The sequence below is a fragment of the Zootoca vivipara genome, chromosome 13, assembly GCF_963506605.1.
Source record: "Zootoca vivipara chromosome 13, rZooViv1.1, whole genome shotgun sequence".
Taxonomy (NCBI): domain Eukaryota; kingdom Metazoa; phylum Chordata; class Lepidosauria; order Squamata; family Lacertidae; genus Zootoca; species Zootoca vivipara.
In genome coordinates, this window is record NC_083288.1 from 41,959,752 (window position 1) to 42,103,930 (window position 144,179).

Here is a 144,179-nt window from a genome sequence, read left to right on the forward strand (position 1 = left end):
GGCCACATGACCCAGAAGCTGTACGCCTGCTCCCCTGGCCAGTAAAGTGAGATGAGCGCCACAACCCCAGAGTTGCCCATGACTGGACCTAATGGTCAGGGGTCCCTTTACCTTTTACCTGTGACGCCACCACTTTCTCTTACTTTCCCTTATATTGCTGATTTGTTTGAAAATGTAAAGTGGAACTCTAGGGTGAAACATCATAAAAAGGTGAGAATGAGGTTTATTTGGTGTGGTTGGCACCTAATCAGGTCCTTGGTGAATTAAGGAACAGAGGAAGCTGTGTTATGTTTTATTGTAATTTATATTCAGTGTTAGGTGCCCTGAGCCCAGCCCTGGTCGGGGAGGGCGGGTTTTAATTTAAAATTTTGTTGTTGTTTGTTTGTTTGACATCTAATGGGAGGGCATTACACAGGGTGGGCACCACTTCCAAGAAGGCCCTCTGCCTGGTTCCCTGTAACTTCACTTATCACACTGAGGGAACTGCCAGAAGGCCCTTGACGCTGGACCTCAGTGTCCGGGCAGAACGATGGGGGTGGAGATGTTCCTTTATGATCTCCTCCTCTTTTCTCACTGTTCTTTCTTTTTTTTCTCCTGGTCCCCCTTTTGTATCTAGGTGCAGATCGCTTAAACTTCACTCGAGGTATGGAGGACACCACAGGAGTGGCCAAACTTAGGTTGCTGAAGTCTACCCACTTGGAGGGTCTGAGGAACAGCACCCAAGTGACTGAGTTCATCCTGACAGGGCTGTCGCATGAAAGGGGGGTCCAGCTTTTCCTCTTTGCCCTGTTCCTCACTTTCTACATGATTGTCCTGCCAAGCAATGTGCTGATCATCATCACCATCCGGAGTGACCCTCATCTCAGCTCACCCATGTATTTCCTATTGGCCAACTTGGCATTCCTGGACATCTGGTATTCCTCCATCACTGCCCCCAAGATGCTAGTTGATTTCTTTGCTGAGCGCAAGATCATTTCTTTCTGGGGCTGCATTGCTCAGCTCTTCTTCCTCCACTTTGTGGGTGCCTCTGAGATGTTCCTGCTCACAGTCATGGCCTATGACCGCTACGTTGCCATCTGCCGTCCTTTGCACTACTCCACTATGATGGGCCGGCGCTTGTGCATCCTACTGGTGATAGCCTCTTGGGCTGGGGGCTTCGTCCACTCTCTCATCCAAGTTGTGCTGATCCTCCGCCTTCCATTCTGTGGACCCAATGAATTGGACAATTACTTCTGTGACATCACCCAGGTTCTGAGGATCACCTGTGCCAACTCCTTTGCTGAGGAGATGGTCATGATATTCAGCAGCGGCCTCATCTCTGTGGTCTGCTTTGTGGCCCTCTTGGTTTCCTACATCTTCTTGCTCACCATGCTGAAGAAGAACAGTGGTGAGTCAGCCAGCAAGGCTCTCTCCACTTGCTATTCGCACATCACCATAGTTATTTTCATGTTTACCCCTGCCATCTACATCTATGCCCGACCCTTTGATGAATATGCTCCTGACAAGGTGGTCTCTGTCTTCCACACAATAATCTTTCCGCTTCTAAACCCCATTATTTATACCCTCAGGAACAAGGAGATCACCACAGCTATGAAGAAGGTGGTCAACAGATACCTCCTGTGCAAGAAAACATGAGATCCATAGAATGGTAGTCATCCTGGGGTCTTCCTTGCTTGACCAAGGGTGAGAATATATGGCCAGTTTTAATAAGAAAGCATCACTAGGAAACACCATTTCTCCACAATTTTCCATTGGCTTCTTTTGCTTATGATTGATCTCCCAAACCCCTTTCTGCCTCTACACACTCTTACTCACATAAATATGATTAAATTGAAATACATCTAAATAAAACATTATATTCACTTACCCCTTGAATATTTGTTTCTTGACTTCATCAGTTTATGCTCAAATTATAGGAAAATTCTAACTGAAAATTGCATTTTTTGGCATTAAAAATCCAACTAAATTCTAGTGTGCTCTATAATAGAATAAATTTCTTTCAGAGACTCCTGTGAAATAACATTTTAGAAGCAGTCCTTAAAAATTCTAACAAATTATCAATTGCCTTTTAACAAGTACGTGGAATAAAGTACCTATTAAGTAAATAATATTAAAGGTGTACATGTTGGTTAAGTGAACTATTTCTATTGTTCTACTGAGCTTAGTTTCATGGAGTAAGCTTGTTTTTTAAATGGTGCAAACATCCTTCAGCAGTGTAAAATTAAGAAATCTTTTCAATTCCAGAATACAAAACCCTGCTGTGAAATAATAAAAACTGTTGAGATGTGTACATTACCTGAGGCCTGCTGGAGAGTTTGCATAATGAAATTAAGATACCACAGACATTACACATTATGCCTGGAGAATGTACAAAATGGTCTGAAACATGCACATCCCGCAAAGTCTGCTAGAGAGTATGCCTAATGTAAGATTTTAAACGTATGTCATTAATTCCAAAACTAAAACCCTCTCTAAGGCTTACTGACTCCTCCTTGACTGGAAATTAAATGGGCCCAAGATCTAGGCCATACTATAGAGATGTCCTAATGGGAGAACCTGTGGAAGGTGAATTGCCTGTTACTCCAAAAGGGAAAACCTGCAAAAAATGTTATACCGTTGGTACTTGATGCCGCACAAACTCTCCAAGAGAAACAGGAGGCACCGTGTTTCATATACAGTGGTACCTCACAAGACGAATGCCCTGCAAGATGAATTTTTCGCAAGACGAATGCGTTTTGCGATCTGATGGTGACTCGCAAGACAAATTTGTTTTGCGAAAAATCCGTCTTGCAAATCGCGGTTTCCCATAGGAATGCATTGAAATTTAATTAATGTGTTCCTATGGGCAAAAAAAAAAGAAATTTCAATGCATGCCTATGGGAAACCACGATTCACAAGACAATTTTTTCGCAAAACGAATTGACTCGTGGAACGAATTAAATTTGTCTTGCGAGGCACCGCTGTATGGTGGACCTGGAGGAAGGTCAAAGAGTTCTGGAGTGACATACACTCAGAAATTGGGTCCTCCCAATGTTTGGATGGCCACAACACCCTATTGGAGGCCCCTTGATCTTGGGTGCAATCGGTCCAATGGGACGCCAGTCAGATCAATTGAGGGACCTCTATTTAAGCCCATGCACATGTCCCTGAGCTTCCTCTTTTGGGCTCAGTGCATGGGAACACCCGCCCACCTCTCCCTATATTTAGGACTTGCGCTTGACCTTGCTATGCCGTCATATGTTGTCCATCATTGGGACAGAGGCATGACAGGATTTTCCCCCACTTGGCTGATTGCCTGGTGCCATTTGGGTTTTGCCTGCCACGTAGCAAATTGTCACAACTTGTAAGGTTGCTGATAGGTTCTGGTTCAAGAGATAGGGATGGCAGGATGCCTAGCCATCCCTATGTGTTGGGTATTCCGCTAAAGGTATCCACAGACTCATGGTTGGTCTTCTCTGGGAGGGGTTGTGCCTGAGTCCAGGGGACATCTGGGTGGAGGTCTAGCAGGGTCCTGCTTGCCACTGTCCCAGGTGTTCACCTGAAGCTGACTTACGGTTGGTGCCCAGGGTCAGTGCTACCTGCAAGGGTGCAGGGAACTAGTCGAACCAGAGCCCATGCAACCACTCACTTGATTGTAATCAATAAAGTTGTGGCCTAAATTCTGCCAAAAACCAAACCAAAAACTTGATTCTTGTCTGATTTTTTTTTTGGGGGGTGGTGGTTAAAAGGTCTACACATGCAATTAAAAATAATGTTAAAGGTAAATTTCCCAAGAAAACCAGAAGTGTTTCTTCTGTGTATTGCAGACACTGCAATCCCCAAGAGTATAAGAAAAAAATTATATGCAACCGCGGCCACAAGAGTGCTTATTGCGACATATTGGAAAAATGACAAACTTCCTACCAGAGTCGAATGGTTACTCAAATTGACAGAATATGCAGAATTAGCCCCCCTTTCGGAAAGAATCAAAGATAAACCCAGACAGGAGTTCATTCTAGAATAGGATAATTTCAAAAACTATTTGAAAAATAGATGTGACTTAAACACGGTAATTGCCTTTGAATGATTTCTGTAAATAATGCATATGATGGAAAATGATATCGAAATGGAAAAGAGAATTTTTACAAACTAACAATGGTTAAGTAAAGCAAGATGTTTAATATAAAGGAGTAGTTACAGGTAGGTAGCCGTGTTGGCCTGCCGTAGTCGAAACAAAATAAAAAAAATTCTTTTCAGTAGCACCTTAGAGACCAACTATAAGTTTGTCATTGGTATGAGCTTTCATATCTGAAGAAGCGAAAGGAAATGTATGTATTGTAAATATTTATGCACCGAATGGATGCAAAAAGAAATTTTTTGAGAAACTGGGAAAGAAAATGGGGGATCATATAATGGACGAAGAAATAGTACTCCTAGGAGACTTTAATGGTGTTATGCAGGGGGAGGTGGATAGAACGGAGGGGAGGAGGGGGAACGGGGGAAGACTGCCAGAAGTTTTTCGAAATTTGGTACAAAATTATAACTTAGAAGATGTATGGAGAAAAGAAAATCCAAGGGAGAAAAAATTTACTTACTATTCCGGGGCAAAAAAATCAGCCTCTAGGATTGATATGATATGGCTCTCACCGAAATTGATACAGAGGACGGGGAAAACCGAAATCTTGGGTAAATCAATTACAGACCATAATCCAACAATGGTGAAAATTAAAGGGAAAGATATAAAAAATAGAAGGTGGAGAATGGATGAAAGGATATTAAATGATGAAGATTTTATAAAGAAAGTCAAAAAATTACTAAAGGAATTTTATGAGAAAAATATATCGGAGGAAGTAGAGCTAAAGACAACCTGGGATGCGAGTAAAGCCTTTATGAGGGGATTATATATACAGCAAAAAAGCAGAGTTAAAAAAGAAAGGGAACAAAATATGGAAAAATTACAAAGGGAAATTAATGAAAAGGAAAGGGAATTGGCAGATAGTCCAAAAAATGAGGATTTGAAAATGAGAGTGAAGGTATTACAAAAAGAATTATCTATATTGGTCGGACAAGAAATTGAGAACAAAATAAGATGGCTTAAACAAAAAACATTTGAATGGGGAGATAAAGTAGGAAAATTATTAGCATGGAAATTAAGGGAAAATCAAAAAGAGAGATTAATTACGGAAATAAGATACAAAGGGAAAAAATTGAGAAGGCAAGAGGAAATACAGAAATGTTTCAATCATTTTTATAAGAATTTATATGAGGAAAAGAAATTAGACAAGGGAAAATTAGAGGAATATTTTTCAAAAAGGAGGAAAGATAAAATATTAGAAGAGGAGAGAGAAATGTTAAATAAATCAGTGTCAAAACAAGAGATATATGAAGCCATAAACAAATTAAAAATGGGGAAGTCACCCGGAACAGACGGCTTGTCGAGTCGACATTATAAAGTATTTAGAGAAGAATTAGGAGAAATTTTACAAAAAGTGATGAACGATATCTTAGAGAAGGGAACCATACCCAAGTCATGGCAAGAAGGTTATATAGTATTAATACCGAAAGGAGAGCAAGAGGGAAGACAGGTAGGGGACTTTAGGCCAATTTCGTTACTTAATGTTGATTATAAAATATTTACGGATATTTTAGCGGCTAGATTGAAAAAAAATATTAATTAGGATCATAGGGCAAGACCAACAAGGATTTCTACCGGGAAGAAAATTGGCAAAAAATGTGAGAGTGGTACTGGATCTATTGGAATATTTGGATTGGTTTCCGGGGAAAAAGGCAGCCTTTGTCTTTTTAGATGTGGAAAAAGCCTTTGATTCTCTATCTTGGAAATTTATGAAAAGATCATTAAAAGAAATTGGAATCGATGATAAATTTATGAGAGGAATTAATTCAATATATAATAACCAAACGGCTAAGTTGATTCTGAATGGAGAGGTATTAGAGGATTTTGCAATAAAGAGGGGAACAAGACAGGGCTGCCCTCTATCCCCGTTGTTATTTATAATATCAATAGAATTTTTAATAGTGGATATCAAAAAGGAGGAGGAAATTGAAGGAATCAGAGTGAAAGATAAAAATTTGAAGATAAAAGCTTTTGCGGATGATATGATTGTAATGTTAGAAGAGCCAGAGATTTCAATCAAAAAATTAGAGGAGATATTAAATTCTTTTGAAGAAATATCAGGATTAAAGATTAATGAAAAAAAGGCAAAAATGATGCTGAAAAATGTGGGACAATTGGACAAAAGCAAATTGCAACAAATTTCAAATTGGGAAATTGTGAATAAATTTAAATATTTGGGTATTATAATTAGTATTAATAATATAGATTTATATGAGAATAATTATGGAAAATTATGGAGGGAGATAAAGAAAGATCTGGAGAGATGGAGGGGCTTAAACCTCTCTTTCTCAGGTAGGATAGCAACAATAAAGATGGCAATTTTACCAAAAATCTTATTTTTATTTCAAATGTTACCTATATTGGGGGAAAGAAAGATTTTTGAAGAATGGAGGAGAGATTTAAGTAAATTTATATGGTTGGACAAGAAACCAAGGATCCAGTACAGACTACTTACGGATGTTAAAGATAGAGGGGGGTGGGGGGTCCCAGATTTGAGACTCTATTATGTATCGTCGTGTATGTGCTGGCTTAAAGATTGGCTAATATTAGAAGATGAAGAGTTATTAGAGGTGGAAGGATTTAGAAATGTTGGGGGATGGCATACATATTTATTAGAAATAGAGAAAGGGAAAAATAAACAATTTAGTAATCATGTGATTAAAAAATCAATATTTAAGATTTGGAAAGAATTCAAAAACCTAATGGAACCGAAGATACCATGGTGGGCCTCGCCTTTCAAGATGACAGCCCTAGGGAGAAGGTGGAAAAAAGGAAGATGGTTGACGTATCAAGAGGTTTTGGTGAGTGAAGAGGGACAATGGAAACTAAAACCATATGAAGAGATTAAGCAGTACTGCAACAGTTGGTTGCAGTACATACAGATTCAAAGCCTTTTTCAGGAACATAAAAAAATAGGATTCACAATTGGAAAGTCAAAATTACAAGAATTATTAATAGAAAATAAGGAAAAGCCATTGTCAAAAATATATAAATTCTTGTTAGAATGGGAATTAAAAGATGAAGTAGTTAAGGAGGTAATGATAAAGTGGGCACAAGATCTAGGGAGGCCGATCTATGCAGCACAATGGGAGAGTATATGGAAGGTTTCAATGCGATTCACGGCTAGTACGAATATAAAAGAAAATATCTTAAAACTTATCTATAGATGGCATTTGACCCCCAGTAAATTAGCCAAAATATATAAGAATGACTTAGATAATTGTTGGAAATGTGGCGAGAAAGGAGGAAATTTTTTTCATTGTTGGTGGGCCTGTGGAAAAATATATAAATGGTGGGACGAAATCTATGAAGAAATGAAAAAAATGTTGAGGTTGACTTTTAGAAAAAAACCAGAGTATTTATTATTGAGCATTATCCCAGAAAATATTCCTGAGAATAAAAGAAATATTTTTTTGTATGCGAGTGTGGCAGCGAGATTAGTGATAGCTAGGAAATGGAGGAAAGAAGATCTACCCACAATCCAAGAATGGCAATTAAAACTGATTGAATTTATGAACCTAGAGAGAATGACGGCAGCAATTCGAAACATTTCTAAACAGAAATCTAAATTGGAATGGGGAGTGGTAGAGGAATATTTTAAAAGAATTGGTGTCAAAACAGAGTTGATGATCTGTTTAAATTAGATAGTCATGAGGAAAATTAGAATTTGGAAAATAACAGTATGATAAAATAAAAATTAATCGAAATTAAGACAGATATGATAAATGAAGTAACGCAATTTTTAAAATATATTCAGAAGGTAAGCGGTGGGAAATGACTCGGAAGGTAACTCTTTTATCCTTCCTTTTTTTTCTGTTTGTTTTCTTTGATTGGGAATAAGTGTATGACTGTATGATTGTGTATGATTTTATGATTTTAAATTGTTATGCTTTTTGAAACTTAATAAAGATGAATTTTAAAATTTTAAAAAAAAATCTGAAGAAGCGTGTATATATATGACTATACCTAATGTCTGGAGAATGTATAAAATGTAGCTGAGATATGTATCCCCCAATATTTATTGAAGAGGATGCACACAATATTTATTGGAGAGGAGTACACACAATTTCCCATTCATGAACAGATTATGTGCATATTTTCCATGTGTTGTAGAATGACTGGTAAGGTAAAGGTAAAGGGACCCCTGACCATTAGGTCCAGTCGTGACCGACTCTGGGGTTGCGGTGCTCATCTCGCGTTATTAGCCGAGGGAGCCGGTGTACAGCTTCCAGGTCATGTGGCCAGCATGACAAAGCCACTTCTGGCGAACCAGAGCAGCACACGGAAACGCCGTTTACCTTCCTGCTGGAGCGGTACCTATTTATCTACTTGCACTTTGACGTGCTTTTGAACTGCTAGGTTGGCAGGAGCTGGGACCGAGCAATGGGAGCTCACCCCGTCACGGGCATTCAAACCGCCGACCTTCTGATCAGCAAGCCCTAGGCTCTGTGGTTTAACTGGTAGTTGTGCACAGATATACATTATTGCTCAATACAAGGTAAAAGGTAAAGGACCCCTGGATGGTTAAGTCCAGTCAAAGGCTGCTACGGGGTTGCAGCGCTCATCTTGCTTTCCGGCTGAGGGAGCCAGCATTTGTTCACATACAGCTTTCTGGGTCATGTGGCCAGCATGACTAAACCACTTCTGGCGCAACGGAACACCGTGACAGAAACCAGAGCGCACAGAAACACCATTTACCTTCCCGCCACATCAGTACCTATTTATCTACTTGCACTGGCGTGCTTTCAAACTGCTAGGTCGGCAGGAGCTGGGACAGAGCAACGGGAGCTCACTCTGTTGTGGGGATTCGAACCGCTGACCTTCTGATCAGCAAGCCCAAGCGCCTCAGTGGTTTAGACCACAGTGCCACCCGTGTTGCTCAATATACATTACCATTAACATATATATTGTGGAAGTAGAAGCACCTCTGGACCCAGTCCATAAAAGTGCAATAACACCCATTTTTCTACCTGACAGTGATCTGCATCAAGTTGTTCATGGCATAACAAAGTGCCAGAGCAGTCTCCTCTGTCAGCTGTTTGCCTCATAAACCCTCACCACTGTTTAATTCAGAAGGTGGAATTACCAGCTCAACAAATGCAATCCCACTAAGTTTCCTTCTTCCCCACTTAGAAGCTTAAAGTGCACTGTGTTCTGTAAGCAAATAAATGTTTTTATATGTGTAATCATGAGCATCTAGTTATCCCATGGTATTCATTTTATTCCTTCTATGCATCACTCTCTCTAAAAAAAAAATCTTCATGAGGCCTGGAAGCTCCCACCACTTTAAAATCACACTGATTTGCAATAAGCTGTAAAATGGGACCAGTCGTTATCACTAAGCATAAACCTCTTCACAGAGGATAACATTGGGCAGGGCGGCGGGGGGGGGGGGAAGAACCACATAAGCTTTCCTAAGGTCCTTCGACCTTATTATACTTTGATCCTGTATAAAAGTATAATAATCAATCAAAGTATAATAATCAAAGGATCAAAGGGATAGGCACACATCAACCTATATTTCAAAATTTCTAATGAAGAAAGAGTCCAGTGCCTTCTAAGGAAGGCTGCTCCACTGTTGCACACCTCATACCATCAAACAAGCCCTCCCCCTACACCTTTTAATTGGAATTCTTTAGTTTGGATCCTGCCCTCCTGAGCAGCAGAAAACAAATTTCCTCTAACTCAGGGGTGGGGAAGCTCTGGTTTGTGGGTTAATCTTGGCCAGTCAGGGGGTCCTAAGCCCACTAGGGTTTTATCCTGTAGCTGAACCAAATTAAAGATTTGTTCTCTGTTCCCCCCTGTCTTTCCTTCTCTATCCTTCCTTCCTTGTTTTTCTTGAATCAAGTTTTAGTCTGTAAGCTCCTTGGAGGCAGAGGCCTGTCCTCTTTTATGACGTGAAATACTGTGTACACTGCTGATGAAACAAAACAATTGCTTCAACATTTGTAAAACAAGGAGGCTATTCAATAGCTGTCAAGTTCTCCCTTTTTTTAAGGGGAAATTCCCTTATGCTGAATAGGCTTCCTCATGAGAAAAGGGAAAAGTTGATCGCTATGGGCTATTCCAGTGCACTCTATTGGGTTTATTGAGTTCAGATCAAATCTAAACAGAGCATGGATGAATTTGCTGTGCTTTGCAAGTTCTCAAAGTTTGCTTCCTTTGCCTCACTGGGGACACCAGAGCCGGATGCCAGAGCGGTAACTTTGGAAACAAACTCCCTTTGTAACAGTGATCATCCAGCTCTTTAATGCTCAGAGCACCAGTTTGCCTTGCCACGATCTAAAGGAATAAATTGAGCAGCCTCTTCATCATCCCCATTTTCCATCTGGCATGGAGAGTTCGAAGTCATCAAGCAAAACCAGAATGCTGCTTCTCAGTCTAAGATTGGATCAGCTGTGGAAAGAAGTTCTCTGTGTAATCTTCAAGTGACCTCAGAGTGAGTGAGTAAGGGGCAAGTGAGATGGATGGGGCTGATGGGGTACATCAGATTCAAATTTGCTAAAAAAAATATATATATACCCCCCTTCAGACACGAGCTGAGTTGCAAAGAAAGTTTAGAATCTATATTTTAATTCAGACCTGATCAATGTTATGCCTTTCACATGCTGCTGGATTAAAGGCAGCCCTCTTTAGTGAAGATTTTAATATTTGATGAATTATTGTATTTTAATATTTTGCTGGAATCTGCCCAGAGTGGCTGGGAAAACCCAGCCAGATGGGTGGGGTATAAATGAATTATTATTATTACTATTTATTATTACTATTTATTATTATTATTATTATTATTATTATTATTATTAAAACTTCCATCATCACTGGCTGGGTTGGTTGGACTTGATTAACATCGTGACAACATCCCACTGGCTATATCTATTCTAATTCTCTATTGTGGGATATGGGAGTGATAAATGATTTTGAGTTCAGAGAGGTCAGGCAGAGATTCTGTGCATTGTGATCATTCCACAATTCTGTCAATTGTCTACTGATACCTGTAAGCACAAAATGCTTTGCTCCTCTGTTTTCACCTTCACCTCATGCCTGCCTCACATTTTCTACCACCTCCCTTGCACACAAACCACTGCATGTACCTCTTGTATCTTCCCCCTCCCAAAGACTTCAACATCTAAGCACTGTTTTCACATTCTGCCCAACTCCCATGCTGTAGACCTTTCTATGCCAGTGCTTTCATATTCAACCTCATTCCCCTTCCTTCTACTCATTCGGGGTTTTTTTGGGGGGGGGGTATTGGCAACCCCCTTTCCACCTCCATTTTCAGCTTCACTCTTTTTTTATCTTCCCACCCATCTCCTTTCTCTTCTCAGTTCTCCCTTTCTGTGTGATCACCATCTTTTCCATACCTTCTTCTATTCTGCAGCCCCCTTTGTGTATACAACCCATACTGATATATGTTGCTCATCTTTAATATGAGAATCTTAAGAGCAAGCTGTCACTTTGCTTATTCAGATAGAGAATCTCAAGTTCAGTTGATGGATGTTGTGCATGTATGGATGTTTAAAATACCCTTTCTAAATTACCACATTGAATCTAGAACCTCAGGTTAAAGACAACAAATGGTACCAGGAGAGATGATCTTAGATACAATGGAATATTAGAGGGCCTTGTATCCTTTTTCTTTCTCACACGAGGCAACTGAGAAATGGAAGAGGGAAAAGTTTAAAACATCAATTTTCACTCTTCTTCATTGGAAATTCATTGGACTAGATGATTCTCAGAGTCCCTTCCAGCTATACTGTTCTATGATTCTTTGAATCTATAACAGCAGAAGTTTGCATAAAGCAGTGGTGGAGAGACACAGAAAAGAAAATAGCAGTTTTAATTGATGGAAATGGTCTGAGCAACGTGGAATGAAGGGACACAGAAGAAAATGACAGTTTGCAGCAGCAGCAGCAGCAGCAGCAGCAGCAGCAGCAGCAGCAGCAGCAACAACAACAACAGAGGTTTGATTAAAGCAGGGATAAAGGGATGGGAGGGAAGTGGTGGTTTTAAACAGTGCTTTTCTTCTAGAAAGAAAGGTGTCAGTACTGCATAACCTTGAGTACCCCAGAAAAAAGCCCTGGCTTTTTAACACGATATATTCTATTCAAACATCTTCCAGAGAAAGCTATGCAGAAGATCAGTTCTGGAATAAATGTTTCATGCATAGAGAAGTGAATCAAAACTACTCCCTTTACTTAGAAGCAAATGAAAGCTAGTCATGTTCATTCATTTCAATTGGTTTACTTTGAAAGGGAAAAACATTGGGTTTACCTTTTGTTTACTAACTTGTTCCCTGTCCTCTCTCTCAAGGAACCTATTTTATGATGTTTTAGCAATTTTATAGCATACTGAGATGATATCTTCAATGAGCTGGCCACTTAGAAAATATTTTTCAATGAATGAATAATAAAATCTGTCCCCCCCCTTTTTTACAGGTTAAATGGGGCACCTAAAAGAAAACCACACAAGAATAAATGAATTCCTCTTGATGGCCCTATCCCCCACATGGGAGTCCCAAGCCATCCTCTTTGTGGTCTTCCTTCTGGTTTACGCAGCTACCATAGTGGGAAATAGTCTTATCATGCTGACAGTGTCTTCTGACCTTCGATTGCGGACACCCATGTACTTCCTGCTGGGGAACCTCTCCTTTGTGGACCTTTGCTACTCCACAGTCACAACCCCTAAAATTCTAGTGGACCTCTTGTCCAAGAAGAAGAGCATCTCCTTTGATGCCTGCATGGCCCAGCTCTTTTTCCTCCATTTTGTGGGTGCTACCGAGATGTTCCTTCTCACCATCATGGCCTATGACCGGTATGTGGCTATTTGCAAGCCTCTGCACTATCCCAATATCATGAACAGGCAGCTTTGTAGCTGGCTGGTGGCAGCCTCTTGGACTGGGGGCTTCATCCACTCCACAGTCCAGTTAGTCCTCACTATAGGGCTTCCCTACTGTGGGCCCCACCAACTGGACAACTTCTTCTGTGATGTCCCACCGGTTATCAAGCTGGCCTGCACTGACACCTACATCATTGAACTCCTCATAGTCTCCAACAGTGGCCTCATCTCAACCAGCTGCTTTGTCATCTTGGTGGCTTCCTATGCCACCATCCTGGTGAGGATCCGCTCCCCTGAGGGACGGCGCAAAGCCCTCAATGTCTGTGCTTCTCACCTAATGGTGGTGACGTTGTTCTTTGGTCCTTGCATCTTCATCTACGGTGGGCCCTTATCCACTATCTCAGTAGACAAGCTGACCCCTGTCCTGTACAATATCAATATCATCACCCCCATGCTGAATCCATTGATCTACACTCTGAGAAACAAAGATGTGAAGTTAGCCATAAGGAAGCTGAGAATTAAGGAAACAACTTCTGGTGGGTAGACATGTGATTCCCTGGATTATTGCTTATAGAGACCTTCACAGCAGCAAAGTTGGGTGTAGCATGTAATTGGAGAGTGTTGAAAGCAACAATTTCTGAGAAAAACTGGACTGATCTTTTTAAAAAATGCTTTTGCACATTTGATATATGAATTAAGTACTCATTATATTCTTTTTTAATGCTGAAGAGTTAGTAAGAAATCTAAATAACACCAAGAACAATAAGAACCTATAGGCTTAATCAGCAAGTCCTTTATCAGTAAGGAGGCTTCATTTTTAAAACCAATATTATGGCACTATGGTTTTCATTTCCTATGCAAAAACCCTGCTAGCTTCTGGTCAAATCTCAATTATTACAACCTGAATGTGATTGACAATCAAATAAAAAAGAGGTTAAATGCATGTGAATATAACCTGTAATTAAATAAACTTAGTGTGTGTATTAAACCAAAATATCAATTTTTGATATATGACATTTAATAAACCTGATAATGTGATATGTTAAGTTGCAGAACTGGGAACACTCTTGAGTCCAGAAACATATTTCATTGACACTACCAAAGTAATTATTTCTGAACAACCACCCTACTCCAATTATTTTGGGGACATGACATGTAGGGTCTTTAACCTTTTCTCCCCACACTATTGTCCTGATCCAGATTGCCTATTCTGAACTGCTATAACACATGGAAGGGGAAATTAGCAGTCACTGTGAACCTCTTAGATCCCTACGCCCTCTGCCACCTATCCTGTAGCCAAATCCAAGCAGATGCTACCGAATCATTTACATGCTCTTTCCCTGTTTATCTCTCTCTACCCTTCCTTCTTTTAAACTGTAAGATCCTTGGAAGCATAGTTATTTTTTTCTTTTATGCTGTGGACAATTATGGTGCAACAATATCAATTCCTTTCAAATTTTTAAATCAAGGAAGTGTTTGCAAAGTACAAATCCATCCTATGGCACATAATACATGCCAATTAAAAGTAATTCCTGGGGAGGAATTACCTTTACAAATTCTCAAGGTTTTCTGCCTTTCCCTCACTGGAGACATCAGAGCAGTAACTTTGGCAAGAAACTCCCTTTGCAGCCGCAATCATTCAGGTCCCCCATACTCACCACATCAGTTTGCCTTACCAAGATAAATCAGGAAGTCTTTTCATTATTCTCACTTGCTGACTTTCAAAGGCATTGAGTGACACTGGAATGCCACTTCCCACTCCCTGGTGCAAGATCTTAGTGGCTGTGGAGAGATGTTCCCCATGCAACCTCCGAGTGAGTAAGGAGAGAGCAAATGAGATGGACAGGGGCCAGGCTGATGGGGTAGACTTGATCTAAATTCGCTAAGCAATTTCCCCCCTTCAAACACAAACTATGTTGCAAAAAAGGTTACAATCTGTCTTGTAATTCACAGATAGCCAATGTGGTGTCTTCCAGATGTTTCTGAACTACAATTCCCATCACCCTTGACCATGTTGCATGGGGTTGATTGGAGCTGGCATTGAATAACCCTCGGGCAGCATCCTACTGATAGCCACCAATTCTCTGTTATAGGATTTGAGACTATAGCTGCTTTTGGGTTGAGAGATTTTAGGGGGGGGAGATTCTGCATCTTGTGATTGTTTCATAATTCTTTCAGTTGTCTAGCAGTCCTTATCAAGCACAAAAGCAGGGCTGGGCTGGCACTACCATTGGGCAAAGTGAGGCAATCACCCTCAGTGGCCCATGTTGGTACCATTTTAAAACTTGCTTTGGGTTGGGTTTTGAGAAAAAAGCAACTAATTAAAGATACTTGTGATGGTGGTGATAATATTACTACTATGAGGCAGCAGCTCCCCAGTTTTCCTCTGACACACCACAGACATTCTCCAAGATGGTTGAGGCAGGCAAAAGTAAACCAAAGTGGAATGAAAAGTATTTATAGGGAGCTGAAAAAGGAATCTCTGCTTGTCCTGTTTCATTCTTCTTGGGATTCTTTCATTCTTTTTTGCATGCTTATGTATTTGAAAAACCTACACAGCCTGTTAAACTAGATTGCCTGCGTCTGCTTCAATTTGTAAGGAAACCTCTAGAGGCTTGCTGACATTTTTCCAATATATGTGTTTATTCAGAAACATATAGGTTGGGTGCAGGTGAAGTTGTAGCTTAAATATTCCTCCAGACTGTCCAGGTCCAATGCACCTCTGTCAGGTTCCTAGGGAGCTGTCCAGCACCTCAATCACTGTTAACTCCCAGAGCCCCAAAGTCATTTCTCTGTCTCTCTGTCTACCCGCCCCCTCTTTATTTCACCAACTGCAGTTTCTTTTCTCAGACAGATTGTTTTCACCATTCTTAGCTGTGTTGGAGAGTAGAGAGTGTGAGCACACATGATTTATTCGAGGGGAGGTTAGGCAACATTGCATCAAGGCAGTGTTAATTCATACTTTTGTCTGCCCCCATAGCACAAAAGTGCAATATTTCTGGAGGCATGTTTGTAGCACAAGGCTTCCCAATCACCTGTAAATGCACAACCTGAATTTCCTGGCATGTGATTGAACCCTACCTGAAGATGCTGATACTCTAGAACAGACATCCCCAAACTTCGGCCCTCCAGATATTTTGGACTACAATTCCCATCATCCCTGACCACTGGTCCTGTTAGCTAGGGATCATGGGAGTTGTAGGCCAAAACATCTAGAGGGCCAAAGTTTGGGGATGCCTGCTCTAGAAACACCCAGAGAGAGATTTTACTTCTTGGCCATTCAAAGGGGCAGCTATTGATACCGTAGCAACCAGCCGCCCCCCCACCCCCAGTCAAATGAGACATTTGACTTTTTCCCAGGGCTGATAAGGCTTTATCTAACAGCTTTTCCTGGTTCTACCAACCATCTCATGTCCAGTCAACACAACAACCCCCAGTGTACAATATAGATAAATATTAAAATTTCTTGATGCAGAACTACCTATGCTCTCAAATGTTGAAGCAAATCCTAGTACATAAAGGATGCAACTCAGTCTACTCTTTCCCTAGTCCAAGTCTCATTGAACACACCAAATTTGATCTAGACTGACAGTGCAAGTCCATCCATGTCTACTCATAAGTAAGTCCCATCCATAGGCATGCATATTTAAACTGTCCCTTCATATTTGCTCAACATGTATATATGTAAACAAAGACAGATATGACAAAACGATGATTAAGATTTATTTTAAATTATTATAAATATATTTATTTACCGTTGTATCATAGAAACCTATCATAGTGGTTTATGATAATTTAAAACATGAACCATACAGTAAAATCATTTTACAAAATAAAAACATGTTAAAAGCAAAAGAATAAAAAAATACAGGAATGCTGGCAATCAAGGAAACAATTTCTGATGGGAAGGTAGACATGTAATTCTCTGGATTATTGCTTATAAAGACCTTCACAACAGCAAAGCTGGGCAAAATATGTAATGGCAGTGTCTCAAAAACAATAATCTAAACTAATGTGTTTTTTTTTAAAAAAACAACATGTGATGGGCATTCAAACTATGGATGTATGATTTTAGGACCAAAACTATTCTTTTGATCTTATGGTGGTTAAGAAATCTGAATGATGATAACAACAGCAAATTACAAACTTAATAAGCAAGTCCTTAGACAGTAAGGAATTTTCATTTTAAAAATAGATATTATGGCAGTATGCTTTGCATTTCTTAGGTAGATTACCTTCAAGCTTCCGACTGAATCCCAATTGTTAATTCCTGACTGTGATGTACAAATGCCGCATATACTCAGATAAACAAAGAGGTTTAAAATATGCAAAAATAACAATAAGCTAAGTATTCAAGAAAAAATGACCCTGCTAATATAATGGTGCAGTGATATGTACATAAAAATATACCAATTTTATTTATATGAATGTTGTGATGGAGAACCCTTGGGTCTGCCTCTTTGTGACCCAACAGCCAGTGGGAGCTGACAAGTAGATCAACTAATCAAGAGGGGTGGGGGAATGGAATGTCAAGGACTGGCTGGATGAGGAACAGTATTGGAAGCTGCCTGCCCAAGAGTCCCTCAGGAAGGACTCAGATGATGACTTAGATCCTGGATCACGGTGGTGGGACACTGAAGAGCAGTCTGCAGAAGGGACGGGCTGAGAGGTGCTAGAAGCAGGGAGTTTGAGTGATCAAGAATGGTCAGAAGGAGCGCCTTCCAGGATAGAGTTAGAGACTGAGAGTCACAGTGTGAGCACAGACTCAGACAAAGAGGAGTCAGAGGTTGCCCTTGCTGCCCAACAGCAGAACAGTCCCAGTCCTGCTGCCTCTCCTCCCCCTCTGACACCCTGCTTGAGGAGAGTCCTGCACATTGCTGAACAACAGGTCAAACAGGCCTAGAGGAGGAGCCCACTCCCTCGACACAGCCTTTGTCTGCTTGGGATGAATCAAGAGAGAGAGGCTAGAGGGGGAAGATCAGAGCTGATGATCAATTTCAGCAACAACTCAGCTGGATTAAGACAAACCAGAGGACTCTACTGTGCTGTTATTTTCTGTTAATAAAAAGCTGATTGCATTCCATGTCTACCATGTGTCCCTGCCCTGTGGTCAATGTGGGCTCTGGCTAACCAAGCAGACTCAGATAGGATAGAGGAAACAGATTGTGTTAGTGTTGGTGTTAGGAATAGTTTGTGGCCAGACAATTTTCTCTTTACCTAAAGAGAGGGTTAAGATTTGGAGGGGCTGGAAGTGTTCTGTGGGTGGAGTAAAACAAGAGCCAGTCCTAGGAAGCATTTCTCTGTCCACTGGAATGTCTTATTAAACATCACTGTTAAGCCACAACCTCTTATATAAACGTATAAAGTTCCTGTTTTGTTATAAGTGCCTTTACTTCATTTATCTGGGTGAGAGCTGAATGGTCACAAGTTCCCCTTCACCTGTTGTTTAGTCGTTTAGTCGTGTCCGACTCTTCGTGACCCCATGGACCATGGCACGCCAGGCACTCCTGTCACCTATTTATACCATATTGGTTCTGGTAAATAAAGGGCTCTACTACAATTGGTTTAGACCAGTGTTTCCCAACCTTGTGCCTCCAGATGTTTTGAGACTACAATTCCCATCATCCCTATCTAGCAAGACTAGTGGTCAGGAATGATGGGAATTGTAGTCCGAAAACAGCTGGAGGCACAAGGTTGGGAAACACTGGTTTAGACCAGAACTTCTGCTATGGGAAGAGTACAGGCAGCCGGTCTCATTTCACCACCTAAGGAAAAACAGGAATGTAGGCGGGGTCTTGGTCTATTCAATACTGTAAAGCACCGTGACACTGGTGTTGCAACACTGTGGATTGCTTTCAGATTTATTAAGCAGGAAGGTGGTTGCAATGTACAAATCCATTCTAATTGACTTGCTAAGTGAAGATTAAAGGTAAACTGGGTTGAGAAGGGATTTCCATTGCAAGTTCTCAAAGTTTACTGCCCTTCTCTCACTGGGGATAGCTCAGAACAGTAACTTTGGAAAGAAACTCCCTTTGCAACCACAGTCACCAGCCCCTTAATGCCTACACATATGTGCCAAGACTCAAAGAGATAATTAAATAAGACTTTCAGTGGTTCCCATTTGCCAGCTTCCAAAGTCATTGAGCGACACCGCAAGGCCACTTCTCACTTCACACTCCAAGATTTGATTAGCTGTGGAGAGATGTTCCCTGTGCAACCTCAGAGTGAGTAAGGAAGAGAGTGTAAGTGAGACACACAGGGCTGATGGGGTAGACCTAACATAAATTTGCTAACCAATTTCCCTCCTCCAGACACAGACTAGCTTGCAAAAAAAGGGTTAGAACCTGTCTTGTAATTCACAGCTAACTAATGCGGTGTTCTCCAGATGTTTCTGGACCACAGCTACCATCATCCTTGAGCATGTTGCCTGGGACTGATTGGAGCTAGGGTTGAATAACCCCAAGGCAGCATCCGATTGGCAGCCCCATTCTAATTCTCTGTTATAGGATTTGTGATGATAGATGCTTTGAGGCTGAGAGATTTTAGGGGGAGATTCCGCACCTTGTGAATATTCCATAATTCTCTCAATTGTCTTGTGATTCCTGTCAAATAGAGAAGCAGGGCAAAGTGAGGCAATCACTTCAGGTGGCACATACCGGCTTCATTTTGAAGTTGCTCTGGGTCACATTTCATGAAAAAAGCAACAAATAGAGGATAATGGTGGTTGTGGTGATAGTAATGATAATGCTGGGGGTGGGCAGAGAGCAACCCTCTGGCTGCTTCATCTCACACACCACATCCAGTCCCCAAGATTGTTGAGGCAGACACAGTTGAACCAAAGTCCTCATACGGAGCAGAAGACAATTAGAAAGAAGGGTCTGTGATTTTCCTATTTTGTTCTTTCTGGGATTGGATTTATTTCTCTTTCTGCAAGTATGTGTATTTCAAAAGTCTACCCCGCCTCTTGAACCAGGTTGCCTGGGTCTGGTTCCTGTTGGGAGATCTCTGGAAGCTTATGGGCATTTTGTAATATGTGTGTTTATTTGGAAAAATACAAGCTGAGTATAGGTGCTGGAATAGCTTAAACCTCCTAATAGACTAGTTACAGGTAGGTAGCCGTGTTGGTCTGAGTCGAAACAAAATAAAAAACATTTCCTTCAGTAGCACCTTAAAGACCAACTAAGTATTTATTGTGGTATGAGCTTTTGTGTGCATGCACACTTCTTCAGGTATTATGCACACTGAAGAAGTGTGCATGCACACGAAAGCTTATACCAAAATAAAAACTTAGTTGGTCTTTAAGGTGCTACTGAAAGAAGATTTTTTTTTTGCTCCTAATAGACTGTCAAGGACCACCCTCCCCCCCCCAACATCAGGTTCGCAGGTAGCAATCCAGTACCCCCCAAACCCTGTTAACTCCCAGAGTCCCAAATTCATCTCTTGCCTTCTCTCTGTGTATGTTTTCCCCCTCCAACTGCAGTTTCTCCTCCTAGGTAGGCATCTCAATTGTGCAATTCTCCCCACCCTAGGGGAGCAGAGATTCTGGGCACTTGCAGAAGACCTGTTTATTGAGCAGTCAGCTCGATTCATTTGTAATTTGGTTAGGCAAGATTGCATCAAGGAAGTGTTGCCTCATACTTTCCTCTGCATTTTTCTTATCAGAAAATAAGTTAAATATTTTTTTTGGGGGGGGGGAAGCATGTCTAGAGTGCAAGATTTCCCAAACAACTGTAAATGTACAATCTGAATTTTGTCGTAAAGTAACTGAATCCTACCTGAAAATTATGACACCCTGAAAGGGCCCAGAAAGAGATCTTACTCTTAGATATTCCTTGGACCACACAAAAACCCAGCTATTGATAGCAATCTCCCAATCACCTTTTTAAAGGAGACATTTGACATTAGTCAGGACTAATAAGGAATTCTGTGGCAGTTTTATTGGTTCCATTAGCTCTCTCTTACCCCCCCCCCCCAATGGATAGAATTTTAAAATCTCCTGATGCAGAACTACCTGGGTCCTCAAAAGGCAAGCCAACTCCAGGTATAATTTTTATGACATAAAGGTTGCATTCCAGCACACACTTTTCTGGGACTATGGTGTAAGTCATGTTTGCCAGAGTTACTGAAGATACCTTAAAAACTGCTTCATTAGGAGAGTGCTAAATGATACCCACTGCCATCGTAGGTGATCATTAGAAGAGCTTTCTGATTCATTTAAGGACTTGAATATGCTGGGAAAATCTAGTGAAGAAGGTTACTAATTGTGTTAGCCTATCCATAAGGGTGCTTAGAACAGTTCTTTGCTGCGCTAGTGAACTCATGACAAGTGTGCATGCACACGAAAGCTCATACCAAAATAAAAACTTAGTTGGTCTTTAAGGTGCTATTGAAGGAATTTTTTTATTTTGTCATGATAAGCAGTGTTGTATCTTAGCTTTTATTGATGCCTTTATTGGTTTTATGGTATTAATTAGACTATATACCACCTTACAATATTGCATATGAAAGTGCTGTTTATGAATATGTAAATAAAGAAAACAGAACTTGTTACACTCATCCCGTTTAAAGCGCTAAGTAGTTCCAGGGGTATAGTGCTTGCCTGGATCTAGTTTCTATTGGAAGTTACTAGAGGCTTATTGGAATTTGGTAAAACTTAACTTTGTAGTTCTCTAGCCAATTGTGCAGGGGCAGACCTTGGTAATCTTTCACAATAAGAGGCTTCTATGAGGCCACATTTGGCACCTTCAAATGTATATTATCATTTTGCATCCCCTCAGCTTGGTGCCCTGTGTGGGCGAATCCCCCACACCATCCTCATTCTAGCACTGAGTAGTGCATGCAAAAATGCATACACAAGGGTATAGTCCGCTTACAAATACAAATGTTAGTGAAAATAACAAACAGAAATGGGTCGTATTAGGGTAAAATGGCTTTCAAAAATGAATATATTAGGCAAAATTGCATAGAAAAATGTGTATGTTATGGGAAATGTGATTTAAAATGCTGATGAATTTTCATGAGGCTACATCTCAAACTGATATAGAAATGTAGTGAACTGGATGCTACAAAAATGGAAAATTGCTAAAATGAAATTGACAGATTTACCCATTCCTACACCTTGTACGCAGGTGGTGCTGTGGGTTAAACCACAGAGCCTAGGGCCTGCCAATCAGAAGGTTGGCGGTTTGAATCCCCACGATGGGGTGTGTGCTGTCCTCACTACCGTGCCTGGTGACCTAGGTAGTTCGACATACAGCTAAACCTTCTTGTCTTCGACGGAAAAAAGAGACTGGTTTTTTAAAAAAACTTTTAATCCTATACTTTATTAACAGTCAAGAACGAGGTAAAACAAATCGAATAAGACAAATAATAAGTGTGAAGACAAGTATTAAATGGTAAAACGACGATACAATCTTGCAGGTGGAGAACATGTAACAGCACTCCCTCTGGTACCCTCACACCCACTGAACTCCTCCTCTCTAACCTCAGCCACCAACTGTCCCCAACTGTCAGCAACTGCCGTTCTTGCAATATTCTTTTTGGCCAGTAGGTGGAGCCGCGCTACCCAGTACAATAACAGCCTATACAAACTAAATACATTTATGAACTTTGCCCGTGCCAAAGGCACGACACTCCCCGCTTGGTATCAACGGATACCAATATTTGACTCCCTCGATGACAACAGTAGAATCAGTTCAGAGACTGGTCTAAGAAACAAATTTGTTTGTTGGTTTTTGCATGTTGGTTTTGCCAAAAGCACGACAGGGTGAGCTCCCGTTGTTCGGTCCCAGCTCCTGCCAACCTAGCAGTTCAAAAGCACAACAAAGTGCAAGTAGACAAATAGGTACCGCTACAGCGGGAAGGTAAACGGCGTTTCTGTGTGCTGCTCTGGTTCGCCAGAAGCGGCTTTGTCATGCTGGCCACATGACCTGGAAGCTGTACGCTGGCTCCCTCGGCCAATAATGCAAGATGAACGCTGCAACCCCAGAGCTGGTCACAACTGGACCTAATGGTCAGGGGTCCCTTTACCTTTACACCTTGTATATTCTGTATACACCTTGACATTCTGGAGACCAGATATATAAAAAGGTTGAATGGACAGAGAGATATTACACTGTATACCTAAAATGTTGTTGCTATTGACATTCAACCTGTGAAAGTTGGCAATCCCAGGCAATTGCTGTCAGTGTCCAAAAGTGTCCAGTAAATGTCTCCAGTCACCTATATGTGTAGTGTGTATGGCAGAAGAGTTGGGTAATAAATTGATATTGATCAATTGTATCTGGAAATTCAAACATTTACATGAATTTGAACTTTGGGCCTGATTTTGGACTTTTTGAACAGTAGGGGTAATGAGTATCATTTGGCAATTATGCTTAAAAACCACCAAGAAGGCCCTTTCATGGGTCAATGAAACCAAGCAGAAGTCAGGGGTGGCAGGACTAATGGGGCCCTGTAATGTATCTGTTATGGCTTTGCCAGGAAAGGAACAGCTTGGCCACAGTCGTGCAAGCCTTGGCAACTTCTAGAATGCATTATTGCAATGCACTCCATGTAAGGCTACCCTTGAAACTGCAGCTAATGCAGAATGCTGCATCCCAGCATTTGGCCAGAGCAACTCCTTATTAACATACTACCCTGGTGCTGAATGCTGTGCAATGTCTGTCAGTACATTACTAGGCTAGAATATAACAGAGGAGGAGGAGGAGGAGGAGGAGGAGGAGGAGGAGGAGGAGGAGGAAGAGGAGAGCAGCTCTGAAGAAATGCAAAGCATAGTTCAATCCTTGCTTATATTCTATCAGTGATAGTTCTTCCATGGACACTAGTCATTCTTATCTGCTATATAATAATAATAATAATAATAATAATAATAATAATAATAATAATGTATTATTTATACCCCGCCCATCTGGCTGGGTTTCCCCAGCCATTCTGGGCGGCTTCCAACCGCATGTTAAAAACAGTACAGCATCGAACACTAAAAACTTCCCTTAAAAGGGCCGCCTTCAGTTGTCTTCTAAAAGTAAAACAATTGCTTAATGCTTGACATCTGCTGGGAGGGTGTTCCACAGGGCGGGTGCCACTACCAAGAAGGCCCTCTGTCTGGTTCCCTGTAACCTCACTTCTTGCAATGAGGGCTCTCGGTGCTGGATCTCAGTGTCCCGGCTGAATGATGGGGGTGGAGACGCTCCTTCAGGTATACAGGACCGAGGCCGTTTAGGGCTTTAAAGGTCAGTACCAACACTTTGAACTGTGAACTGTGCTCGGAAACGTACTGGGAGAGATAACCAGAGCATGCACCACTCATTTAGGAATCTGCCTTAGTCGGTAACTAAAGTCATCAAAAGCAGTGGGGAAGGATCACTTTAGCAGCATTTATAAGGATGGGGTAAAATGTTACCAACCTGAAGATGGTGAAGAAGAGGCCAAAAATAAGAAGGTGTTTTGGACAGTTTGTTTTAAGTATGAACAGTGAGCACATTCTACCCTGATTTAAGTTGCAGATATGCCATCCACATTCTAGGTCCAACTGCACACTTTAAAAATCCCCTTGGAGGTAACAGTCTTATTGTTAGTGAATAAACTGCTTAAAGAACCTGGATCCAGGTTACTCAAAGGACCAAATTTCCCCTAGTGTACAGGTCTGATCAGTATAATCACTTGGCCAAGCCTTCCTGACTGCCCCACAGTTATCTCATATTGATTTATCTTCTGTACCAACTGAAAGTTTTTATGGTAGTGGTTACTTGGCCATCTGTTGTTAATATTTTTAGTTTCACCAAGCACTTTTAGATAATTGATTTGATTCAGTCTGGGTAATCTGAACCATATTTTGTGATTTAGGGTAGAGTTCAATGCTAGTCATATTCAGCGTAGAGCCAATGAAATTGATGGGCCATTCATTTGAATGGATCTACTCTAAGTAGGAATAGCATTGGATACAGCATATATTTAGTTGGTTGGTTGGTTGGTTATAGCTTGCCATTCCCCTCCCCCCCAAAAAAAACATCCAATTTTATAAAGTTTTCTTGATTTTATTTTGCACCCCCATGATTTGCTTTAATGAATTGGTCACTTATCAATATTCTTATCCATAAATAAATAAAACTATGTCTCTTTCCACTTTTGCAGGCAAAATGGATCACCTGAAAGGAAACTACACCAGAGTCAATGAATTCCTCTTTGTGGCCCTTTCTCCATCATGGCAGTCCCAAGCCACCCTCTTTGTGTTCTTCCTCCTGGTCTATGCAACCACCCTAGTAGGAAACAGCCTGATCCTGCTGACAGTGACCTCTGACCCTCGACTGAGAACACCCATGTACTTTCTGCTTGGGAACCTCTCATTTCTAGACCTTTGCTACTCCCATGTCACAACCCCTAAGATGTTGGTGGACTTTTTGTCTGAGAAGAAGAGCATCTCCTTTGATGCCTGCATGGCCCAGCTCTTTTCCCTCCATCTCTTGGCCGCTGCTGAGATGTTCCTCCTCACTGTCATGGCCTATGACAGGTATGTGGCCATTTGCAAGCCTCTGCACTATCCCAATATCATGAACAGGCAGCTCTGCAGCTGGCTAGTGGCAGCCTCTTGGACTGGAGGCTTCATCCACTCCATGGTTCAATTACTCCTCACTATAGACCTTCCCTACTGCGGGCCCAACCAATTGGACAACTTCTTCTGTGATGTGCCACCAGTCATCAAGCTGGCCTGCACTGACACCTACATCACTGAGCTTCTCATAGTCTCCAACAGTGGCCTCATTTCAGCCAGCTGCTTTGTCCTTTTGGTGATCTCCTATGCAACCATCCTGGTGAGGATCCGCTCTCCTGAGGGACGACGCAAAGCCCTCAATGTCTGTGCCTCCCACCTAATGGTGGTGACATTGTTCTTTGGACCCTGCATCTTTATCTACACTGAGCCTTTAACTGCTATCACGGTAGACAAGCTGACCCAGGTTCTTTACAATATCAATCTCATCACCCCTATGCTGAATCCATTAATCTACACTCTGAGAAACAAAGATGTGAAGTCAGCAATAAGGAAGCTGATAGGGAAGGAAATGATTTCTGATGGGAAGGTAGAGACGTGATTCTAAAGACCTTCACAGAATACCCTCCAAAAAAGCTATCTAAACAGCTATGCTTTTGATTTCATGGAGAAGGGTGGATAGCAAATTTAAATAATGACAACAGCAAAAACATACAAATTTAACCAGCAAATGCTTAATCAAAATCAACAATGACACTTCTTTTTGAAACTGATATTATGGCACTTTGGTTTTTATTTCCTATGCAGAAGCTTGAGATTGAATCACAGTTATTACTCCCTGACAATGATGAAAACATCCTAGGCAATCAAAAAATAAAGAGATCAAGCACATGAAAATATAACATGTAATCAAATAAACTGAGTATGCATATTTAACCAAAATATCAATGTTCAAATAAATAACATCAATACACATGATAATACAATAGTGTTTGTTTTTGTGTGTGTGTGAATGAAATGTTGTATGCAACTTAAATGTAATATAGTTGGTGAGCTTCTCCATAGACCAGAAGACTAGTAGTGGCTCTGCAAATATTTTGGGGTGGGGTGGGTGAGAGAGTCAGCAGTGAAATCTGAAGTGGGTAACATAAAGACATACAGACATAATTGTATTTGTAGCATCATGATGCTTGGATAATTGTCAAGGTTTAAACCCTCCCACCCAGCCCAACTCTCTGATGGAAAAGTAATGGCGCCTCTACAGAGTCCTAACCTTGACATTTTCCAGTTTGAAGAAAGTGGAAAAGGAAGACCAAGAGAACAAAGGAGGCATTGGCAAAATCCATTTAAGGTATAATATGCAGATTGACTCATGAGAACAGTGTCATCAATAAGCTACAGTGTTAACCCTCTCAACACTGATTTTCATCTGGCAAAGTTACAGAGGTGGAGGCTTAGTCATTGTTTCAGAGACTATATATCTCCCCCCCCCCCTTCAGCTATGTGGTTCTCTGGCACCACCCTCAGATCTACCTCAACCCCACTGAACCCCACTCTCTCTAAGGTGTAGAGCCCTGAACTGGATTTCTATTAGGCCTTTTAAAACTTATTTATTTTTCTGCCTTCACTGATATTGAATGAGTCCCACCTCAGTCAGCAGTCACCCACAATTTTATCGATCACAGAGATAATAAATGATATTACAGTAGTTCAGTGCAAAGGAGCGTATGGTTTCGGTTACATACTTAAGATGTGACTTCGGTTCATATGAACACTCCTACCTACTCTACCATCCTAAATATATCCAGGCTAAATATACACTCACCATTTGTCCCAAAAAACCATGACCATTAATAACACTGACCCCACTCTATCTCACTAATGCTGCCACAGCTCCCCAAACACTCTACCCCACCCCCATGAAACTCCAACTACCACTGTTCCTTTCAACTAAAACCCAGCAGTAGTCAATTTCCCTATCAAAATTCTTATCCAATTGCTATTTACTTCCAACAATCCAAGCACAATCTCTCCCTCTCCTCAGCCTAACACCTTAATTCAACTATTATACAACCTGAACAAGAGACGATGCACATACTTTTGTAAACCAAGAAAATCTTTAATAAACATTATTTGAAATGCACTGCACTGGCTTCCAGCTTTCTTTCCAGAAAGAAAGAAAGAAAGAAAGAAAGAAAGAAAGAAAGAAAGAAAGAAAGAAAGAAAGAAAACTCATCTATATATTTAGCAATATTTAGTGTATATATATATATATATATATATATACACACACACACACACACACACACACACACACTATCACATACTAGTTTACTGTAATTACTCTAATATTTACACACTTTCATTTATATATACACCAGACCATCAGAGGCTCCAACTCCCATCAGTCCCAGGAGGTTTGGCCAATGGTCAGGGATGATGGAAGTTGAAGTCAATACAGCATATAAAATGTCAAACATGTAAAACAACAAGTTGGTTGCAAAGTACAAATCCACTCTACTAGACTTAAGTGCAAATTAAAGGTAAATTGGGTTGGGGGGGATTTCCTTTACAAGTTCTCAGAGTTTTCTGTCTTTCACTCACTGGAGACATGAGAGCAGTAACAGCGGAAACAAACTCCCTTTGCAATCACAGTCATGCAATTCCTTAATGCCCAGAGCACCCGTTTGCCTCACCAAGATCCAAATGGATAAATTAAGATGTCTTTTCATTGTTCTCATTTTCTGGCTTGCAGAGAGCATTCGATGTTGTTGAGTGACAATAGAACACCACGTCTCACTTCTCATTCCAAGATGTGATCAGTTGGGGAGAGACATTCTCCGTACAACTTCAGACTGAGTAAGTAAAGAGCAAGTGAAACGAACAAGGCTGATGGGGGGAGACCTGAAACAAATTTTCTAATCATTTCCCCCCCTTCATACAGAAACCATCATGTTCTCCAGATGTTGCCAGACTACAACTCCCCTTATCACTGACCATGTTGGCTGGGACTGATGGGAGTTGGAGTTGAATAATATTTAAAGGGCATCTCATTGACTATAGTTGTTCTATTTCTGTTATAGTATTTGTGGTGATATGCCTGTTGTCTTTGACCATGGAGTTTTCTTGGCAGGGATACTGGAGTGGCTTGCAAGTTCCTTCTCCAGGTGATAGATGCCTTGGGGTTTAAGGATTTTAGGGGTAGGTTTTGATTATTTCACAATATTGTCAATTGTCTCTTGTCAAGCACAGAAGAAGGGCTGGCCCTACCATTAGGCAAAATGAGGCAACTGCTTCAGGTGGCCAACTAAATCCAGATGATGATGATGATGATTATAATGATGGGAGGTGGTAGCAGCACCTATCAGTTATCTCCCTGCTCTGGAGATCAAAGCAATGTGTGCCACCCAGCCTGTCTTGCAAGAGAGAAAGGGTCATAGCTCAGTGAAAGAACAACCACTTTGCATGCAGAAACTCCCAGATTCAATCCCTGGCATTGCCAGGAAGGGTAGGGAAGCCCTGAAGAGCCACTGCCAATCAGTGTAGACAATACTGAGCCATATTGACCTGTAGGTCTGAGTCAGAACAAGGCAGATTCCTATGTTTCTATGTACATAGTCTGCTAAACTAGTCTGCTGCCATCAGGTACAATGGAGGAGGATACTCTCCCATTGCCAACGTCAACTGCTAGCCCAGTCAGTTTCATTCGGAGAAAAAGCAAGGCAGAGAGGGACACACAGAGAAAGCAGAGAGTGAGCTCTAAAACCATAGCAACACTCTAGAAGTACCAAAATAGCAAAGTCAAAGGTGACTAAAGGGTTGCATCTTTCTTCAGGCCAAGGAAGCTGGCGTTTGTCCACAGGCAGCTTTCCGGTTCATGTGGAGAGCATGACTAAACCATTTCTGGTGCAACGGAACTCCATGACGGAAACCAGAGCACACAGAAACACTGTTTACCTTCACAACGCAGCAGTGCCTTTACCATAACCCTGTTAGAGGTTAGACTGTCCCCATAGGTGAAGCAATGGACTTTGAATTGCTGTTGTCCAGATATTTTGGACTGCAACATCCATCACAGTACTGTACAGCCATACTTACCTGAACAGATTGGGATGGTGGGGAATCAAAAACATCTTGAGGATGCCAGGATAGGAAAGGCTGCCTTAGAGTGTTTTGACAGTGGGTCTCTGACTTACATAGTTGTAAGTAAACAACTTCTAAAGGAAATCAAAGCTGAATAAGTGCTGCACTTCTCAAATTCTCACTGCTCAGGGGCATGAAGTGATTGTGACAAAATGAAATGAAATGGGACAAGAATTTTATACAAGCATAGTTAAACCAAGCAGAGACAAAACATTCTCACAGGGAGCTGAAGGCACCTGACAGAGGGGTAGCTGCTTGTTGTATTTTCATCTTTCTGGGGTTTTCAAGCTTGTACATTTCAGAAGCCTACACAGCCTGTTGAACCAGATTGCCTGGATTTGGTTCCCTTTGGAACAAGATCCCTGGAGGCTTTCTGTAATATGTGTGTTTATTTAAAAATATACAATCTGAACAGAGGGGAAAGCAAGCATACTAGCAGACTGTCAAGGTCCACTGTACCCCCCTCAGGTTCCCAGTGAACATTTCCAGACTTGTTTATTGTGCATGTATCCTGATTTTTCTGTGGGGAGGATAGGCAGCATTGCATCAACGAAGTGTAAACTCACACTTTCCTCTGCATTTTCTTCATGACAGAAAGTGCAATATTTTGGGAAGCGTATTGTACTGCAAGACCTCCAAACAGCTGTAATTGCTCAAGATGAGTTTGCCAGAATGTGACCGACTCTAATCTGAAAATAGCAACACTCTAGAAGTGCCAAGAAAGAACTCTTCATCTCAGATATTCCTTAGCCATTTGAAAAGTGAGTTGTTGATAACAGTCAACCAATCTTCCAATCAAATGCAACATTGGGCTGCTTCTTTGGGACTAATAGGCAATTCTTTGGCAATTTCTCCTGGCTCCATTAACCCTCTCTTCTCCAGCAACTCATCCCCCCCCCCATTTTACAATATGGATAGAATTTTAAAATGTCTTACTGCAGAACTATATATGCTTTAAAAAGTCAAATAAACTCTCCAGGTGCATAAAGGATGCAATTCAGTTCACACTTTTCCTGCCCCATTGAACACAGTGGAATCAATCAAGACAGTGCAATCCTATCCATGCCTAACCAGAGGAAACAGGGTAGAGCAGAGCCCTGAAACTGTGGGAACGTTTATATAATTTAGCAGAGTTTAAACGATCCCCTGTTTGAGTTTATGCAGTGACAAGCGGGTTGCTAACTCGTTTCAGTCCTGTCAATAATTATATCTTCCTGGTTGATAATCCCTTTCTGTCCCTCTTAAAGAAAACACATATGAATCTGAATCATATTAACACAAACTACTTTACTTTCTGATTCATTCAGGTTTACAGAGTTGTTCCTGAAGGCAGGTTTAGGTTTCCTAACAGATAAACTATATACTAGATAGTAGTGAGTCATGAGAAAATTGCAGCAACCGACCAAAAAACCAAGTGACAAAACTGCCTGGCATACAGAGGCAGTTAGTCCTCTCAGAACGTTGGACTTGACTGACAGCCTTATATCCCACAGAAACGGCCCTTGTCACATCTCAGCTACTCCTATTCCTGGAAAGGAATAGCTTGGCCACAATGGTGTAGGCCAGGCTTCCCCAAACTTCGGCCCTCCAGATGTTTTGGACTACAATTCCCATCTTCCCTGACTACTGGTCCTGTTAGCTAGGGATCATGGGAGTTGTAGGCCAAAACATCTGGAGGGCCGCAGTTTGGGGATGCCTGGTGTAGGCTTTGGTATCCTCTAGACCAGGCATCCCCAAACTGCGGCCCTCCAGATGTTTTGGCCTACAACTCCCATGATCCCTAGCTAACAGGACCAGTGGTCGGGGAAGATGGGAATTGTAGTCCAAAACATCTGGAGGGCCGAAGTTTGGGGATGCCTGCTCTAGACCATATCCTCCAATTGCCAAAAAGATGCAGGGACAACCATGAAAATGTTTAAGCTATTGTGGGACCAGGTTATTTTAAGCAGTATCTTCACCAAATTAAGGCAGTGCCACCAGGATTTTTGGAAGACTTTATGACCCACCCTATTCCTCTGATAGTAGTATGGTGAATGGTTTATAGGAAATAATTATCATGATCAGTGCAATTTTTCTAGAAAAAGAGATGTTGGAACTCACCATGAACACCTCCCTTGTTCTCTTATAATGACAACGGTATCCACCTGAGAGTGGACGGAACTGAGTTCCGGCAAGTTCCAGCTGAAAAAAAGCCCTGATATGATTATCGTGCTATTATCACTCTACACTGAAGTCATTCATTTACTCAAACCATAGAGGAGATTTATGGGCTACTACTAAAATGAGGCTGCATTTTAAGCTGCATTTTAAGCTGCATTTTAAGCCGTATTTTAGTTGTTTGTTTGTTTGTTTGTTTGTTTGTTGTTTCTATTACGCTTTATTGTAATTCATATTTGGTGTTAGCTGCCAGGGAGGGCGGGGTATAAAAAAAAATATTATTATTAACATTTATTAAATGTGTCATATTTATTTATTTCAGTGGATTTACTCTAAATACAGTGGTACCTCTAGTTACAAACTCAATTCATTCTGGAGGTGTGTTCTTAACCTGAAACTGTTCTTAACTAGGGGCGCAGCTTTCGCTAATGGGGCCTCTTGCTGCCGTTGCGCCGCTGGCACACAATTTCTGTTCTCATCCAGGGGCAAAGTTCTCAACTCAAGGTAACTCTTCGAGGTTAGCGGAGTTTGTAACCTGAAGCGTTTGTAACCTGAGGTGTTTGTAACTCGACGTACCACTGTAGATTCCCCACCACCACCATTTCTTCCTGTAGCTCATTTTATGATGTTGTAATGATTTAATTGTATATCACCAAGATATTGTTTAATGAGCTAGCAAATTATAAATAACTAAATAAATCTCTCTCCACACTTTAGTAGGAAAAATGGAGAACTTGGAAGGAAACTACACTCGAGTCAGTGAATTCCTCTTGGCAGCCCTTTCCCCATCATGGCAGTCCCAAGCCGCTCTCTTTGTGGTCTTCCTCCTGGTCTACACAGCAACCCTAGCAGGAAACACCCTCATCATGCTGACAGTGACCTCTGACCCCCGGCTGAGCACACCCATGTACTTCCTGCTGGGTAACCTCTCCTTCCTGGATCTTTGCTACTCTACCATCACAGCCCCTAAGATGTTGATGGACTTCTTGGTCGAGAAAAGGAGCATCTCCTTTGATGCCTGCATGGCTCAACTCTTTTTCCTACATTTTGTGGGTGCTGCTGAGATGTTCCTCCTCACCATCATGGCCTATGACAGGTACGTGGCCATCTGCAAGCCTCTGCACTATCCCAATATCATGAACAGGCAGCTCTGCAGCTGGTTGGTGGCAGCTTCTTGGACCGGAGGCTTCATCCACTCCATGGTCCAGACCATCCTTACTATGAGGTTGCCCTTCTGTGGACCTAACCAAGTGGACAACTTCTTCTGTGATGTCCCACCTGTCATTAAGCTGGCCTGCACTGATACCTATGTTATTGAACTCCTCATGGTCTCCAACAGTGGTCTCATCTCAAGCAGCTGCTTTGTCATCCTGGTGACCTCCTACGCCACTATTCTGGTGAGGATCCGCTCCCCTGAGGGACGGCGCAAAGCACTCAATGTCTGTGCCTCCCACCTAACTGTGGTGACATTGTTCTTTGGCCCCTGCATCTTTATCTATGCCAGGCCTTTTTCCACTTTCTCAGTAGATAAGCTGGTCTCTGTCCTTTACAATATCATCACCCCCATGCTGAATCCATTGATCTACACTCTGAGAAACAAAGATGTGAAGTCAGCCATGAGGAAGCTGAGAAGCAAGGAAACAATTTCTGGTGGGAAGGTAGACATGTGATTCCCTGGATTCCTCCCTATAAAGACATTCACAGCAGCTAAGATGTGCAAAGTGTGTAACTGGAGAGTCTCCAAAGTAATTATCAATTCAATCAGATTTTATTCGACCGTCAGTCAGAAATAAACATCTATCCATACAAAAATTAAAACATCTAAGCATCTAAAGGAACTTAAACTTAAACCAACAATAAGAAGTAGACTATGCATTTAAACCCATGTCAATGCTGTCAATTTTGACTTTACGACGCTTAAGGGCCAGGAAAAAAAATCTGGCCACCAAGGAGGCTGTTGGTCCAGTAAACTAGATCAGCAGAAACAAAACCTGTCTTTGTCTGGCTACAGGGCTACGTTGTCATAGGAGTGGAAATATGAGTTTTTGTCTAAGATCTGCATAGAATGAAGTAATTATCGAAACAGCCATGAATTGATAAATAGTGAGATGCTTTGACTCCTCTGATATATGATTTTATGACCCATCCTATTTTTTTGCTAGTAAGGTGGATGGTTTATAGGAAATCATTATCATGATCACTGCTATTTTTCTAGAAGAAGAAATGCTGGCATTCACCCTGAACACCTCCGTTGTTCTCTTATGACATTGGCACCCACCTGAGAGCTGCTGGAACTGAGTTCCAGTGAGTTCCAGCTGAAAAAAGCCCTGTAATGATTATCATATGGGACGCGGGTGGCGCTGTGGGTTAAACCACAGAGCCTAGGGCTTGCTGATCAGAAGGTCGGCGGTACAAATCCCGCAAGTGCAAGTAGATAAATAGGTACCGCTACAGCGGGAAGGTAAACGGCGTTTCCGTGTGCTGCTCTGGTTCACCAGAAGCAGCTTTGTCATGCTGGCCACATGACCTGGAAGCTGTACGCTGGCTCCCTCAGCCAATAATGCGAGATGAGTGCTGCAACCCCAGAATCGGTCGTGAGTGGACCTAATGGTCAGGTGTCCCGTTATGAATATCATGCTATTATTACTCTACACTGAAATCATTCATTCATTCAAGCCATAAGGAAGTATCTGAAGTTCAATACATTTCTGAGTATTCCATCATGTGCTAGTTTGGGTTGGTGGGTATAATCATCGAAAACACTAGGTTGGGGCAGGCTGGCATACATTTAATTCATTTAACGAAACTTTATTATTACTACCCACATGTACAAACAAGAAGAGCTATTATTTACATTGTGTGTTGAGGTTTAATAAATGAGACAATTAAATGGGGAAGTGACTAGAAAATGGGATTGTCAAAATGGGATCATCAATATCTTGAAGGACCACTGAAATAAAAGAAATTGGCTATTGCTAACTTTTTTTAATGAGGTCTTCTGGGATCAGTAGAAGGTGTTTTTTTCTGGGCTCAGTATATTCTTGGATGCACTTCTTCCATAAGCAATATAAATATGAGGATGAGGAAGAGGAAGATTTCTTCTGCCGGAAGGGCTGTCTGCAAATTGAAGGGCAACAAAGGGTAAGTATCTCATCTTTGCTCTTTTTACATTGTCTTTTGCATGGCTTTAGTTTTCATCCCTTGCTACTCTTGCTAAGGGGACAGTCATTACTTTCAATGCAAAAATTTGAAGGAATTTGTATTAAAATGATTTTGTTTCGGACTCTTTTTCTAAACAAATATCAAACTGATGTTGAAATGTGGGAAACTCAATTTAAGATAGGAAAAATGAGAAACCAAGAAACTGAAAATGACAAATCCTTCTGCCCCTCGTCCCTGAGCTCTGCATGTATGGCCAGCAGTACCTTTTACAAAAAGGGAGGAAGCTGCCTCAGATGGCAAATGCTGGAGGGTGGGAAATGTGGAGGACAGAACTGGGTTTTCCATATGGTCTGCCCTTTGCCTCCTAAGCTGTTTGTAGTTGATGCCTAGTTGAGGATTCTCTGGTATCAAAGTAAAGTTAAGATGCCAGTTTTTCAGCAGCTGTGTTTCGTATTGTGCGGGGGGAACCATCTTATTCAGGCTTCCTCAACCTCAGCAATCCATATGTTTTTTGCCTACAACTCCCATGATCCCTAGCTAGCAGGACCGGTGGTTAGGGATGATGGGAATTGTAGTCTGAAAACATCTGGAGGGCCAAGGGTGAGGAAGCCTGATCTTATTCCTCTCTTCAGGCTGCAAAAGGTTTTCAGTCAGATCTGACCATTTCATCATGGTCTTGAGAATCTCTGTGGTTGGAGGAAGGAAGGTTTAGGGTCCACCAGCAGCAGCAACAGCAGCACTGGATCTCAGTTTTATTAGCCTTCGATTTGGGGGATGGGCCATAACTCAGTGGTAATCTGTTTTGCACTTCAGAAGGTCCCAGGCTCAATCCATTCAGATAAGTGCAGTTTTCAAAGGATGGTTGTGTTGTGATTTGCTTTGTCTTTCTGAAAGTGCAAATGTGATCTATTTGGCTTTAACTGCACATGGAACTGAATTTCTCCTCTTCACTATCAGTGACATCATGTTCAGATCACAGAGGACTCGCTGTGATCCATCTGCTGGGTTTAGTTTTCTGAACAATATGCAAATCAAAGAAAAGACAACCTTTGAAATTCTCACCTGTTTGAATTTTGCAGTGTAGGAATTAGAGTCAGCTAAGTCCTACTCAGAGTTGACCCATTGAAATTAATGAACAAAAGATTACATGTCCAATAATTTTAATGTCTCTGCACTGAGTATGACTAGAGGTGAATACCATCCTAGTCCTACACCTAATTAATATGTACAAAACAGCTTATAATACAGTAAAATGTCCATTGAAATGCACATAAGTGAAAATAATATTTAACGGAATTGATTGGATCAAAGGAAATTGTTTCGCAAAAAATGTGTGTATATTTTGCAAAATTGCATACAAAAATATGTACATTAGGAGAAATTTGCAATAAAATGATGATATATATTCATGTGGTTTTCTTTAAAAAAAAATCATGGACTGATGTGTAAATATAGAGAATTTAAGATTGGAAAGATGAGAAACTGAGAGAACCTGAAACTGATAGATCTACCCATCTATAACTGAATTGCAAAGGAAATACTTTTCCTATCATCATAACCATATTCCTTCTGTAAATTTGTCTGAATGTGAAGAGAAAATGAAGTATGAAAAAAGAAATAGTGGCATCAGAAGGGGGGGGGGGAACCAGACATGTATGTATGATACAATTGCTTGTATGAATGTTGTACTCTTGCATCAGTGCTGCATGTGTCCCTGATTCCTATTTCTAGGTAAATGCAATAAAGGTAAAGGGACCCCTGACCATTAGGTCCAGTAATGACCGACTCTGGGGTTGCGCGCTCATCTCACATTATTGGCCAAGGGAGCCGGCGTATAGCTTCCAGGTCATGTGGCCAGCATGACAAAGCTGCTTCTGGCAAACCAGAGCAGCACATGGAAACGCCGTTTACCTTCCCGCTGTAGCGGTTCCTATTTATCTACTTGCATTTTGACGTGCTTTCGAACTGCTAGGTTGGCAGGAGCTGGGACCAAGCAATGGGAGCTCACCCCATCACAGGGATTCGAACCACCGACCTTCTGATCAGCAAGCCCTAGGCTCAGTGGTTTAACCACAGCGCCACCTGTGTCCCTGGGTAAATGCAATACATGCATATAGGTGTTATCACACTTGGGAATAGAGAACAACAAGGAAAGGATTGTTTGGTTTGGCTTGTTTGCAATTATATTCAACCTTCCATCCAAGGAGCTCAAGAAGCCATACATGGTTTCCTCCCAACTCATTTAGCTCTCACTACCCTGTGACGTGGGTGGTGCTGTGGTGTAAACCACAGAGCCTTGGGCTTGGCAATCGGAAGGTTGGCGGTTCGAATCGCTGCAATGGTAAGCTCCCGTTGCTCGGTCCCAGCTCCTGCCTCCCAAAAGTTTGAAAGTGCAAGTAGATAAATAGGTACCGCTCCGGCAGGAAGGTAAACGGTGCTTCTGTGCACTGCTCTGGTTTTGCCAGAAGCAGCTTAGTCATGATGGCTACATGACCCGGAAAAAACTGTCTGCGGAAAAACACTGGCTCCCTTGGCCAGAAAAGCGAGAGGAGTGCCACAACCAACCCCAGAGTCATTCACGACTGGACTTAATTGTTAGGGGTCCTTTAACTTTACCTTTTTTTACCCTGTGAGGGAGGTACTTCTGGATTCATTGCTTAGAGGCCATTCAGCCTCTATTTAGAAAAACCCCAAGGAAGAAGAGTCCACCACCTCTTGTGGGAGTCTGTTCCACTGCTAAGCTGCTCGTAGTTACAGAAAAATTTTCTGAATGTCTCCCAGGTCCTAATCCCACACTCTAACCACTACAAAACACTGGCTCTGGAATACCTATTGAATGCAGGTGAACTTTTAGGAACAAACATTGTCAAGTGTAAGACATGCAATTAGGCCTGGAGATTCCATCCCGTGGACATATTCCATGAAAATCGGTTGGTCTAGACATATTTTAACCCTCCAGTCCCATTGGACCACATATCACTGAGACATCTAACCTACATCAAACCTACAGTATACAGTGCTGTTATGCAATCACCATTTCTCTGTGCAAAAGCCACAGAATCTTAATGTAAGCTGAACTTCTGAGCTACTTTGATCTACTTCTGGCCAGCCTACCAAATGGTTCCATTTATAACAAGGTGTATAAAAAGGAGCAGAGGTATTGCAATCAATTATTGCTAAGCAATCCGAATATAATTGTTTTGCAGGACTACATTTGCAAGGATGGAAAATGGGAATCACACTGTTGTGAAAGAGTTTGTTATCCAGGGATTGTCACATCTCTGGGAGATGCAGCTATTCCTTTGTGTTCTTCTCCTGCTCTTCTACATCATCATCCTACCTGCAAACTTTGTCATCATTCTGACAATCTGTAAGGACCCCCACCTGGGATCCCCCATATTTTTCTTCTTAGCCAACCTGGCCTTCATGGATATCTGCTACAGCTGTGTCACTCCACCAAAGCTCAAGGCTAACATATTCTCTGGCTGCAGGACTATATCATATCTGGGATGTATCACTCAGATTTTTTTCATTCATTTTCTTGGTGGAGCTGAGATGTTCCTTCTCATTGCCATGGCCATTGACCGGTATGTGGCCATCTGCCAGCCACTGCGCTATGGTACTATGGTGACCCAAGTAGTCTGCTGGGGTATGCTGGTATGTTCATGGGTTGGAGGATTCCTGCACTCCATAATCCAGGTCATTCTCATCATCCCTCTGCCATTCTGTGGCCCCAATGAGCTCAACAACTTCTTCTGTGATGTGAGCCAGATCATTAAGCTGGCTTGCACCAGCACTTACATATTAGAATTTTTCATGTTTGTTAGCAGTGGCCTGGGAAGTGCTGGATGTTTCATCCTCCTCCTCATCTCTTATGGGGCACTGCTAGTAAAGGTGAGGACAGGCTCAAGCCATGGAAAGAACAAAGCCTCGTCTACGTGCATCACCCACATCATCATCGCCTGCATCATGTTTGGTCCAGCCATCTACATCTACTGCCGTCCCTTCCAGGACTATCCCTTTGACAAGGTGGTGGCCTTTTTCCACACCGTGGTCTTCCCTCTGATGAACCCCATGATCTACACACTGAGGAACAAGGAGATAAAAGTTGCTATGTGGAGACTCATGAAGAAATATAAAAATTAGTCCCTCTTCCCAGGATTCATGGGGCACAGGCTAGACAGCACCCTTTTCTTACACTCCAATGAATGTATATATCCAGGTGACCATGGATATTTTAGACCCCATCTTTTTTCCACAGAGGATACAAAACCTTTATAAAAAACAAAAACATAATAAAAGCAATAAAAGTATTGGTGTTTTGGTCATGTTCTAAAATATGCGTCTTCTTTGGGGAGTGCCAAGAAGGAGCAAATCCTTTTCCTGTGTACTGCCCCCAGAAAATCATCATGGCACCCCTCCTTACCATACAACCAGTCGATTCCCTTCTCTGGAGATCAAAGCTGTGTGTGCCTCACAGCCTGTCTTGCAAGAGAGAGGGTCTTAGCTCAGTGAAAGAGCACATAGACACTCCCAGGTTCAACCCCTAGTCTTGCCAGGAAGTGTATGGATGTCCTGGAGAGCAACAGTCAAACAGTGTAGACAATACTAAGTCAGAATGGCCTGTAGATCTGAGTCAGTACAAGGCAGAATCCCATGCTTCTACGCAGTCACTAAACTAGTCCACTGCCATCAGGTACAATAGAGGAGGATACGCCCTCCCCCTTGGCCAAAGTCAACTGCTAGTCCAATCAGTTTCATTCGGAGAGAAAGCAAGGCAGAGAGGGACACACAGGGAAACCAGAGAGTGACCTCTATAACCATAAGGTAAGGCTGAAGACCCTGGGATGGTTAAGTCCAGTCAAAGACCACTATGGGGTTGTGGCGCTCATCTTGCTTCAGGCTGAGGGAGCTGGCATTTGTTCACAGACAACCTTCCATGTCATGTGGCCAGCATGACTAAATCACTTCTGAAGCAATGGAACACCGTGACAGAAAGAAGAGTGCATGGAATTGCCGTTTAGCTTCCCACTGCAGCCGTACCTTTACTATAACCATATTAGGGTTGTTGACTATCCCCATAGGCACCTGATCCCGAAGCAATGGGCTTTGAATTGAGGTTGTCCAGATATTTTGGACTGCAACAACCATTACAACACAGCCACGCTTACCTGAACTGATTGGAGTGGTGAATTGAAAATATCTTGAGGACGCCAGGATAGGAAAGGCTGCCTTATAGTGTTTTGACAGTGGGTCTCTGACTTACATAGTTGTAAAAAAACAACAACACACATTCCAAAATGATATCAACATTCAGTGACTTCCTTCTAAAGGAAATCAAAGCTGAATAAGTGCTGCACTTCTCAAATTCTCACTACTCAGGGGCATGACGTGATTGTGACAAAATGAAATGAAATGGGACAAGATTTTTATATAAGCATAGTTGAACCAAGCAGAGACAAAAAAATTCTTACAGGGAGCTGAAGGCATCTGACAGAGGGGTAACTGCTTGTCATATTTTCATCTTTCTGGGGTGCACCCCTTTCCTGTCCCATTGAGCACATTGGAATCAATCAAGATTAACCGTTCAATCCTATCCATGTCTACCCAGAAGAAACAGGGTAGAACAGAGCCTTGAAATGGCCCTTGTCACATCTCAGCTACTCCTATTCCTGGAAAGGAATAGCTTGGCCACGTTGGTGTAGGCTTTCGTATCTTCTAGACCAGGCATCCCCAAACTCAGCCCTCCAGATGTTTTGGAACTACAATTCCCATCATCCCTGACCACTGGTCCTGTTAGCTAGGGATGCTGGGAGTTGTAGTCCAAAACGTCTGGAGGCCCGAGTTTGGGGATGCCTGTTCTAGACCATATCCTCCAATTGCCAAAAAGATGCAGGGACAACCATGAAAATATTTAAGCCATCACGGGACCAGGTTATTTTAAGCAGTATCTTCACCAAATTAAGGCTTTTAGCATAGTGGCACCAGGATTTTGGGAAGACTTTATGACCCACCCTATTCCTCTGATAGTATGGTGAATGGTTTATAGCAAATAATTATCTTGATCGGTGCAATTTTTCTAGAAAAAGAGATGTTGGAACTCACCATGAACACCTCCCTTGTTCTCTTATAATGACAACGGTGCCCACCTGAGAATGGACGGAACTGAGTTCCAGCAAGTTCCAGCTGAAAAAAAGCCCTGATATGATTATCGTGCTATTATCACTCTACACTGAAGTCATTCATTTACTCAAACCATAGAGGAGATTTATGGGCTACTACTAAAATGAGGCTGCATTTTAAGATGTATTTTAAGCCGCGTTTTCATTGTTTGTTTGTTTGTTTGTTTGTTGTTTGTTTGTTTGTTGTTGTTTCCATTACGCTTTATTGTAATTCATATTTTGTGTTAGCTGCCCTGAGCCCGGCCTTGGCCAGGGAGGGCGGGGTATAAATAAATTATTATTATTATTATTATTATTATTATTATTATTATTATTATTACTTTATTTATTTATTAAATGTGTCATGTTTATTTATTTCAGTGGATCTACTCTGAGTACAGTGGTACCTCTAGTTACAAACTCAATTCATTCTGGAGGTGCGTTCTTAACCTGAAACTGTTCTTAACTAGGGGCGCGGCTTTCGCTAATGGGGCCTCTTGCTGCTGGCACACGATTTCGGTTCTCATCCTGGGGCAAAGTTCTCAACTCGAGGTAACTCTTCGAGGTTAGCGGAGTTAGTAACCTGAAGCATTTGTAACCTGAGGTGTTTGTAACTGCTAACTTTTTTAATGAGGTCCTCTGGGATCAGTGGAAGGTGTTTCTTCTGGGCTCAGTATATCCTTGGATGCACTTCTTCCATTAGCAATATAACTATGGGGATGAGGAAGATTTCTTCTGCCAGAAGAGCTGTCTACAAATTGAAGGGCAACAAAGGGTAAGTGTCTCATCTTTGCTCTTTTTACATTGTCTTTTTTCATGGCTTTAGTTTTCCTCCTTTGCTCCTCTATTGATCATTTGGCTCAATTTGGATACCAGCTGCTGGAAGCAATAGGAGGGAGAATGCTGTTGTCCTGCTTGCTGTCATTGAGAAGATGCTGGACTAGATGGGCCACTGGCCTGATCCCGCACACCCTTCCTATGTTCTTGCTAATCACTACTAAGGAAACAAAGAGACTGTAGAAGGGGTCTGGTGGAAGATCAGGATGGGAGGCATGGTGGCTGCTTTTTTCTGACTGCCTCAAGCCTTTATGGCAGATTTGGCTAAACTGCAACCCTACAGCTCTTGTTCAGCTCTCACCAGCTCCAGGTACCCTGGTCAGTGGTTAGAGATGGTGACATTTGTAATCCAGCAATATTTAGAGGACTAGTAGTTTCCTACTCTTGCTTTAAGGGGACAGTCATTACTTTCAATGGAAAAATTTGAAGGAATTTGTATTAAAATGCTGATTGATTTTGTTTAGGACTCTTTTTCTAAACAAATATCAAACTGATGTTGAAATGTGGGAAACTCAATTTAAGATAGGAAAAATGAGAAACCAAGAAACTGAAAATGACAAATCCTTCTGCCCCTCGTCCCTGAGCTCTGCATGTATGGCCAGCAGTACCTTTTACACAAAGGGAGGAAGCTGCCTCAGATGGCAAATGCTGGAGGGTGGGAAATATGGAGGACAGAAGTGGGTGTGCCATATGGTCTGCCCTTTGCCTCCTAAGCTAGTTGTAGTTGATGTGTAGTTGAGGATTCTCTGGTATCAAAGTAAAGTTAAGATGCCAGTTTTGTCAGCAGCTGTGTTTGGTATTGTGCGGGGGGGGAACCATCTTACTCAGGCTTCCTCAACCTCGGCCCTCCAGATGTTTTTGGCCAGAACCCCCATGATCCCTAGCTAGCAGGACCAGTGGTCAGGGATAATGGGAATTGTAGTCTGAAAACATCTGGAGGGCGAGGTTGAGGAAGCCTGATCGTATTCATCTCTTCAGGCTGCAAAAGGTTTTCAGTCAGATCTGACCATTCTACCATGGTCTTGAGAATCTCTGTGGTTGGAGGAAGGAAGGCTTAGGGTCCACCAGCAGCAGCAATAGCAGCACTGGATCTCAGTTTTATTAGCCTTAGATTTGGGGAATGGGCCATAACTCAATGGTGATCTGTTTTGCACTTCAGAAGGTCCAAGGCTCAATCCATTCGGATAAGTGCAGGTTTCAAAGGATGGTTGTGATGTGATTTGTTTATGGTTTCTGAAAGTGCAAATGTGATCAATTTGGCTTTAACTGCACACTGAACTGAATTGCTCCTCTTCACTATCAGTGACATCATGTTCAGATCACAGAGGACTCCATGTGACTCATCTGCTGGGTTTAGTTTTCTGAAAAATATGCAAATCAAAGAAAAGACAACCTTTGAAATTTTCCCCTGTTTGAATTTTACAGTGTAGGAATTATAGTCAGCTAAGTTCCTACTCAGAGTTGACCCACTGAAATTAAAGAAGATTAATACAGGGCATACATGGTTTTCCCCGGGTGGCGGATGGCGCTGTCGTGTAAAGCACTGAACCTTGGGCTTGCCAATCGGAAGGTCGGCGGTTCAAATCCCCGCGACAGGATGAGCTCCCGTTGCTCGGCCCCAGCTCCTGCCCACCTAGCAGTTCGAAAGCACGTCAAAGTGCAAGTAGATAAATAGGTACCACTCTGGCAGGAAGGTAAACGGTGTTTCTGTGCACTGCTCTGGTTTTGCCAGAAGCAGCTTACTCATGATGGTTACATGACCCGGAAAAACTGTCTGCAGAAAAACGCTGGCTCCCTTGGCCAGAAAAGTGAGAGGAGTGCCACAACCAACCCCAGAGTCATTCACGACTGGACTTAACTGTCAGGGGTTCTTTAACTTTACCTTTTTTTACCCTGTGAGGGAGGTACTTCTGGATTCATTGATTAGAGGCCTTCCAACCTCTATTTAGAAAAACCCCAAGGAAGAAGAGTCCACCACCTCTTGTGGGTGTCTGTTCCACTGCTAAACAGCTCTTAGTGAAAGAAAGTTTTTCTGAATGTCTCCCAGGTCCTAATCCCACACTCTAACCACTACAAAACACTGGCTCTGGAATATCTATTGAATGCAGGTGAATTTTTAGGAACAAACATGGTCAAGTGTAAGACAAGAAATTAGGGCTGGAGATTCTATCCTGTGGACATATTCCTTGAAAATCTGTTGTTCTAGACATATTTTCACCCTCCAATCCAGCTGGACCACCTATCACTGAGACATCTAACCCATACAGTGCTGTTAGTCTATCACCATTTTTCTGTGCAAAAGCCACAGAATCTGAATGTAAGCTTAACTTGTGAGCTACTTTGATCTACTTCTGGCCAGCCTACCAAATGGTTCCATTTATAACAAGGTGTATAAAAAGGAGCAGAGGTGTTGCCATCATTTATTGTTTAACATTTCAAATATAATTGTTTTGCAGGACTACATTTTCAAGGATGGAAAATGGGAATCACACTGTAGTGAAAGAGTTTGTTATCCAGGGGTTGTCACAGCTCTGGCAGATGCAGCTATTCCTTTGTGTTCTTCTCCTGCTCTTCTACATCATCATCCTACCTGCAAACTTTGTCATCATTCTGACAATCTGTAAGGACCCCCATCTGGGATCCCCCATGTTTTTCTTCTTAGCCAACCTGGCCTTCTTGGACATCTGCTACAGCTGTGTCACTCCACCAAAGCTCATGGCTAACATATTCTCTGGCCGCAGAACTATATCATATCTGGGATGTATCACTCAGATTTTTTTCATTCATTTTCTTGGTGCAGCTGAGATGTTCCTTCTCATTGCCATGGCCATTGACCGGTATGTGGCCATCTGCCAGCCACTGCGCTATGGTACTATGGTGACCCAAGTAGTCTGCTGGGGTATGCTGGTATGTTCATGGGTTGGAGGGTTCCTGCACTCCATAATCCAGGTCATTCTCATCATCCCTCTCCCATTCTGTGGTCCCAATGAGCTCGACAACTTCTTCTGTGATATCACCCAGATCATTAAGCTGGCTTGCACCAGCACTTACATATTAGAATTTTTCATGTTTGTTAGCAGTGGCCTGGTAAGTACTGCATGTTTCATCCTCCTCCTCATCTCTTATGGGGCCCTGCTAATAAAGGTGAGAACAAGTTCAAGCCATGGAAAGAACAAAGCCTCGTCTACGTGCATCACCCACATCATAATCGCCTGCATCATGTTTGGTCCAGCCATCTACATCTACTGCCGTCCCTTCCAGGATTATCCCTTTGACAAGGTGGTGGCCTTTTTCCACACTGTGGTCTTCCCTCTGATGAACCCCATGATCTACACACTGAGGAACAAGGAGATAAAAGTTGCTATGTGGAGACTGATGAAGAAATATAAAAAATAGTGATTTCACAATCAGTCCCTCTTCCCAAGATTCATCGGGTATTGGGCTAGACAGTGTAAAAAAAGCAAGGGAAAGAATTGCAGGAGGTAAAAAATTATAGACCAATCTCATTATTAAATTGTGTTTATAAATTATTTTCAAATATCTTAGCAAATAGAATGAAAGGTATAATGTTAGAGATAATACCTCAAGATCGATCAGGATTAATTCCAGGGAGACAGCTGAAAAATAATATAAGAAATATAAGAGACATAATTGAATATTTAGAGGTAAGAAATGAAAAACAGGCAGCCATGATGCTTATTGATGCAGAAAAAGTGTTTGATAATGTTTCGTGGGCCTTCATGTTGAAAGTCTTGGAAGAGAATAATTTTGGAAAATCTTTTAAAAGGGGAATATTCAGAGCAGAACACAAGATCAATAATATTACTATGAAAGAATGTAAAATAATGAAGGGAACAAGACAAGGATATCTGCTGTCACCACTATTGTTTATTTTAGTATTAGACGTGCTGGTGAGGAATATAAGGGCAGATACGAGAGCTCCGTGGAGCGATCGAGAGCCAGCGGAGTGGAGTCGCGGGAGCCATTTTTGGGTTTCATCTTACCTCCTTGAAGTGAAGCTCCGAGTCCTCAGCCTGCAAGTGGCGGATTCTTCCAAGAAAATAAAAGACTTGTACAAAGTAAGTCAAATCTCAATTCGGACCTTAAAAAATTTAAATTTGAAGATAGGAAGAGATTTTAAAGCAACGGAAGCCGATCTCTTCCAAATGGTAAATCGGGAGGCGTATTAAATATTCCTGAGCTGAAAAGGGAAAAAGTTCTTTTTTAGATTGTGGACCCGAGAGAAAGAAAGACTTTTCCAAACCTTCCTAGCCCCCGGTGTCAATACCCCTTGAGGTTCAGCAGCAATAAGGGGAAGGACGTTTTGACAGCTGTCAAATGCTGTCAAACTGCTATAGGATTAAAAAAATTGATTTTATTGCTGTGGACTGTAAAAACTGATTGAAGAGGATTTAGAAGTAATTTAAGTGGAATTTAAATCTGAAATCTAATGAAGTCTAAGACAAAGGATAAGATCAGCCAAGATGGAGCCGACAACGTGGTAGAGAGGAATTTTCCAGCATTCTTTGGCCCTTATCTCTGGCCTGCCTGTGGTTAAGTTAACTATGAAAACAAGGTTTTCTCAAGCCTTCCAGGAGGCTGTGTTGAACTATCTACAAACATGGGAAGATATTTACAAGGAACGGCAATGCCTAAATCCAACAGAAATGGTGAATGAGGTGCAAGATCAAGATTTAGAGGACAATTTTGATGCTGAGACTGTGTGTGAGAAGCAACAATTTGAGGATAACTTTGAGACTGATTTGGACTCAAAAAAACATGTGTTGGATGATGAAAAACAAAAATTTGAACAAAGAGATGAGGCCGACAAGGAGAAGCAAAGTGAAGAGAAGATTGATGAAAATGGAAATCCTGGAAAGACTGAAATGTGGAGTGGTGTTAGTGAAGGGAGGGATAGGCAGGAAGAGGGGCGTGCAAAGGTCTGGAAGTGGATGTGGGAAAGGACTGGTGTGGGGTGAAAATTTTAGTTTAAGGTTTTTTTTTTCTGTGTTGATGAATAACGGTGTCTGAATCTTGGCCTGCTAAATGGTATGCTGATCCAATGGGGGGAAGGGACATTGGGAGGGGGGGAAAAAGAGATTTTTTTAAAAAAAAAAAGTTTAGGGTTAATAGTTTTCTGGAGGGGTAAAAGAATGGCCTGGGAAACATGTTAAAGTTTGTTTTTAATGTTCTTGGTGACTAGAGATGGGTCTGGGTAGAGAACTGCCTGTCTCCCTCTCTCTACTCTTGGCATCCAGTGACAGGGGGTGTATGGAGGGGGGAGGGAGGGGTGGAAGGAAACCCAGACTCAAAAATGGAACCTTTTGACTGCTGAACCCCTCGGGTCACCCTAGTGGCAGGAGGGGACTCGGAGGGGGGCAGCATGAAGAAGGAGGAGGATTGAGTTAATATAATAAGAATTAGATTTTGAATTAGATTAGGAAACTCGCCAAAATTAATTGAAGAAGCTAGGAATTCCAGGAGGAAGAGAATCGTGGAAGCCACAATGTTTTTGTTTTTTGTTTTTTTCTTCTTTTCTTCTTTTTTCTTCTTCTTTTTTTAAATTTTTTTATGCCCTTTTTTTTCTTTTTTTTCTTTTCTTTTTTTGTTGTTGAATTATAATGAAGAATTAGCTGGGGGATAAGCCAAACCCCAGAGCTCCTCCGCCTCTGTCCTCTCAGTGGCAGGGGGGGGGATGAGGGGGGAGGAAGGAGGGGGGAGGTTAAACCCAGCCTAAAAATGGACCCCTTTGTTTCTCAATGCCCATGGGTATCACTGGTGGCAGAAGTGGTCTTGTGGGTGGAGGGAAAATGAAGGGACAGAATTTATGGTATATGTTGTGTATGTGTTGTCTTTATAAAATCAATAAAATATTATATATATAAAAAAGGAATATAAGGGCAGATGAAACAATTAGAGGAATCAAAGTAGGCAATAAAACCTACAATTTGAAAGCATTTGCGGATGATTTGGTAATCATGGTGGAAGAACCAATGAATTCTTTAGTGAAAGTATTAGGAAAAATACATCACTTTGGCCAAGTGTCAGGTTTTAAACTGAATAAAAGTAAAACCAAACTAATAGAGCAAAATAAACAAGAGATACAAGAGAGGATAGGAATAAATATTCATTAAAAAGTGAAATATTTGGGGATATGGCTAACAACAAAGAATAGTAATATATTTAAAGATAACTATGAAAAAACATGGAAAGAAATAAAAAGAAATTTGGAGATTTGGGGAAGAATGAATATGTCACTGTTAGGAAGGATATCGGTAATTAAAATGAATGTGCTGCCAAAAATGCTATTTTTATTTCAATCAATTCTGGTGATTAGCAATGTTAATTGCTTCAAAGAATGGCAGAAAGACATTTCAAGATTCATCTGGAGAGGGAAGAAGCCAAGAATAAAGTATAAATGATTAGCAGACAATAAAGATAGAGGAGGCTTCTCTCTACCAGATTTTAAATTATATTATGAAGCTTCTTGCATTTGCTGGATCTGGGATTAGACAACATTTTTTTAAAAATATGGATCTATTGGATTTAGGACATGATAATAGATTTGGCTGTCATACGTATTTATGGTATCAAATGACAAAAATACATAAACATTTTCATAATCATATAATAAGAAAGGCGATTTTTAAAGTTTTTGGAGAAATATATGGATTTGTTAGAACAAAAAGCATCTTGGTGGCTTTCCCCATTGGAAGCAATATTGGTTAAAAAGTTAAATATGGAAACCAATTGGGTAACATATAGAGTTGTTTATTGAAATGGATAACCTCGGTCTTACCTAAAATTCGATTCTTGTTCCAAATGCTACCAATTATAGGGAAAAAAGAAATATTTGAAATGTGGAAAAGAAATTTAAGCAAGAATACAATATAGATTGTTGACGGATATAAAAGAGAGAGGAGGATGGGGAGTTCCAGATCTCAAATCATATTATGCCTCGGCATGTCTTTGTTGGATTAAAGATTGGATGGTGTTAGAAAATAAGAAACTATTGGATTTAGAAGGCTTCAGAAATATTGCAGGGTGGCACACATATCTCTTACAAGATCAGAAAAAAGAATACAAAGAATTTACAGGCCATGTAATTAAAAAACCTTTATTCAAAGTATGGGAGGACTATAAGAACCTATTAGAACCTAAAATACCATGGTGGGCCTCCCCGCTAGAAATGACTGCATTGAGAAGCCAACCAAAAGGAGGGAAATGGTTGACATATCAAGTGTTATTAATAAAAGAAGAAAATCAATTTATATTAAAACCATACCACCAAATTCAAAATCACTGTGCAAGCTGGTTCCAATATTATCAATTAAAGAGTGTGTTCAAAAAAACATAAAGAGATTGGGTTTATAGAAAATAAATCAAAATTGCAAGAATTATTAATAGATAATATAAATAAACCATTATCAAAGTTATATAAATATTTATTGCAATGGGAGTTGAAAGACGAGGAGGTAAAGAGCACAATGATAAATTGGGCGCAAGATATAGGAAGACCGATATATAGAACACAATGGGATAAATTGTGGATAGAAAGCATGAGATTTACAGCCTGCATGGTGATTAAAGAAAATATGATGAAGCTTATCTATAAATGGCATCTAACACCAGAGATATTGACCAAAATCTATAAATCCAAATCTAATAATTGCTGGAAGTGCCGTGAAAAAGTGGGAAGCTATTACCACTGTTGGTGGCAATGTATAAAAATACATGAGTTCTGGAACAAAGTATATGAAAAAAACAAAAAAGATGCTGAAAATCACATTTGGTAAAAGACCAGAAATATTTTTATTGAGTATATCCTGGAGAATATACCCAAAGATAGAGAAAATATATTCCTATATGTGATTGCGGTGGCCCGACTGCTTATTGTACAGAAATGGAAGGGGAAAGAAGTTCCAACAATACAAGATTGGCATGTTAAATTAGTCGAATTTATGAACCTAGCCAAAATGATGGCTACTATAAGAAATATAGTGAAGTGAAGCTGAGGCTCCAATACTTTGGCCACCTCATGAGAAGAGAAGACTCCCTGGAAAAGACCCTGATGTTGGGAAAGATGGAGGGCACAAGGAGAAGGGGACGACAGAGGATGAGATGGTTGGACAGTGTTCTCGAAGCTACGGACATGAGTTTGACCAAACTGCGGGAGGCAGTGCAAGACAGGAGTGCCTGGCGTGCTATGGTCCATGGGGTCACGAAGAGTCGGACACGACTAAACGACTAAACAACAACAACTATAAGAAATGTTCCCAAACAAAAAAAAAAAATGAGTGGAAATATGTGGAGGATTACTTGAACAAAGAGGGTATTGAAACAAAATTGGTGATCTGCCTAAATTAAGATACACATAAAGTGATGTATTTGAAAGGTTGTGTAAGCCAAAACCCCTTAGGGGGCGTTGTTGTATGAATAAATTAAGAAAAGTGAGCGAATGGAAATTGGTGAAGGAAGTGATACACAAACAATTGGAAGTAGCTTTTAAGTTTTAATCCCCCCTCCTTTTTCTTTCCTTTTTCCTTTGTTTCTTTGTTTATTGCTCTCCTTAATTCTTTTATAATTTGTATATTTTTATGTATATTATATTATTTTATATCTCCTTTTTTGCTTGTTTATGTTTGTAATTTCTTTTTCTGCCTGTTTTTGTTATATTTTAAGGAAGTTAAATAAAGATGGTTTTAATTTAAAAAAGAAATGGATAACCAACTAAAATTGAAAGACTTCCAAGAAGTAAGAAAGAAAGTAACCAATTGGTTACAATATTTCTACTGTAGTTAAATGAAACATTTTAAAATGATAGAAAGAAAGGATTTACCTACCTATGAAATTTCAAAATTGCAGAGAGAAATAATAGAAAGGGCACTAAAGTGTTATCAAAAATGTACAATTTGCTGTTGGAATGGGAAACTAAGCATCAAGAGGTCAAATCCATAGTGATAAAGTGGGAAAATCCACTCTACTTCCCTGTGGGGAGGATTTGCGGTGGACCACGTGGCCACCCACTCCTCCCTGGGGGCGGGGGAGAAAGCCCCGTGTCACCCGGAGGTTCCTGGCCACATCATTCGCCAGCCAGCCAATTCGCTCGCTGGGTGGGGCGTCGCCGTGACCCATTTAAACTGAGGCGCAAGCCAGAGAGTTTCCTCTTGGCACACTATACAAATGATAGAATGGGAACGGCTTTGGAAGAGGGATTTGAAATTTATGGCTTGTAAATTACATGAAAATTATCTGAAAATGATGTATAGGTGGTATTTGACACCGGTTAAATTAGAAAAATGTATAAATCAAGAGAAAACAAATGTTGGAAATGTAAAGAATTAGAAGGCACGTTTTATGATATGTGGTAGCAATGTAAAGTCGTTAAAAGGTTTTGGGAAATGATATATAATGAATTGGGGAAAAATACTGAAATTAACCTTTATTAAAACAACAACAACCTGAAGCCTTCTTATTAGGAATTACAGGAATGGACATACCTAGAAAATACAAAAATCTCTTAATGTATGTGACTACATCCACTTGGATAGTGTTAGCTCAGCATTGGAAAGAAGAGTGGCAAATTAAGTTAATGGAATATGTGGAAATGGCTAAATAAACTGGAAATCTCCTAAAGCAACAACAAATTTAGGAATGAATGGAATATGTTTATTGCATATATATCAAAGCAATGAATACAAGTAAATACATCAGCATAATTTTTGAAACACCTGCAATGTAATGGGAGAGTATAAAATTGGATACAGATAGAAAAACAAAATAATACGGACATGCAAAATTAATGGAACCAGGGGAAGGAGTGGAGGGAGTCAAGGAATTCAAGGAATTCCAAATTTGAATTGATATTGGATATGTAAATATTTTTTCTTTTTCTTTTCTATTTTTTCTGTTTTTCCTTTAAAAAAATTTTTTGATGTTTATTTTTTGTGAAGTTTGTTACTGTGAAAATTAATAAAAAATAATAATCATAATCATTTAACAAAACTGTTATTAATACCCATAGCCCATAGCCATGGACAGTCATACCTCGGTTTAAGTACGCTTCGGTTTGAGCACTTTCAGTTTAAGTACTGCACGGATGCATCTGGAACGGATTAATCCACTTTCCATTACTTTCAAAGGGAAAGTTCGCTTCAGGTTAAGTATGCTTCAGGTTAAGTACAGACTTCCAGAACCATTGTGTACTTAAACCAAGGTACCACTGTATGCATCATAAAATTAATTCCTGTACAAAAAAGGAGAGCTATTATTTATTATTTTCAGTGTTTAGGTTTTTGTTTTTTAAAAAAAGAGAGACAATTAATCAGGGAAGTGACTAGAAAATGGGATTGTCAAACCACATGCTGATCCTCAATATCTTTGAAGCACCACTGAAATAAAAGAAATTGGCTTTTGCTAACTTTTTTAATGAGGTCCTCTGGGATCAGTGGAAGGTGTTTCTTCTGGGCTCACTATATCCTTGGATGCACTTCTTCCATAAGCAATATAAATATGAGGATGAGGAAGATTTCTTCTGCCGGAAGGGCTGTCTGCAAATTGAAGGGCAACAAAGGGTAAATGTTTGCCTCATCTCTGCTCTTTTTTACATTGTCTTTTTGCATGGCTTGAGTTTTCCTCCCTTGCTCCTCTACTGATCATTCAGCTCACTTTGGATAGCAGTTGATGGAAGCCATAGGAGGGGAGAGTGCTGTTGTCCTGCTTGCTGGCATCTGGTGGGCCACACTGAGAAGAAGATGCTGCACTGGCCTGATCCTGCAGGCTCTTCTTATGTGCTTAACTTCCTTGCTAATCACTACTAAGGAAGCAAAGAGAACTTGGAGGAGGGGTCTGGTGGAGGATCAGAATGGGAGGCATAGAAGGAATTTGTATTAAAATGATGCTTGATTTTGATTAGAGCTCTTTTTAAAACAATTATCAAACTGATTTTGAAAAGTGGGGAGTGGAATTTAAGATAGGGAAAATGAGAAACCAAGAAACCAAAAATGACAAATCCTTCTGTCCCTACTCTGTCCCGAGCCCTGCAAGAATGGCAAGCATTACCATTTAGGCAAAGTGATGAAGCTGCCTCAGGTGGCAGATGCTGGGTGGGAAATGTGGAGGACAGAATTGGGTGTGCCATATTGCTTGCACTTTGCCTCCTAAGCTGGTTGTAGTTGATGTGTAGTTGAGGATTCTCTGGTATCAAAGCAAAGTTAAGTTGCCAGTTTTGTCAGCAGCTGTGTGTAGTATTGGGGGAGGGGGGCACCATCTTATTCATCTCTTCAGGCAGCAAAAGGTTTTCATCCAGATCTCACCATTCTATCATGGTCTTGAGAATCTCTGTGGTTGGAGGAACAAAGGTTTAGGGTCCACCACCACCAACAGCAGCAGCAGTACTGGATCTCAGTCTTCTTAGCCTTAGATTTGGGGAATGGGCCATAACTCAGTGGTAATCTGTTTTGCCCTTCCAGGCTCAATCCATTTGGATAAGTCAAGTACATGTGTCAAATGATAGTTGTGTTATGGTTTGCTTATTGGTTCTGAAATTGCAAATGTAATTGATTTGGCTTTAACTGCACACTGAACTGAAATTCTCCACTTCACTCTCAGTGACATCTTCAGATCACAGAGGACTCTATGTGACTCATCTCCTGGGTTTAGTTTTCTGGACATTTTTTAGCCCTCCAGTCCAGATGGACCACCTATCACTGAGACATCTAACCCATACAGTGCTGGTAGGCAATCATCATTTCTCTGTGGAAAAGCCACAGAATCTGAATGTAAGCTTAACTTGTGAGCTACTTTGATCTACTTCTGGCCAGCCTACCAAATGGTTCCATTTATAACAAGGTGTATAAAAAGGAGCAGAGGTGGCCTGGTAAGTGCTGCATGTTTCATCCTCCTCCTCATCTCTTATGGGGCACTGCTAATAAAGGTGAGGACAAGCTCAAGCTGTGAAAAGAACAAAGCCTCATCTACGTGCATCACCCACATCATCATTGCCTGCATCATGTTTGCTCCAGCCATCTACATCAACTGCCATCCCTTCCAGGACTATCCCTTTGACAAGGTGGTGGCCTTTTTCCACACCATGGTCTTCCCTCTGATGAATCCCATGATCTACACACTGAGGAACAAGGAGATAAAAGTTGCTATGTGGAGACTGATGAAGAAATATAAAAATTAGTGATTTTGCAATCAGTCCCTCTTCCCAAGATTCATGGGGCTCAGGGTTTTCATGGATGTGTAGATCTTATGCAAATAGGGTAGACATCATCGCTTTCTGACACTCCAATGAATTTATATTGGAGAACATGGATACTGTTTTGTGTTCCTTGTAGGAACCATGGTATTAACATGACAAAAATCATAAATATCATATATAAATATTGCCAAATAAAAAATGCCCCTCTTTTTTCACCGAGAGAGCAAAACCTTTATTTTAAAAAATAAAAACAATCAATCTCCTTGGGGAATGTAGCAGAGGAGAAAATCCATATCCTGTGTACTGCCCCCAGAAAATCATCATGGTGCCCCCTCCTTACCATACTTTCCTACGCATGTTTATGCAAATATATTTACTTCCCAATAACTGTACTTAGGATTGCAAAATGGGGTTGTCAGCCACAAGCTTCTAATCAACATCCTCGAAGTAGCCTTGAAGTATTGAAAATAAATGAAAAAGAAGTTTGGTTTTTAATAAGGCCCTTGGTAGCCTGTGGATGAGGTGTACCCAAGGGTCTAGCTTATCCTTTGATACACACCTCCCCACCTTCAGCTCTCCCAGGGCCAGAAGTAAGATAGCTAGGGAGGATGAGGAGACCTTCTGCTGCCTCAAGGGCTGTCATACACTTGGTGGCAGCAAGGGGTAAGTGGCAGCTACATCTTCACACTTCAGCCTTCTCTTTCTCCCACTATACATCTTCCTTCCTTCCTTCCTTCCTTCCTTCCTTCCTTCCTTCCTTCCTTCCTTCCTTCCTTCCTTCTGCAAGAAAGCAAGAGGAGCAGCAAGACGAATAGGGTGAGAGAGCTGGTGGCTGTATTCACTCCATAGCCACAAGGGTGGGATGGGCAAGGTTCTTGAATTCTCTCTGCTACCAATAGTGAAGTGGTAGCCATAGCTGCCAAGTTCTCCCTTTTTTTTAAGGGAAATTCCCTTATGCTGAATAGGTTTCCTCGCGAGAAAAGGGAAAACTTGGCAGCTATGGTGGTAGCACACCTGCCTTTCATGCAGAAGGCCACAGATTCAACCTCTGGGTTCTCCAGGTAGGCCTAGGGAAGACTCCTGTCTAAAATCCTGGATAGCAACTGCCAGTCAGTGCAGATAATACCAAGCTAGATAGACCATCTTCTTATGCTCTGCTTCTTCTCCTCATCAAATCAATACTAATTTGTTCATCTATACTGTTTTTCTCTCATTAGGAAACATACACTCATTGTTTTCTATGTTGCAAAAGATAGTCTAAAACTTGCATACATTTTAAAGAGAGAAGAACAATCATGCCTTTTCTCTTGGAGGAATTGGGATTCAAAAATAGAAAGGTAATATTTTGAGGTCCCTCTTCTGGAAAATTCATGTGTTTGCATAATTTCTGCTTCACAGGTCCATAATGTGGGTATCTGGGAGAGAACCTTTATGTATGTGTATCTATTTCCTGTGATTATTCATTCCCATTATTTATACATGGAATGGAATTGCAAGGTTCAGCATATTTGCTTTATTTACAAATATCCAAGCAAAGAATGACAGAAGCAAGCAGGCGCTCCTAAAGCAGGCAATAAATATTCAGAGAACAACTTCTGTGCTCTCTTAACTCCAGTTAGGTGCCAGGGTGCCTTCAGAATGCACCGAGTCCCCTAACATACAGTACCACAGTGGGGAAGAAATGAATTGGCCACAGCCTGGGGAGATAGGAAATACTGCTACCGATGGTGACGGGGAACCAGGAACGAGCAGGGAGGGTTTAGATTCCCAGCACACGGAGGGAGAGGAGGGGGCACAGGGAAGAGAACAGGGGATTTCTCAGACCATGCAAGGGTTAAGCTCTGGATGGAGGAGGTGCCACAGCCTGCCTCTCCTGCACAAGGAGGGCTGAAAGAGTGTGTGTCGAAAAACTTTCCCGCCTTTGCTGCTAGAAAAGGAGTCGGAAATCACTGGAGCCAACTGCCAATAGTGAGGAGAGCGGTGATGGCTAGGTCTCGTACTGCTTTGTGTAAATAGTTGTAAATAAAAGCTATAGAAACGACAAACTGTTGTTGCTGCTACTGCTTCTGCGTGAAGAGAACAACTGCACGTCCCTGACATTAGGCACTATAAGCAGATGATCTCTCTAAACTAACATTTTTGCTCGTTCTCTCTACCTACATCTGCCCCCAGCTGGATATTTCTTATCTCTTCCTGTATCTAATTCAAAAGATGTATATCTCTCTCATATATTGCCCAGAGAAGGAGAGAGTTCATGGCACACTGAGCACTCAGCCGAAACTATTAGCACACCAGTAACCTAACAAGGAGGACATTAGTAGCTAATCATAACATTATTTCTACTGTATTAAGTGGGGCAGCAAGTGAAAGAGCACTAAAATATGAAATGCACAGATGAGCCTCAAACTGATGCTTATTAAATAGAAATTTCACCACTCTATTTTTCCTCATTTTTTTTATTTCAGTCAATGACCCTCCTTGCAATCCTTTCACTAAAACAGGGAGGGCATTTGGAGGTGAGTGCTCAGCAGAAGCTGAACTGAATGCTGAATCCCTCTTGGAGGAGCATGCTTTCTCCCAGATATAATCACACTGAGACTCTGAGTTTAGGAAAACAAGGAAGCCAGTGTTTATTAGAGAAAATACATGTTAGGTGAAAAGAGATTACCAAGCTTTAGTCAAGAAAGTGCAGCTATTTCTGGCACTTTGAAAACTATACCAGTATGATAAACTTCTTTTCAATTGAAATTGACTTTTCATTTGCCTTTTGAAAAAGCAACAGCTGGACAAGATACCCAAATGATAACTGGACCCCTGCTTTCTTACAAACCAGCCAACCAATGGGTTGTATGCACTGTTTATATAACCTTGAGGTGAAACTGGGGAAGGGGAAACCCACCTTGTAGATGTTTCCTGTTTAACATCTCCACCATTATTTGACTGCAGAGCTATGCACTCTAAAAATGGAACAATGGAACCATACAGTAGTGGAGATGGGACAACTGAACCATACAGTAGTGGCAGAGTTTGTTCTCCAGGGATTATCACAGATCTGGGAGCTGCAGCTGTTCCTCTGTTGTCTCCTCCTGCTCTTCTATGTCATCATCCTACCAGGAAACATCCTTATCATTGTGACCATTTTGAAATATTCCCATCTGGGATCCCCCATGTTTTTCTTCTTGGCCAATTTGGCTTTGATGGACATCTGCTATAGCTGTGTCACCCCTCCAAAGATGATAGCCAACTTCTTGGCTGGCTGCAGAACCATCTCCTACAGGGGCTGCATTGCTCAGCTTTTCTTCATTCATTTTCTGGGTGGGGCCGAGATCAACCTCCTTATTGCCATGGCTGTGGATCGGTATGTAGCCATCTGCCACCCACTGCACTATGCCACTGTGATGACCAGGGTGGTTTGCTGGACATTAGTTGTAGGTTCATGGGCAGGAGGATTCATACATTCTATAATCCAGGTGATTCTCATCATACCACTTCCTTTCTGTGGCCCCAATGAACTGGACAATTTCTTTTGTGACATCACCCAGATCGTCAAGCTGGCTTGCACCAACACTTATGCATTAGAATTTGTCATGTTTGTTAATAGTGGTCTGGTCACTACTGGATGTTTCATCCTCCTCCTCATTTCATATGGGGCTTTGCTGGTCAAGGTGAGGACAGGCTCGGGTCAAGGGAAGAGCAAAGCCTCCTCTACATGCATCACCCACATCATCATTGTCTTCATCATGTTTGGTCCGGCTATCTACATCTACTGCCGTCCCTTCCAAGATTTCCCCTTCGACAAGATAGTGGCTTTTTTCCACACTGTGGTCTTTCCTTTGATGAACCCCACAATCTACACACTGAGAAACAAGGAGATCAAAGTTGCTATGTGGAGACTGATGATGAAGTATAAAATTTAGGCAGGTATCTGAAAGGAGAGTCTATTGCTTCAGTGATCACTTTTATTTTACCTTATCATCCCAGTTTCTTGGGCCAATGTTGTAGTAACACAGTAGTGCCTTTATAGTGAGTACATACAAGGTAAATTTTAAGGGTGATATGAAATGAAGTATTTCTATGAAATAAAGTGATAAACGTGGGTGAAATGGATTTTCAGCACTGTAGTCTAATGAATTAACTGTGTAGTAAAGCTAGCACATATTTTTAATAACTTTGGAATAACTTGCCAAAACCAATCAAATCTTCATGCTGGAAAATGTTAGCTATTTTTGAGTCATTCAGATTGGTGCTGCGGTTTCACTCCCAAACCTTTGTGGTAAAATAGACTTCTTAAACAAAACTTGAAGGTGAATCTTTACTTGTCAGGATGGCAACAACTGAACAAGTTGTATTATTTATATATTGAGTTCAATACAATTTATTTCTCTCCCTTGAGCCCAAGAGAGGGTTGAGTCTTCTTGCTTCAAAAACACACACTTTCATAGCAATGCATAAATCATTAGTCCTTTGCTTGGCTGTCTTCATAATCCCCCCCCCCCCCCGACACAGCCTGCTTGAAGTCTTCACACTCCCATGTTCTCAGGCAACAAAATGACAGCAAGACACCCCCACCCTCACATTTAACACACCCCCACCCTCACACACACACTTTTAAAGGCAGTTAACAAGTTAACATTCAGCATATCTGTGACCTTGATTGGAGCCGCCTGCTTTGCAACTGTTACATTAATGTACATGTTCTTTACCCCGGTACAATTTATGATTTGTAAAATACATTTTCTACCAAATACAGCACAAAACTAACAAGAAACACTTGAAGCACATTTGTTTTCTTCACATCTTCCTCCTTGCACACTCCTCTAAGTGTTGGAAATGTTGAGAACATTCTCCTAATAATGATGAGTATTTGTAATAAGTAAAGTTTATCAACCTTTGTTCTAATCATTAGACATTCTAGGAATATTCAAGTGTAATCTATGGAGCAGAGGTGGGTATGTTGTGATCCTCAAGACTTTGCTGGACTCCAACTCCCATCATTCCTGACCAATGGCCATGCTAGCTGAAGCTGATGGGAATTGGTGTCCAGTGACACATCGTTGGGGTTCATGTGCCTAAACCTCCTATAGAGGAACCCTGTATTATTAAAATTGCACAGAAAACAAAGAACTGATAGATTTTTGTGCAATCCAAACTCATGATCTACCTATATTGAATGCCCTGATACCCTTTCTCCATATAGCTGTGCTTGATCTGATATGTAGAGATCTTTCCTAATCTGATTAATTAATGAGGGTTTCTGGAAGCTTTTCTGTGTGAAAGAAACAAGCAGAAGGTTCATGATGTTTGGGTTATTCCTTTAGAGAAGTTGAGCAGGAACGTAGGAAGGGGGGTGATTCGCACCGGGTGTCATCCCTGAGGGTGGGTGACAAAAAGGCACATGCAGCAAACTCCGGCCACTGAAGCTGGTTGAAACTGGTTCTTTTATCTCTTCTGTCAAGGTCATGCTCACTATAATAATGCCAGAAGGAGCCCGGGTTTCACTTTCCTTTCTGTCTTTCTTTCCTTCTGGTGTGGTGTTCTGTACAGTGGTACCTCGGGTTACGAACACGAGCCATTCCGGGACGCAGTCCGAACCCCGAAATGGCCATAACCCGAAGTGCCATTTTGCACATGCGCAAACTGCGATTTCCACGATTTCCGCGCTTTGCGCATGCGCAGAAGATGTGCACGGTGAAAATACTTCTGGGTTTGTGGAGTTCGTAACCCGAGGTGTTCATAACCCGAGGTACGACTGTACATAGTATGCTTAGTGTTAAGGTTTAGACTTAGGATAATTTATTATAAATTTAAATTCAGTCTGCTGCAACTGGAGTTCTTATGGACTGTGCCAATCCTGAATGTATTGGATTTCTGACCATTATCCTCATTTCCCTTCAGTAGCAGTAAAGCTCTGCTGGCTGAAATACAATTGCCTCTTGTCTATTTACTGGGAATCCTACAACGTGTTTAAGTTTTTACTCTGCTAACTATACGTTGGAGTTCTGCTCTGGATCATATTGAGTAGAATTTCATGACAGTAGCCAGTCATATTTTACTATTTAATAGCACCACCAGGGCCGGCTCTACGGTCAGGCTGGGTGGCACAGGGCGCCACGGCGCCGGCCCGGCAGGGGGGGGGGCGCCACACAGCTGTGCCTGCCCACCTGCCGACCACTCCGCCGCGCAGGAAGCCCGCCCGCCTGTCGCGCTGGAAAACGGGGCGATGGCGGAGGGAACCATCACACCACGGCGCCAGGGCGCCAAAGGTGCTGAAGACGGCCCTGAGCACCACAAAGCCAAATTAGGCAACACTAATCTAAATAACGATGACAAAGGACGAGATGGTTGGACAGTGTTCTCGAAGCTACGAACATGAGTTTGACCAAACTGCGGGAGGCAGTGGAAGACAGGAGTGCCTGGCGTGCTATGGTCCATGGGGTCACGAAGAGTCGGACACGACTAAACGACTAAACAACAATAATCTAAATAACCAATCATACAACTTCCCTGTAAGATATGGCTACATAAGATATGACAATTAGAATAAGATCTATTATTTGATTATTGATGTAAACCCCCAAAAGGTATTTTTCATTGTTATAAAAAAATACCTCTATCTTCAGTACATTTTACTTTATTTTATATTATTTTTATTTTATTGCTTTGGCTAGTGGCTGATGCAAATAAAGATTCTTCTGATTCTACATGAGAATGTTTCAGTGCTAGTTCATAACTGGGGTAATGCATTCTGCCAATGTGGAAAAGAGCAAATTTCTTCACTGCTGATAAGGATCCAGGGCAGGCCAGCACAACAGGCCTGACAGGATTTCAGAGCCCATCAAGCAAAAGCGGAGTCATCAAAAAGGCAGGAGTCAAAGAGTGACAACCCAACTAACAGTTGCAGTCAGTGCCGGATTTACATATAAGCTAAACAAGCTATAGCTTAGGGCCCCACTCTCTTGGGGCCCCCCAAAAATGTAAAGGAAAAAATATAAGATAAAAAACAAATAATGTAAAACCTACACACAGGAACAGTGTTTCGGGTTGTTTATGGACCTATTAGGTCCATAAATTACCATATAGCATATATTCAACACAAAAAACAACAACCATTTGTTGTTGACAAAGGACAGCTGGACATATAAAGGGCCCCATTACCTTCAGTAGCTTAGGGCCTCATCAAACCTAAATCTGGCCCTGGGTTGCAGTAGACCAGGCTTCCTCAACCTCTGCCCTCCAGATGTTTCGAGACTACAATTCCCACCATCCCTGTTAGCTAGGGATCATGGGAGTTGTAGGCCAAAAACATCTGGAGGGCTAAGGTTGAGGAAGCCTGCAGAAGACTGATCAAAAGTAGATGAGAGAAATTAACAATAATGCAACAATCATGTCAGCGAAAGCCAGGGATTATTCAGTCTCTAGTGTTGTTGGGCAAATGTTAACTCAGGGGTAGGAAACCTCTGTCCCATGGGTCAACCTTGTTCCTCCAGGGAGTCCAAGATGACTCATGAGGCCATCTTCTGCAAACCACACCCACTTGTCCATCATCTTATGTACTTGGGTGACATCACCTGATGAGTGGAACAGTGGGGTTCAATCCTGTTGGTGGTCTGCTTTGTCAGCATATTGCCTGAAGATTCAAGGGGCAGCACGAGCTATTTGAAATCCCTGTTTTAAACAGCCCCATGCTACTTTTGAACCTCCAAAAACTGATAATTTATAGGACTTCCAAACAGCCCCACATTGTACTTTGAAGTCCTGGCAGTTGAAGCTTCACAGCTGATTTTTCAATAAAGCCCTTGGTGCTATCTTTTTAATAAGGTCCTTGGGAGGCAATGGAAGGAGCTGCTCCTAAGGGCCCTGGATGTCCTTGAATAGGCAACTTCTTCTCCCCACTTTTGGCTCTCCTAGGGCCAGAAGCAATATAGCCATGGAGATGGATGAGGGAGTCTAGGGGTGCCTCAAGGACTGCCAGAAAATTAAGGAAGGTAATTGGGGATTGGCAAGAGGCAGTTTTCTCTCAATTCTACATCCCTTTCCTTATCCTTCCTTGTTCTTCTGCAGCTCTTCTTGGGGGGAAGAATAAGTTGAACTGTTTTTTGGCTCCATTCTTTCTTTCACTATAGCCCTTAAAGGAACAGGCACATTCCCTTCTGGACAAGGACTTTCTGGACAAGCACCTACAACACTTTAACCCATATATGAGTATTGGCACATCGTTTTTAAACAAAAGAAAGCATAGATATTGGGGGGGATACTTGCAAAAATGTGAAAAGTGGGAGAAATACATAGAAAAATGTGTACAAATTTTCATGTGAACTTTTTTTTTAAGGAGAGTTCACACACTGGTGTGGAAATTGGGGGAGTGAATTTAATATTTGGAAAATGAGCAGCAGAGAGAGAAAAATCAATGGATCTATCCATTTCTAGGTTACTCAGAACGTAAGCATACAAGAGTGAAGATCTGATCAGGAAGGAAACTAGGAATCATTTTCTTCCCTTACAATGAGGAGCCCATTGGTTGTTGTTAGGTTGTATCGATTCAGGGGGTCTAAGAGCTGAACTGTTAGATTTGCTAAATTATGCCATAGAGATCCCTGTGCTGTAGTTCCTATTGACTGAAATCACACACCAGTTTTTGGCTGAAATCACTACTAAGAAGGTTTGAATTCCACTAAGATCTTGCCTCGTGCTTGGCCATTTCTGTGGACAAGAATCACACATGGGTGCTGGAATCACACAAGAGTGATCCTGACCTGCTGTATTTATTAGCTAAAGCTGCGGAGACCAAATGGATCGACATGAGCCTTTTTCCTGCTCCCTGCTGCTTGTAGTACTGCAACACACCCAATTTTGGGGAGAATTGATCAGAGCTTCCTGCTGGCACTTGCTGGAATGGTATAACTTTGCACCTGGGTGGAACACAAAGGAATAATCAACTGCATCACTGGAGTACCTGTGAGTAAGGCCAAGGAACACACCCTTTCATTACCACATCTAGACCTTGAGAGGAAGTGGGAACGTTTGAAGTTGGTGGCAACTTTGTGGTTTTGTCTATGTTAATTTATGTTTTTGTCTGTGTTACTAGTGTCTTGATGCTGTCACTTGCTGATTTATATGAATAGTGTTGTTTGGCAATACACAAACAGGATCAGATTTAAGAATTAAGGGAGCTTTTGATGGAGCTTTGAGGAAGGTGATGGCCCATTTGCAGAGGGGAGAATAAATTTTACCAACAGCCAGGAAAGAGCTTATAGTTTATGGATTCCACATTAGTTAACCTTTGCTCTTCCTGATGTTTCTGAACTACAACGCCTGTCCTTCAATGACAACATGGCTAATGGAAGTTGTAGACTAACAACATTTGGAGACCCACAGGTCCCCTACCCTGATCTAACAATCAAAACTCTATCTATTTTTAAAATATATTCTGGAGTTATAAGAAGTACTGCATAAGATTTTGGAAGTTCTAAAACAGATTGTACAGGTTTCCTTATCTGCCAAACTCACCCCTTCCTTTTCCATAAATGACGTCCCACAGAGATATGCCACATCATCTACACTTCTCTGTGCAAAATTCAGTTGATCCAGACATAACTTAGAAGGTTCATCTTTTCTTGGCCAGCCTACTAACTGGCTGCATGTAGAGGAATGCATACAAGTGAGGGGGAGGGAATTCTGTGATAAATGTCTTCATCATTGTTCCATTTCAAGGCTATAATCTGCAAGGATGGAAAATGGGACTCATACAGTAGTGGTCGAGTTTGTTCTCCAGGGAATATCACAGATCTGGTTGGTGCAGCTGTTCCTCTGTACCCTACTCCTGCTCTTCTATGCCATCATCCTACCTGGAAATGTCCTCATCATTATGACAATTAGGCATGACCCCCATTTGGGATCCCCCATGTTTTTCCTCTTGGCCAACCTGGCTTTCATGGACATCTGCTACAGCTGTGTCACAACTCCGAAGATCATAGCCAACTTCTTGGCTGGCTGCAGAACCATCTCCTACAGAGGCTGCATGGCTCAGCTTTTTTTCATTCATTTCCTTGGTGGGGCAGAGATCATTCTCCTTATTTCCATGGCTGTGGATCGCTATGTGGCCATCTGCCACCCACTGCACTATGTCACTGTGGTGACAAGGGTGGTTTGCTGGGCTATGCTGCTGTGTGCATGGGCTGCAGGTTTCATACACTCCATGATACAAGTCATTCTCATTGCCCCACTGCCTTTTTGTGGCCCCAATGAGTTGGACAACTTCTTTTGTGACATCACCCAGATCATCAAGCTGGCTTGCACCAACACTTATACATTAGAGTTTGTCATGTTTGTCAACAGTGGTTTGGTCACAATTGCATCTTTCCTCCTCCTCCTCATCTCTTATTTGGCCCTCCTTGTCAAGGTGAGGAAGGGCTCAAGCCAAGGAAAGAAGAAAGCCTCCTCTACATGCATCACCCACATCATCATTATCTTCATTATGTTTGGCCCAGCTATCTATATCTATTGCCGTCCTTTCCAGGACCACCCGTTTGACAAGGTGGTGGCCTTTTTCCACACTGTGATCTTCCCTGTGATGAACCCCATGATCTATACACTGAGGAACAAGGAGATCAAAGTTGCTATGTGGAAACTGCTGAAAAAAATATACCAAAATCTCCAGACAAGTGAAAGATAACGATATCATAGTATTGCAATACCATAAAGAAGGCTGATCGCCAAAGAATTGATGCTTTTGAATTATGGTGCTGGAGGAGACTCTTGAGAGTCCCATGGACTGCAAGTAGATCAAACCTATCCATTCTGAAGTAAATCAGCCCTGAGTGCTCACTGGAAGGACAAATCCTGAAGCTGAGGCCCCAAATACTTTGGCCACGTCATGAGAAGAGAAGACTCACTAGAAAAGACCCTGATATTGGGAAAGATGGAGGGCACAAGGAGAAGGGGATGACAGAGGATGAGATGGTTGGACAGTGTTCTCGAAACTACGAACATGAATTTGATGAAACTGCGGGAGGCAATGGAAGACAGGAGTGCCTGATGTGCTCTGGTCCATGGGGTCACAAAGAGTCGGACATGACTAAACGATTAAACAACAACAAAATTGCAAAACTTGCTTTTATTCTTATGCTTTCTTGCACTTAATCATTATTCACCAGATTTCTTACACCCCCTTTGCTTAGTGAATTCCAGAGACTGCAGTAGATTAACAGTACAGTGGTACCCTGGTTTTCAAACAGCTTAGTTCACGAACAACTTGGAAACTGAACGTTGCAAAACCGGAAGTAGGTGTTCTGGTTTGCGAACTTTTTTTCAGAAGCTGAACATGCTCCGTTTTGAGTCCCTCTGTTTCCCTTTTGAGTTGCTAATTTGCTTCCCTCTGTGTTTCCTGTTGCACTGCTAATTTGCACCCCCCATTGTAATTCAAGCCTTCCATTTCCGATTGCAGTGTTCTGAGCTGATATTTGGAGCTGATATTTGGTGTTTTTTTGCTACAGGATTTGTTTTGCCTTTTTTGTTTTGAAGCTTTTTCAGTTAATTTGTTTATGTGACTGTGTGGATCCCAGTTCAGCTACTGATTGATTGATTGTGTGACTGCAGAAATGGTTAAAAGCCCCCCCCATGCAAACAATGACTATCAACAGTGCAGATAAGAGAAAACAATTAATTTTTATTATCTATAATACTGTTTTATTTATTTTATAGTATATTACTTTTATTATTGCTTTCCTTTTATGGATCAATGGTCTCGTTAGATAGTAAAATTCATGTTAAATTGCTGTTTTAGAGGTTGTTTTTAAAAGTCTGGAATGGATTAATCTATTTTGCATTATTTTCTAAGGGAAAGCACACCTTGGTTTTGGAATGCCTTGGTTTTGGAACAGTCTTCCGGAACGGATTAAGTTTGAGAACCAAGGTACCACTGTAACACTTTTATTGTCTAAAAGTAACTATACAACAGCCCTAACAAACTTACTGCTGCAGATCATATTTGTGCACCAGTCCTTCTGCCCTAGTCCTAGTTTCATTTTCCATGTCATACCATATAAGCCATTGCCTCTCTGTTCAGGATCACCTGTCACCACATTTAATCTAAACTACAAGTCACACAAACATATTTTAACAGCTTCCCATCCTTGAGGTGGTGAGTGGATGATCAGTCACCTCTAATAACACCTGGGGACTATTCTGCCCCATTACTGGTTGCTATTTCTATCTAAACAATTAATAATCTCTGTATTGTGCAGGTTTCCTATTCACCCCGCCTCTAGAGGTGACCACCTCCATGTTCAAAGATGGGAAGCAAGCTTCTATAGGTGGTTTCTGGGCCTGGGCTTCTGTTGATGTTCCAAGATCTTGGCATGTTGACAAGCTTTGCTCTTTTGATTGTATGGTTCAACATAATTCTGACATAAGTTGCATATGTCTTCTGCTCCTTCTAAATGGGCAGCAAGGCCTATAAAGGTTGCCAATTTCTCCACCAGCACATGAACGTGACCCGTCTTACAGTCTTCAAGCATGTGGCTGGTGAAGAGGGTGGCCAGCATGGCATGGTGGAACTAGCCATCATGTTCTCACAACCACCTCAGATGTGCTTTTGATATCTGAAGAAGTGTGTCTTCATCCCCCTGTGTATACAAAGCTGCATGTGAAGCTTTATAGACAAGTTCTAAAAAGGAAGTTCTACAGGAAAGGCGGCTTTCTCTCTCCACATGCATTCATTCTGTCCTTGATTAATGTATGGAAAAGGACTATATGTTGAATCTCAGTGTGGGAACCTCTGGTTGCCTGATTATGGAGTTAGCTCCCTATCTCTCTGCTCAGCCTGCTTTGCAAGGCAGACGATGATATGTTTTAATTTCCTTAAATCTTTAAGCACAAACATATTATACTGCATGGGAAGATCCATAGTAACACATAACAATTATCCATACGGTAGTTGCATATTGTTTGCCAACTTCATGGTGTAATAACTAATAGCTTGCCAAAGTAATCACACATTAAGGCTGGGCAAGACTTGGTGTGGTATTCAACTAGTTTGAGCAGATCCATTGAAATTAATGAGCATGATTAAGTAAAGTCCATTACTTGCAACAGGTCTACTCTGAGTAAAATATAGTTGGATGCCACATGTGAAGCCAATCCGCTCCATTCCTTCATGTGTACACTATAGTCCATCTGTGGACTCTACTTCCTTTACTCTTCATAATGAAGAGTGTTTCTAATAAATAAACTTGTATGACAATTCTCCATCATCTAATCTATTTCTTATGCCACTTTGTTATGGATATGCAGGTGGAGACTGCAGTGGGTCCCCATAGTATTAAGGTTACACACAAGGCAAAGTGTTGGTAACTTTTGAAAGCCTAATAAGATACTACCTGAAAGGCATGGACAATGTTCATCTACACTTCTTGATCCCGTCATCCAATAATGTCTAGTCAGGTACATGTTATGAGTCATTGCACTGAGTTAGGGTTACCATATTTTGAAGAGCAAAAAAGAGGACTCTATAACGACTCTTATTTTAAATACCTCTGTTATATGTAGGCTATAGAAGCTGTGATATATTGCTGAGGGGGGCAGGAGAAGAGAAGAAGAAAGCAAGTCTTCAGCCACCAGTTATGCCTATGTCTCATCCAGAAATTATAGCCAAAGACATTTTTGCAAATTTAAAAAATCCATCCGGACAAAAAGTTTACCCCTAAAAAAGAGGATATGTCCTGGAAAAAGAGGACACATGGCAACCCTAACTGAGCAGACAGATTCACACCATACATTTAAAGCACATTCAGCACACATCTACAGCACATGGCTTCCCCCAAAGAATCCTGAGAACTGTAGTTTGTTATGGATGATAGGAACTGTAGCTCTGTGAGGTGGAACTAGAGCTCCCAGGAAGCTACTACAGTATGTACTTTAAACCTGAAGAAATGTGAGCTTTGCATTCAAGTTTAATTCTAGTTTTTACATCATCATCATCAGGCTGGGAGAACCGCCAGGTTTGCAAAAATACAACAATAAAATGCAAAATAACCTTAGGGGAAGGCACCCCCCCAAAAAAACCCCCCACATAACTCTGCTGATTAAGTACTGAGCATGTTCACCAGCCTAGGGGTTCTAAATTCCTTTTTGAGTGGAAAGGGGAAGGAATGGAATATCCTGAAGTAAGGCATGGCTAGTTGAAACAGTGCACAAATGGTTGTAAATTTTTCTCCATGGACACGCTCTTCTGCCTTATTCCTTGGATAAATGGTTGTTGGACTAGGGCCCAGATCAAGGCCTACTGCTTCACCATTTCCAATCCCATCCCAGAGTTCACCTGCACTTTCTCCATCTGATTCACTATGCAAACTTTTTAATGAGCTCCCTGAAGACTGATAGCTGGGGTGTCTCTGCCTTGAGTCTCTTGAGCTCTTACTATGGCAGCTTCCAGTATCTGTGTGCCAAGGCCTTTAGATGAGCAGGGAAGTATTTTGTTATTCCCAAAGAGGAAAAGAATGTGACCCTTTTCACTGCCCTTTACCCCAGAGGAAGAATAAGGAATTGGTTCTTTTTTTCTTTCCTTCCTTACAATGTTCAGATTTTAGTTATTATTTTTTCAGGTTGCAGGGCTAGATCTTCAACAATCAAAAGCATTTTGTCCTCACTCACACATCCCTGATCACACATACATTATGTGTTAACTCATGTGTAAGCCCATGCTGCCACAGAGGTGTGATATGAGCAAGATCTTGGGCCCACAGTTTTGCCACAAGGCAGGGGTGTTCAGCTATGTTAGTCAGAGATGAAACAATGAGAAAACAAAGAAAGCCAGGCAAGCTGTTGATCATTATCGTTCTGTTTGCAAGCAGACTCCCACTGACCATGCAAGGAGAAGAAGGGACCAGAACAAAAGCATGTTAGAATTTTTTAACCCTCAGATAGTACCCACCCTTGTAACAGAAAAGCTACCCCCAAAATGGCAGAGAAAAGGGTTGTACCTGTAAATCAGGACACACTCAGATTTCATGTTTCTCCAGCATATTTACGAGTCTGTTAATCAAGATGCTTGACAATACCTTTTTCCAAACCAGTTTGAGATACCCTTTGAAACAGTGAATACATTGACTCCAGAATCCATTTTCAAGCACCTGTTTATTCATACATTGATACCGGTAGCTGCTCTTTGGGCAAATCTGTGGGGATAGTTATCAATACTTGTTAAACCAGAGGGGAAGCTTGGGAAGGATTTCCTGCTATGTGGCTGGAGGAGTCTCAGTGCTGACTAGGGGTTAAACATGACTGTTGTATTGCTCTCTGTTTACAGCTCAGGCTTTACTGGTAAAGCAGGTTCTCTCCATAGGAGAGAGCATGGGTTGCGGCTGGGCTAACAAGACGACCCAGGGCCTTGGGGGGTGGGTCTGATATTTGGCTTTGATTGGTGGTTTAATTGTTGCTGGGGATTTTTTCCTTGTTGCAATTTGATGATTGACAGCCCTTGCTTGGTTTAAGCTGAAGGAGCAGTTTGTGCTACCTCTTTGCTGCTTGCTTCGAATCTCCCGCCCACCCTCCGCTTCATTTAGGCCCCTTTGCTTGACCTTGCAGTGCCTGTCTAGGTGGTCGCCTGTATTCAGGGGCCTGGTAGGAATTTTGCCATTTGACTGATTGGCTGGTGTCAGGTGGTTTTTGCCTACCATGCTGCAATTAGTCACAACTTGTAAGGTTGCGGTTAGTCATTGGTTCAAATAATTGGTCGAGGGGTACGGATTTTGGCTGGGCCTGACCCTCATGTGATTGCTGCTGCCATATAGAAGTATTCCGTTAAAGGAATCCGGGGCTCCACATGTTTGTCTGTTTATCCCCGCTAGGGGTCAGGACCACGCATGAGCCTCGGGGAGCATCTGGGGAGAGGACAAAGAAGGGCTTGTGCCCCCTGCCCTGTCCTCTCTCAGGGGGTGCTGACTTACTGACTCCCCTACTAGGCTAGAGGGAGTCAGATCTGTCCCAGGCGGGAGACAGATGGCTGGGAACCAATGACTAAGCAACCACTCACATTTAATTGATTGTATTTTAATAAAAAAGTTGTGGCCAAATTTTAATGCCAAAAACCTTAACAAAATTATGGTGTCTGTGTGAGTTATTGGGGGGTCCTCTTGGTGCCTCGGCACGCAAAAAATGATATTTCATTAATTTTTCCATAACAGTTACAAGCTGGTCACTGAGGATATGTGCACCATATATTTTTAAAAGTACATTTAACACACATTTCTCCCCTCAAAGAATAATGGACCCTGTAGAACAGGGAATAGGTTACTGAGAGCTATAGCTCTGTGAGGTGTAACAGTGCCCCAAATTATTTGTGGGAAACAATGTGCTTTGAATGTACTTTAAAGGTATAGTGTGTATGTAGCCAGAGTCCCCATTAAAGTTAAAGATAAATTGGCATATTATTATTAAAAGGTAAAGGGACCCCTGACCATTAGGTCCAGTCGTGACCGACTCTGGGGTTGCGGCGCTCATCTCGTGTTATTGGCTGAGGGAGCCGGCGTACAGCTTCAAGGTCATGTGGCCAGCATGACAAAGCCGCTTCTGGCAAACCAGAGCAGCACACACAGAAATGCTGTTTACCTTCCCGCTGTAGTGGTACCTATTTATCCACTTGCACTTTGACGTGCTTTCGAATTGCTAGGTTGGCAGGAGCTGGGACCGAGCAACAGGAGCTCACCCCTTTGCAGGGATACGAACCACTGACCTTCTGATCAGCAAGCCCTAGGCTCTGTTGTTTAACCCACAGCACCACCCGTGTCCCCTATTATTATTACAAAGCATCAAAATGGCATCAGAAAGTCAAATGGCTGTCACAGGGCTTATGGAAGCCTGGACTGTGTAAAATGTGTGGGTCTGGGATTACACATCTTTTCTCTCCTCCAAAAATAATCATTTGTTGTTGTTGTTGTTGTTTAGTCGTGTCCGACTCTTCGTGACATACTCTTGGAGAAACAAAACTCTGATCTACATAGATCTTCAAGATAAGATTCTGGAGGCAGAACATGGAATCATTTAAATGTAGTGGTCCAGTATTTTTTGATATAGTTTTAATGGAAGGGCAACAATGATTCCCCATTTCCCCATTTGTGAATTTCTGCCTGAAAATGGTTTAAGGCTAGGCACATATTCAGAGCAGTGAACATTTGATCCACCACTCAGAGGTCAGTATTTTGGGTACATGGGTACCTGCATGTTTCTAGTGACATATGTAACAGGGTTGCCAGATCACCTGAGCACCTGGGTAATGATATAGCCACAAAATGTCTTGATAATATTAATATGATATACTTCCTTCCTTCCTTCCTTCCTTCCTTCCTTCCTTCCTTCCTTCCTTCCTTCCTTCCTTCCTTCCTGATTAATAGAACTGGAGATTATTCAATTGGTTGAGTGCACACACATAGTTCAGAGATTACCCTGTTTTTGATCCCTTGCCACCTACCCAAGAAACCAAATGAGAAGTCAAACCAACCAACGATGCACCCCTGAGGACAGCTGTGTGTCACATCCCTTAGTGATAAAGTATTGTTTTCTTCTCTAGCACCATTGGAGCAGATAACACACAACTAATGCAGTCAAGCAGATATATCATCCAAATAGATATTGTCATCCACACACCAGCCACAGGCAGAGGAAGGAACTGGATCAAGCAGCTCCATGCTGATGATGATCAGGACAGAAGAAGTTGCTGTAGCAACCTCAAGGAATTTCTGTTGGATTTTGGAGGTGGGTGAGAAACCATTTGAGGATGTATTGCATTTTTCCAGAAGGCAGGTGGAAAACAATGGGAGGAATGACATATTGCAAACATCTCCAAAGAGCTCTCCAGCCATTTCCATCAACTAATCTTCCCTTTCCCATTCTCTAACTTCACATGCCTTTTGGTGGATAGACTGCTGAGGAACACTGGAGTAGTGTGAAGACTGGTCAATATTATTATCATGTAATTGTCCATCCAGAACACTGGAGACTACATAATATACCCAGTTTCTGATATGGCATGCCTCTAAGAGGTCTACTGCACTCGTGTTATATTTGTGGGTTTCCTCTAGGCATTGGTTAACCATGGCAGAATACTCACCTTGCCACAGTCTGATCTGTAATAGAATAGTCCCAGGATGCTTTCAGTAGACTGAGGTTTGGGCAGTTGTGTTCCTTGCTAAGTGAGAATATAAGAATGTGAGAAATTAGAACTGTCATTCTACATCAGTCAGCAACTGCATACCCATGGCAGTTTGTTCAATTTTCCTGGTGTTTCCCTGTTGATTTCTGCATGTAATTGGAGCTTTCACATGACATAAAAGCCACTTCAAGAACTATAGAGGAATATAGTGAATATTGAGTGCTCATTTCCGTATTAGTTGCAAATGATTTTTTTTCCCTCTGGAAAGGAATAACATGGAAACTAGGACTAAACAGCACTATGGTTCTGGAAGTGATATTTGTAAAATATCATGTGAATGCAGAAATCAACAGTTCGAGAAATGGGGAAATGGAATAAACTGTAGTGTGATTGCAGCTTGTGACATCAGGCTGAGCACTCTGACTTCTTATGGTGACTAACCAGGTGTTTCTTTGGAAAGGAAACACAAAATAGGGGAAGATAATGCATCTGGCCTATTAATAATTAAATCAGAGCAACACACAATTTTAAGGTAAGTCTTTGCACGACAAAAAAGAAGTGGATACAGTTCAGTAATGAACATAGACAATGAATCTATCATATCCACCTCTCTGTGTGTGCACATTCCTGTGATGCAGTCTCAGTCAAACCCCCTGCCGGTGAAGCTGATGCTAAATGAAACCACTGCGTAAGGGCACATGGCAGCTACCACTTTCTTCTCCATGGGCTCCTCTGTGTGGTAACTTCTCCTTGGAATCTTCTCTAATCTCCTTCTGCAGATCTGGAGTACCCAAATGGGTAGTTCTTCAGATATTCCACAAATTTAGATTGTATTTTGGAAAGTGGTCTGCTTCTTAGGAAGATAGATACAGTGGTACCTCTACTTACGAATTTAATGCGTTCCGAACACACATTTGTAAGTCGGAAAAAATTGTAAGTCGAATCCCATAGGAATGCATTGGGAGAAAAAAATTGTAAGTCGAAGCAACCCTATCTAAATATTCATAAGTAGAAAAAAATCCTATCTAAACAGCATCCAAGATGGCCGATGGAGCTCCATTCGTAAGTAGAAACATTCGTAAGTAGAGTTATTCGTAAGTAGAGGTACCACTGTAGTTGGAAAGGTGATGATGATGATGATGATGATGTGTGTGTTGTAGGACAATATATTTTAGAGGAGCTGCATTGATGGGGAAGGGCCATAGCTCACTAGTAGAGCATCTGCTTTCCATTAAGAAGATCCCAGGTGCAATCCCTGGCAACTCCAAGTAGGAGTGTGAATTTTCTCCTCTAAAACTCTGAAAAACCACTGCCAGTCAGTGTAAACTATACTGAGCTATATGAACTAATGGTCTGACTCAATATAAGGCACCTTGCTGTTTTCCTAAAAGAGGTGTGTGTTTGCACCACAGCCCTTCAGATATCTGTTGAATTAGATTGGACAATGGTCAGGGGTAAGGAGCTGGACTCTGCAGAGCCGCAGGTTCTCAACTCCTGGTGCAGATAATACTGAGTTGGATAGAGGAATGGACTTAGTATATGTCATCTTCCTATGTTCCTATGGATAATGTATGAACAATTAGGACTGGGGTCCCAGGACCCAGTCAAGAATAATGGCAGCTGACACATAGCTACACCCTTTGCTAAGGCTATAATGGAAGTATCTCATTACCACCTTTTTCTCTCTTTCCAGTTTTTACAGTGATTTGCAAGAAGACAATGGCATGGGGAAACCAGACAATGGTGAATGAGTTTGTCCTTCTGGGCCTCTCTGAAATTTGGGAGGTCCAATTGGTCTTCTTTATCGTCTTCCTCCTCCTCTACGTGGCTACTTTCTTCATCAACATTCTCATCCTCTCAGCTATTTTCAGATGTCGCCATCTTTCAGACTCACCCATGTTCTTTCTCCTGGGTCATTTGGCTTTCCTGGACCTCTGCCTGTCCTCCTTTGCCACTCCAAGATCTCTTTTTGATTTCCTCGCCCAACACCATGTCATTTCCTTCCATGGTTGCATGGCACAAATCTTTTTTCTTCATCTCTTTGGGGGCAGTGAGATGCTCCTGCTGATAGCCATGGCCTATGACCGGTATGTGGCCATCTCCCACCCTCTCCATTATGCCACACTCATGAATCGGCGGCGATGCATGGGGCTTGTGCTAGCCTGCTGGACTGGTGGGCTCCTCCACACCACTGTGCAATTGGTTTTTACAATTAATGCACTTTTCTGTGGACCCAATCTTGTGCACAATTTCTTCTGTGACATCCCCTTTGTCATTAAGTTGGCCTGCACTGACACATACCTCCTGGAAGTCATGATGGTCACCAACAGTGGCATTATGTCACTAATGTCTTTTGTTGCTCTGCTTCTCTCATATGGATTCATTCTTTATACCATCTGCTCTATGCCCCACTCTAAAAGGACCACAAAGACTGCTTCCACATGTACCTCTCACCTCATTGTGGTTACCATGTACTTTGGGCCAATTATGTTTATTTACCTGCAGCCATACAGTCAATTCATGGCCGATAAAGTGCTCTGCATCTTCTACACCTGTTTCACCCCCTTGCTGAACCCAACTATCTATGCTTTGAAGAACAAGGAGATGAAGGTTGCTATGGGAAGTCTGCTGGCAAGGCTTTCTGGGAAGGTTTCCACTCAAGGCCAGCCCTATCATTAGTCAGCATGAGATGGCCACTTCGAGCAGCTTATTTTGGTTGTCACAAAAGAGAGGCAAAATCAATAGTTATTTAATTTTACTGCTCACAGTGTGGAGAACCCAACTATCTATGCATTAAAAAACAAAGAAATGGAGGCTGTCATTGGCAGTCTGTTGGCAAGGATTTCTGGACAGGTCTCCACTTAGGAATGAACACAGCACTAGGCAGCCCAAAGCCGCCACCTCTTGAAATTGAATTTGGGTGTCACGAAAGAGCAACAAATTTAATTTACTGATCTTCTTGCATTTATACATGGGGTGGAGAAAGTGGTTAGGGAGAAGTTTTTCTCCTTTTCTCCTTATTCTAGAACCCGGGCTCATACAGTGGAGCTGAAAATGAAGTGCTTCCTTACACAGCGCACAGCTGATGGGTGGGGAAGCTAAGCTTTAAAAAGTCTTTTAAATAAACCTTATTCAACATTAGCTCCACCCCACCCCTAAATTGATTTGGGCCTGGATGTAGACCAGATGTTCTCTGGGTAGCCCCGGGTCAAATGGGGTGCTGGGTTCCACCCTAGGATTTCTTTTATTTTCTACCTCAGCTACCAAAATAACCTGACCAGCCACTGGTGTGCAAAGACCTATGCAGCTTGGGGACCAGGATACCAGAAAGACCATCACATCCCTTATTTACTAGGCCAGGGCATCTGGCATGTATCATTTTATCGGGAGGTCCTGAATATTGTTTTTAATCCAATCAGTACTTATTGATGTTTTAATAAATATTCTATTCTCCTTTACATCTACAGGTGTGGCAGTTGATGTGCTAGACCAGTGTCTGGCTTTGGTAATAGACTGGATGAGAGCCAATAAGCTGAACCTCAATCCAGATAATACAGAGGTGCTGTTAGTAGGTGGTTCCCTAGACAGGTTGGATGGGAGACTGCTTCCTCTTTTGGGGGTTACTCTCCCTGTGAAGGAGCAGGTACATAACTTGGTGGTGCTCCAGGACTCATTCACTAGGAAGCGTTCGAGGTATCTGGGGGTACCAATTGCCCATAATTTGAACAAAGTTGTAGCAGTCTAATTAGAGAACGGTTTGTTTGTTTATTTATTTATTTGTTCCTTAGTTTTTATTATATACTAGCTGACCCGGCCACGCGTTGCTGTGGTCCTTTCCTGTGACAAAAACAAAAGGGTTAAAAACAGGACCACATTATCTACCTGGCCCTGCAAGGGCCTGGCAACAAAAGGCGCGTTCTGAAGCACCCGAGTTGTTCAGTTCCATAAAAATTCCAGGAAGTGGCAAGGGGAAGGTAGGGGGTTCTAAATCGGGGGGGGGATTGGGCACTGCAAATATCTGAGGACATGGTTGTTGTTATTGTTTTTAAAAAAGACGTAGAGGGTTGCATTCAGTCGTAGTATACGTGAAATGGAGGGGAATAGCCCCCCTTCAGATCCCCCTGAGCCTCAGAGTCCCTCTGATTCGAGGCGAGATACTGTGGAGATGGCAGGTTTCATCCCTGTGTGTCCCCCCCCACCCTGTTCTGACCCATTACGTATCCCTACTCCCTATTCGGCCCCCACCCCAGGCAGGCCCTTACCTCCACTTGGCAATGTTGGTTTTTTGGTGGGGGATTTTTTGGGGGGGGTGTAGTGGTGCTAAATGGTAAAGTAAAAACCCCTTGCCATGCAGGGGCCTACATAAATCAAAGGCTGTGCTGCGGCCTGATAATGGCCGCTTTGGTGGTTTCAGTTGCTTGGTTGATGATGTCATTTGGTTTGTGGGTGTGGCTTAAATTTCACAGGAAGGGAGGGGGTGGAGGAGGGTATAACACCACTTGAGGGCGCTGTTTGACTTGGTGGAAAACCAGGTCTGTATCTGCCCAGGTGTGTGATTTGAGGGATTTTTGTCCCCAACAACGCTTGGGGAGTGGCCTGGATCGTTGTGTCAAAATTTCAGGATGATCGGTCAAGCGGTTACGGAGAAAAGTGGAACCTGCAGTTTCACGATTTTTAGATTTTTATATATATAGATAGATTTTTCTCCTCCTCCCCTAATTAGAGGTGGATATCATTCCATTCAGATAGGTGGTAGAATCACACACATTTGGGACAGGGAGAGAAAATCACACCCCTATTTACCCTCCTTTTTTTAAATCTCCTACCATCTACCCAGAAAACCAAACCTGAAGTCAAACCAAGGCACAATGCAGCCTTGAGGGCAGCTGCATAAATCTTGCTTTAGTGACAAAAGTATTACTTTCCTCCCTCTTGCTCTGTAAGAGCAGATAAGGCACTAACTAAAGCAGCCCCCTTTGGGGGGGATGAGCAATTAATTACACACACACACACACACACACACACACACACACACACACCCCACTGTCTCTTGATTTGCTCTTTAGCCTGCCTTTCAAGCAGAGATCACATCCACACAGATAACTCATCCCCACACCACTCATAGGCAGAGGAAGAAACTGAATCAAACAGTGCCATGCTGATGCTGAACTGAACAGAAGAAGCTGCTCCAGAAAACTTCAAAGAATCTCTGCTGGGATTTGCAGGTGATATAGACCATTTGAGGGGGTGTTAGGTTTGTCCAAACACAAGTGCCTTTGGGAAGAATGACACGTTGCAGACTCCTTCAAGGAGCTCTTCAGCAGTTTCTGCCACCTAAACTTCTCATTTCCAACTCCAGCACCGCACATGTCTTTTGGTGGTTGAATTACTGATGGAATATGGGGCAACATGGGAACTGGTCAGCATTGTTGTGACATACTCATTCATCCAGAAGACTGGAGAATATGTATTACATTGAGTACTGGGGCGACATGCCTCTGATTGTTAGGGAACAGCAGCGGGAGAGGGCTTATTGTATTAATGTCCTTTTTGTGGGTTTCCTATAGGTGCCATCAAAAGGCAAAACACTCAGTGATATGGGCACAGCCTGGTCAATAATGGTTTGGGTCCAGCATGTTGTTGGAATCCTTAGGTTGGGGAACTGGTGTTCTTTGCAAAGTGAAATATAAGATCTTAAGAAATCAGAGCTACCATTTCAGATCAGACTGTGGCTTGTATATGCATGTTTATTCCACTTTCCCAACAGTTCCCTAACTGTTATTTTTTACATTACATTTGAGCTTTCACGTGATGCAAAATCCACTTTCAAAATAATAGAGAAATATAGCATAGGTTTAGCACTTATTTCAATACTATTTCCAATGATTCCCCCATGTCCCCGGCAGCAAATAACATAGAAATTAGCACTAAAGTTTGTGCCATATTCTAGTGTAGGTCTGAAAGTGCCTTTTGCATTGTATGAAAACTCAAAGATAATGTGAAAATTAACATTTAGAGAAACATTGGAAAAGGTGACCAACTACTGTAGATGAGGACTCCATTTTCTGACAGTACCTAACAAGATTCTCCTTTGTAAGAGAATAATAAAATAAGACATGGTAATGCATCTGAACCTGTTAATAATTCTGTCAGTTTGGTTCTGCCTCTGAACACGGTGTCATGGATAGAAGTCATTGAGGTGTGTGGTGTGTGTGTGTGTTAATATAAATTTTATTTTATTCTCTTCTCTTATAATCTATTCTATTCTTACTGAATATAACAATATTCTGAGACAATAACTCCTTGGGTATGACCTGCCTAGCTAGTTCTTCTTACTTTGCACAGCAGAACACAAGGGCTGTAACATCTATAATGCTGTCTACTAGTGATCTTGGCACCAACAGGGCTGTAGCCGAAACAGAGCTGCTGATGAACAAGAGTGAATCAGCATCCTCAGTGGAACCCCAAGGTTAACAGAAGTGCCACAAATAAAATAGGGAAACACCAATGAAGCTGAAAGGGGAACAGGCTGGGGGGCGGGGGGCGCCAGGGGGGTGCCGTGCTGCTGTGCCTGCGGAGGCGGCACTGCGCCCTCCAGCCAGCTGCACTGGGAAACGGGGTGGGGGGCGCGCCAGGATCATCACACCATGGCGCCCGGGTGCCCGATATGCTTAAGACGGCCCTGAAGAGGAAACAGATGAAATAATGTACTGGAGGCAATGATGGCCACCAGCTTGGATGGCTTTAAAAGAGCATTTGAGGCATTCATGGAGGCAGGGCTATCAGAGGCTACAAGTCATGATGGCTATGGTCTGCCTCCATGGTCAGAGTCAATATGCTTCTGAATACTAGTTGCTGGAAGCCACAGCAGGGGAGAGTGCTCTTGTGCTCAGGTCCTACTTACAGGTTTCCCGCATGAATCTGGTTGGCCACTGGGAGAACAGGCTGGATGCTGTAACTCTGCTTACACTTCCAGCAGTCCTTCATGTGCAAGGAACTGTGGAATGGGTGAAGAAGAGAAAGACCAGGGCTCCAGCTCACCAGCTCACATTTCCTTAAAACAGAGGTGGAGGGTGACAACTAAAATCCTAACATGCAGTCACTGCTACACCCCCTGGTGGTGGAGCTGCCCAGGGCCGTCCTCAGGCCTCCCCCAGGAGCTTCGCCTGGGGAGTGGGAGCCTGGGGCCGCCTCCTCCGCACCTCTCAGTTTTTGAGCGGCTTCAGGCCACTCTCCGGAGGTGTGCAGGGAGCGCGAGCCTGGGGCTGCCTCCTCCACACCTCTCAGCTCCCCGCGCACCCCTCCTGCCCGCCTCACTCACAGGGGGCGCCAGAGGGATCTTGGCACCAGGGCGCCAGATATGGTTAAGACGGCCCTGGAGCTGCCACTAAGTAAAGAGCTGTGGAGGGCACAAAGCAGCTTATGCTTTCTTCTCCACAGTTTTCTCTGAATGGTAACTTCCTCTTAGAATATCCTCTAATCTCTGCTGCACCAGATCTAAAGAACCCAAAGGGATTATGCTCCAGGCAGTGCTATTTTTCTGGAAAAAGAGGTGCTGGAACTCACCATGAACACCTCCCTCTTTCTATTAGAATGACAATGACACCCATTGTCATTGTTTTGGAACACACCTGAGAGGTGCCAGAACTGAGTTCCAGTGAGTTCCCTCTGTTTACACAGGGTTTTTTTTGGAAAGTGGTCTACTTCTTAGGAAGATGGGTAATTAGGGAATTGGGGTGTATGCACGAAGCTATGGGCACAAGACAGTATATTTTAGATGATCTGATAAGATGAAGGGTCATAGCTCAGGTGTAGAAAGTCCCAGGTTCAACCTCCAGCATTCCTTTTTTGTCAAAAAACCCTGAAGTACTACTGCCAGTTACTACAGACTATACTGAGTTAAATGGACCAATGATTTGACTTGAAATACTGCAGCTTGCTGTCATCCTAAAAGGTTGGTCTCTCCCTGTGGGGTGGGGTGGGGTGGGGTGGGGTGGCGACTCCAACTCCCATCAGCCGCAGCCAGCATGCTCATTTTGGGGGATGATGATGTGAGGTGAAGAACATCAACATCTGATGAGCTACAGGTTCCCCATCCCTTGTGAAGACAAAACTGAGCTAGATGAAGTGATGGCCTGACTCATTATAAATCACCTACATATGTCCCTGTGATAATGCATGAAGCACTAGGCCAGGAGTCCCAAGACTCAGTCAAGAATAACGTCAGATAATACAAAAGCACACCCTTTGCTGATTTAACCTAAGACTGTAATGGAAGTATCTCATTATTGTCTCTTTTCTCCCTTCCAAATTTTCACAGTGAAAAGCAAGTAAGGAATGTCAACAAACCAGACAATGGTGAATGAGTTCCTCCTGCTGGGCCTCTCTGAAACCTGGGAAGTCCAAATCTTCTTATTTGTTTTCTTCCTTCTCCTCTACATGGCTACACTATTCACTAACATCCTCATCCTCTCAGCAATTTTCAAGGATCACCACCTTTCAGACTCACCCATGTTCTTTCTTCTGGGTAACCTGGCTTTCCTGGACCTTTGCATGTCTTCCTTTTCCACCCCAAATCTCTTTGATTTTCTTTCCAAGCACCATGCCATTTCCTTCCATGGCTGCATGGCCCAAATCTTCTTCCTCCATCTCTTTGCAGGCAGTGAGATGCTCCTACTGATAGCCATGGCCTATGATCGGTATGTGGCCATTGCCCATCCCCTCCGTTATACCTCACTTATGAGCCGATGCCATTGCATGGGGCTTGTGCTAGCCTCCTGGGCTGGTGGGCTCCTCCATGCCACAGTGCAATTGGGTTTCATCATTAATGCACCTTTCTGTGGGCCTAATCAGGTGGACAGTTTCTTCTGTGACCTCCCCTTGATCATCACATTGGCCTGCACTGACACCTACCCCCTGGAAGTCATGATGATCACCAACAGTGGCATTATGTCACTGGTGACTTTTGTTGGCTTACTTCTCTCCTACGGATTCATTCTCTACACAATCCACTCTCGGGGGGCGTCTGAAAGGAGCACCAAGGCTGCTTCCACATGTACCTCTCACCTCATTGTGGTCACCATGTACTTTGGGCCCATTATGTTTATTTACCTGCGTCCATATGCCCGGTTCATGATTGATAAAGTGCTCTCTGTCTTCTACATGTCTGTCACCCCCTTGCTGAACCCAACTATCTATGCTTTGAAGAACAAGGAGATGAAGGCTGCCCTTAGAAATCTGTTGGCAAGGCTTTCTGGGCAGGTTTCCACTCATTGATGGCCCTACTGTTTGGCAGCTTGAGGCAGCCACCTCTAGCAACTGATTTTCATTGTCACAAAGGAGCAGTAAATTGTCAGTTGTTTATTTTACTGTTCCTGTTGCATTTATACATGATGTGGAGAAAGTGTATAGGGTGGATTTCTCTCTCTCCTTCTCTTGTAATTGTAGAACTTGGGCTTATCCAGTCGATCAGGAAAAGAAGTGCTTCTTTACACAGCAACCAATTGAACAATAGATTTTGCTACTCTAAGGGATGGCCACCACTTTGGATGCCTTAAATGCATTAGAAAATATCCTGGGTGATAAGGCTATCAATGGCTACTGCTGCTGATATGGTAGCTACATTACCTGCAGTATCCAGAAAATTCTATGGTAATTACCAATATGTTGAGCACGAAGTGAATCACACAAAAATGTTAATACCATTGTTGGAGTTCCATCTGGATCGCACCAGCACAAGTATACTTATGTAGATATTGAGTTGCGTATGTCATCATTATTTTGGCATTGGAGGCATCATTTAAAATTCCATTTATTAGAAGCTGAAATGTCATTTATTGTTGTTAATGAATTTTTGTAAACCACAAAATTGTTCAGCTTGTGTTTTATCTCTCTGTATTCCTTGGGCATGGTATAGATCTAGGTTTGGGGCAAGTACTTGTTGGTTAGAGAACCCCAAAAGAGATTTAAAACCACAAGATATGCAGCAAAGTAAAATGTGGCAATATAGGCTGTTAGACTTTTAAAATATCCCCTTTTAAGTTGTTCCCAAAGTTCCCATCTTCCCTTAGCATAGAAAGAGTCCACACATTTTTTAAGTTACACATATTTTGCTTTCAAACGTTTCAAAGGTCAGATTCATGTGCTTTTCCATACAGCAGTCTGAAAACACGGGCATTAAAACTTAGGTTTCAATGTGGTTTGTGTTTCTAAATCATTTGTATAGAAATTGTGTGTGGGGGGGTGGGTGGGTGGGTGTGGTTTAAGCCACGTGGTCTGAGTTTGGTACAACCAACTCAGACCTCTTTACTAGTAAGGTTCACATGGTGGAATGAAGGCAGAACAAGGAGCTTGATAACCTTTCCTACAAACAGCAGGGGCGTAGTCAGGATCAAAACTAGGGGGGGCAAGCCATGGTCGTTCAGGGGCGGGGCCAAGGCACGGGAGGGGAGGGGCCACAAAGTGGGAATGTGGGTGGGGCTACAGGGCCAGCGGGCCCGAGGAAACATGGCGGCGGCAGCAGCGGCCACCTTGTGCTTCTGGGGCTGGCAGCGTCGGCGGCTACCCTGCTTGGCTGGAGAGGACGGGAGGGTCGGGCAGGCGAGAGGGGGTGACAGGACGGGCGAGGGCGAGGCAAGGCACGGCCGCAGTCATGACGGCTCCGAGGTGTTGCTGCATATCAGCATAATATTTCAACCATGTCGTGGGTTCAAGCCCCACCTTAGGAAAAAATTCCTGCATTGCAGGGGGTTGGACTAGATGACCCTTGTGGTCCCTTCCGACTACAATTCTATGATTCTATTGATATATTACCATAGCATATGCATCATTCTGCTTTCTTGAATTGTCCTACTCCTAGGCATAGCAGCCAACTCCTAGAGGCCTAGGTGCCTCTCCCCCCCCCTAATTACTGGTAAATACCGTATTTGAAAGAGTCATCCCCCCATGTTGATGGGCTTTCTATGTGGGGCTTATCCGCCCGCCCCCTCCAGTATTTTATTCAGGATGGAAGAGGGAGGGAAGGAAGGAAGAAATAGAGAGAGGGATAACTCACATTTGTGGGTGTCTCCGGGTGACGCTGTGATGCTGGAACTCTGCAGCAAGAGGAAGGAGCCTTGTAAGCAGCTTTCTCTCTGCTTGAGTTACAGCAGGCACGTCCAACAGGTAGATTGTGATCTACCAGTAGATCACTGGATGTCTGTGGTAGATCACTGGCACCCCTCAAAAAAGCTCACCCAAAAATTTTCTCCTCCCTAAAAAAAGCTGAACTATGACCTGAAACCCTAAACAAAAATGGGCCTCCCTCCCTCCTAAAAGAAGCTCAACAAGTTTGACCTAAACCTCCAAAAACAGGGCTTCCCTTCCTTTAAAAAACTCAACAGCTTTGACCTGAACCCCCCAAAAGGGGGTAGATCACTCCCAGTTTTTAACTCTGTGAGTAGATCAGAGTCTCTTGGGAGGTGGCCACCCCTGATTTACAGTATACAGATGCAGGAGGAGGGGCAGACTGGAACACCACTGCTTTTTATAAACATCACTGTGTCTATCAAAGCTACAGCCCCCCTTTTCTTATTCACTTCCTTTTAGCCTTGCAGAGCCACCTTAGTCAATGCATCCTCATTAAATCGCCAATAGAACTCTTAATGCGATCCCTGAATGCTCATTAACAACTCCCACTGAAGAACAATAGGGTGAAGTGGTCAGCTATCAAATCTTGCCTGAAAGGCAATGGACAATCTGCTCCATTGTCTTAACTACCGGTAGCCACTTTGCTTTATTTATTTGATGTGTTTTTGTTACAGCTGTGTTCCTGCCTCCCCCCCAAAGCAAGCGGAGAGCTAAAGCAAAGCAAAAGCAAAGCCCTTTCCACTTCAGTTTTTGGAGGGGAAAAGTGCTGGTCATGGCCTGTAAAAGACATATTTTTTTTTGCTTCTGGGGGGGCAGCTGGCCCCCTGCCCCCCTGCCTACGCCCATGGGTAGGTCTGCCGTAGTCGAAACAAAATTTACAAATTCCTTCCAGGAGTATCTTAGAGACCAACTAAGTTTGTCATTGGTATGAGCTTTTGTGTGCATCCACACTTCTTCAGATATCTGAAGAATATCTGAAGGTATCTGAAGAAGTGTGCATGCACACGAAAGCTCATACCAATGACAAACTTAGTTGGTCTCTAAGGTGCTACTGGAAGGATTTATTGTTTTTACTTTCCTACAAAGGTGATTGTGAGTGACTCTAGTTAAGCCTGGCAGGACAGCTTACTTTGTGGTTTTAACCCCTTCATGCATGAATTAGACTTAAGCATGTTGGTTATATGAGGCTGGCTATCCCACACCTTCTTCATAGGAAGGCAGGAACCTACATTATACTGAATCAGACCATTTGTCCATCTCCACAGTATTGTCTATACCAGCTGGCTGTGGCTACCCGGGGTTTCAGACAGGGGTCTCCTCCAGCCCTGAAACTCAAAACAATTGCAAGGGCAGTTTTATGAGTCCAGAAGACTCAGAGTTCCTGGCCCTCACTTCTGACTTCAACATACATGCATACACACTGCAGGAACACATCTCCAGTCCTGAGATAGTTCAGAGACATCTATTCTAATTTCTTGTGGTTTCTATAGCTAAGTGTTACAGTTCACTACTTTCTTCTCCACTTGGAAAGGGCCCTTTATTTTTTTCAGACTGAGGAGTACAAATGTATCAGGATATTAGAATTAAAATTGAATCATGGAGGTGTTGCATTGCATTGATTAGACCATTGTGACTGAAACCTCATTTTCTCCCTCCCCGGTGTAATAAAAATATGCTTTTTAAATTGTTCGTCTTGTGAATTTCTGGGTTCAGAACTGTTTAGGTACATTTTGCAGGCAAGGACCATTTGATTCTTGCTAATCTTGTTATTCACTTGGAATCCTTCCCTTCCCTCCCTCCCTCCCTCCCTCCCAGATTGGAACAGTTTGAAATGATTCTATTGGTGGAGTTTGTGAAAGCATGTACTGTATTCAAGAAAGAGGTAGAAAATCGCAGCCTTCTCTCTTCCCATCTTCTTTGATCCCTTGCCATTTACCAAGGGAAATAAGCCAGAACTTAAACCAGCACCATGCACCCTTGAGGGACATCATGTAAGATTTGCCACAGTGACAAAGCATTACCTTTCCCACTAGCTCCCTAGGAGCAGATAAGGCACCAGCTTCAGCAGTCTCCTTTCAAAAAGAATGAGCAATTAATTCTACACATTCCACTGACTGCTCTTCACCCTGCTTCTCAAGCAGCTATATCATCCACACAGATATTCACAGCCCCACACCACTCACAGGCAGAAGAAGGAATTGGATCAAATAGGCCCATGCTGATTCTGAGCTAGACAGAAGAAGTGCCTGCAGAAAACATCCAGACATTTCTGCTGGGATTTTTTTCAGGTAGGTAAAAACCCACTTAAGGATGCATTAGATTTCTCCAAAAGGCAAGTGCAAAATTCTGCAAGGAGCCCTCCTGCAGTTTCATCTGCTAATCTCCCCTCTCTAACTCCAGCACTCCATATGCCTTTTGGTGGGTAGATTGCTGATAGGGGTAATCTGGCTACTGGTCAGCATTGTTAGAATGTAATTGTCCACCCAGAACACTGAAGACTATATATAGTGCCTCCTGAAACAGGTGGCATGCTTCTAAATGCTGGGGAAGGGCAGAAGAAGAGGGCTATTGCACTCATGTCTTTTTTGTGGGTTTCCCATAGATTGACCACTGACAGAACATAGAACATTCCACTAAATGGCTACAGCCTGATCTGGAATGGTTCAGTCTCAGCATGCTTTTGGAATAATGAGGTTAGGGAAGTGATATTACTTGCTAAGCAAAATATAATAATTTGATGAATTAGAACTACTATTCCAGATCACACTGTGATCCTCTAGCTGAACACCTATTAATACCGTAATTCTTCCAGAATTCCTGCACCTGGTGCTCTAAACATGATGTAATGGGTGGAAGTCACTGAGATATCTATTTATATACCACTTGATCATTAAAAAGCTCTCAAAGTTGTTTACAAAGTCTGTGTGTTTGTGTGCATTTGTGCAATTCATTATTACTGAACATTACAATATGCTGAAGCAATAAATCTCACAAGCTACCCATGAGCTCTCCAGCTGGTTCTTTTTACTTTGCTTAATGGAATAAATATTATGGCTGTAACATCTGTGGTCCTGTCCAATAGTGATCTTGGCACCAAAAGGGATGTAGCCAAAACAGGACCGCTGAGAAACGAAAGGGAAGGGTTAGCATCCTCAGTGGAATGCCAAGGTCATCAAAAGTGAAAACAAAATTCTTTCAGGACATTATTATTATTATTATTATTATTATTATTATTATTATTATTATTATTACCCCCACCCATCCAGCTGGGCCACCCCAGGCACTCTGTGTATAAAAACATAGTAAACACCAATGAAACTGAATGATCATTCAGGATGGATGAAGGAAAGTAATTCAGGAAGCAGCAATGGTCACCAATGTGGATTGCTTTCGAAAAAGGATTAGACACATTTAAGAAGGACAATGCCATCAATGGCTACTGGTCATGATGGTCAAACTCTACCTCCATGGTTGGAGGCAGTATGCTTCTGAATACCAGTTGCTTGGAATCCATAGCAGAGAAGAGTGCTCTTGTGCTCAGGTCCAGTGGTCACAGAAAGCTAATTGCCTCTTGCTATTTTCAAGGTGGGGGTGGAAAGATGGTGAGCTAGAAGAGTGAAAATACAATGGAGTTTACAGGAAGAGGAGATGGCTAAGTAGGACAGTGAAGCACTCCTCGTTGTAACATTCCCTTCTCTTCCATTAACATTTACAGAAATGGTTAGACCTATCTGAGACTCACTAAGAATAGAATGGGTAAGGAGGAGGAACATCAGGCCTCCAGTCTACCAGCCCACATTTCCTGAAAAAGAGGTGGGGGTGGAAAACCTATTGGAATGGTGGGTGGGGTGAAACCAAGGACTAGGATGGATTTTAGGAAGACATGAAAAGAGGAGAGGCATTCCACTTTAAGATAAGCTTTTAAACACGGCATTCATAGATACAATGAAGTAATGGAAATAGACAAAGGAATACATTCAGAGCACTCCTTGTGTCTATAAAAAGAGTCTGGAGGTGCAGTCTCTGGTGGTGGAGCTGCTGCTAAATAAAAGAGGTGTGAGAGGGCACAAAGCTGATTGTGCTATCTTCATACTAATCAATGGATGGTAACTTCTCCTTAGAATCTCCTGCAATCTCCTTCTGTAGCAGCTCTGAAGACGCTTATTACATTGCATTTTGCAAAGTGGTCTACTTCTTAGGAGGACTGATAGTTCGTGACTTCAGGTGCATGTGTCTATACAAAATGAGAGGAAATGGGAAGTATATCTTAGAGGAGCTGATAAGACAGGGAAGGATCATTGCTCAGAGGCAAAGCATCTGCTTTGTATTCAGAACGTCACAAATCCAGTGCCCAACATGTGAATTTTCCTGTGTCTAAAACCCTGAAGAAACACTGCCAGTTACTGCAGACTATAACTGAGCTAAATGGACCAATGATCAATATAAGGCACCTTGCTGTTCTTCCTTAAAGGGTTGGGGTGGGAGGTAGGGGTGTAAATCACAAAAACAGGCAACCTATGGCCCTTTGGATTACAGTTCCCATCAGTGTCAGCCATTGTGGTCTGAAGGGCTCCAGGTTCCCTATCCCTTGGGCAGTTGTTGCTGAGTAAGATGGAGCAACAATCTGACTCACTATAACTCACCTTTCTATATTCCTATGATAACATACTATGATCCGCTATGACTGTAGTCTCAGGACACAGCCAAGAATAACAGAAACTGACAAAAAGATGCTCCTCTTCACTGGTTTAAGACTCTTGATGGAAGTATCTCATTACCATCTTCTTTCTCACTTCCCAATTTTCCCAGTGATATGCAAGAAGTGGATGATGGAGGCGAACCAGACAATGGTGACCGAATTTATCCTGCTGGGCCTCTCTGAAACCTGGGAAGTCCAACTTTTCATATTTCTCCTCTTCCTCATCCTCTACATGGCTAGTGTCTTCACCAACATTCTTATCCTCTCAGCAATTTTCAGTGATCACCACCTTTCAGAATCACCTATGTTTTTTCTGCTGGGTCAACTAGCTTTCCTGGACCTCTGCTTGCCCTCTTTTGCCATTCCAAATTTCTTTGATTTCCTTGTCAAACACCATGTCATTTCCTTCCATGGCTGCATGGCACAAATCTTCTTTCTCCATCTCTTTGCAGGCAGTGAGATGCTCCTGCTTATAGCCATGGCCTATGACCGGTATGTGGCCATTGCCCATCCTCTCCGTTATGCCTTACTCATGAACCGGCACCATTGCGTGGGGCTTGGGCTCGCTTCCTGGGCCGGTGGGTTCCTGCATGCCACTGTGCAACTGGGTTTCATCATTAATGCGCCTTTTTGTGGACCCAATCAAGTGGACAGCTTCTTCTGTGACCTCCCCTTGGTCATCAAGTTGGCCTGCAATGACACCTACCCCCTGGAAATCATGATGATCACCAACAGTGGCATTATGTCACTGGTGTGTTTCATTGGCCTGCTTCTCTCATATGGTTTCATTCTCTACACGATCCACTCCAGGAGCCCCTCTGAAAGGAGCACCAAGGCTGCCTCCACATGTACCTCTCACCTGATTGTGGTCACCATGTACTTTGGGCCAATTATGTTTATTTACCTCTGTCCATCCACCATGCTCATGATTGATAAAGTGCTCGACATTGTCTCCCTTTTTGTCACCCCTTTGCTGAACCCAACTATCTATGCTTTGAAGAACAAGGAGATGAAGGCTGCCCTTGGAAGTCTACTGTGTAGGCTTTCTGGACGGGTCTCCACTCAGGGCCATTAAGCAGCTTGATATGGCCTCCTCTAGCCCCCGATTTAGGCTGTCACTATGGAGTCTCAAATCACTGGTTACTTATTTACTTGCATTTATACACAGTGTAGAGCAGTGGTGTCCAAACTTTTTTCAAAGAGGGCCAGATTTGATGAAGTGAAGGGCCATGAGGGCTGACCGACCAAAGTTGTTAACCGTTTTTTTAGGATTAAAGTTGTTGAGGTTTTTTTTTAGGATTTTACCCCAGGAAATAAACTGCCACAGGGGCCGGATTGAACCAACCGATGAGCCGGATTAGGCCCCCAAAACAGACTTTGGACATGCCTGGTGTAGAGAAAGTGGATAGAGATACATTTTCCTCCTGTTTTAATTCTAGAACCCAGACTCAACCTGTGGAGCTGAAAAGGATATATTTCTTTGCGCATCACACAACTGAACAATGGAAATTGCAACCATATGTGATTACCACCAGTTTGGGTATCTTTAGTGGGTTAGACAAATCTATGGAGGATAGGACTGCCAATGGCTACTACTCAGTGGTTTTTTTTCTAGAAAAAGAGGTGCTGGAACTCACAACAAACACCTCCTTCACTTTCTTAGAATGGTAATGGCGCCCACCAGAGAGGTGCTGTAACAGAGTTGCTGTGAGTTCCCCCTGAAAAAATCCCCGCTTGTACTATAGATGGCTCTATTATCTCCAGTTTCTCTCCCCAGAGAGAGTGATCTTAAGCAACATGCTGGTTCACAATTGCATGTACATGGATGCATGCTTGTCCTGGGCCTAGAAACAATGAGTCTGAACATTTTTCTGCTCGTTCAGTGCTTTCTAGGCCTGTGTCTGAGCAGTTTTTCCTTTGCTCCTGGAAAATCTGATTGTCATTTGTTCCAATTTAGCACTAAAGATTGGGCTTCCCCGGTGGAAAGTTGCAGGGCAAACAGAGGGGTGGATAAGTCCTAAGTGGTAAACAGTGGACTTTCTTGGGGAAAGCAGTGGGGCAAACAGAAAAACACTCGGACCAGTGCTTAGAAAGTACAGGACAAGCAGAAAACTTCTTAGCACAGGACAATAGGAAGTGTGGACAAGCCCAGAGACAACTCACGTACACATAACAGCAAGATAGTTGCAAGGCCCAAGTTAGCTCATTGTATTCGTTCCTATTTTCTTGGGGTTTCAGTAACTTAGGGTTATGCTCCATCGTTTTGTTTCCTACTTTAAAAGAACTTTTCCCCCTTTTCTTTAGATTAAGCATTGTGAATGTATTAGGATTAAAATGAACCCACTATTGTCTTGCATCACATTGATTGCATTGTAGTAATTTAAATCTCAATTTTCCAAAACGACACATGTAAAAAAATGTTACATTTTTAAATTGTGCTGTGAATTTCTGGCATTCGTATTTGACTCACACAAAAGTTCCACCTCTCACACATGCCTGTTTTGAGGTTCATAGAGGCACATGTAATAATGGCGGCAGCTGGGAAATAGTTTAGCCACAAATCATCTTGCTCATCTTGTTACCCACTTAATATCTTGCCCTTCCTTTCCTCTTGATTGGTACAGTTGGACATTATTCAGTTGCTGGAGGTGGTGGAATCACACATTCAAGAAAGGAGTAGAAAACCCTCTTTATCCACATCTTTTGTTCTCCCTTTGCCATCTAACCAGGAAACCAAACCAGAAAGTCAAATCAACACACAATACACCCCTGAGGACAGCTGTGTACCTTAGTGACAAAGTATTGCTTCTTTTGCTAGCTCCCTTGAAGCAGAAAATACACCAGCTAATGCATTTCAGAAATAATGAACAATTAATCACACACACACACACACACACACACACACACACACACTTCACTAACTTTTGATTTGCTCTTCATCCTGCCTTTTAAGCAGAGATCTCATCCACACAGGTATCTCATCCTGTCCCCACTCATAGGCAGCAGATGGAACTAGAACAAAGTTATCCATACGGATGCTAAGCTTTACAGAATAAATTGCTGCAGAAAACCTCAAGGAATATCTGCCGGGATTTGCAGGTGGGTGAAAAAAAGAGAGTTAAGGGTGTATTAGATTTTTCCAACAGACTGGTGCGAAACTCTGTGGCAAGTGACATGTTGGAGACTCCTCCAAGGAGCTGTCCAGCAGTTTCCATCTGCTAATCTTCCCTTTCCCCCTGTCTAACTCCAGTGCTCCACATGCCTTTTGGTGACTAGATTACTGATGGACACGGGTGTAGTCTCAGGACTAGTCAGCATTATAAGGATGCAACTGTCCATCAAAAACCCTGGGGACCATTTAGTACCTTCAGTTTTGGAGGTGATGTGCCTCTAAATGCTGGGGGGGGGCAGAAGGAGAGGGCTATTGCACCCATGTTCTTTTTATGGGTTTACCATAGGCATCTGGTCTAACCACTATCAGGAGACTCAACCAGATGGCCAGAGCCTGATCTGGAATAGATCATTCCCAGCTTGTTGTTGGAATACTGAGGTTAGAGAAGTTGTATTCTTTGCTAAGGAAAAACTTAAGAACATGAGAAGTACCTAGTTAATATATAATGCAGCAAGTATAACTGGAGGTCAAAAGAAAGTAGAAACAATGTAAATAGCAGAAAGAGGAATGTGTTTATATAAGTATGGGTGTTTGAATCTGTATGTTTTGTGACTGTATCTATGTATGTATGTTTATTTTACTTTTTTCTTATTCTTTGCTTTCTTACTTGATTGCTTTTTTGTTAACTCTTCATTTTAATCATTTTAATCAATAAAGACTTTATTTTATTTTTTTTAAAAAAAGAACATGAGAAATTCAGTCTACCATTCCACATCAGACTCTGACCATCTAGCTGAGGGCTCAGTCTCTTGACAGTGCCTACCCAAATTCTTGTTCGGAAGGGAATCACAAAATAGAGCATGATAGTGGCATGTGGTCTGTTAATCATTCTGCCACTGGTGTTTATTTCCCCTGCCTCGAACATAGATATTTAACACCTGGACCTGTGACTAGAAATGTGGCACAAAAGGATGTCTGGATGAACTCTCTGCAAACACAGTGCTACGATCCACATTTTGTCACACACCCTGGTAGTGAAGGAGCAGCTGCTGAAATCTGCTGTGAGAGGATACAGAGTAGCTCCAGCTTTCTTTTCTACAGTGTTCTCTGGAGGGTAAGTTCTCCTTAGAATCTCCTCTAATTTCATTCTACAGCAGCTCCGAGGAACCCCAAACAGCTGTACTCCAAGCACCTCACATTGCATCTTGGAATATGAACTGATTCTTAGGAAGAGGAATAGTTGGTGAGCATACAAAACCTTTGGCAGAAGGATAGCATATTTTAGAGTAGTTGATGAGAAGAGGAAGGGGACCTCACCTGCTTTGCGTGCATCAAGTCTCAGGTTCAATCCCCCGCATTTCAAGAAAGGGTTGTGGAATTTCTGCTGTCTGAAATCCTGACTGAGCTAAATGGATCGATGGTCTGACACAGTATAAGGAGCTTCCTATCTTGCTAACACACACACACACACACACACACACACACACACACACACAAAAGAATTGTACTAGTTTTCGGAAGAAATAATGAAATCAGTTTTTTCATTTGCTAATGAACATGCATACCAACAACTTTTATTAGGAGAATTTCACACTTTTGTGTTCAGAGAAAATAATTCCATAATTAACTTAGATAACTCAAAATAAAGAAAATAACTCAAAAGAAAATAATTTTAAAAGACAAAAAGGAAGAGGGGCAAAAAAAATCTGTTGAGAATTTACTTCACTTCTGAAACTCCGTTCAGTTAGTTAGTTAGTTAGTTATTGCTATATCTCAGTTTAGGTTTTTGTGTTTAAGTTTACAATTCGACTCCTTTTTGAACCTGCATCTATTTCTTTTGTTCATCTACTTTCTGCTACATTATTTCCTGATTCTTCAAATATTGATTTGACATACATCTTCTTCTTCTTTTGCTCCATTAATGTTACAAGACCTGGTCCACAGTACCTTCTAATATTTCCCCTGAATAAGGTAATGTCTAGCCTTTTTGAATCCATAAGCATTCTGAGTAGATTTTATAGCGTTCCATTCTCCATTCCAATATACATTTAGCTTAAAAGTTATGCCCCATTTGTACTTGATCTCTCATTGTTTGAGTAGAGATGCTTTTAAAAATCCAATTCCCTTATTTTATTCAAAACATGAGAGAGTATGATTGCAAATCTCTCAATATGGTCCCCATTTAGAAGCTATTTCTTTCTTACCCAGTCCCTAAAACTAGTGGATTCTTCGACTCATAGAACTTAAGCAAACTGTACCTTGGATTGTTAGGCCTTCTTTTTGTGGCATATTTGATTTCCTTGTCACTCCAACTCTGATTCAATATAAAGCAGTTTTCTATCATCCTAAAAAAATAATAACCTTGTGTCTAAATCAAGGATAGGGAACCTTTGATCATTTATATAATTGTTGGGGGTGGGGGCGAGTTAGGGTGTGTACAAAAGTTTGGGCAGAAGGGCTGAATATCTTAGTTGAGTTGATAAAATGGTTTACATTCAGGTGGTGCAGTTCGATTCCTGGCATCTCCAGGTAAGTTTGTGAATTTACCGTGTCTACAACACGGAAAAGCAACTATCAGTCAGAGTAGAATGTATTGAGCAAGACTGTCAACTTGAATAAAATATTGTGGATGCCCAGGTAACCCCTGCCTTGCATAATTGATCACATGGTGAAGTGCTCACAAACCATTTGGTGGCAATTTCAATCAACTTTCTGGGAGCATGGCCCCCTCAAATATTTTATTGTGGGGGCTGAAGCCCCCACAACCCGTAAGAGTTGGCTTCTATGACACTGAGCAAAATGGACTGGTGGCCTCACTCAATGAAAGGCAGGTGTGTGTGTGTGTGTGTGTGTGTGTGTGTGTGTGTGTGTGTGTAAGGGAATAACACTTTCAGATATTTTTCCGGCTCCCATCAATCCAAGAAGAATGGTCAGTGGCCAAAGGTAAATGGATTTGGAGTCCAATAACAATGAAAGGCCACCGATTCCCCATCTCCACTGCAAACATTAGTGAGCTAGTTGGAGCAATGGCTTTGCTCAGTATAAATCACCTTCAGATTCTCCTATGAGCAATGTATGATCCACTGGGACTGGAGTCTCAGGACCCAGTCAAGAAGAAGCTGCAATAAGGTGGTGGGAAGTCACAGGTGAAGAAATGTGGATATTGTTTGGATTTGTTTTATATTTAATATATGTTAAAGTATGGATTGGAATATGTAACTGTCTAGCGGAAGAAAATAATAAAAAAAAAAGAATAATGGCAGATAACACAAAGATGCACTTTTTGCTGATTTCACCAAAGACTGTGATGGAAGCATCTCATTATTGTCTCCTTTCTCCCTCTCCAATATTCACAGTGATATGCAAAAAAAAGAATGTTGGCTGCAAACCAGACAATGGTGACTGAGTTTGTCTTGCTTGGCCTTTCTGAAACCTGGGTAATCCAACTCTTCTTCTTTGTCTTCTTCCTCCTCCTCTACATTGCTACTGTCTTCAGCAACACTCTCATTTTCTCAGCCATTTTCAGGGATGACCGTCTTTCAGATTCACCCATGTTCTTTCTGCTGGGTCACTTGGCTTTCCTGGACCTCTGCCTATCCTCCTTTGCCATCCCAAGATCTCTCTTGGATTTCCTTGCCCAACATCAGACCATCTCCTTCCAGGGCTGCATGGCACAAATCTTCTTTCTCCATGTTTTTGTAGGCAGTGAGATGCTCCTCCTGGTAGCCATGGCAATTGACCGGTATGTGGCCATTTCCCATCCCCTCCGTTATGCCTCACTCATGAGCCGGCCTCGTTGCATGGCCCTTCTCCTTGCCTCCTGGGCTGGTGGGCTCCTCCATGGCACTGTGCAATTGGGTTTCATTATTAATGTGCCTTTCTGTGGGCCCAATAAAGTAGACAGTTTCTTCTGTGACCTCCCATTGGTCATCAAGTTGGCTTGCATTGACACAAATCCCTTGGAGGTCATGATGGTCACCAACAGTGGAATTTTGTCACTAGTTTCTTTTCTTGGCCTGCTCATCTCATACGGATTCATCCTCTACACAATCCGCTCCAGGGGTCCCTCTGAAGGGAGCACCAAGGCTGTTTCCACATGCACCTCTCACCTCATTGTGGTCACCATGTACTTTGGGCCCTGCTTGTTTATTTACCTGCGTCCATCAGCCCATTTCATGATTGATAAAGTGCTTTCTGTCTTCTATACCTGTGTCACCCCCTTGCTAAATCCAACCGCCTATGCTTTGAAGAACAAGGAGATAAAAGCTGCCATTAGAAGCCTTTCAGCAAAGCTTTCTGGGCAGGTTTCTACTCAGGGACGTCCCCACCATTAGACAGAATGAGGCGGCCACCTCTAGCAGCTGATTTTGGCTGTCACAGAATAATAACAAATGGTCAGTTATTTAATTCGCAGTTCCGATACATTTATACATGGTGGAAAAAGTTTAAAAGGAGAAATTTTTCCCGTCTCCTGATTCTATAACCCAGGCTCATCCAATGGAGCTAAAATATTGCACATTCTTGAACAATAGACTTTGCTATAACAAGGAATTATCAACAGTTTGGATGAAGGCCAACTGGATCATGCAAAGCTTGGGCCAAGTCGAGTGAAGACAAGCACAGATCGTCCCATTATGGGGTGGGATACACAGAGTGATCCGGGGTTTTCAGGGGTTGAGTGGTGGGTGGAAAGGCTGCCAGGGTTTATTTCACCACCACGTTCTCTGCAGAAACCTCTGCTCAGCAGCTGGTTAGGAGAGGGTTTGATCCTGCTGGTTTCAGGATGCTCCTATGCAAGCACCACCCATCAAGTTTCAATTCCTGTTCTCATTTGGGGGTGGAGGAAGGGGACACATCAACTCATTTTTAATATATGAAATAACACAAAAATATTACAAATTAAACTTTGATTGCTGTGCACAGATTGCATTTTTAGAAAAAGTGTATGTTATGCTATAATATCATGCTCCCTTTATTCAAATTGCCTCTCCATATTCAGGGAGAGTTTTCTGTCTAAATATGCACAGGTTCCCTGTAGCTGCAATTGCCAGTTGGTTACAGCAGGGATATTTATTTATTAATCACCCATCATTCACACTATTTAAAGCAGTATAAAACAACATTAGGCAATCTTTCAGGTTTCTGGGACCCAGGCTGTGCAGAGCTTTAGGAAGGTCAAGTCATTTTGGAAATGGGGGCAGAAAGTGGCAGAAATATGAGGGCTTTGCACAGTTCCATCACCCTCAACCTGGTGTGACCAACCAGCCAGGACTCAAGGCAATTTTGGGTGCAGATAGAGCTAATGGAGGGACGTGGGTGGTGCTGTGGGTTAAACCACAGAGCCTAGGGCTTGCCAATCAGAAGGTCAGCAGTTCGAATCCCCGCAACAGGGTGAGCTCCCATTGCTTGGTCCCTGCTCCTGCCAACCTAGCAGTTCGAAAGCACGTTGAAGTGCAAGTAGATAAATAAGTACCGCTCCAGCGGGAAGGTAAACAGTGTTTCCGTTTGTGCTGCTCTGGTTCGCCAGAAGTGTCTTACTCATGCTGGCCACATGACATACGCCGGCTCCCTCAGCCAGGAAAGTGAGATAATTGCCACAGCCCCAGAGTCATCCGCGACTGGACCTAATGGTCAGAGTTCCCTTTACCTTTACCCAGAGCTAATGGGGTACCCAGAATACATCGCTGGTTCGGTACTGGGTAATGCCCTACTTCCCCCAATACTTGAAGACTAAGATTCCATCAAATGGCTTAACCACCAAAAGTTTAGACATTTTGCTATTAGGAAGGCAGAATCTCAAGGCCAGCCAATTTCTATACAGGCAAATTCCTTCCCGGCTTCGAATACCACAACTGTTATCAACCATAGCAAGGTCAGCAGGTACAATAAAAATGAAGTGGTTAGACGGAATGATGGTTAGGGATAAAAGCAATGTTAGATCATAACTGGAAAAGGAAAATACATTTTACAAGCATGATAATTAATTGACCTGAATTGTGAATGGAAATAAAAAGGGAGGGTGGGAGGGTGTCGCTCTTCACCCAGCCGTTCTGCGAGAGCCTCCTGCATCTGCCCTTTTAAGCCTCACTGCCAGGCCAAACAAGGCAGCAGCCAATAGCCACAGTCAGCAAGGTGCTGCCCTCCAGGAGGCACCACTGAGTTGCCCATTTATGGTACCTTTTGGGTTGGAAAGACTCCTCCCTTTTGAGATCCACTAGCCAAGGAGAATTCCCCTCCAAAGGCCAGCAAATGTGTGGGCCTAGGCCATAGGGAAAAGAGGCTGAGAGTGGGGGTACGAAACTGTCACCCCCTGGAAAAGTGGTGAGCAGCCATTATACTCATGCTACATGGTTGATACGGATCCAGGTTCACTCAGCCAAATTCCAAGATGTTGAAAACACCATAATACATTTTGGAGTCTCCATTTTTTACAAGGTCTTCTATTATGAACTTCAAACTTCAAAATTCACCAATACACCACTGGTCCCTCATTATCTACTGAAAGGGAATTAAACACAACAATTTTGAATATGTGGCAAACACATTTTCTTCTGCAATTCCACAGGGGTTCACAAGCATTGAATAAATAACTAAATTCCAGCTTGGTTATTAACAGGGCTATAATTAAATCTGCTGCTTCGCAAAAAAAACCCTGTGGACTTTCAGTGGCCACTTGTGAAAGTAACATAAAAGATACTAAAATTAACCAGAATAATTTAAATAGGGTCTGGGATCCACAAGTCTGATCTTACATACTCCCAGATTGCATCATCTCAGGAAACTTAACTACCATTCAAATGAGACAATTTTATCTTGGAGAAGCTAATTATAATATTGCCAGAGAAATCATGGGTTCCAAAAGAGTTGCTTTTGAACTGAGAATGGTGGTTTTACTGTTCTTGCTGCTGGAACTGATTTCTTACAATGTATGTGAGGCTCACATAGCGAAATGCAGGCTCCAAGATCCACACCGTCCACTTCACATGTATCATCAGCCTGGAGAGTTCCTCATTGGTGGCATTGTTTCCCATGGTGGCTTCATCTCCTCTGAAGCAACATTCACTGAAGAACCCCCACCAGCACTGCCTGAAGAGCTTCTGTAAGAACTAAGCCACTCATTTATTACAGAGGAGAAATGATCAAACTTAGAGTTGCAGCCTCAGAGCAATGACTGAGACTGCAATCTTTTACCCTTTTACCTAGGTATAACAATTTTGCAGTTCAAAGGGACATGTGCTGATGTAAAAATCCATAGGAATGTCTTTGTGAATTAAGAGAATACTGTAGAAGCTCCCATTTCTCAATAGGAAAATAAAGATAAATGTATTAAAATGTAAGCATGTCTGTGTGTTTGGGAAAGCTCTTTTGAACAGCCTATTTTGTTTGATAGACTTTATCTGAACTACTAGAGTGTTAGTAAGAATGAATTTTTAAAAACCTGCTCTGAAGCTAATATGTTCTTATGGCTTCATTTTTTGATTTTTGGCTAAAGTTTGTTTCAGCGCTAGAAGGTATATATTATGAAGTATAGAATTCAGTGAATTTCAATGACCATCACTGCCTCATGCAAATGAGTTCATTGCAGGAGAGAGCACAGAAACTTATAAGTGTAAGGGAAAGACTTCCTTTATAAGGGTAAGGGAAAGAAAGGTTCCTATGGGCCCCACATTAGGAACACCTGGTCTTGATACTATTGGCCTTAACAGATTGGAAAACTGGGACAAAAGTAACAACATGATTTTCAATAGGGACAAATGCACAAATCTAAGATGAGGAACACTTGGCTTGCCTGTAGTACATGTGTAAATGTTCAAGGGATCTGCATCAACAGAAGTATTGTGTCCTGATCAAAGGAAGTAATAGTTCTATTCTGCCCTGGTCACCTGGAGTCCTGTGTCTATTTCTGATCACCACAATTCAAGAAGTATATTGACAAGCTGGAAGATGTGCGGAGGAGGGCAACAAATATGGTCCGGAAACCAAGTCTTATGAGGAATGGATAAGGGAGTTTGGTATGTTTAGCTATGATGAGACTGAGGGCAGGTATGATAGCCATTTTCAAATATCACCAGTAAGATGGAACATGCTTGTTTTCTCTTGCTCTGGAGGTTAGGACACAAAACAGTGTATTCAAGTTACAAGAAAGGAGGTTTCAACTAAAAATCAGGAGTAACTTTCTATTGATAAGAACTGTTTAATAGTAGGATGGACTGAGAGTTAACCCCACTGATGTCATGGACTGTGCTGAGGAGGGCTGCACTGAGGAGGAATGGTGGGAGCCTCTCCCTGCTCCTGAGCAGGATCCTGAATCTTCCCAGGAGCAGGAGGAAAGGATAGATTTGGACCAGTGGTTTGCAGAGGTACATAGTTTAGAAGGAAGAAGCTGGGAAATACTGGATGGGTAACAGCTAGGAGTAGAAGCACTGGGAGAGGGAGAGTTAACAGATTCACTCTCTCTGGGAAGCATTTCTCCACCCAGCCCAAGGACAAGAAGAGCTGATAAGGTGGCAGAACAGAGAACAGAGAACACAGAGATTATGAGCTCAGATACAAAACACAGTAGTGACTAGGGAGGAAGCAGGTGGAACCCTTAATTGGGAGCATCGCCATTCCTAGAAAATTGATTTTTTGTTCTCTCACTGTGATCATTAAAGTCTCTAACTGGTAAGAAGACTCATTTTCATTTGTTTTGCTTATCTACTGCCGAAGGGAGGGGGAGCCGATTCCCTGATGCCTGACAACTAAACTCGATATGATTAACTACTGTAAAATCAGATCATATGTAAAAGGATATACTGTATCTGTTGAAGTCCCTGCAACTCTCATTCTAGGGTGGTGCCTAAGGGTTACCAGCACATCTTGACTTTGGCATTTGCAGTCAATGAGATCAACAAAGACCCTCACATCTTACCTAATATCACATTGGGCTTTCACTTATATGACAGCTATTCCAATGAAAGGAGCACATATCTTGCCACACTGCTACATTTATCCGTGGTGGAGAAATTTGTCCCTAACTATATATGTGATGTTGAAAATAATCTGACTGGGGTCATTGGGGGACTGGATGCTGAAATATCCTTTTGTGTGGCAACTATTTTGGATACATATAAGATTCCACAGGTAGGACACTTATGTACAATACCTCTATTAGTTTGTATCTTTCCCACCCAGCAAGGACTCTCTTCCCCAAAGCAGGTAGCAGGTGAAGAGAGAGTTTTCATTGAGCCAGCCACTTCCCCCCCCTAATTTATATTAATAAAAATATTGGTTTCCAGTTACCTTACATGGGATGGAAAAATGGTTGATCCAATAACCCGAACAAGGTATACGAAAGGGCGCAAAACTAGAAAAAGGTCTCTCTCTATCTTACACACACATCAAAGGTACTGATATCCCAGTGATATCAGTGGGCTTCTCCCTCATCAGCCGTTTTTGCTTAAGCAGCATTTCCTGCTTAGCGAGGAGGGTATCTGAATTGAATTGCTGGGGGAAAGGGGTAATTGATTACAGGATATTAACCCCATACAGTAATTCTTCCTCATCCCAACACCACACCTAATATGTGAAGGTTTAGGATTAAAGGGCTTTCAAAATAAACACACTGTGGAGCTGTGGCAAATTGAAGATACAATCCAGTTCTGCAGAGGAACAGTAATAGTACTGAGTAGCTGACTCACAAGTGAAATGGATGTTCATAAATGAAGTTGAGAAGTCTTGAAAAAGAAGAGACAGTTTGCGTGCTAGGGTATGTGCCTCATGAAGACAAAAGAAGTTCCACAGAAGAAATGTGTATAGAACCCAAGTTGCAATTCTGACATAGCGAAAAAATGCCAAAGGCAGAGGTAGTTAATCCTCTCTTTGGGCCGAAGTATGCTCCTACAATAAGTTTTATCCATCCTACAAGAACCTCACCACATAATGTATATAAATAATTTGAAAGAACTCTGTCTCTTCTTTTCCTCCGTTTACGTTTCAGCTCATTTATGGCTCTGCTCCAGTGATGAATGATAAAAGCCCAGGGCTTCCCTTCTACCAGATGGCAGCCCCAGAAGCCCTTCAGTATGAGGGAATTCTCTCTTTGCTTCTGCATTTCAGGTGGACATGGATTGGAGTCTTTGCAACAGGCAGTGACAATGGAGAAAGATTTGTGCAAACCATTTTGCCAGTATTTACCAAGAGTGGTGTCTGCATTGCATTCATAGAAAGAATCCCCTATTGTAGTTTTATTTCTGAAATGAATGACATAGTAAAACAGGGGGCAATTATAAACCATAAAATTTTTAGCAGCACAGCTAATGTAATAGTTGCCTATGGAGAATCTTATTCCATGACAACTTTTAGATGGCTTCCATACCTATCAGAACTTGATGACATGACATACAATATAAAAAGTAAAGTATGGATAATAACAGCCAATGTTGAGTTCACCTCATTTGTCTATCAAAGGAAGTGGGATTCAGGGATATTCAATGGTGCTATATCCTTTGAAATTCACTTCAGAAACCCACCAGGATTTCATCAGTATGTTCTGCACAGAAACCCATCCAGCACAGATGGGGATGGTTTTATCAAGGACTTCTGGGAACAGGCCTTTGGATGTGTATTCTCAGATATCACTTCAGAAAAGGTGGAGGGGAATATTTGCACTGGAAAAGAGAAGCTGGAGAGCCTTCCTGGATCATTTTTTGAAATGAGCATGACAGGCCACAGTTACAGCATCCACAATGCTGTCTACGCCATGGCCCATGCTTTACATGCCATGTCTACATCCAGACTCAGGCACAGAGAAATGGCGTACGGAGGGAGAAAGAAGAATCAGAATCAAGAGTTTTGGCAGGTAATAGACTAAACATCCTCAATTGGAAGAGGCCTGTTATTCTCTCACAAAGTATGGATTTCCAAAATGAAGTTTGGATACCACTGAGATGCCATGGCATTCACAGATAAGAAGCAGCGGTAATGGTCAAGAGAGATGTTCAGTATTCTCTCTATCCCATATAAACCCAATCCTCCCTCAGAGCAGGTGGTTTCCTGTTGTGTCTCCTGGGATGAAGAGGGAGAGAGGAAAAGAAGTGGGGGTGAGGATAGATAGAAAGAAAGGTTGTTAAAAAGTGGAGAGGGAGAGAGATGTGGGAGAGAGAAAATTGGTGGTCTCTCCATCCTTGGACCTGACTCCACTCACTGTTGACTTAATCACCACCCACCACTTGCTGTAGGTCCTGCCCACAGGAAACAGATACCTTAGCCCTGTATTGCAACTGCAGTCTTTTCCAAACAAGTGCGTTTTCTGTTTTCAATCTAGCTTCATCGCTTTCTGAGAAGTATTTCGTTTAACAATACGGCTGGAGATGTGGTCTTCATCAATCAGAATGGAGAGGCAGCATCTAGCTTGAATATTGTCAATTGGATTATATTCCCCAACCAAAGTTTCCACAGAGTGAGCATTGGGAGGATAGATCCACAGGCTTCTCCAGACCAATCATTCATCCTTGATGAAGATGCCATAACATGGCACAGTTGGTTTAATCAGGTAGAGTTGCATTGTTAGATAATTCCAAAGAGATTCAATCTTGCATGTCTATTCACTGTCTTTTAATCTGCAAGTTACTGTGTAGAACATGACCAATGCATACAAGTACCAGATTAAGAGCCAAAAGCTTACAGCAAAAATGACTCAAGAAGCAAAGGTAAATATTTTATTATATTTATTAATATTTTATTACAAAGTACATTTACAAAATACTGATTTTCCATCGAGTTAAAGAGGATGCATAAATAGGTATGCCCCAGGATTTTGCCTTTCTTCCAAGAAAAGTGGAGAAATCAGGTGGTTGGGGAAAGGAGGCATATTAATACCAGAGGAAGAAAGTGAGAACAGACAGCAGAAGGTGGAGGAGACCACTATTCTTCTAAGGCCACAAGTGGAAGAGGTGGAAGCAAGAGAAGTGGTGAAGATTGAGAGAGTGAAGGAGGGAGCTGAGAGAAAAAGTGTGAAGAGCAAGCGATTGAGTATTAGGAATGGATACATCAGTCTTTAAAAAAGAGTTATCTCAAAAGATGTATTCAAAAGTATCTTACCATGCTGAGATTTGTGTTGCAACATTTCAAGGAGTATCACAGGTCTTTGATAGCTTAATTTCAATTTATGTATTTGTCCAGAATTTATGTTGCTTTGGAAATCACCAAGATTGCATTCCTCAGAAATCCCTTATTTAAACTCATCCTTAAACAGCATCTGATGGGTCCAAGAACAGGTGTAGCCACCAGCAACAAAATCAATTGTACACAACATACTCAAAAGTAGCCATTATGACAGTGATGGCGAACCTATGACACGCGTGTCAGACGTGACACGCAGAGCCCTCACTGGTGGCACGCGCCCCATTGGGCAATTTGCGCTGTTGTTGTCCCCCCCCCCATTTTTCTCCTGCTCCTCCTACAGCTTGTCTCCGCTAGAGCTTGTCTCCACTGTGAAAACCCGGGTCCCTTTCTGTTGTTGTTGCTGGTAACCAGATTGGTTTTTAAAAACTTTCTGTGCTGTTTCTTTCTGGCACTTTGGCAGACTATGTCGGTGCTGCGTGTTAGTTCCAGCGAAGGTATTATTCGTCATTTATTTCTGTTCTCTCCCCCCCCAAAAAGCACAGCAGCTTTGGGGCACCCCCCAAAAGCAAAGCAACTTTTGCACACACCCCCCAAAAAAAAGCCTCCAAAACTTTGGTCAGCAGCTCCCCCCAAAAAGCTCAACAACTCTGGGCACTTTGTGATAAGGTTTGATTTGGTTAAATAATTAGTTTTTGGTTTATTAAATACAGTTGTTGTTGTTGAATTATTATTACGGTTCTTGACCAGCACACATAAATATGCAATACATAAAAACAATAAAAGAAAACAAGAATATCTAAAAATAGACAATAAGTATAAGTTTTAACAATTAGTTAAAAGAAAACTAATTAAAAGGAGTATTACTACTTAGGGAGGTAGAATACAGCAGTTAATATCACTGGATCCTCTTTAGCTAGTCCTGAAGATGTTCTGAGGATATTTGGACACTGCTAATTAGATTGGACCGAATTTTTATGGCTCTAGCACAGAATTTGGCAACCTTCGCTGACACATTAGGGTTAGCGTCGGAAAGAAGCCACTCTATATAGAAATTATCCGAGCATCCAGGTAGCTCTGCCAGTATAGTGTGGATAAATACAGTTATATATTACAATTATATATTTTTGTTATTTAAACTATAAATATCGCAAAATTATGGGTTTTTTTCTCAAAGTGACACACCACCCGAGTTATGCTTGTTTTTTTTGGTGAATTTTGACACACCAAGCTCAAAAGGTTGCCCATCTCTGCATTATGACAAACTGAATAGGGACATTAGAGTAACTTCAGGGTGTACATTAATTGGCAGGGCAATCTATGCAGAACAGATAAGCACAACAATGAAATCCTAGAACAATAGAGGGATTATCATATTACTTCAAAAAATTAAACTACTGAAAAAATATAGCCTTTTCACATATTGCTGAAATGCTGGCTCAGCTTAGTAACATAGAGAAGGGCCCAAGAACATGAAAATTTCCATAGTCATTATTCTCCTGATGACTCTTCCGCTATTTCATTTATGGAATAGACTCAGCCTCTTTCTGTCTGTACTGAGAGATGTCTTCCAGGATCCAGCAAGAAAGTGAAGGAGGGACAGCCACCTTGCTGCTACGATTGCATCCCATGTGCAGAGGGGAAGATTGCAAACCAGGATGGTAGGAGAAATAAATAGATTAAATAGATCCAGTCTCAGTGCTAATAATTGAAAGCTGTTGTAAGTACAGTGGTGCCTCGCTAGACGAAATTAATTCATTCCAGGACTCAATTCGTCCTACGAAAATTTTGTCTAGCGAGGCACCGTTTCCGATAGGAATGCATTAAAAGTCAATTAATGCATTCCTATGGGCTCAGGGGGGAACTGGTGGTGGTGGCGGCGGCGGCGCTTGTTCTCTTGGCTCGGGGAAGGCAGGCAGGCGCTTCCCCGAGCCAAGAGAGCAAGCGCTGCTGCTGCCAACGACAGAGCCGGATCGGACAAAGCTTCAGAAGCTTCATCGGATCCGCCTCTGTCGGGCGGGGTGGGGGAAAGGCGAAGGAACGATCCTATGCCTTTCCCCCACCTCTACCAAGCCCCATGCCGGCTGTGCGTGGCAAGACGTGGTGGCGGGGGAAGACGTTCCCCCGCCGCCGTGTCTTGTGTGCCTCCCCCGACATGGAGCGCGGTTTCGGAGACCTCCGAAGCCGCGCTCCATGCCGGCTGTCCGCGGCAAGACACAGTGGCGGGGGGAGACGTTGCCCCGTTGCCACGTCTTGCCTGCCTCCCCCGACATGGAGCGCGGCTTCGGAGGTCTCCGAAACCGCGCTCCATGCCAGCTGTGCGCGGCAAGACGCGGTGGTGGGGAAGACCTTCCCCCGCCGCCATATCTTGCCTGCCTCCCCAGGCACTGAACGCAACTTCGGACACCTCCGAAGTTGCGTTCAGTGCCGGCTTTTCGCGGAAAGACGCGGCGCCGGAGGAAGGTCTTCCCCCGCCGCCGCGTCTTGCCTGCCTCCTTTGAGAAACCCCTTGCTTGCCTGCCTTGAGAAGCCCCCTAGAATCCCCACTGTGTGACAGGCAGGATGTGGGGGAAGCACAGGATCTTTCCTGCGCTTCCCCCACATCCCGCCTGTCACACAGCGGGGATCGTAGGGGGCTTGAGAAGGCGCCCGGCTTTTTCGGCGAAGGCAAGCGGGGGACATCTACCTAGCCTGCTCCCTTGCCTTCGCCAAGAAAGCGCCGCCTCGGCGAAGGCAAGCGGGCAGACAACAAGTTGCTCCCCCGCTAGTTCCTCTTTGTGTTCTGCTGGTCTCTGCCAGGGCAGAAACCAGCGGAACACAAAGGGGAACCAGCTGCAGCAGGGAAAGAAGGCAAAGGGAGATCAGCTGAGAGGCGGTGACAGCTGCCAGCGCCTCTCAGCTGAGCTTCCTTTGCCTTCTTTCCTTGCTACAGCTGGTTCTCCTTTCACTAGATGAATGCCCTGATTTTCTGATCAGAGGACTTTATGGCCACGCTTCGCAAGATGAAGCGGTGGCCATAGAAAATCTCGTCGTATAGCGAGGCAACCTCCGATCAGAAAATCCTTTCGTTAAGTGGAATTTTCGTCTAGCAGGGCATTCGTCTAGCGAGGCACCACTGTACGGCTGAGTACATTACAAAATAGATAATCTACTGTGTCTGATCCTGCCTCTATGTGATCATTGCCTTTCAGATACTCTAAATATGCTAATCAAATGAGAGTGACTGGGCATTGAGAGTAATTGGATGGTATGTGGTTCAATCATATCTAGATGGGGCCTTCCCACTCCTTCTGACTTACACAGGCTGCATCCAGGCTAGTGTGAATAAATATTCAGATGTCAATGGCTCTGGCTTTAACACTTACAAGACCACATATCTCTGAACCAATTAAATTCAGTAATACCACTTTGCAGAGGCCCAGACAGTACTAGATATGTGTTTTGATTTAAAGAGAGCTCTTTTCTTCTCAGACAGAAAGTAAAAAGTTCAGCAAGTTGACATGATATGAGCTAATTTATTTATCCCCCCCCCCCCAGATATGAATGACTGTTATAAATGCCCGGACAAAGACTATCCAAGCAAGAACCGGGATGCATGTCTACCCAAGGATATCAGCTTCTTGTCTTATGAAGAACCTTTGGGCATCAGTTTATCCTGTTTCTCTCTTTCCCTTTCCTTGATCACAGCTCTGGTACTTGGTATATTTATAAAACACCACGTTACACCCATTGTCATTGCAAATAACCGAAACCTCACCTACGCTCTCCTCATCTCTCTCCTGCTCTGCTTCCTTTGTGCATTGCTCTTCATTGGCCGACCAGAGAAGGTGACCTGCCTCCTCCGGCAACCAGCTTTTGGCATCATCTTCTCAACCGCTGTTTCTTGTGTTCTGGCAAAAACCTTCACGGTGGTTTTGGCCTTCATGGCCACAAAACCAGAAACCAGGATGAGAAAATGGGTGGGGAAAGGACTAGGCCATGCCATTCTCCTTTCCTGCTCCATAGTTCAAGCAGGGATATGCACTGTGTGGCTGGCAACCTCTCCCCCATACCCAGATGTGGACATGCACTCAACGACAGAAGAAATCATACTAGAATGTAATGAGGGGAGTGTGGCCATGTTTTACTGTGTCCTCATCTACATGAGCTGCCTGGCAATTGTAAGTTTTGCTGTGGCTTTCCTCGCCAGGAAGCTACCAGACAGTTTCAACGAAGCCAAGTTCATCACTTTCAGCATATTGGTCTTCTGCAGTGTTTGGCTGTCCTTTATTCCTTCCTACCTGAGCACCAAGGGGAAATATATGGTAGCTGTGGAGATCTTCTCCATCTTAGCCTCTGGTGTTGGGTTGCTGGGCTGCATCTTTGCCCCCAAATGTTACATAATCATTTTGAGGCCTGAGCTGAACAATAGGGAACAGCTAATAAGGAAGAGAAATTAAAGAAATAATAAACCTGCCCTTTGCTGTATTTTGTTCTTTTCTTTGTCTGTACAGTATATAATTTTATGTAATTTTTTCTAGATTCCAAATTCCCATAGTAGAAAATTCATTTGTAAAATTGACTTATTTGCTTTAAGGAAAACAATCAAACATTTACACATACATTATTCTGTTGTAACATTTGTGGACAAGAAGACTCAGAGCAATTCTTGTCAAAATATACATGTAAGCAAATTTGGATCTGGCCTTAATTCTCTCTTTTTTTGTTCAATAATTTTTTATTAATTTTCAATGACAAAAGTCCAATATACACCATATTATATCAACACCAAATAGAAATACGTATTCAAATACCATTAAATTACATAGCAAATTATAAAGTTTATGTGGCCTCCCACGTGCTATACTTCAAGGTCTGATTCCCTCAATTTCTGCCTCCAGACTATTGCTCAAACCAAATGCAATCCACTCTTGATTAAAAAAAAACTCAGCCAGAGGTTTCCCCAGCCACTATGGACGGCATACAGCATATATATCTATATCTATATCTATATCTATATCTATATCTATATCTATATCTATATCTATATCTATATCTATATCTATATCTATATCTATATCTATATCTATATCTATATCTATATGCTGTATTATTTCATTTGTTGTTATCTGCCTATCTGCTTTCAATCCCCCTAGAGCAGGGATGGGAAGCCTATAACCCTCCAGATATTGCTTGACTACAGCCCTCTTCATTGCTGACCATTTTCCATACTGGATGGGGTTGGAGATTTTGGAACCCATCAACATCTGGAGTGCCACACATCCCCAACCACTGCCCTAGTGGAAGTGAAGCAGAACACATAATTTAAAAATAAAATGCTGAAGTTTGCAGAAGAAGCCAGAGACATTAGCATTGCTGAATGAAGTTGGACACTGAATTAAAATCTACCAAAAGGATGAAACATCAGGCTCAGCAATTTTGGGAATCCTGACCACCCTCACCTGGGTGCTGATGAAGTTTGGGGTCTGAGAGATTTCAAGAATCCTCTGTCTCCCTAAGGTGCCAGCTCACAGAGGTTGACAGAATCAAGAGAGATTTTTCACAAGGCTCTATAACAGGAGCCATACAGGAGGGCAGGGGGCACCAACTCAACCTCTCCAGAATTAGAGGGGCATTTACCCCTAGGGGTGTGGGCAAACGTGCATTCCCAGGCCACTGGGGAAGGAGGCTGAGAGCAAGGGGACACAACTGTCATCCCCAGAACAGCAATGAGAGGCCACTGTACTCATGTCACATAGCTGGTTGAATCCAGGTTCACTCAGCCAATTTACAAGATGCTGGCTACATTTTGGAGTCTTCATTGGCTACGAAGTCTTCTATTTTGAGCTTCTAAGTTCTCATTTCACCCATACACCACTGGTCCATTATTATCTAATGAAAGCGAATTTCTTCTGCAATACCACAGGGAATCCCGAGCACTAGATGAATAACTACACTTCTGCTTAGTTATTAACAGGGCTATAATTAATCTGCTCCTCCTCAAAAATCCCTGTGTATTTGCTCTGGCCACTGGCAACATAACACAAAGGATACTACAACTTAACCAGAATGATTTAAATAGTGTCTGGGATCAGCAAGTCTGCTTTTGGATACTCCCGGATTGTGTCCTTTCAGGAAATTAATCTTCCATTTAAATGAGACAATTTTAATCTTAGAGAAACCTATTCTAGTATTGCCAGAAAAATAATAGTTTCTGCATAAAACAAGCAGTTGCCCTTGGATTAAGGATGGTAGTTTTAGTGTTCTTGCTGCTGCAACTGATTTCTTACAATGTATGTCAGACTCACCTAGCAAAATGCTGGCTCCAAGGTCCACACCATCCACTTCACACCTATCATCAGCCAGGAGAGTTCCTCATTGGTGGCATCGTTTCCCATGGTGGCTTCTTCACCTCTCCAGCAACATTCACTGAGGAACCTCCTCCAGCACTGCCTGAAGAGCTTGTGTAAGAACTAAGTCACTCATTCATTACATCAAAGGAATGATCAAACCTAGAGTTGCAGCTTCAGAATAATGAATGAGGCTGCAAACTTTTACCCTTTTACCTGGGGAAATCCACTTTAGATTTGAATGAGACTTATGCTGGTGCAAAAAAAATGGAAGGAATCTCTTATGAATTAAGAGAATACAGGAGAAATTCCCATGTCTTGGTAGAGAAATGAATATAAATGTTTTGAAATATATGCATGTTTGTGTGTCTGGGAGAGCCCCTTTGAACAGCCAATTTTGATAGACTTTATCTGAACTACTAGAGTGTTAGTAAGAATGAATTTTTAAAAACCTGTTCTGAAGCTGAATATCCTTATGCTTTCATTTTCTGAACTTAGGCTAAGGTTTGTTTCAGCACTGAAAGGTACTTACTGTGTTATGAAATATAGAATTTAGTGAATTCCAATGACCATCACTGACTCATGAAAACGGGGTCACTGCAGAGAGAGACCAGAGACTTTGTAAGTGTCAGAAAAAGACCTCAGACATGTAAGGGAAGATGTCCCATGAGCCCCACATTAGCAAGCCTTGCTCTAGATACTATTAAGTTTAAAAGATTGGAAAACTGGGACAAAAGTAACAACATGAATTTCAATAGGGACAAATGCACAAATCTAAGATGAGGGACACTTGGCTTGCCAGTAGTACATGTGAAAAGGTTCAAGGGATCTGCATCAACAGAAGTATAGTGTCCTGACCAAAGAAAGTAATAGTCCTGTTCTATTCTGCCTTGGTCACTTGGAGTCCTGTGTCCAGTTCTGATCATCACAATTCAAGAAGGATATTGGCAAGCTGAAGCATGTGCAGAGGAGGGCAACAAAGATGGTCTGGAAGCCAAGCCTTATGTAGAATGGTTGAGGGAGTTTGGTATGTTTAGCTATGATGAGACTGAGGGGAGGTATGGTTGTTGTTGTTTAGTCGTTTAGTCATGTCCGACTCTTCATGACCCCATGGACCAGAGCACGCCAGGCACTCCTGCCTTCCACTGCCTCCCGCAGTTTGGTCAAACTCATGTTCGTAGCTTCGATAACACTGTCCAACCATCTCGTCCTCTGTTGTCCCCTTCTCCTAGTGCCCTCAATCTTTCCCAACATTAGGGTCTTTTCCAGGGAGTCTTCTCTTCTCATGAGGTGGCCAAAGTATTATGATAGCCATTTTCAAATATCTCAAGGGCTGTCACCAGAAAGATGAAACATGTTGTCTCTTGTTCTGGAGGTAAAGAAACAAATTAGCTTCTTCAAGTTACAAGAGAGGGGATTTAAACTAAACGTCAGAGACAACCTTCTGTCAATAAGAGATATTCAATAGTAGAACGGATTTAGAGTTAACCCCACTGAAATCAATATGATTAACTACTGTGTTGGTGTGTAAAAGGATACATCTGTTGAAGTTCCTGCTGATACAATTTGCAACTCTCATTCTAGGGTGGTGCCTAAGGGTTACCAGCACATCGTGGCCTTGGCATTTGCAGTCAAGGAGATCAATGAAGACCCTCACATCTTACCCAATATCACCTTGGGCTTCCACTTATATGACAGCTATATCAATGCAAGGAGTACATATCTTGCCACACTGCTACTTTTATCGATGGTGGAGAAATTTGTCCCTAATTATATATGTGATGTTGAAAATAATCTGGTTGGGGTCATTGGAGGTCTTGATTCTGAAATCTCCTTTTATGTGGCAACTGTTTTGGATATCTTTAAGATTCCGCAGGTAGGACACCTATGTACAATACCTCTATTAGTTTCCATAGAGAAAGAGGCAGGTTCTTCAGCATCAGTTCTGGGTGTATCACCACTTCAGGGTGAAGATAAAATTGGAACAAGAACTATGTACACCACCTTGAGATCCTTGGAAAATAAAGGTGGGACATAATTGTAATATAAGCAAACAGACAGACAGCAAAACCTGAAGAAAGGGGAAGGTTGCAATACCTGAAAAAAATATGTAACTCTCCCCCGTCTTACACACACATTTAGATCACTTATATACTAAAGGCCACTGATGGGAGAGTGGGCTTCTCTCTCACTGGCAGTTTTTGCTTATTCATCAGTTTCTGCTTAGTTAGGAGGGTATCTGAATTGAGCTGCTGAGGAAAGGGGGAATTGCTTACAAGATAAAAGCAGTAAGAATTTAGGTGCCCGTGGAAGATTTAGTGAAGAGGGCATGTCAAATAAGCTGCTGGGGAAGTGGGGGAATTGGTTACAGCTAAAAAACTGACAGGTAGGCGTCAGTACAATAACTATTCCTCTTTAGCACACCCAATGTATTTAAAGACACAGAGAAGTTATGGCAAATTGCAGATACAATCCAGTTCTGCAGGAGAGCAGCAAGTGTAGTTAGCAGCTGAATCACAAATGAAATAAATCTTCATAAATAATGTCTGAGAAGAATCAGCTTTGCTGTGTGATGGGGGATGTGCATCATCATCAATAATAATAATAATAATAATAATAATAATAATAATAATAATATTTTATACCCCGCCCATCTGGCCGGGTCTCCGCAGCCACTCTGGGCGGCTTCCAGCAGAGCATTAAAATACAATAATCCATTAAACATTAAAAGCTTGCCTAAACGGGGCTGCCTTCAGATATTTTCTAAATGTCAGGTAGTTGTTTATCTCTTTGACCTATGATGGTAAGCGATTCCACAGGGTGGGTGCCACTACCGAGAAGGCCCTCTGCCTGGTTCCCTGTAGCTTTGCTTCTCACAGTGAGGGAACCGTCAGAAGGCTCTTGGCGCTGGATCTCAGTGTCCGGGCAGAACGATGGGGGTGGAGACGCTCCTTCAGGTATGCTGAACTGAGGCCATTTAGGGCTTTAAAGGTCAGCACCAACGCTTTGAATTGTGCTCGGAAACGTACTGGGAGCCAATGTAGGTCTTTCAAGACTGGTGTTATGTGGTCTCGGCGGCCGCTCCCAGTCACCTGTCTAGCTGCCGCATTCTGGATTAGTTGTAGTTTCCGGGTCACCTTCAAAGGTATCCCCACATAGAGCGCATTGCAGTAGTCCAAACGAAAGATAACTAGAGCATGCACCACTTTGGCGAGACAGTCTGCGGGCTGGTAGGGGCTCAGCCTGCGTATCAGATGGAGCTGATAAAGAGCTGCCCTGGACACAGAATTGACCTGCGCCTCCATGGACAGCTGTGAGTCCTCCACACCCGCCCGCCTCCTGTCCCCCACAAACAGTACTTCTGTCAGGATTCAACCTCAATCTCTTAGCTGCCATCCATCCTCCAACCGCCTCCAGACACTCGCACAGGACCTTCACCACCTTCACTGGTTCTGATTTAAAAGAGAGATAGAGCTGGGTATCATCCGCATACTGATGAACACCCAGCCCAAACCCCCTGATGATCTCTCCCACTGGCTGCATGTAGATGTTAAAAAGCATGGGGGAGAGGACAGAACCCTGAGGCACCCCACAAGTGAGAGCCCAGGGGTCTGAACACTCATCCCCCCCCCTTTCTGAACATGGCTCAGGAGGAAGGAGCGGAACCATTGTATGACAGTGCCCCCAGCTCCCAGCCCCTCTAGACGGTCCAGAAGGATGTTATGGTCGATGGTGTCAAAAGCCGCTGAGAGATCCAGCAGAACTAGGAAACAGTTCTCACCTTTGTCCCTAGCCCGCCGGAGATCATCGACCAGTGTGACCAAGGCAGTTTCAGTCCCATGATGAGGCCAGAATCCCGACTGCAAGGGATTCAAATGGTCTGCTTCTTCCAGGCATGCCTGGAGTTGTTCAGCAACCACTCGCTCAATGACCTTGCCCGAGAATGGAAGATTTGAGACTGGGTGATAGTTGGCCAAGAAAGACGAAGCTCTAGAGAAGAAATGTGTATCTGACCTAAGTTGCAATTCTGAAAAAGCCAGATAATGTCTATGTAATCTGCTGTTTGGTGCAAGGTATGTTCCCCCATTCAGTTTCAACTATTGTACAAGACCCTTCCAAATTTTGCAATGGCATAAACAATGTTTGTTTGTTTTTAAGAAATAAAATAAAGAAAAAAATAAAAAATAAAGAAAAATAAAATTTATAAAATAAATAAAAACAAATAAAGAAAAGTAGCAATTGTTCTTGGTATAGGCATTCTGTGTCATTTTAGAAACATAGAGTGGAGCCTAAGAACCCGAAATATTCTGAACTCATTAGTGTCTTGATGATTCTTCTGCTCTTCCATTTATGGATAACCATTCTACAAATTGCTGAAATGCTGACCCAGCATATTAATATAGAGAGGGGCCCAGGAACATGAAGATTTCCAAACTCATTGTCCTCTTGCTGATCCTTCTGCTCTTTCGTTTACGGAATAGACTCGGCCTCTTTCTGTCTGTACTGAGAGATGTCTTCCAGGATCAAGCAAGAAAGTGAAGGAGGGACAGCCACCTTGCTGCTATGATTGCATCCCATGTGCAGAGGGGAAGATTGCAAACCAGGATGGTAGGAGAAATTAATAGATTAAATAGATGCAGACTCAACACTAATAATTGAAAGGTGTTGTAAGGACGGCTGGGTTTACTTTCCAAAAGAGATTATATACTGTGTGTGTGATAAAGTCTCTTTGTGATCATTGCCTTTCAGATAGTCTAAATATACTAATCAAATGAGAATGAGAAAGCATTGAGAGTAGTTGGGTGGTATGTGGTTCAAAGCATTTCTTCTTCTGCTTCTGGTTCTGGTTCTGGTTCTGGTTCTGCTTCTGCTTCTGCTTCTGCTTCGATCACTCGTAGCCGAGTAAGATTGTATTCCATAAACACGGTTTTAACAATGAGTCTGTAAGTGACACTGGAGGCCAATTCTGGATCCACACGTCCTTCCACAGTGGGGATATTGGTTTCCAGGCGGGAGTTGATCATGGCGTGGATTTGCCAAGCATGCCTTTCTCTTTGCACGTTTCTACCTTGTGTCCTGAGCATATCTAGAGGGGGCCTAGATACTTCTTCTGATTTACATAGGCTGCACCCAGGCAAGTGTGAATGAATATTCAGATGTCAATGGCCCTGGCTGTGGCACTTACAAGACCACATAGCTCTGAACCAATTAAATTCAAGAATACTGTAGTAATTAAATACAGAGGATCATACCATATAAGATTTTGACAAACTGAGCATGTTCGGACTGTGGTTAGACTATTCTCGGTAACTAGAGTGAAATACAATACTGAGGTGAAATCTAATCCTGCAATAAAATTTTAGCAAACCATGAGGAAGCTCCTTTGTTTAAACTGGGAGTCAATACACATGCTCAAACTTTTTGTAACTTGGACCAATCATGAGGAGACAACAAAAAATAAAGATTATCTCTATCTATCTATCTATCTATCTATCTATCTATCTATCTATCTATCATCTATCAATCTATCTAAAAAAGTGCCTTAAGAGGAAATGGGGTGAGGGAAACAAAGCATTTCAATTGGATAGGAAATTTAAACTTAATGGAATGTGTGGAATTTGTGCCAAATGTATAAAACTGTTTCAAACTCTTTTTATGATGTTCAGTTGTTTTAAGGAGCTATCCCCAGCTGAAACCTCTGTGCAGAATTAAACACTTTGGACTACGTTTTCCCTCATGCTCTAATGTGGTTTATTGGCATATCCATGAGAAAGAGAAAGCTTAGATTGCAACAAGACCATTTGACAGAGCATCAGACAGTACTAAACATGTATTTTGATTTAAGCGGAGCTCTTTTCTTCTCAGACAGAAAGTAAACATTTAAGCAAGCTGAAATGTATGACCTAAAATATTTATTTTCCCCAAGATATGAATGACTGTAAGAAATGCCCAGACAAAGACTATCCAAGCAAGAACCGGGATGCATGTCTACCCAAGGATATCAGCTTCTTGTCTTATGAAGAACCATTGGGCATCAGTTTAGCCTGCTTCTCTCTTTCCCTTTCCTTGATCACAGCTCTGGTACTTGGTACATTTATAAAACACCACGATACACCCATTGTCATTGCAAACAACCGAAACCTCACCTACGCTCTCCTCATCTCTCTCCTGCTCTGCTTCCTTTGTGCATTGCTCTTCATTGGCCGACCAGAGAAGGTGACCTGCCTCCTCCGACAAACAGCTTTTGGCATCATCTTCTCAACTGCTGTTTCCTGTGTCCTGGCAAAAACCTTCACGGTGGTTTTGGCCTTCATGGCTACAAAACCAGAATCCAGGATGAGGAAATTGGTGGGGAAAGGACTAGGCCACTCCATTCTCCTTTCCTGCTCCATAGTTCAAGCAGGGATATGTACTGTGTGGCTGGCAACCTCTCCCCCATACCCAGATGTGGATATGCACTCAATGACAGAAGTAATCATACTAGAATGTAATGAGGGGTCTGTGGCAATGTTTTACTGTGTCCTCATCTACATGAGCTTCCTGGCAACTGTAAGTTTTGCTGTGGCTTTCCTCGCCAGGAAGCTACCAGACAGTTTCAACGAAGCCAAGTTCATCACTTTCAGCATGTTGGTCTTCTGCAGTGTTTGGCTCTCCTTTATTCCTTCCTACCTGAGCACCAAAGGAAAATATATGGTCGCTGTGGAGATCTTCTCCATCTTAGCCTCTGGTGGTGGGCTGCTAGTTTGCATCTTTGCCCCAAAATGTTATATAATCATTCTGAGGCCTGAGCTGAACAATAGGGAACAGCTAATAAGGAAGAAAAATTAAAGAAATGATAAACCTGTCATTTGCTGTATTTTGTGTTTTTCTCTGTGTTTACATTAGAGTATTTGGAAATATAAATTCAGCTGCTGCCTTATATAATTTTTTTCTAGAGTCCAGATTCCCATAGTTTGCTTTGAGGTAAACAATAATACCTTTTGTTGTTGTTGTTGTTTAGTCATTTAGTCGTGTCTGACTCTTCGTGACCCCATGGACCATAGCACGCCAGGCACTCCTGTCTTCCACTGCCTCCCGCAGTTTCGTCAAACTCATGTTCGTAGCTTCGAGAACACTGTCCAACCATCTCATCCTCTGTCGTCCCCTTCTCCTAGTGCCCTCAATCTTTCCCAACGTCAGGGTCTTTTCCAAGGATTCTTCTCTTCTCATGAGGTGGCCAAAGTATTGGAGCCTCAGCTTCACGATCTGTCCTTCCAGTGAGCACTCAGGGCTGATTTCCTTAAGAATGGATAGGTTTGATCTTCTTGCAGTCCATGGGACTCTCAAGAGTCTCCTCCAGGACCATAATTAAAAAGCCTCATTTCTTCGGCGATCAGCCTTCTTTATGGTCCAGCTCTCACTTCCATACATCACTACTGGGAAAACCATAGTTTTAACTATACGGACCTTTGTCGGCAAGGTGATGTCTCTGCTTTTAAGATGCTGTCTAGGTTTGTCATTGCTTTTTCCCCAAGAAGCAGGCGTCTTTTAATTTCATGACTGCTGTCACCATCTGCAGTGATCAAGGAGCCCAAGAAAGTAAAATCTCTCATTGAAAATTAATTTTAAAAATTGAACAAAAAAAGAGAGAATTAAGGCCAGATACAGATTTGCTTTAATAATACCTTTACACATACATTATTCTGTTGGAGCATGTGCTGACAAGAAGACTCAGAGCAATTCTTGTCAAAATATACATGTAAGCAAATTGTTCATATTATATCAACACCAAATAACTACCGGTATTCAAATACTAATCAATTACATAGCCAATTATAAAGTTTATGTGGCCTCCCACATGCTGTCTGATTCCCTTTAATTCTGCCTCCTGGTTATTGCTCAAACCAAATGCAACCCACTCTCGATAAAATCCCTTCTACCACAGCTACAATAATTGACTTCAATTTGTATTAACACATTTAGTAAATTGTAAGTTTGTAAGTGAGGTTTTCCTTTCTTCCTGTGTGAGGTTTTAATTTTCATCCATAGTTCTTTATTTCTTTATCAGATATTATGTCCATATTAATTATTCCTGATTACAGCTCTGTTGACTCAGAGTTACTCTGGAGAGATCTCTCTGTTTTTTTCTCAATTCTTCTGATCCATCCGTAAAATTCCATACTATCAATTTCAAGCAGGGAATCGCCTAGCGTTCTGCCAAAGCCCTGGAAGCCTCCAAATTCTCCCCTCCATATCCAAACGAAGCTATTTATTATAATTACTCATAGAAGAATGATCTGGTGTCCTGCCAGAATCCCAGAAAGTCACCAAAGTCCAGTCCGTCCTCCCCTCAATCAGGAGGAAAGTAAGAATTAACTCCGCAGAGGCTCCAAGTTTTTTTATATAATTATTCCAAACTTTAATATTTTCCTGTTTATCATTACAATCCATATCTATACTCCCATCTCCTTTTTTCTTCATTTGCTGTAAAGAACATTTTTTGGGCAATCTTGGGGGGTTTTCTGAGTCATTTATGTAACAAAGGATTAATGAAGCGATTTACTCCCACCAAAACACGTACCATCTTTTAGCTCGAATAAAGTCATATTTCCAAATTTAATCTGTACTACATTGTAGCTGTTTCGATTTGGCAGTGCTTAATATTGTCACATCATTACCAGCACACATCTGTGCATTAATCCTAATTAATCTCTTAAAGAAAAACAAGAGGAACTGCTGTTCTTAATGGTGGCATTGGAGGGCTACTGAGAGACGAAGTGCTTTTGCACCCAGCATCTCCCTGCCTCCCACATCTTTGTCTGAGTGAAAGCCAGATACCGAGACAATCCGCCAGTGAAGCTCCCCACCCCACCCCTGGTCCACAGTCTTAAACACCTCTTCAAAATCTCCTTATAAATTATCAAATCCAATTCTCAATAAAATAATCCAATCTTGACAACAGCAAAATTAAAAATCCATTCACTGATCCCTCCAGGCACCTATATCCAGCTTCCTGGGGCACTTATTTTAACTTTTTAAAAAAGTCTTGCAGGCAATTTATTTCAATTCACACCTCTCTCCCCCAAGACTGCTTCAGGGAAGCATTTTAAAGGTCCATTTCCTGGTAAATTGATTGCTTCCTTTCACCTTTCCAGCTAGGGGTCAAGTTACTGTGTCACAATGTAATCAATGTAGGAGACCAACTTCTGTTTTTAGAGTCTCCTGCCGTGGCCAATTCTTTAAAATAAAGCAGCCAGTTTTCAATCTTATTACTCACAGTGCCCAATGTCAATTCTTTTTTCTTTTCTTTTTTCTGAAAAATTCACCGCTCTCCGCTGCCGCTCGGAGCTTCACTTCAAGAGGGTGAAGATGGCGCTTGAAAATGCCTCCCGTGACTACCACCCCACTCACTCCGGGGCTCTTAAAAGAGTAAAGGAGTCACTCTTGGGGCTCTGCCGAGCTCTTCCTCCCCGGAACGCTCAATCTGGGGCTTTCTCGGGGGGGGGGCTTGCAATTCGTATCGCAGTTCGTAACCCGAATAGTTCGTAAACCGAACGGGACACGACGCGCCATTTTGTGCATGCGCAAAGCGTGATTTTTGCGATTTTCGTGCTTTGCGCATGCGCAGACTGCACGACCGCGCGCACGCCGCTTCTGCGCACGCGCGCGGGCCGAGAACACTTCCGGGTTTGCGCAGTTTGTAACCCGAACTGTTCGCAAACCGAGGTGTTCGTAACCCGAGGTATGACTGTAAATGTGTATAAAGATAATTATGAAAAAGTGTGGTTAGAGATAAATTTACATTTGGTGTGAGCTGCCAGGAAAACACAAGTATCTTTGCCACTTCAAATTTCCTCCTTGGGAATGGAATGTGTTTAATTTGATAAGAGATGATGATGCGAAGATCTTATGGTGAAGACGGGACATGTAATGAGACTGAATTCTTAATCAGGTCAGAAACATCCAGTATGGCAAGTATATTGCTGGACATTCTACTGACTGTTGGCATACTTCAGCAAATGTTGGATGAGCAGATAAAAGTGATTAGATCTAACGATGCTGAACAGAGAATGCAACTAAAGCAGAGCTTAATGAGATTGAAAGCAGAATCAAAGAGGACAGAGAGACTGCAGGTTGCATGTGTATGTCCATAATGGACCTCAGCTTTCTAGATGCCAAGCTTAACCTCTCAATTTATTCCTTCTATACAGCTCTTAATGGCACAAAGCCACTGCTTTCTCCTAATTTCAACCCTAAACCAAAGCCTAGGTTTCCAACTGGTACTCACTTATCTGGGAGTAAGCCCCATTAAACCTTAAAACAAATATTTCTGAGTACAGTGGTACCTCGACTTACGAAGTCGATCCGTTCCGCAATGTCCATTTTGCGCATGCGCGAAGCGCAATTTTGCGCTTTGTCCATGCGCAGACTGCGAGCGCCGCTTCTGCGCAGGCACAGAATGCACATGCGGTAAGAATACTTTCAGGTGTGCCGACTTCGTAAGTCAAAACCTTCAGATGTCGAGGCATTCAGAAGTGGAGGTACCACTGTAGATATCTATATTAATTTACAGCAAGCTACCAATGGTTATTAATGAGTGTGTGTAAGATTATGCTCCCCTTGAAGAACATCCAGGTATTCAAGTAGAGACAGGAATGGAAAAAGTAGGGCTCGTAATAATAAGTAATAATTTTATTATTTAAACACCACCCGTCTGGTTGGGTTTCCACAGCCACTATGGACAGCTTACAGCATATATATATTTTCTTTTGTTGTTATCTGCTTTCAGTCCGCCTAGAGCAGGGATGGGAAGCCCATATCCCTCCAGATATTGCTTGACGTTGCTTGACTTCAGCCCTCATCATTGCTGACCATTTTCCATACTGGCTGGGGTTGGAGATTTTGGAACCCATCAACATCTGGAGTGGCACCCCCCCCAACCCCTGCCCTAGTGGAAGTGAAGCAGAATACATAATTAAAAAATAAAAATGCTGAAGTTTGCAGAAGAAGCCAGAGACATCAGCATTGCTGAATGAAGTTGGACACTGAATTAAAATCTACCAAAAGGCTGAAACATCAGGCTCAGCAATTTTGGGAATCCTGACCACCCTCACCTGGGTGTGGGTGAAGTGTGGTGTCTGAGAGATTTCAAGAATCCTCTCTCTCCCTAAGGTGCTAGCTCACAGAGGCTGACAGAATCAAGAGAGATTTTTCACAAGGCTCTATAACAGGAATCATACAGGAGGGCACCAACTCAACCTCTCCAGAATTAGAAGGGGCATTTACCCATTCGGTGAGGGCAAACATGCATTCCCCAGGCCACTGGGGAAGGCTGAGAGCAAGGGGACAACTGTCATCCCCAAAACAGCAATGATCACTCATGTCACATGGCTGGTGTGAATCCAGGTTCACTCAGCCAACTTCCAAGATGTTGGCTACATTTTGGAGCCTTCATTTGCTACAAGGTGTTCTATTATGAGCTTCTAAGTTCTCATTTCACCCATACACCACTGGTCCATTATTATCTAATGAAAGGGAAATTAAAATAACAGTTCTGGATATTTTCTTCAGCATTTTTCTTCTGCAATTCCACAGGGAATCCCAAGCACTAGGTGAATAACTACACTCCTGCTTAGTTATTAACAGGGCTATAATTAACCTACTGCTCCTCAAAAATCCCTGTGTATTTGCTCTGGCCACTGGCAACATAACACAAAGGATACTACAACTTAACCAGAATTATTTAAATAGGGTCTGGGATCAGCAACTCTGATTCTGGATACTCCCAGATTGTGTCCTCTCAGGAAATTAATCTACCATTTAAAGGAGATAATCTTTATCTTAGAGAAACCTATTCTAGTATTGCCAAGAAAAATCATAGTTTTTGCATAAAACAAACAGTCGCCCTTGTATTAAGGATGGTGCTTTTAGTGTTCTTGCTGCTGGAACTGATTTCTTACAATGTATGTGAGGCTCACATAGCAAAATGCTGGCTCCAAGATCCACACCGTCCACTTCAAACATACCATCAGCCAGGAGAGTTCCTCATTGGTGGCATCGTTTCCCATGGGGGCATCTACACCTCTCCAGCAACATTGACTGAGGAACCCCCGCCAGCGCTGCCTGAAGAGCTTGTGTAAGAACTAAGTCACTCATTCATTACATCAAAGGAATGATCAAACCTAGAGTTGCAGGCCTCAGAATAATGACTGAGGCTGCAAATTTTTACCCTTTTAGCTGGGAAAATCCACTTTAGATTCGAATGAGACTCATGCTGGTCCAAAAAAAATGGAAGGAATCTCTTGTGAATTAAGAGAATACAGGAGAAATTCCCATGTCTGGATAGAGAAATGAATATAAATGTATTTATATTCTGATCTCATTTTTTGACAGAATTACAAGCCTGGTAGATGAAGGGAACGCTGTGGGTGTAGCCTATCTTGATTTCAGCAAGGCCTTTGACAAGGTGCCCCATGATATTCTTGTAAAGAAGCTGGTAAAATGTGGGCTAGACAATGCTACCATTCAGTGGATTTGTAACTGGCTGACTGACCGAACTCAAAGGGTGCTCATCAATGGCTCCTCTTCATCTTGGAGAGAAGTGACTAGTGGGGTGCCACAGGGTTCTGTCTTGGGCCCAGTTTTATTCAACATCATTATCAATGACTTGGATGATGGCCTTGAGGGCATCCTGAGCAAGTATACCAATAGCACCAAATTGGGAGGGGTGGCTAATACCCCAGAGGACAGGATCACACTTCAAAAAGACCTTAACAGATTAGACAACTGGGCCAAAGCAAACAAGATGAATTTTAACAAGGAGAAATGTAAAGTACCGGTACTATACTTGGGCAAAATAAAAATAAAAATGAAAGGCACAAATACAGGATGGGTGACACCGGGCTTGAGAGCAGTACATGTGAAAAGGATCTAGGAGTCTTGGTAGACCACAAACTTGACATGAGTCAACAGTATGATGCAGCAGCTAAAAAAGCCAATGCAATTCTGGGCTGCATCAATAGGAGTATAGCATCTAGATCAAGGGAAGTAAAAGTACCACTGTATTCCACTCTGGTCAGACCTCACCTGGAATACTGTGTCCAGTTCTGGGCACCACAGTTCAAGAACGATACTGACAAGCTGGAACGTGTCCAGAGGAGGGCAACCAAAATGGTCAAAGGCCTGGAAACAATGCCTTATGACGAATGGCTTAGGGAGCTGGGTATGGTTAGCTTGGAGAAGAGAAGATTAAGGGGTGATGTGATAGCCATGTTCAAATATATAAAAGGGTGTCATATAGAAGAGGGTGAAAGGTTGTTTTCTGCTGCTCCAGAGAAGTGGACACGGAGCAGTGGATTCAAGCTACAAGAAAGAAGATTCCACCTAAACATTAGGAAGAACTTCCTGATAGTAAGAGCTGTTCGACAGTGGAACTTGCTGCCAAGGAGTGTGGTGGAGTCTCCTTTGGAGGTCTTTAAGCGGAGGCTTGACAGCTATCTGTCAGGAATGCTTTGATTATGTTTCCTGTTTGTCAGGGTGTTGGTCTGGGAGGCCCTTGTGGTCTCTTCCAACTCTATGATTTTATGATTCTATGTATTGAAATATATGCATGTTTGTGTTTCTGGGAGAGCCCTTTTGAACAGCCCATTTTGATAGACTTTATCTGAACTACTAGAGTGTTAGTAAGAATGAATTTTTAAAAACCTGTTCTGAAGCTAATATGCTCTTATGGCTTCATTTTTCGATTTTAGGCTAAGGTTTGTTTCAGCACTGAAAGGTACTTAGGAAATATAGAATTTAGTGAATTCCATTGACTGTCACTGACTCATGAAAACGGGGTCACTGAAGAGAGAGACCAGAGAGACCAGAGACTTTGTAAGTGTCAGAAAAAGACCTCAGACATGTAAGGGAAGACATCGCATGAGCCCCACATTAGCAAGACTTGCTCTAGATAGTATTAATCTTAAAAGTTTGATAGCCATTTTCAAATATCCCAAGGGCTGTCACCAGGAAGATGGAACATGCTTGTTTTATCTTGTTCCAGAGGTTAGGACACAAATTAGCTTCTTCAAGTTACAAGAGAGGAGATTTCAACTAAATATCAGAGAGAACCTTCTATTGATAAGAGCTATTCAATAGCAGGCGGACGTAGAGTTAACCTCACTGAAATCAACATAATTAACTACTGTGTCACCAACATGATGATGAACTACTGTGTTGGTGTTTAAAAGGATACATCTGTTGAAGTTCCTGCTGATACCATTTGCAACTCTCATTCTAGGGTGGTGCCTAAGGTTTACCAGCACATCGTGGCCTTGGCATTTGCAGTCAAGGAGATCAACGAAGACCCTCACATCTTACCCAATATCACCTTGGGCTTTCACTTATATGACAGCTATATCAGTGCAAGGAGTACATATCTTGCCACACTGCTGCTTTTATCCATGGTGAAGAAATTTGTCCCTAATTATATATGTGATGTTGAAAATAATTTGACTGGGGTCATTGGTGGACTTGATTCTGAAATCTCCTTTTATGTGGCAACCGTTTTGGATATCTTTAAGATTCCACAGGTAGGACACCTATGTACAATACCTCTATTATTTTCCATAGAGAAAGAGGAAGGTTCCTCGGCATCAGTTCAGGGTGAAGATGAAATTGGAAGGAGAACCATGTACACCACCTTGAGACCCTTGGAAAATAAAGGTGGTACATAATTGTAATATAAGCAAACAGACAGACAGACAGACAGACCTGAAGAAAGGGGAAGGTTGCAATACCTGAAAAACAATATGCAACCCTCCCCTGTCTTACACACACATTTAGATCACTTATATACTAAAGGCCACTGATGGGAGAGTGGCCTTCTCTCTCACCGGCAGTTTTTGCTTATGCATCAGTTTCTGCTTAGTTAGGAGGGTATCTGAATTGAGCTGCTGAGGAAAAGGGGGAATTGCTTACAAGGTAAAAGCAGTAAGAATTTAGGTGCCAGTGGAAAAATTAGTGAGGAGGGCATGTCAAATATGCTGTTGGGAAAGTGGGGTAATTGCTTACAGCTAAAAAACTAACAGGTAGGAGCCAGTACAATAACTATTCCTCTTTAGCTCACACGACATATTTAAAGACACAGAGAAGTTATGTCAAATTGAAGATACAATCCAGTTCCGCGGGAGAACAGTAAGAGTATTTAGCAGCTGATTCACAAGTGAAATAAATGTTCATAAATAATGTCTGAGAAGAATCAGCTTTGCTGTGTGATGGGCCTCTGCATCATGAAGAAGAAAGACGAAGTTCCAGATAAGAAATGTATATCTGACCCAAGCTGCAATTCTGACAAAGCCAGATAATGTCTAGGTAATCTGCTGTTTGGGGCATGGTGTGTTCTTCCATTCAGTTCCACTGTACAAGAGCCTGCCAGATTTTGCAATGACTAAGAAAATGTTTGTTTGTTTTTAAGTGAAGTAGACTCAATGCCCTTCTCCAACCAACAAAGTCTTAAGAAGATTCATAAAAATAATATAAAACAGACACAGTCCCCTCTCTCGTCATCAAATCAAGGGTTTAAAAACCAGAAAAGGGAGATGGTCCAAGTTTTCAGCCCGCCTGTTTGTCTTTTGCATAACTGAGAGGCACACAAACCCTGAAACATTGGCAAAAGGGCATATTTGACTAACAGGGTTCAGCACATAATGTATATGAATACTTTGAAAGAACTCCACTTTGTCTCTTTTCTTCCCTCATTTACTTTTCAGCTCATTTATGGCTCTGCTCCAGTGATGAATGAGAAAAGCCCAGGGCTTCCCTTTTACCAGTTGGCAGCCCCAGAAGCCCTTCAATATAAGGGAATTCTCTCTTTGCTTCTGCATTTCAGGTGGACGTGGATTGGAGTCATTGCAATGGACAATGACAATGGAGAAAGATTTGTGCAAACTATTTCCCCTATATTTACCAAGAGTGGTGTCTGCTTTGCATTCCTAGAAAGAATCCCCAATTTAAGTTTTATCTCTGAAATTAATGGCATGCTACAACGGGGGGAAAGTATACACCATAAAATTTTTAGCAGCACAGCAAATGTAATAGTTGCCTATGGAGAATCTTATTCCATGGCAACTTTTAGATGGCTTCCATACCTATCAGAACATGATGGCATGACATACAATATAAGAAGTAAAGTATGGATAATAACAGCCAATGTTGAGTTCACTTCATATGTCTATCAAAGGAACTGGGAATCAGGAATATTCAACGGTGCTATATCCTTTGAAATTCACTTCAGAAACCCACCAGGATTTCATCAATATGTTCTGCACAGAAACCCTTCCAGCACAGATGGGGATGGTTTCATCAAGGACTTCTGGGAACAGGCCTTTGGATGTGTATTCCCAGATATCACTTCAGACAATGTGGAGGGGAATATTTGCACTGGAGAAGAGAAGCTGGAGGGCCTTCCTGGATCATTTTTTGAAATGAGCATGACAGGTCACAGTTACAGCATCCACAGTGCTGTGTACACCATGGCCCATGCTTTACATGCCATGCTCACATCCAGACACAGACACAGAGCAATGGTGTACGGAGGGAGAGGGAAGAATCAGAATCAAGGGTTTTGGCAGGTAATAGGCTGAACATCCTCAATTGGAAGAGACCTGTTATTCCCTCACAAAGTATGGATTTCCAACATGTTGTCAGCTTGCTCATTTATCTCAGAAAAGAAAAAGCACTTCTATGAGAGAAGTTTGGTTACCACTCAGATGCCACTGCATAAACAGATAAGAAGCAGCGGTAATGGTTAAGAGAGATGTTCAGCATTCTCTCTATCCCATATACACCAAATCCTCCCTCAGAGCAGTTGGTCTCCTGTTGTGTCTCCTGGGATGAAGAGGGAGAGAGGAAAAGAAGTGGGGGTTAGGGATAGAAAGAAAGGTTGTAAAATAGGGGAGAGGGAGAGAGAGATGTGGGAGAGAGAAAATTGGTTGTCTCTCCATCCTTGGACCTGACTCCACTAACAGCTGATTTAATCACCACCCACCACTTGCTCTAAGTCCTGCTCACAGGGAAAGATACCTCAGCCCTGTATTAGAACTGCAGTCTTTTCCAAACAAGTGCCTTCTCTGTTTTCAATCTAGCTCCATCACTTTCTGAGAAGTATCTCATTTAACAATACGGCTGGAGATGTGGTCTTCATCAACCAGAATGGAGAGGCAGCATCTAGCTTGGATATTGTCAATTGGATTATATTATCCAACCAAAGTTTGCACAGAGTGAGCATTGGGAGGATAGATCCGCAGGCTTCTCCAGATCAATTATTCATCCTTGATGAAGATTCCATCACATGGCACAGTTGGTTTAATCAGGTAGGACCGCATTATTAGATAATTCCAAAGAAATTCAGTACTGCCTAAGCAATGATCATTCAGCTGCATGTCTACTCACTTGTCAGGGTTGAGCCAGACGAGGAGGAGTGGTGGCAAGCTCCCCCCCCCCCGGGAGAATGCCCCTACGGGGTAATCTGGGGATAGGGAGGAATTCATTCCTGGAGATGACTGGTGTCTTGGAAGAGGAAGCATCAGAGGGAAGAGGGAAGACCAGAACAGGAGGAGGAAGGAGTTGAGTCAGAATCGGGCCCCCTCCCCTCCTCCCTTCTCAGCTGTAGTGCGTAGAGCTGAGAAACGTAGGGAACAATTGGAGACAGCCGCAGCTCGTAAAAGGCGTGATGAAGAGCCGGCTACTTACAGAAGGCTGGCTGCTTCCTTCATCAGCACCTGAACTGCTGTGCTGGAACATGGGGTTGCCTTGCTCGTTCCTGTTCCTGATTCGGACTGCTTCTCCTGACCCCAGTACTGATTCCTGACCTCAGCTGGTTCCTAACTCGGACTGCTCCTGACTTCGGCTTCTCCTGACCCCCAGTGCTGATACCCGACCTTGGCTGGTTCCTTACCCAGACCATTGGACCTGGGCTCCAGCTGCATCTGACTACTTCCTTAGCACCCCAACATCACTGTCTTTTAAACTGCAAGTTACTGTGTAGAACATGACCAATGCATCCAAGTACCAGATTAAGAGCCAAGAGCTTACTGCTAGAGGTCACTCAAGGAATAAAGGAAAATAATTTATATTAGGGGACTTCCAGTCTAGGTGCGCTGGAGACGAGACACGCAATGGAGGAGCTCTGCTCAAACGGGGTCCCGGCGATCGGCAGTAAGAGCGTGGGGTGGGTGGGGGCGTCTAAATTCCCCCCCAAGACAAAGCAATAGCACGGGGCTATTGCTAGAAAGGGAAAAACCGGCATCAAGAGGCGGAACTTCACCCCGGAACGGAGAAGTAGTGAAGGGGAGGAGAGGAGCCGGACGCAAAAGTTTACAATTACTGCCGAAAACACGCTAAAGTCCCAGCCAGCAAGTGCCCAAGACACCCCGATGATCTAAACTACGAGAGAAAAAGATTGTGGAATACAATTAAGGTGAGGAGGCGAGAGAAAGTAAAGAGAAGTAGCCGCAAAGAGAGAGGAGGAACCGGGGGGTTGAACTGATTTACCGTGACAGAAGCTTGTAAAGAGAGACTTTGTATGTTTTAAATATAAAGTAAAAGGAGAAAGCACTCACCCTGAAATCGCCAAATAATTTTAATATTGAGTAACAACTGACGCCAATCTGTGCTGGCACAACAAAGTGGAGGCTACAGGGAGGCAGAGGGTGTGATAGTCGGAGGAAGGGGAGAAGGAGAACGAAGAAAACAATAGAGTTGGTGAAAAAAGAAGGGACTTTATTCTGATTTCCATCCAAATTGAGAGACAAAGGATGGATTGGAGGAGGGGAAAGACTGAGTTTGATTAAAGATGGTGGATTATTTTCAGCAAAGTCACAGAGGACTGACAGACTTCTGACTTCTTTAAGGAAGTGAAGGTGATAAAACAGAGTAATGAGCTCTTTCTTAAGTGAGGTGATAGCGACACCTAGAGGGCGGGAGGACATAACCCACCTCATAAAAATAAAAAATAAAAAGGAGCCAGTACCTCTACTTAAGATTTTGAACTCAGATTTAAAAGACTGAACTACACAGATGCTGTTCTGAAATAACAACAGGGAACTCCCTTATAAGGAGAAGAATCAGGACATTTACTAGAAAGAGGCCTAAAAATTAGACAAAATGAGAAAAGGACAAAATCAAACAACAACCTCAGCAACAAATCAAGCAAAAAGACAGTCGACATCATTGGATAATGATGCATTAGCGGACATTAAAGAATTAATAACCGAAATGAATAAATCTTTGAGTGATAAATTTGACTCAGTGGAGGCAAAAATAGAGCAAAATTCTAAAATGATCACGGAAATGTCAGGACAAATAAAGGATCTAAGTAGCAAGAACAAAGAGCTGGACAAGGCAGTGAAAGAAAGAAATATGAAGGTAAATAAACAAGAGGATGCAATTAAAAAGGTGATCATAGAAAACAAAGAACTGAGAAAGATGCAGAACAGAGAGGATGATAAGCTTGAGTGGAGAAGAAGATGCAAGGAATTAGAAGATCAGATGGTGATGATTGAAATGAAGCAGAAAGCCCTGACTCTCCGTTTGAGAGGCGTCCCAGAGGTCCAGAACGAACAGATTGAAGAAAAGATTGTGAAAGAACTAGCCGCATGGTTAAAAGTGAAAGAAGAAGATCTGTGGATGGACGTGGATGAAGTGTATAGAATCAAGATGGATAAAAAGAAGAAAATGATGGGAGACTGCATGATCTTTTTGAACTCAACGTTGCTGAAGGACAAAAGAAGACCTCATAATAGATGGAAATGTCATTGCAATAGATAAAGAAATCCCGAAAAGACTGAGAATGAAAAGGCAAAACTATAAAGTCTTGACAGATGCCCTGAAAAGAAAAGGAATCTGGTTTACATGGGAGTTTCTGGAGGGACTCTCTCTTTTTTTTACAAAGAAAGAAGAAAAACGATCAAATCAGCGGAGGAAGCAGAAAGGTTTAGTAGAAAATTTAAGACAGAAGCGGGAGGAGAGGAGGAGGAGAACATCTCAGAAGAGGGACAAATTGAAGGTTAAAGACCGATTGAAATTGGTTGCTAGAATTAAGTTACACCAAATTTAATCTTCAAAACAGAGAAAGTTTTTAGTTGCTGCCCTTCTTTCCATTTTATATGTAATAACGATTTAAGAGCTAAAATCTAGCATTTATTCACTTCCTTTTTCTTTAATTTTGATTTACAGTGAAGTGTCGATTTAATTTTCTTGATATTAAAGGTATGAATCTTGGTATTCTTTCGTGGAACATGAATGGTCTGAACAACAAAGTTAAGAGGAATAAGATAGAACATTTTTTGAAGAAAGGGTTGTGGGATGTGATATGCCTCCAGGAGACACATGTATCTAGAAAACATGAAAGCGTTTTAGGAAATAAAAAATTGGGGGAAGTCTATGTGTCTTTAGATAAGAAAAAGAAGAGAGGAGTAGCCACATATGTCAGGAAGTCAATCAGAGCCGTCCCCCCCCCCAAGATGAAGAGGGAAGGGTGGTGGGTACAAGATTATATTTGCCAGAAGGCAATTTGGTCGTTATTAATATTTATGCGCCCAACGGGTGTAAATCTTTTTTTTTTTTTCAAAAAATTGGGGGAGCAAATGGGAGGCGCGGTAGAGGAGGAGAAAATTATTCTGGCAGGAGATTTCAATGGAGTAATAGACTCGAACCTCGATAGAACGAATAAAGGGAAGAAAAATAGGGGGAATTACCAAAAGATTTTAGACATGTAGTAGAAAATTTTGAATTAAGAGATAGCTGGAGGTTAAACAACCCCAAAGAAAGAAGATATACCCACTACTCAGGATCAAAAAAAAAAAAAATTGCAGCAAGGATAGACATGTTGTGGTTATCCATGAAATTATTAACAAAGGTAACAAAGTGTGACCTACTACCGAAATCCATAACCCAGTGATGGTAAAGTTGAAAGATAAGGATAGGAAAATTGGAAGGTGGCGGTTAGATGAGAGAATATTGAATGATGAATTGTTTGTTTTAAAAGTTAAAAAAAGTTAAGAGAATTCTATCAAATAAATTTGAAAGAAGACACAGACATAACAACAGTTTGGGAGGCGAGCAAGGCTTTTGTGAGAGTATCTATATACAGCAGAAAAGTAGAATTAACAGAGAGAGAAGAGAAAAGGTGAATAAGATTGAAAAGGAAATGGAGGAAAAAGAAAAAGAATTGGGGGGAAATCCAAAAGATATAAAAACGGTAAGACAGATTAAAATTCTTCAGAATGAACTATCTGCATTGATAGGTAGTGAATTGGAAAATAAAATAAAATGGTTAAAACAAAAAACCTTTGAACCTGGGGGGGGGGGATTGGAAGATGGTTAGCTTGGCAGTTAAGAAAAAAGCAAGAAAACAGGTTAATTACAAATATCAGAGAAGGGGGGGAAATGGACAAAAGGGGAAGATATAAAAAAATCTTTCAAAAAATATTATAGGAAATTATATAAGAAGGAAGAAATGAGTGATAAAAAAATTAGATGAATATTTTGAGAAACATAAATTGGCCAACAGAACGGAGGAGGAAAAAAAATCTTAAATAAATCAATAACAGAACAAGAAATTATAGGAGCCATAAATAAATTAAAACAGGGAAAATCCCCAGGCCCAGATGGGCTATCAAGCCAACATTATAAGATATTTAAGGAAGAATTAATGGAAATTTATCAAAAATTAATTAATGGAATTTTGGAAAAGGGAGTGTTCCCCAAATCTTGACAGCAGGAATATATAGCTCTTATTCCGAAAGGCGACCTATTTCAGACCTATTTCTCTCTTAAATTCAGACTATAAGATTTTTGCCGCAATCTTAGCAGAAAGGTTAAAAGAAATCCTGAACAGAATAATTGGAAGAGAACAACAAGGCTTCCTGCCAAAAAGAAAAATGGCCAATAATATGAAGTTTTTTTCTGAACTCAATTGAATATCTAGACTGGAACCCAAGTCAGAAGGTGGCATTTATCTTTTTGGACACTGAGAAAGCATTTGATAATCTGGCTTGGGATTTCATGAAAAAAGCATTGGAGAAAATCAGAATCGAAGGGAATTTTATGAAAGGAATAAATGCGATATATAGAAAACAATCGGCAAAACTAATCATAAATGGGGAAGTGTCAGAGGAATTTGAAATAGAAAAAGGAATGCGACAAGGATGCCCACTATCCCCCCTCTTGTTTATTAAAGCAATATAATATTTAATATTGGATATAAAAGAAAATAAGGAAATTAGAGGCTTGGAGATCTAGAATAGTATATTTAAGATTAGAGCATTTGAGGACGATATTATATTGATATTAGAGGATCCCAAAAATTCTATTGTTAATCTTAAAGTTAAATTAAAAAAATATGGAGAGGTAGCCGGTTTTAAAATTAATAAGGAAAAAACCAAAATGATTGTTAAAAATGTAAGGGGTAAAGAATTGGAGGAATTGGAGTCAAAAATGGGATGGAAAATAGTGAAGAGTTTAAAATATTTGGGAATTGTAGTAACGATAAATAATATAAATTTATATGAGAATAATTATGTAAGAATGTGGAAGTAAGTTAAAAAAGATTTGGAGAGATGGGAAAATTTAAAATTATCAATGATGGGAAGGATTATGACTATAAAAAATGTCAATTTTACCAAAATTCCTATTTTTATTTCAAATGTTTCAGGGAAGAAAGAAGTATTTGAAAATTAAGCAGATTTATCTGGGGAAATAAAAAGCCGAGAAACCAATATAGATTATTAACAGATAGCAAGGATAGGGGAGGATGGGGGGTTCCTGATTTAAAAATATATTACGCGGCAGCAAATTTATGTTGGATAAGAGAATGGATCGTGTTGGAGGACAAAGAACTGCTAGATATAGAGGGATTAAGGAACATCTATGGATGGCATACATATCTCATGAATGATAAAGAAAAAAGGTATAAAGAATTCACAGACCACGTTATTAAAAAATCATTATTCAAGACATGGGAAGAATATAAAAAGATCCTGGAACCAAAAGTACCCTGGTGGATATCACCATTTGAAATGATGGTGCTGAGTGGCGGAGCAAGAAAAGGTAGATGGATAACTTATCGAGAGTTGGTAGATAAGGAAAATGGACAATATATATTGAAAACATATGATCAGGTAAAAGAACATTGTTCAAGCTGGCTGCAATATAATCAAATTAAAAGTATGTTTAAAATACATAAAGAAATTGGGTTTCAGGGGAAAAAATCAAAATTACAAGAATCATTAATTGACAACGGGGAAAAACAATTGGCTAATTTATATAAATATTTATTGGAATGGAGTCTTAAAGACGAAGAAGTTAAATGCACCATGATCAAATGGACTCAGGACATAAGGAGAACAATCTACAGCGTGCAATGGGAAAAATTATGGAGGGAGAGTATTAGATTCATGGCTTGTACAGCAATTAAAGAAAATATAATGAAAATGGCCTACAGGTGGCATTTAACTCCTGAAAAATTAGGGAAAATCTACAAAACAGGAAATAATAAATGCTGGAAATGTCACAATAAAGTAGGGACATATATGCATTGCTGGTGGTGGTGTAAAAGAGTAAAGGAGTAAAAGAATTCTGGAATAACATATATGAAAAATTAAAAAGCATGCTTAAATGCTTTTCGAAAGCATTAAAAAAAATGCCCCAATTGTTTTTGTTAAGTATGATCATAGCTGCCAAGTTTTCCCTTTTCTCGCGAGGAAGCCTATTCAGCATAATAGAAAATCCCTTAAAATAAGGGATAACTTGGCAGCTATGAGTATGATCCCTAAAACCATACCTAAAGACAGAAGGAATATATTGCTGTATGGGGTGGTAGTGGCACGGACACTCATTGCCCCAAAATGGAAAGGGGACAGGGTACCAACGGTTGAGGATTGGCAAATTAAAATGGTAGAATATATGAATTTGGCAAAGATGACGGCAGCGATAAGAAATCTTCCTAAATAAAAATTCAAGTTGAATGTAAATTAGTGGAGGATTATTTTAAAAAGGAAGGTATAAGAACAGATTTGGTGATTTGCTTAAGTTAAATAACGTATAAAGGGGGGAGCCTAATAGATAAAGGAAGAAGATACACCTATGACAGGTGGCCTAAATAATAATCGAAGAGAAAGCAAGTTAATTAGAGAAGGGAAGAATAAGCGATTAGTCAACAATCAAAAGTATTTTAATTTTAGTTTTAATTCTTTTTTCTTTCTTTTGTTTAGTTGATTTTTCTTTTTTGAGTTTGGTTAATATAATTTAGAGATTCTGGTTTTCTTAATTTTTGGTATATTTATGTAATGTTAATTTTGTTTTGTTATGATTAGGTTATGTTATATTAGGTTATGTTATATTATGTTATGTTATGTTACGTTATGTTTGATTATGCTTATGTTTTGTTTAAGTTATATTATGATATTTATTTTTATGTTCATGTTTATGTTATATTATGTTTATGCTTATGTTTATATTATATTATATTGTAATATTTTCTGTTGTGAAATGTTTTAATAATTGAAATAAAGAATTTTTAAATGTTAAAAAAATATTTTATATTATTGTACTTATAAATATTTTAAAAATATTTCTTAACAGTTATAAAATATTGGTTTTTAAGTCAGGAATATTTTACTTTTCTTGCTAAAAAGTGGGGAACTACTTTGTAATCACAACACCTATACATCCCAGACCAATAGAGGGAGTATGACATCACTTCACAAATTACTACTACTAAAAATATATAACCATTCTACAAATTGCTGAAATGCTGACCCAGCTTATTAACATAGAGAGGGGCCCAGGAACATGAAGATTTCCAAACTCATTGTCCTCTTGTTGTTCCTTCTGCTCTTTCATTTATGGAATAGACTCGGCCTCTTTCTGTCTGTACTGAGAAATGTCTTCCAGGATCAAGCAAGAAAGTGAAGGAGGGACAGCCACCTTGCTGCTACGATTGCATCCCATGTGCAGAAGGAAAGATTGCAATCCAGGATGGTAGGAGAAATTAATAAATTAAATAGATCCAGTCTCAGCAATAGCAATTGAAAGGTGTTGTAAGGACGGCTAAGTCTCTTTGTGATCATTGCCTTTCAGATAGTCTAAATATGCTAATCAAATGAGAATGACAATGCATTGAGAGTAGTTGGATGGCATCTGGTTCAAAGCATTTCTTCTTCTTCTTCTTCTTCTTCTTCTTCTTCTTCTTCTTCTTCTTCTTCTTCTTCTATCACTCGCAGCTGAGTAACAATGAGTCCGTAAGTGACTGTGGAGGCCAATTCTGGATCAACACGTCCTACCACAGTGGGGCATAGCTGCCAAGTTTTCCCTTTTCTCGCGAGGAAGCCTATTCAGCATAAGGGGAAATCCCTTAAAAAAAGGGATAACTTGGCAGCTATGCAGTGGGGACATTGGTTTCCAGACTAGAGTTGACCATGATGTGGATTTGCCAAGCATGCCTTTCTCTTTCCACATTTCTACCTTGCGTCCTGAGCATATCTAGATGGGGCCTTGCCACTCCTTCTGACTTACACAGGCTGCACCCAGGCTAGTGTGAATAACCATTCAGACGGCAATGGCCCTGGCTGTGGCACTTACAGGACCACATAGCTCTTAAACCAATTAAATTCAAGAATACTGTAGTCATTAAATACAGAGAATCATACCATATAAGATCTTGACATACTGAGCATGCTCGGACTGTGGTCAGACTATTCTCGGTAACTAGAATGAAATACAATCCTGAGGTGAAATCTAATCCTGCAATAAAAATTTAACAAGGAAGCTCCTTTGTTTAAACTGGGAGTCAGTACGCATGCTCACACTGTTTGTAACTTGGACCAATCATAAGGAGACAATAAACAATAAAGATTGTCTATCTATCATCTATCATCTATCTATCTATCTATCATCTATCTATCTATCTATCTATCTATCATCTATCTAAAAAAGTGCCTTAAGAGGAAATGGGGTGAGAAAAACAAAGCATTTCAATTGGATAGGAAATTTAAACTTAATGGAATGTGTGGAATTTGTGTCGAATGTATAAAACTGTTTCAAACTCTTTTTATGATGTTCAGTTGTTTTAGGGAGCTATCCCCAGCTGAAACCTCTGTGCAGAATTAAACACTTTGGACTACGTTTTCCCTCATGCTCTAATGTGGTTTATTGGCATATCCATTAGAAAGAGAAAGCTTAGATTGCAACAAGACCATATGACAGAGCATCAGACAGTACTAAACATGTATTTTGATTTAAACAGAGCTCTTTTCTTCTCAGACAGAAAGTAAACATTTAAGCAAGCTGAAATGTATGATCTAATATATTTATTTCCCCCAAGATATGAATGACTGTAAGAAATGCCCGGACAAAGACTATCCAAGCAAGAATCGGGATGCATGTCTACCCAAGGATATCAGCTTCTTGTCTTATGAAGAACCATTGGGCATCAGTTTAGCCTGCTTCTCTCTTTCCCTTTCCTTGATCACAGCTCTGGTACTTGGTACATTTATAAAACACCACGATACACCCATTGTCATTGCAAACAACCGAAACCTCACCTACGCTCTCCTCATCTCTCTCCTGCTCTGCTTCCTTTGTGCATTGCTCTTCATTGGCCGACCAGAGAAGGTGACCTGCCTCCTCCGACAAACAGCTTTTGGCATCATCTTCTCAACTGCTGTTTCTTGTGTCCTGGCAAAAACCTTCACGGTGGTTTTGGCCTTCATGGCTACAAAACCAGAATCCAGGATGAGGAAATGGGTGGGGAAAGGACTAGGCCACTCCATTCTCCTTTCCTGCTCCATAGTTCAAGCAGGGATATGTACTGTGTGGCTGGCAACCTCTCCCCCATACCCAGATGTGGATATGCACTCAGTGACAGAAGAAATCATACTAGAATGTAATGAGGGGTCTGTGACAATGTTTTACTGTGTCCTCGTCTACATGAGCTTCCTGGCAACTGTAAGTTTTGCTGTGGCTTTCCTCGCCAGGAAGTTACCAGACAGTTTCAACGAAGCCAAGTTTATCACTTTCAGCATGTTGGTCTTCTGCAGTGTTTGGCTATCCTTTATTCCTTCCTACCTGAGCACCAAGGGAAAATATATGGTAGCTGTGGAGATCTTCTCCATCTTAGCCTCCGGTGGTGGGTTGCTGGGCTGCATCTTTGCCCCCAAATGTTATATAATCATTCTGAGGCCTGAGCTGAACAATCGGGAACAGCTAATAAGGAAAAAAACTTAAAGAAATAATATACCAGTCCTTTTACGCTTCTCTCTGTGTGTACAGTGGAAAATTTGGAAATATATGTTCAGTTGCTTCCTTATATAATTTTTTTTTTACTCCAAATTTCCATAGTCGAAAATTCCTTTGTAAAATTGACTATTTTGCTTTGAAGCAAACAATCATACGTTTACACATACATTATTCTCCTGTAGCATGTGCTGACGAGAAGACTCAGAGCTATTCTTGTCAAAATATACATGCCAGTAAATCTGTATCCTGCCTTAATTCTCAATGATAGTTTGTTTCACAGCTTTCAGTATGATAGGATCTATGAAACTGTACTATTGCAGGCCATGGAATATTCGAGTATTCATTTATGGTTTATTGTTCTGTACTGCTAACAGTCAGATTTTTCCTGATTGTATAACCCAGGTTCATCCTTTGAATTCCTTTATTGTTTAAAAACATATATGGGCAATATACAAACAATATACATATAATAAACACACACATTACACCAATAAACAACATTTCAACAATATGATCCCTTTTCTTTCTCGCATCTCCAACATATGAAACTTGCAGCAAGTTCAGGAAAGACAAGCACAGATTGTCCTATTATGGGGTGGGATATGCAGAGTGATCCCTAGTTTTCAGAGATTGAGTGGTGGGTGGAAAAGCTTCCAGGGTCTATTTCACCACCGTGTTCCCTGCAGAAACCTCTGCTTAGCAGCTGGTTTGGGGCGGGGATTTGATCCTGCTGGTTTCAGGGTGCTCCTATGCAAGCAGCATCCATCGGGATCAATTCCTGTTCTGAGTTGGGGTTGGAGGAAGAGGACACATAATCTCATTTTTTAATATATGAAACAACACAAAAAACCTATAAATTAAACTTTGATTGCTGTGCACAGATTACATTTTAGAAAAAGTGTATGTTATGCATAATAACATGCTCCCTTTATTCAAAAACAATTTCCTCTCTGTATTCAGGGAGAGTGTTCTAACTTAAACAGCCACAGGTTCCCTGAATCTGCAATTGCCAGTTGGTTACAGGAGGGATATTTATTTATTAATTACCCATCCTTCACCCTATTAAAACAGTTAAAAACAACATTAGACAATCATTCAGGTTTCTAGGTCCTAGGCTGTAGGCTGTACAGAGCTTTAGGCACAAGTGGAAGGTCAAGTCATTTTGGTAATAGGGGCAGAAAATGGCACAAATGTGAGGGCTTTACACAGTTCCATAACCCTCAACCTGGGGTGACCAACCAGCCAGGACTCAAGGCAATTTTGGGTGCAGGTAGAGTTAATGGGGTACCCAGAATACATCACTGGTTTGGTACTGGGTGATGGCCTACTTCACCCAATACTTGAAGATTAAGATCCCCCCAAATGGCTTAACCACCAAAAGTTTTGACGTTTTGCTATTAGGAAGGCAAAACCTCAAGGGCAGCCAATTTCTCTATAGGCAAATTCCTTCCCTGCTCCGAATATGGCAACTGTTAGCAACCATAGCAAGGTCAGCAGATAAAAGAAAAATGAAGTGGTTAAATGGAATGATGCTTAAGGAGAAAAGCAAGCATGACCTGAAAAGGAAAATACATTTTACAAACAAATTTTACAAATAAAATTATTATTATTATTATTATTATATTATTATTATTATTATTATTATTATTATTATTATTATTATTACAACAAGCATGATCATTAATTGACCTGAATTGTGATTGGAAATAATAAGGGAGGGTGGGAGGGTATCACTCTTCACCCAGCCGGGCTGCGAGGGGTCCCTGGAGCTGCCCTTTTAAGCCTCACTGCCAGGCCAGACAAGACAGCAGGCAATGGCCCCAGGCAGCAAGGCACTGCCCTCCAGGAGGCACCACTGAGTTGCCCAGTTATGGTGCCTTTGGGGTTGGAAAGACCCCTCCCTTTTGAGATCCACTGGCCAAGGAGAATTCCCCTCTGTGGTGTTGGCCCTATTATGCTAGTTATGTCATCCCAATATGAGAGTGAAAGAGTTAACTGTCTGCCCAATGAGAACCCAGTGGGCGGAGTCAGCTAGGTTATTTTAAAAAACCCACTGGGGGTTGGTTGGGAGAGAGGGTAGAGAGAGAGGGAGAGTACTAAGAAGTGGAGTCTGTGGGTTGGTTTAGTCTGTGAGAGAGAAAGCAAGTCTGAGTCAGAGATAGTCAGGGTCTGAGAGGATAGGATAAGAACCTAGACCAGTTTGGTTGGGAACTGGGTGGAGGTTGATTTGATTGTGAACTTGAGGGTATAGGAAGGTAAAGGCCAGTATAGGAACTAAAGAGTATTGACAGAATACTACCTGAGAAACCATAAGCTTGTTAATGTGTGAGAAATAAACTGGAGCTTTGTGTTCACTTTCTAAACCCTGACTGGACTCAGTGATTACCAGGGAGTACCTGGTTGGTGGCAGCGAGTACTGTGGTGGCACAGGGATCAATAGACCGCTAAACATCCGGGGACCCTGGTGACCACCACACCCTCCTAAGGCCAGCAAATGTGTGTGCCTAGGCCATAGGGAAAGGAGGCTGAGTGAGGGAACGCAACTGTCACCCCCTGGAAAAGTGGTGAGCAGCCATTATACTCATGCCACATGGTTGATGTGAATCCAGGTCCACTCAGTCAAATTTCAAGATGCTGAAAACACAGTACAGTGGTACCTCTACTTACGAATTCAATGCGTTCCGAACACACATTTGTAAGTCGAAAAAAATTGTAAGTCGAATCCCATAGGAATGCATTGGGAGAAAAAAATTGTAAGTCGAAGCAACCCTATCTAAATATTCGTAAGTAGAAAAAATCCTATCTAAACCGCATCCAAGATGGCGGACAGAGCTCCATTCGTAAGTAGAAACATTCATAAGTAGAGTTATTCGTAAGTAGAGGTACCACTGTACTATATTTTGGTGTCTCCATTGCTTAGAAGGTCTTCTATTATGAACTTCAAACTTCACCAATACACCATTGGCTCCTTATTATCCACTGAAAGGAAATTAAACACAACTGTTCTGGATATGTGACAAACACATATTCTGCAGCAATTCCTCAGGGGTCCCCAAGCATTGAGTAAATAAGTAAATTACAGCTTGGTTATTAACAGGGCTATAATTAAATCTGCTGCTCCTCAAAAACCCCTGTGGACTTTCAGTAGCCATGTGCAAAAGGAACACAAACGATACAAAAATTAACCAGAATAATTGTGCGTGCACACAAAAGCTCACACCAGTGACAAACATAGTTGGTCTCTAAGGTGCTAAAGAATGATTTTTTAAAATTTAATTTAAATAGGGTCTGGAATACACAAGACTGATCTTACATACTCCCAGATGGCATCCTCTCAGGTAAATAAAGTGACATTCAAATGAGACAGATCTTATCTTGGAGAAGCTGATTATAATATTGACGGAGAAATCATGGATTACATGGAGAACAAACAGGTGCTTTTGTATTGAGAATGGTGGTTTTAATGTTCTTGCTGCTGGAACTGATTTCTTACTATGTATGTGAGGCTCACATAGCAAAATGCAGGCTCCAAGATCCACACCGTCCACTTCACATGTATCATCAGCCAGGAGAGGTCATCATTGGTGGCATTGTTTCCCATGGTTACTTCCTCTCCTCTCCAGCAACATTTACTGAGGAACCCCCACCAGTGCTGCCTGAAGAGCTTTTGTAAGAACGAAGTCACTCATTTATAAGAGAGGAGGAATGATCAAACCTAGAGTTGCAAACTTATTCTAATTTACCTGGGGGAAACCACTTTAGAGTTGAATGGGAATTACGCTGGTGCAAAAATTTTCAGGAATCTCTTGATAATTAAGACAATACAGGATAAATTCCCATTTCTAGATAGGGAAATGAATATACAGGTAAATGTATTGAATTGAATGTATATTTGGGTGTCTGGGAGAGCCCTTTTGAACAGCCCATTTTGAAAGACTTTATTTGAACTACTAGAGTGTTAGTAAGAAGGAATTTTTAAAAACCTGTTCTGAAGCTTAAGTTTCTTATGGTTTCATTTTTTGATCTTAGGGTAAGGTTTGTTTTAGTACTGAAAGGTACTTACTATGAAGTATAGAATTCAGTGAATTCCATTGACCATCACTGCCTCATGAAAGCAAAGTCATTGCAGGGAGAGACGAGAGAGACCAGAAACTTTGAAAGAGTCAGGAAAAGACGTTAGGCATGTAAGGGAAAACTTCCCATTACCCCACATTAGCAACCTCTGCTCTAGATATTATTAATCTTAAAAGTTTGGAAAACTGGGGGAAAGTAACAACATGAATTCCAATAGGGACAAATGCACAAATCTAAGATGAGGGGCACTTGGCTTGCCATTAGTACATGTGGAAAGGTTCAGGGATCTGCATCAACAGAAGTATAGTGTCCTGATCAAAGGAAGTAATAGCCTTGCTCTATTCTGCGTTGGTCACATGGAGTATTGGGTCCAATTCTGATCACCACAATTCAAGAAGGATATTGGCAAGCTGGACCATATGCAGAGGAGGACAACAAAGATGTTCTGCATACCAAGCCTTATGCAGAATGGTTGAGGGAGTTTGGTATGTTTAGCTATGATGAGACTGAGGGGAGGTATGATAGCCAGTTTCAAATATCTCAAGGGCTGTCTCCAGGAAGATGAAGGATGCTTGTTTTCTCTTCCTCCAAATCAGGGTATTCAAGTTACAAGAAAGGAGATTTCAACTAAATATCAAGAAGTTGTTTCTATTCACAAGGGCTGTTCAACAGTAGAACAGACTGAAAGTTAACCCTACTGAACTCAATATGATTAACTACTGTGTTGATATGTAAATGGATATATCAGTTCCTTCTGATACTGTTTACAACTCTCATTCTAGGGTGGTGCCTAAGGGTTACCAGCCCATCGTGACCTTGGCATTTGCAGTCAAGGAGATCAACGAAGACCCTCACATCTTACCCAATATCACCTTGGGCTTTCACTTATATGACAGCTATACCCATGCAAAGAGCACATACCTTGCCACACTGCTACTTTTATCGATGGTGGAGAAATTTGTTCCCAACTATATATGTGATGTTGAAAATAATCTGGCTGGGGTCATTGGGGGACTGGATTCTGAAGTCTCCTTTTATGTGGCTACTGTTTTGGATATCTATAAGATTCCACAGGTAGGACACCTATGTACAATACTTCTATTAGTTTGCATAGAGGAAGAGGCAGGATCCTCAGCATCATTTCAGGGTGAAGATGAAATTGGAAGGAGAACCATGTACACCACCTTGAGACCCTTAGAAAATAAAGGTGGTACATAATTACAATATAAACAAAATAAACCTGAATAAGCGGAAAGGGTGCTATACCAGAAAAAATACACGTCACTCCCTCCTATATTACAAACAAATGTAGAACACTGATATACCAAAGACCACTGATTGGATACCTCACCAGCTGTTTTTAGTTATGTAGCAATTTCTGCTTAGTGAGGAAGGTTTCCGAATTGAGTTGCTGGGCAAAATGGGAAATTGCTTTAAATTCTGACATAGTCAGATAAGATCCTGCCAAATTTTGCAATAACATAAAATTCAATTGCTTCTTTTTAAATAATAATAAGAAGAAGAACAATTTATTATTTCTACCCCGCCAATCTGTCTGTGTTTTCCCCAGCCACTCTGGGTAGCTTACAACAAAATATTAAAATACAATAGTCCGTCAAACATCAAAAGCTTCCCTAAAGAGTAAAATAGACACAATGACAATGCCCTGCTCTAGTCATCAAAGTGTTCGCAATATTTATAAATAAAATAAAACAGACACAGTGTCCCTCTCCAGTCATCAAATCAAAGGTTTAAAAACCACAAATGGGAGATGATCCCAGTTTTCATCCCATCTGCATGTGTGTCTTTTGTATATCTGAGAATGAAGCACACAAATCCCGAAACATTGGCAAAGGGCATATTTGAAAGAGCTCTACTTTGTCTCTTTCCCCCCTCTATTTTCTTTTTAGCTCATTTATGGCTCGCCTCCAGTGATGAATGAGAAAAGCCCAGGGCTTCCCTTCTACCAGATGGCAGCCCCAGAAGCTCTTCAGTATGAGGGAATTCTCTCTTTGCTTCTACATTTCAGGTGGATGTGGATTGGAGTCATTGTAACAGACAATGATAATGGAGAAAGATTTGTGCAAACTATTTCCCCAATCTTTATGGAAAGTGGTGTCTGCTTTGCATTCATAGAAAGAATCCTCGATTTCACTTTTATTTCTGAAACGTATGGCATGCTAGAAAAGGCAGCCAATATAAAAGATATAATTTTTAGCAGCAAAGCTAATGCAGTGGTGACATCTGGAGAGTCTTATTCCATGGCAAATTATAGATGGCTTCCATACCTATCAAAACATGATGAATTGACCAACAATGTAAAAAGTAAAGTATGGATAATAACATCCCAGGTTGATTTCACTTCATTTGTCTTTCAAAGGAACTGGGATTCAGAAATATTCCATGGCGCTATAGCCTTTGAAATTCACTTCAGAAACCTACCAGGATTTCATCAGTATGTTGTGCACAGAAACCCTTCCACCACAGAAGGGGACGGTTTTATCAGGGACTTCTGGCAACAGGCCTTTGGATGTGTATTCCCAGATATCACTTCAGACAAGGTGGAAGGAAATATTTGCACAGGAGAAGAGAAGCTGGAGAACCTTCCTGGATCATTTTTTGAAATGAGCATGACAGGCCACAGTTATAGCATCCACAGTGCTGTGTACGCCATGGCCCATGCTTTACATGCTATGTCCACATCCAGACTCAGGCATAGAGGAATGGTGTACGGAGGGAGAGGGAAGAATCCGAATCCACAGTTTTGGCAGGTAAAGGTTGTATATCCTCAACAGAGAAAAATCTGTTGCGTCCTCATAATCAGAGTTGTGCCCAACATTGGGGGGGAGGTGAGTCAAAGACGTAACAGTTGACCTATCTCCCCCCGCCCCCCCACAACGTCCTACCTTAATGAAAGGGATGCACTAGTGCGAAGATGCTTCATTCTGGGTAGTTGGGGAGGTGCATTTGTGATCAAAGCGCATGCCTGGGTAGAGCTAGGCTTGGCACGATTCTTGCCACTGGCCCCTCCTGCCCCAGAGCCCCTAGGAGTCTGGCCCTTCCTGCGTTTCTTCTGCAGGTGGCCTTTCCCACACTTCCAGCAATTTCACTGCATTTTGTGATTAGTGCAAATGACACGGTCTGTCTGAGAGCAAGCGTGAGAATCAGATATAGTCCTATCTCTATGTATTATGTGATGTACTTTCACTTTTGCCTGTTCTCTCTCGGAGCT

General features: G+C 41.9%; 12 protein-coding genes and 1 pseudogene across 12 annotated transcripts; all 13 read left to right on the plus strand.

The window, feature by feature from the left end:
• Positions 1-645: 645 nt before the first annotated feature.
• LOC118095630 (olfactory receptor 4M1-like) lies at positions 646-1,635 on the plus strand. Its single transcript, XM_035136877.1, has one exon. It carries the CDS (start codon positions 646-648, stop codon positions 1,633-1,635), a length of 990 nt encoding a protein of 329 aa, XP_034992768.1.
• Positions 1,636-12,554: 10,919 nt separating this feature from the next.
• Positions 12,555-13,493, plus strand: LOC118095629 (olfactory receptor 4Q2-like). Its single transcript, XM_035136876.2, has one exon. The coding sequence runs from the start codon at positions 12,555-12,557 to the stop codon at positions 13,491-13,493; it is 939 nt and encodes a 312-aa protein (XP_034992767.2).
• An 11,593-nt stretch (positions 13,494-25,086) lies between these two features.
• Positions 25,087-26,037, plus strand: LOC118095628 (olfactory receptor 4Q2-like). Its single transcript, XM_035136875.1, has one exon. It carries the CDS (start codon positions 25,087-25,089, stop codon positions 26,035-26,037), a length of 951 nt encoding a protein of 316 aa, XP_034992766.1.
• A 6,424-nt stretch (positions 26,038-32,461) lies between these two features.
• LOC118094491 (olfactory receptor 4Q2-like) lies at positions 32,462-33,406 on the plus strand. Its single transcript, XM_035134981.1, has one exon. The coding sequence runs from the start codon at positions 32,462-32,464 to the stop codon at positions 33,404-33,406; it is 945 nt and encodes a 314-aa protein (XP_034990872.1).
• A 4,714-nt stretch (positions 33,407-38,120) lies between these two features.
• Positions 38,121-40,382, plus strand: LOC118095627 (olfactory receptor 4N2-like; annotated as a pseudogene).
• Positions 40,383-44,368: 3,986 nt separating this feature from the next.
• LOC118095626 (olfactory receptor 4N2-like) lies at positions 44,369-54,083 on the plus strand. Its single transcript, XM_035136874.1, has 3 exons — positions 44,369-45,283; positions 48,046-48,171; positions 53,832-54,083. The coding sequence occupies exons 1-3, from the start codon at positions 44,369-44,371 to the stop codon at positions 54,081-54,083; spliced, it is 1,293 nt and encodes a 430-aa protein (XP_034992765.1).
• Positions 54,084-57,094: 3,011 nt separating this feature from the next.
• On the plus strand, positions 57,095-58,403 carry LOC118079207 (olfactory receptor 4N5-like). The gene is made up of 2 exons (XM_035103230.2): positions 57,095-58,016; positions 58,375-58,403. Exons 1-2 carry the CDS (start codon positions 57,095-57,097, stop codon positions 58,401-58,403), a joined length of 951 nt encoding a protein of 316 aa, XP_034959121.2.
• A 5,425-nt stretch (positions 58,404-63,828) lies between these two features.
• Positions 63,829-64,773, plus strand: LOC118094974 (olfactory receptor 4N2-like). Its single transcript, XM_035135801.1, has one exon. It carries the CDS (start codon positions 63,829-63,831, stop codon positions 64,771-64,773), a length of 945 nt encoding a protein of 314 aa, XP_034991692.1.
• A 9,192-nt stretch (positions 64,774-73,965) lies between these two features.
• LOC118095624 (olfactory receptor 4K3-like) lies at positions 73,966-74,925 on the plus strand. The gene has a single exon (XM_035136871.1). The coding sequence runs from the start codon at positions 73,966-73,968 to the stop codon at positions 74,923-74,925; it is 960 nt and encodes a 319-aa protein (XP_034992762.1).
• A 5,658-nt stretch (positions 74,926-80,583) lies between these two features.
• On the plus strand, positions 80,584-81,522 carry LOC118095623 (olfactory receptor 4K3-like). Its single transcript, XM_035136870.1, has one exon. The coding sequence runs from the start codon at positions 80,584-80,586 to the stop codon at positions 81,520-81,522; it is 939 nt and encodes a 312-aa protein (XP_034992761.1).
• A 6,677-nt stretch (positions 81,523-88,199) lies between these two features.
• On the plus strand, positions 88,200-89,147 carry LOC118095622 (olfactory receptor 4K3-like). Its single transcript, XM_035136869.1, has one exon. It carries the CDS (start codon positions 88,200-88,202, stop codon positions 89,145-89,147), a length of 948 nt encoding a protein of 315 aa, XP_034992760.1.
• A 5,411-nt stretch (positions 89,148-94,558) lies between these two features.
• LOC118095621 (olfactory receptor 4K3-like) lies at positions 94,559-95,518 on the plus strand. The gene has a single exon (XM_035136868.1). The coding sequence runs from the start codon at positions 94,559-94,561 to the stop codon at positions 95,516-95,518; it is 960 nt and encodes a 319-aa protein (XP_034992759.1).
• A 2,514-nt stretch (positions 95,519-98,032) lies between these two features.
• LOC132592971 (vomeronasal type-2 receptor 26-like) lies at positions 98,033-107,725 on the plus strand. Its single transcript, XM_060281278.1, has 5 exons — positions 98,033-98,283; positions 100,016-100,307; positions 102,490-102,717; positions 104,821-104,947; positions 106,824-107,725. Exons 1-5 carry the CDS (start codon positions 98,033-98,035, stop codon positions 107,723-107,725), a joined length of 1,800 nt encoding a protein of 599 aa, XP_060137261.1.
• The last annotated feature ends 36,454 nt before the right edge of the window (positions 107,726-144,179 follow it).

Bases quoted from the DNA above. Each gene is read 5' to 3' on its own strand.
- LOC118095624 (XM_035136871.1), top strand. From the start codon at position 73,966: ATGGCATGGGGAAACCAGACAATGGTGAATGAGTTTGTCCTTCTGGGC.
- LOC118079207 (XM_035103230.2), top strand. From the start codon at position 57,095: ATGGGACAACTGAACCATACAGTAGTGGCAGAGTTTGTTCTCCAGGGA. The intron at 58,017-58,374 runs AGGCAGGTATCT...CAAACCTTTGTG, and splicing joins GATGATGAAGTATAAAATTT to GTAAAATAGACTTCTTAAAC.
- LOC118094491 (XM_035134981.1), top strand. From the start codon at position 32,462: ATGGAGAACTTGGAAGGAAACTACACTCGAGTCAGTGAATTCCTCTTG.
- LOC118095629 (XM_035136876.2), top strand. From the start codon at position 12,555: ATGGGGCACCTAAAAGAAAACCACACAAGAATAAATGAATTCCTCTTG.
- LOC132592971 (XM_060281278.1), top strand. From the start codon at position 98,033: ATGGGTTCCAAAAGAGTTGCTTTTGAACTGAGAATGGTGGTTTTACTG. The intron at 98,284-100,015 runs GTAAGAACTAAG...CTCTCATTCTAG, and splicing joins GCACTGCCTGAAGAGCTTCT to GGTGGTGCCTAAGGGTTACC. The intron at 104,948-106,823 runs GTAGGAGAAATA...CCCCCCCCCCAG, and splicing joins GAAGATTGCAAACCAGGATG to ATATGAATGACTGTTATAAA.
- LOC118095623 (XM_035136870.1), top strand. From the start codon at position 80,584: ATGTCAACAAACCAGACAATGGTGAATGAGTTCCTCCTGCTGGGCCTC.
- LOC118095630 (XM_035136877.1), top strand. From the start codon at position 646: ATGGAGGACACCACAGGAGTGGCCAAACTTAGGTTGCTGAAGTCTACC.
- LOC118095621 (XM_035136868.1), top strand. From the start codon at position 94,559: ATGTTGGCTGCAAACCAGACAATGGTGACTGAGTTTGTCTTGCTTGGC.
- LOC118095626 (XM_035136874.1), top strand. From the start codon at position 44,369: ATGGAAAATGGGAATCACACTGTAGTGAAAGAGTTTGTTATCCAGGGG. The intron at 45,284-48,045 runs AAAAAATAGTGA...GTGAAATATTTG, and splicing joins GGAGACTGATGAAGAAATAT to GGGATATGGCTAACAACAAA. The intron at 48,172-53,831 runs GTAATTAAAATG...CTGCTAATAAAG, and splicing joins CACTGTTAGGAAGGATATCG to GTGAGGACAAGCTCAAGCTG.
- LOC118095628 (XM_035136875.1), top strand. From the start codon at position 25,087: ATGGATCACCTGAAAGGAAACTACACCAGAGTCAATGAATTCCTCTTT.
- LOC118095622 (XM_035136869.1), top strand. From the start codon at position 88,200: ATGATGGAGGCGAACCAGACAATGGTGACCGAATTTATCCTGCTGGGC.
- LOC118094974 (XM_035135801.1), top strand. From the start codon at position 63,829: ATGGAAAATGGGACTCATACAGTAGTGGTCGAGTTTGTTCTCCAGGGA.